Genomic DNA, 123,636 nt, shown 5'->3' with positions numbered 1-123,636 from the left:
AACTTGTACACATTGTAAAATATAAAAACGTTGTAAAATATAAAATAGTATTCAGAACGTGACCTACCCTTGCTTCACATTTTCATACTGGGGAGACCTGACGTTCGCAATCTCCCCCTATCTGCAAGCGGGGCCAATAACAACACGCCTTATTGTCATCGGAATTGAATCAACCAACCAATTTTATTTTTTAATTTCACCTTTATTTAACCAGGTAAGCTAGTTGAGAACAAGTTCTCATTTACAACTGCGACCTGGCCAAGATAAAGCAAAGCAGTGCGACAGAAACAACAACACAGAGTTACACATGGAATAAACAAGTCTACAGTCAATAACACAATAGAAGAAAAGTAAGTCTATATACAGTGTGTGCAAATGGCGTGAGGAGGTAAGGCAATACATAGGCCATAGTAACAAAGTAATTACAATTTAGCAGATTAACACTGGAGTGATAGATGAGCAGATGATGTGCAAGTAGAAATACTGGTGTGCAAAAGAGCAGAAAAGTTAATAAAAACAATATGGGGATGAGGTAGGTAGATTGGGTGGGCTATTTACAGATGGACTATGTACAGCTGCAGCGATCGGTTAGCTGCTTAGATAGCTGATGTTTAAAGTTAGTGAGGGAAATGTAAGTCTCCAGCTTCAGCGATTTTTGCAATTCGTTCCAGTCACTGGCAGCAGAGAACTGGAAGGAAAGGTGGCCAAAGGAAGTGGTTTTGGGGATGACCAGTGAGATATACCTGCTGACGCGAGTGCTACGGGTGGGTGTTGTTATCGTGACCAGTGAGCTGAGGTAAGGCGGAGCTTTACCTAGCATAGACTTAAAGATGACCTGGAGCAAGTGGGTCTGGCGACGAATATGTAGCGAGGGCCAGCCGACTAGAGCATACAGGTCGCAGTGGTGGGTGGTATAAGGGGCTTTGGTATAAGGGGCTTTGGCGGCATGAGTGAAGGAGGCTTTGTTGCAAAATAGGAAGCCGATTCTAGATTTGATTTTGGATTGGAGATGTTTAATATGAGTCTGGAAGGAAAGTTACAGTCTAACCAGACACCTAGGTATTTGTAGTTGTCCACATATTCTAGGTCAGAACCATCCAGAGTAGTGATGCTAGTCGGGCGGGCAGCGAACGGTTGAAAAGCATGCATTTGGTTTTACTAGCGTTTAAGAGCAGTTGGAGGCCACGGAAGGAATGTTGTATGGCATTGAAGCTCATTTGGAGGTTAGTTAACACAGTGTCCAAAGAAGGGCCAGATGTATACAGAATGGTGTCGTCTACGTAGAGGTGGATCAGGGATTCACCCGCAGCAAGAGCGACAACGTTGATATATACAGAGAAAAGAGTCGGCCCGAGAATTGAACCCTGTGGTACCCCCATAGAGACTGCCAGAGGCCCGGACAACAGGCCCTCCGATTTGACACACTGAACTCTATCAGAGAAGTAGTTGGTGAACCAGGCGAGGCAGTCATTTGAGAAACCAAGGCTGTTGAGTCTGCCGATAAGAATACGGTGATTGACAGAGTCGAAAGCCTTAGCCAGGTCGATGAAGACGGCTGTACAGTACTGTCTTTTATCAATGGCGGTTATGATATCTTTTAGTACCTTGAGCGTGGCTGAGGTGCACCCATGACCAGCTCAGAAACCGGATTGCACAGCGGCGAAGGATAAGAATAAGAATGCAATAAGAATGCTTGAACATTAAACACACCTTTCTTTAGAGGCAAGTGGAAACATAACCAACCCTGTTACACAAGCATCCCACGGGAATGCAGCCCTCTTGTGCAGTCAGTACACAAAACTATGCTCATCGTGTCTTAGCAGGATCAGATGGAGACTGGGGTCTCAGCATGCTCAGACAGCCAGGGAAGACCAGTCTACGGAGCTCAGGTACATTTTTCAGTATATGTGAGGAAGACCTGTTAAAAGCTATTGATGATGATGAATGGATACAGATGTGTTTGAATGTCCAGTCGTGTTCGTATCATCTCAGACATAAATGACTGCAGTTTAAGGCCATCCATAGAACGTACTATTTGCCAGTGAAACTGAATTCCATGCACTCACAAATGTCATTCCTCTGCTGGAGGTGTAAAACACAAAAGGGGACATATTTGCATATGTTTTGGTCTTATGAAGGCTGGCTAAATTCTGCCAAATAGTGTGTTCTTTTATCTCAGCATGTCTACAGAATCTCCCTTCTCCCTGTTTTGTTTGCTTGGAAATGTTGATACTGGAGACTGTTATCTGAAGAAACTGTGTAACCAAGCAGTTATAGCGGCTAAGAAATGCATTGCAATTAATTGTTAGGTTGGTTATCCTCCCACAATGTCAAGTTGTCAACAACTACAGACCAGTATCCCTTCTTTCTTTTCTCTCCAAAACTCTTGAACGTGCCGTCCTTGGCCAGCTCTCCTGCTATCTCTCTCAGAATGACCTTCTTGATCCTAATCAGTCAGGTTTCAAGACTGGGCATTCAACTGAGACTGCTCTTCTCTGTGTCACGGAGGCTCTCCGCACTGCTAAAGCTAACTCTCTCTCCTCTGCTCTCATCCTTCTAGACCTATCTGTTGCCTTTGATACTGTGAACCATCAGATCCTCCTCTCCACCCTCTCCGAGTTGGGCATCTCCGGCGCGGCCCACGCTTGGATTGCGTCCTACCTGACAGGTCGCTCCTACCAGGTGGCGTGGCGAGAATCTGTCTCCGCACCATGCGCTCTCACCACTGGTGTCCCCCAGGGCTCTATTCTAGGCCCTCTCCTATTCTCGCTATACACCAAGTCACTTGGCTCTGTCATATCCTCACATGGTCTCTCCTATCATTGCTATGCAGATGACACACAATTAATCTTCTCCTTTCCCCCTTCTGATAACCAGGCGGCGAATCGCATCTCTGCATGTCTGTCAGACATATCAGTGTGGATGACGGATCACCACCTCAAGCTGAACCTCGGCAAGACGGAGCTGCTCTTCCTCCCGGGGAAGGACTGCCCGTTCCATGATCTCGCCATCACGGTTGACAACTCCCTTGTGTCCTCCTCCCAGAGTGCTAAGAACCTTGGCGTGATCCTGGAAAACACCCTGTCGTTCTCCACTAACATCAAGGCGGTGACCCGATCCTGTAGGTTCATGCTCTACAACATTCGCAGAGTACGACCCTGCCTCACACAGGAAGCGGCGCAGGTCCTAATCCAGGCACTTGTCATCTCCCGTCTGGATTATTGCAACTCGCTGTTGGCTGGGCTCCCTGCCTGTGCCATTAAACCCCTACAACTCATCCAGAACGCCGCAGCCCGTCTGGTGTTCAACCTTCCCAAGTTCTCTCACGTCACCCCGCTCCTCCGCTCTCTCCACTGGCTTCCAGTTGAAGCTCGCATCCGCTACAAGACCATGGTGATTGCCTACGGAGCTGTGAAGGGAACGGCACCTCCATACCTTCAGGCTCTGATCAGGCCCTACACCCAAACAAGGGCACTGCGTTCATCCACCTCTGGCCTGCTGGCCCCCCTACCTCTGAGGAAGCACAGTTCCCGCTCAGCCCAGTCAAAACTGTTCGCTGCTCTGGCACCCCAATGGTGGAACAAGCTCCCTCACGACGCCAGGACAGCGGAGTCAATCACCACCTTCCGGAGACACCTGAAACCCCACCTCTTTAAGGAATACCTAGGATAGGATAAAGTAATCCTTCTAACCCCCCCCCTTAAAAGATTTAGATGCACTATTGTAAAGTGGTTGTTCCACTGGATATCATAAGGTGAATGCACCAATTTGTAAGTCGCTCTGGATAAGAGCGTCTGCTAAATGACTTAAATGTAAATGTAATATATAAGTTATGTATCACTAGATTAAGGGTATATTGGGCAACTTTCATAAGGTCTGGATGCCTTATATGGAATACAGTATGACTAAAGATATCTGTATTGAAAACGTGCTCACGTCAGGGGAGATGTCCATTTAGGCAATCCCTAGCTGCTGGGCAGCTCAGTCCTGGCCCTGGTGGTCTTCCGTCCTATGGGTTGTCACTCTGGCATTGGCCTAACACACCCAAAACCAATAATGAATGTTTAACTAAGATCCTAAAGCGGGGGTGGGGTGTGTTGGGTTGGAGAGCTGTGGGTTGGGGAGCTGTAGGGTGTTAGACCCCTAGGGATAGAATGGGGTGACAGTTATATTGTGTGCAACTAAAAAGAGCTCTACTACTATTAGTCGTTTGAGATTAATTATATGGAGGATTTGCAGTTTCTGTGTGTTAATATATATTTGAGGTGTATGTGTTTTTTTTTTTTTTTTTTTCCCCAAACCTTTCCCTTGGGAATTAAAAAAAATCAAGGTCTGAACTGGGAAGGAAATTGTGTTGGAAGAGAGTTGAGTTATTGACTAGACTGGTGGGGGTTGGGTGTACAGGTGGCTCGGACTGGCTGGTTGAAATTTTATATAGAGGATGTCTTAATAAAGACAATGAAGTCTTTGTTTTTTTTCAAGAGTGGTTCATTTGTTAGGCTACTGGTTAACGGTGCAACACTATTTGTTATTGAATTACCTTTTATTTAGTTCAGTCTTATTAATCACTTAAACATTTTTAATAATGATCTCTTACCTAGCTTGATGACAGTGGGTATTTTTGCTTACTTTTTGTTCTAAATGGAGACAACATATTGGATTGTGTAAAAATGCAGGAAATTAGCTTTAGTTGCCCCCAAAAAATCTGGGGGAGGACACCCAGACCCCCACCAGGTTATCTCCCCCCACTTCAAATGTCAAATGAATCAAATTATTGACATTTGAAGTGCGGGGACATAACCTGGCGGGGGTCTGGGTGTCCTCCCCAAGGTTATGTCCCCCCACTTCTAAAACCAAAGTGAATAATAGTGAAATTGAATGACAATAAAAGTGAATAAGTCCTGTACAACGTATTTCCATAACTGGTAAATGACTATAGCACAGCTACTAAATGACTATAGCACGACACTACACTATATCTGAATGTGTCACGACTTCCGCCGAAGTCGGCTCCTCTCCTTGTTCGGGCGGCGTTCGGCGGTCGACGTCACCGGCTTTCTAGCCATCGCCGCTCCATTTTTCATGTATCCATTTGTTTTGGCTTGTTCCCTGCCCACCTGGTTTTCATTCCCCAATCACACTACATGTATTTATTCCTCTGTTCCCCCTCATGTCTTTGTGTAAGATTGTTTGCGTGTTACGTGTTTTTGTACGCATCTCTCCCTTCCCAGGCAGTATGATGGGACGGCCGCACAGTGCCAGGGGTTCCTCTTACAACTGGACCTATACCTGGCCACCGTTCACCCAGCTCACTCAGGAAGGGAGAGAGTGTCCGCCCTCGTCTCATGCCTCTCAGGGAGAGCTCTGGAGTGGGGACAAACGCTGTGTGGGGAGAGGAAGACGCGGCGTTGGACCACTTCGAGGAGGAGACATGCTTGGCCAGTCCATCACCTTTACACTCTGCTTCTTTAGCAAGGCAGTGGTCGTCTTGGAGGTGTGTTTGGGGTCGTTATCATGTTGGAATACTGCCCTGCAGCCCAGTCTCCGAAGGTAGGGGATCATGCTCTGCTTCAGTATGTCACAGTACATGTTGGCATTCATGGTTCCCTCAATGAACTGTAGCTCCCCAGTGCCATCAGCACTCATGCAGCCCCAGACCATGACACTCCCACCACCATGCTTAACTGTAGGCAAGACACACTTGTCTTTGTACTCCTCAACTAGTTGCCGCCACACACGCTTGACACCATCTGAACCAAATAAGTTTATCTTGGTCTCATCAGACCACAGGACATGGTTCCAGTAATCCATGTCCTTAGTCGGCTTGTCTTCAGCAAACTGTTTGCGGGCTTTCTTATGCATCATCTTTAGAAGAGGCTTCCTGCTGGGACGACAGCCATGCAGACCAATTTGATGCAGTGTGCGGCGTATGGTCTGAGAACTGACAGGCTAACCCCCCACCCCTTCAACCTCTGCAGCAATGCTGGCAGCACTCATACGTCTATTTCCCAAAGACAACCTCTGGATATGACGCTGAGCACGTGCACTCAACTTCTTTGGTCGACCATGGCAAGGCCTGTTCTGAGTAGAACCTGTCCTGTTAAACCGCTGTATGGTCTTGGCCACCGTGCTGCAGCTCACTTTCAGGGTCTTGGCAATCTTCTTATAGCCCAGGCCATCTTTATGTAGAGCAACAATTCTTTTTTTCAGATCCTCAGAGAGTTCTTTGCCATGAGGTGCCATGTTGAACTTCCAGTGACCAGTCAGTATGAGGGAGTGTGAGAGCGATGACACCAAATTTAACACACCTGCTCCCCATTCACACCTGAGACCTTGTAACACTAACGAGTCACATGACACCGGGGAGGGAAAATGGCTTATTGGGCCCAATTTGGACATTTTCACTTAGGGGTGTATTCACTTTTGTTGCCAGCGGTTTAGACATTAATGGCTGTGTGTTGTGTTATTTTGAGGGGACAGCAAATTTACACTGTTATACAAGCTATACCTTTTTCTTACCTTACAAAAGGAAATTGAACAGTATTTTAATACTCCACCAACAACAAAAAAGAGGTTAGAATTATAAATGTACAGTGCATAGGAAAAAGTATTCTTGACATTTTCTACATTTGGTTACATTAGACTTATTCTAAAAAGGATTAAATACAAACTGTTCCTCAATCTACACACAATACCTCATAATGGCAAAGCAACAAGCAGGTTTATACATTTTTGCTAAACTATTAAAAATAAACATACCTTATTTACATAAGTATTCAGACCCTTTGCTATGAGACTCAAAATTGAGCTCAAAATTGATCCTGTTTCTATTGATCCTCCTTGATGTTTCGACAACTTGGAGTCCACCTTTGGTAAATTCAATTGATTGGACATGATTTGGAAAGGCAAACACTTGTCTTTTACGGTCCCATAATTGACAGTGCATGTCAGAGCAAAAACTAAGCCATGAGGTCGAAGGAATTGTCCGTAGAGCTCCGAGACAGGATCCATTTTAGAATAAGGCTGTAATGTAACAAAATGTAGAAAGTCAAGGGGTCTGAATACTTTCCAAATGCACTGTAAATCCCTTAACGTCTTTATGTTATGTGTTATTGTACCCCTAGCCCAACTGTAGTTTGAGTATTTTTATGTAGGCTATACTTGTTCTCCATGTACCTTCATATTGATTATTGTATTGTTTCCACGGTGAGAAGAAAACGTAGTCGCCGAGCAAAAACAATTGATTCTCCCAGAGCTCCAAACAAACTATCCTCAACTCGAGTTGCCATTTATAAAAAAATTATTTCATTAAACTGTGAATGTGACATTCTTTTCGAATGTTTACCAGTTATGCCTGTCTGTATTCATGCCCCATCAAGCATCATTGTACATCCTGGCATATGGAAGTGTCTGCTAGATTACTTTAGTTTTCATAAATACATCACCTAATGAAGACCATGCGTGCCGAAACTTTGGCAATTAAATGTTCACTGCAAAGAGAGAATGTAACTGACCCCCCTAAAAAAATCTGAGTTTATCTTTCTTTAGCCTCCAACTCGCCAGAGTATTCTTTATTGATTTCATGTCATAAATACATGTAACAGCATATACATGGCACTATGATCTACAATCCATTACAGATGTTTTTCTCCTGGTAGCAAGTGAGTCCCAATGACTTTAGCAAAGAAACCATGAAATGTAAAGGCAGTGCAAAAGAATGGAAAATAACTTTAAATGCAGGTTTTTATTTGTGCATCAGTTGGAGGTAGGTTCAAAGCCTCCAGCTAGTTACACAACTAAGTCCGTTGGTGTAAACAATTGACTGGCAGCCTCGCTGTCAACAGCTCCATGTTGTCCAGGGGGTGGGTAACGACATCACTTATACGTCTTCATGTGCCACAGTCCGTCATTAAGATAATGAACATTTTCAACTCCTACTCCCTTGTTGACTTTCTCTCTGTTCACAAAAAGTGAAGTGGAATGAGCGTCAGGAAAGTTTATACGGGTACTGTAGTATATACAAGTACACATGACCAAAAGTATGTGGACACCGGTTTTTCTAACATCTCATTCCAAAATCATGGGCATTAATATGAAGTTGGTCCCCCCTTTGCTGCTAAAATAAATGTTCCCTTTAATTTTTTCAGCATTGAGCAAATTTCAGGTCTGCTGAGCCCAAATTGAACGTTGTGAAAATTCAGTGCAACTTCCAGCACGTGTTTATTGTGAACACTGAGGCTGTACCCACTTTATGTTACAGTTTTAACAGTGGCCATGTAGGCTACTGTGGCTATTTTATCATAATGTAGGCCTACCAGAGTGGTGTAAAACAACAGAGAAAATGTATTCCATAACATTTTAACAAGGAAATAGCTGTTCTATCATTCAGCCAATGTGTGTTGTTCAATGTAGGTTTACATTCCATGAGACTTTTGGGGGGAAAAAACATGCATGGCTTGACATTAACCTTTCTATCCACTTGTCCTTCAGATAAGGTGACTGAAAATGTGTTGTTTGATGCAAGAAACCACTTTACAAAATAAAATGCATTATTATTCCCATACCATTATTACAGAGAATCAGAACAATTATGCTACCCTCTGCCTGTTGGTTACTTAAGCTTAAAATAAGGTGTGTCAAATTACAACACTGTCACTGAGACAAAAAAAAAAAAAAAGAGCTTTTACCCGACTCGCTTTTCAAAGATGTCTAGAAATGTATTCGCTTTGTGCTCTTGTAGGAAGCAATCACTCCCCTATTGCTGACTACAAATGATCTATAACTGGGCTAATAACATATGAACAAAATGTCCACACGTGGCCTCATGCAGCTCTCGCTTTAATCTCAAAACTCGCACCGCTCATACTTTAGCCTTATCACAGTCCAGTTCATAGTGAATGGTCCAGATCCATATATGAAAGCTGAAGAACATACGCACATCCAGGCACTTACAGCAGGTGCTAGAGTTGTAGGCAAACTCATGGAAAACAGAAAGGAAAACGCTGCACACTGCTGCTCATGCTCCCAGGTGATTTTATTTATCTGAGCCATCCGATTGGCCAGCGGTAGACCTATAGTACACTTGATTTGCTCTCTGGGCCCGCAGAGTTTGTACCTTCAGACACATTCAATTGTTCAATTGTTCCGGAACTCCAATTTGAGCAGCAGCAGCTGAAAAATGAGCTCCTACAAATATTGAAATTTACATGGTTTTTAGAGTGAAGTACATCGTAAAAAAGCAAAAGAAAACTGCAAGACTGAATAGGAGAAAAAACAAGCAACAAACAAAGAAGATAGGCTTTTGAAAAATAACTTCATAAAATTGTAGTTATCTTAGCTAGCTGAATTGTTTACCAGTTGCTAAGCAGTTGCTAGGGACTCTTTTGGAAGAAGCTAGCTAGCTAACGAAGAACAACAAAGAATATCTAGTTAACAGAAGAAAAGAAAGAGAAAATCAGGACAGAAGAAAAAGGATATCAAAGTGAAACAGTTCTCTAAAGACACAAGAGACAATAATACAAGAAACAACACTTCTGTAGCTTGTCAACTATGTGTCTGTCTATCCCTGGTCTCTCCCCTCTGCACAGGCCATACAAACGCTTCACACCGCGTGGCCGCTGCCACTCTAACCTGGTGGTCCCAGCGCGCACGACCCACGTGGAGTTCCAGGTCTCCGGCAGCCTCTGGAACTGCCGGTCTGCAGCCAACAAGGCTGAGTTCATCTCAGCCTATGCTACCCTCCAGTCCCTAGACTTCCTGGCGCTGACGGAAACAAGGATTACCACAGATAACACTGCTACTCCTACTGCTCTCTCTTCGTCTGCCCACGTGTTCTCGCATACCCCTAGAGCATCGAGCCAGCGGGGTGGTGGCACTGGAATCCTCATCTCTCCCAATTGGACATTCTCTCTTTCTCCCCTGACCCATCTGTCTATCTCCTCATTTGAATTCCATGCTGTCACAGTTACCAGCCCTTTCAAGCTTAACATCCTTATCATTTATCGCCCTCCAGGTTCCCTTGGAGAGTTCATCAATGAGCTTGACGCCTTGATAAGTTCCTTTCCTGAGGATGGCTCACCTCTCACAGTTCTGGGTGACTTTAACCTCCCCACGTCTACCTTTGACTCATTCCTCTCTGCCTCCTTCTTTCCACTCCTCTCCTCTTTTGACCTCACCCTCTCACCTTCCCCCCCTACTCACAAGGCAGGCAATACGCTTGACCTCATCTTTACTAGATGCTGTTCTTCCACTAATCTCATTGCAACTCCCCTCCAAATCTCAGACCACTACCTTGTATCCTTTTCCCTCTTGCTCTCATCCAACACTTCTCACTCTGCCCCTACTCGGATGGTATTGCACCGTCCCAACCTTCGCTCTTTCTCTCCCGCTACTCTCTCCTCTTCCATCCTATCATCTCTTCCCTCTGCTCAAACCTTCTCCAACCTATCTCCTGATTCTGCCTCCTCAACCCTCCTCTCCTCCCTTTCTGCATCCTTTGATTTTCTCTGTCCCCTATCCTCCAGGCCGGCTCGGTCCTCCCCTTCTGCTCCGTGGCTCGACGACTCACTACGAGCTCACAGAACAGGGCTCCGGGCAGCCGAGCGGAAATGGAGGAAAACTCGCCTCCCTGCGGACCTGGCATCCTTTCACTCCCTCCTCTCTACATTCTCCTCTTCTGTCTCTGCTGCTAAAGCCACTTTCTACCACTCTAAATTCCAAGCATCTGCCTCTAACCCTAGGAAGCTCTTTGCTACCTTCTCCTCCCTCCTGAATCCTCCTCCCCCTCCCCCCTCCTCCCTCTCTGCGGATGACTTCGTCAACCATTTTGAAAAGAAGGTTGACGATATCCGATCCTCGTTTGCTAAGTCAAACGACACCGCTGGTCCTGCTCACACTGCCCTACCCTGTGCTTTGACCTCTTTCTCCCCTCTCTCTCCAGATGAAATCTCGCGTCTTGTGACGGCCGGCCGCCCAACAACCTGCCCACTTGACCCTATCCCCTCCTCTCTTCTCCAGACCATTTCCGGAGACCTTCTCCCCTACCTCACCTCGCTCATCAACTCATCCTTGACCGCTGGCTACGTCCCTTCCGTCTTCAAGAGAGCGAGAGTTGCACCCCTTCTGAAAAAACCTACACTCGATCCCTCCGATGTCAACAACTACAGACCAGTATCCCTTCTTTCTTTTCTCTCCAAAACTCTTGAACGTGCCGTCCTTGGCCAGCTCTCCTGCTATCTCTCTCAGAATGACCTTCTTGATCCTAATCAGTCAGGTTTCAAGACTGGGCATTCAACTGAGACTGCTCTTCTCTGTGTCACGGAGGCTCTCCGCACTGCTAAAGCTAACTCTCTCTCCTCTGCTCTCATCCTTCTAGACCTATCTGCTGCCTTTGATACTGTGAACCATCAGATCCTCCTCTCCACCCTCTCCGAGTTGGGCATCTCCGGCGCGGCCCACGCTTGGATTGCGTCCTACCTGACAGGTCGCTCCTACCAGGTGGCGTGGCGAGAATCTGTCTCCGCACCATGCGCTCTCACCACTGGTGTCCCCCAGGGCTCTATTCTAGGCCCTCTCCTATTCTCGCTATACACCAAGTCACTTGGCTCTGTCATATCCTCATATGGTCTCTCCTATCATTGCTATGCAGACGACACACAATTAATCTTCTCCTTTCCCCCCTTCTGATAACCAGGCGGCGAATCGCATCTCTGCATGTCTGTCAGACATATCAGTGTGGATGACGGATCACCACCTCAAGCTGAACCTCGGCAAGACGGAGCTGCTCTTCCTCCCGGGGAAGGACTGCCCGTTCCATGATCTCGCCATCACGGTTGACAACTCCCTTGTGTCCTCCTCCCAGAGTGCTAAGAACCTTGGCGTGATCCTGGACAACACCCTGTCGTTCTCCACTAACATCAAGGCGGTGACCCGATCCTGTAGGTTCATGCTCTACAACATTCGCAGAGTACGACCCTGCCTCACACAGGAAGCGGCGCAGGTCCTAATCCAGGCACTTGTCATCTCCCGTCTAGATTACTACAACTCGCTGTTGGCTGGGCTCCCTGCCTGTGCCATTAAACCCCTACAACTCATCCAGAACGCCGCAGCCCGTCTGAAATTCAACCTTCCCAAGTTCTCTCACGTCACCCCGCTCCTCCGCTCTCTCCACTGGCTTCCAGTTGAAGCTCGCATCCGCTACAAGACCATGGTGATTGCCTACGGAGCTGTGAAGGGAACGGCACCTCCATACCTTCAGGCTCTGATCAGGCCCTACACCCAAACAAGGGCACTGCGTTCATCCACCTCTGGCCTGCTGGCCCCCCTACCTCTGAGGAAGCACAGTTCCCGCTCAGCCCAGTCAAAACTGTTCGCTGCTCTGGCACCCCAATGGTGGAACAAGCTCCCTCACGACGCCAGGACAGCGGAGTCAATCACCACCTTCCGGAGACACCTGAAACCCCACCTCTTTAAGGAATACCTAGGATAGGATAAAGTAATCCTTCTAACCCCCCCCCTTAAAAGATTTAGATGCACTATTGTAAAGTGGTTGTTCCACTGGATATCATAAGGTGAATGCACCAATTTGTAAGTCGCTCTGGATAAGAGCGTCTGCTAAATGACTTAAATGTAAATGTAAATGTTCAAAATGGCAATAGTTCGCCTACTCGGCACGCAGGGCAGCTGAATCGGGTGCATCTACCGCCAACACCCCAAGACTAATAAAATAGAAACACAAGGCTTTATCGTTTGAATTTCAATCTCCTGCTTCTCTCTGTGGGCTGATATTTCTGTGCTGCAGTCCCGGAGGAGCTGCGCGGTAGTCTCTGGGCTGCTGCGCATGCGCAGCTTAGAGAGAACATTGGCTATTACAGCCTCCACTCTTCTGGGAAGGCTTCCACTACATGTTGGAACATTGCTGAGGGGACTTGCTTCCATTCAGGCACAAGAGCATTAGCAAGGTAAGGCACTGATGTTGGGCGATTAGGCCTGGCTCGCAGTCTGCATTCCAATTCATCCCAAACGTGTTCGATGGGGTTGAGGTCAGGGCTCTGTGCAGGCCAGTCAAGTTCTTCCACACCAATCTCGACAAACCATTTCCGTACGGACCTCGCTTTGTACACGGGGGCATTGTCATGCTGAAACAAGAAAAGGGCCTTCCCCAAACTGTTGCCACAAAGTTGGAAGCACAGAATCGTGTCATTGTATGCTGTATCGTTAAGATTTCCCTTCACTGGAACTAAAGGGGCCTTGCCCAAACCATGAAAAACAGCCCCAGACCATTATTCCTCCTCCATCAAACTTTACAGTTGGCACTATGCATTCGGGCAGGTAGTGTTATCCTTGCATCCACCAAACCCAGATTCGTCCGTCGGACTGCCAGATGGTGAAGCATGATTCATAACTCCAGAGAACGTCTTTCCACTGCTTCAGAGTCCAATGGCGGCGAGCTTTACACCACTCCAGCCGACACTTGGCATTGCGCATTGTGATCTTAGGCTTGTGTGCGGCTGCTAGGCCATGGAACCCATTATATGAAGCTCCCAATGAACAGTTCTTGTGCTGACATTGTTTCCAGAGGCAGTTTGGAACTCGATAGTGAGTGTTGCAATCAAGGCCAGACGATTTTTATGCGCTTCAGCACTCGGCGGTCCCATTCTGTGAGCTTGTGTGGCCTATCAATTCATGGCTGAGCTGTTGTTGCTCCTAGATGTTTCCCCTTCACAACAACAGCACTTACAGTTGACCGGGCCACTCTACAAGGGCAAACATTTCACAAACTGACTTGTTGGAAAGGTGGCATCCTATGACGGTGCCATGTTGAAAGTCACTGAGCTCTTCAGTAAGGCCATTTTACTGCCAATGTTTGTCTATGGAGATTGCATGGCTATGTGCTCGATTTGATACTGTCAGCAACGGGTGTCGCTGAAATAGCCAAATCCACTCATTTGAAGGGGTGTCCACATACTTTTGGTGATGTAGTGTATGTGTACAAGTACATTTCTGTGGTGTAAACAGGAAAAGTCATGTGATAATTACATGTTTTCTGCAGACATCTTCATGACTCCGACACAAAGCGCATATTGCTTGCCCTCCGCCATTATGGCCTGAAACCAACTGTCAAGGAAACACCACCTCACATGCACTTGATACTAACAGGAAGTGTCAAAACACCAATGTTGGTGTATGACAATTACAGGCTGACATAATGGTGCGTTCGGAAGGTTTTCAGAAACTCGTTAACTCCCAGTTGGTGAGTCATAACTAAGACATGAATGCATTAGTGCTTTTCAACCAGTAAGATTAATGTAGCTATTAATACATTAGTTTGCTTGCTTACATTGACAATGTGTCAAAACAGTGCATTCGGGAAGTATTCAGACCCCTAGACTTTTTCCACATTTTGTTATGTTACAGCCTTATTCTATAATGGATTAAATCATCCCCCCTCCCCCTTTCAAGCTACACACAATACCTCAGAATGGCAAAACAAAAACAGGTTCCGGCATTTTTTTAAATGTATTCAAAATAAACATTTACATAATTATTCAGACCCTTTACTCAGTACTTTGCTGAAGCACCTTTGGCAGCGATTACAGCCTCAAGTCTTCTTGGGTACAACGCTACAAGCTTGGCACACCTGTATTTGGGGAGTTTCTCCCATTGTTCTCTGCAGATCCTCAAGCTCTGTCAGGTTGGATGGGGAGCGTCGCTGCACAGCTATTTTCAGGTCTCTCCAGAGATGTTCGATCGGGTTCAAGTCCAGGCTCTGGCTGGGCCACTCAAGGACATTCAGAGACTTGTCCCGAAGCCACTCCTGCATTGTCTTGGCTGTGTGCTTAGGGTCATTGTCCTGTTGGAAAGTGAACGTTTGCCCCAGTCGGAGGTTGTGAGGGCTCTGGAGCAGGTTTTCATCAAGGATCTCTGTACTTTGCTCCGTTTATTTTCCCCCTCGATCCTGACTAGTCTCCCAGTCCCTGCCGCTGAAAAACATCCCACAGCATGATGCTGCCACCACGCTTCACCGTAGGGATGGTGCCAGGTTTCCTCCAGACGTGTCGCTTGGCATTCAGGACAAAGTGTTCAATCTTGTTTTCTTCAGACCAGAGAATCTTGTTTCTCATGGTCTGAGAGTCTTTAGGTGCCTTTAGCAAACTCCAAACGGGCTGTCATGTGCCTTTTACTGAGGAGTGTCTTCCGTCTGACCCTTCTACCATAAAGGCCTGATTGGTGGAGTGCTGCATAGATGGTTGTCTTTCTGGAAGGTTCACCCATTTCCACAGAGGAACTCTAGAGCTCTGTCAGCGTAACCATCGGGCCCTTCTACCCCAATTGCTCAGTTTGTCAGGGCGACTAGCTCTAGGAAGAGTCTTGGTGGATCCAAACTTCTTCCATTTAAGAATGATGGAGGCCAGTGTGTTCTTGGGAACCTTCGATACTGCAGAAATGTTTTGGTGCATTACCGCCACCTACTGTACTGGAGTGTGGGCCAGAGACCGGGAGAAACTAAATCCTACCTGCCAGCCCTGTTGCTCTTAAAAAATATAAAATATTTGAGACTATATCTAATGACGTTCTACTCAATATACCTCTTTAAATCTAATTTCCTGTATCCCCTTCTCCCTCATACTAGATCTCAGCTTCTCTTTCCCTCTAAACTGCCCACACTGTAGCGATACATGCTCCACGTCTCGGTTTCCTGGCAATAAATCACACTTTACTGTTGGATGCTTTCCTATCACATTTAAGGACTTATTCAACTGGCTGTGTCCCACCCTTAATAGCCTCCTCTCTTCTGTCCCATCCTGCAGTCTTCCCCTCCCTGACTTTCCTCTGTACTTGAAGTAAATGCCTGCCCTTAGCATCTTTATTCCACTGCTCCTGCCATCTCTGCACCACCACGGTCCATATCAGGCTTTTCGCCTCTGCCTTGCTCATTGTAACTACAACATCAACATTCCCACTTCTAAGTGCTTGTTTAGCCAGTACATCAACTGCCTCGTTCCCCTCCATCCCCACATGGGCTGGGACCCAAGTAAACCTTATCTATATACCCATCTGTCTAATTCTGCCATGGGTTTGTAGCACCTCATAAAGCAGGTCTTGTCTGCTACATGACCTAAAGGACTTGGAAACTTATCAACTCTGCACATGAATCAGAGCAAATAACTACTCCATCTGCTTTGACTTCCTCCACCCACTGCAAGACCAACAGTATGGACATCAGCTCCGCTGTATATACAGCCAGATGATCTGTAATACGTTTCCTGACTTCCACCCCAGATTCCTGCACTACAAATGCCGACCCAATACGTCCTGTCCTTGATCTTTTGAACCATCTGTGTAAATGGCCACAAAATCCTGATACACAGTATCCAGACATCTCTTAAACAAATCAGATGGATCAACACCCTCCCTATCTTTCTGTATTCTCTCCAACACTTCTACATCAACTACTGGAGTCAGGAGTAGCTATGGTGGATTTACAGGAATAGCTACCATTGGACTAAACTCCCTTCCATACAGTCCCATCTCCTTCGCCTAGATATTACCCACCCACCCAAAGCTTGTATTCTGTCTTCGCTCATGTTCCCAGCAGGCCTGTAAAATCCCTTTTGCAGGATGAGACACCCCATGTCCCTGTACGTTAACCCAATAATTAATTGCCAGCTGCTGTCTCCTAATCTGCAATGGCATATCCCCTATCTCCACATGTAGTACAGCCACTGGGGACTTCCGAAACGCCCCACTACATATTCTGAGTCCTTGCCCCTGTATGACAGCTAGCCTTTCCAAAGATGTCCGGGCTGCCGAACTATACACTATACCTCCATAGTCTATTACAGATGAGATCAATGCAACATACATGGTCCTCTGAAATGCACTGTCAACTGTGGGACCTTATATAGACAGGTGTGTGCCATTCCAAATCATGTCCAATCAATTGAATTTACCACAGGTGGACTCCAATCAAGTTGTAAAAAGATCAAGGATTATCAATGGAAACAGGATGCACTTGAGCTCAATTTCTAGTCTCATAGCAAAGGGTCTGAATACTTGTGCAAGTCAGGTATCTGTTTTAAAAATTCTACATCTGTTTTTGCTTAGTCATTATGGGGTGTGTAGATTGAGTAGAAGAAATGTATTTAATAAATTTTAGAATAAGGCTGTAACGTAACAAAATGTGGAAAAGGGGAAGGGATCTGAATACACTGTACTATACTGTATGGGTCAAACTGCATTGTAAATGGCTTTGTTTTACAATCTTTTGGTTAGAGAGTTAAAAGGTAAGTGAAGAAACATCACAACTCGCAAACTCGGGTATCAACATTCTGGTCTGAGTTTCAGATTTATTGAGGGCCAGATTTATTGAGGGCCGATCTAGTAGTAAGCTATTTCCAACTCTGAGTTTCTGAAAGCATCATCATGACCATAATGAATACGATTACATGGACGGCGCCTGATCCTAAAGGCTCGTCCATGTAGAAAACGGGCCAAGTAAGACATTGTACTGAACAAACAGTGCCTTCAGAAAGTATTCACACCCCTTGACTTTTTCCACATTTTGTTGTGTTACAGCCTGTATTTAAAATGTATTAAATTGATATTTTGTGTCACTGGCCTACACAATACCCCCAAAGTGGAATTCTGTTTTTGTTTTCATTTTCAACTGAAATGTCTTGAGTCAATAAGTATTCAACCCCTTTGTTATGGCAAGCCTAAATAAGTTCAGGAGTGAAAATGTGCTTAACAAGTCACATAAGTTGCATGGGCTCAATGTGTGCAATATGACCTTTTGAATGACTACCTCATCTCTGTACCCCACGCATACAACTATCTGTAAGGTCCCTCAGTCGAGCAGTGACTTTCAAACACAGATTCAACCACAAAAGACCAGGGAGGTTTTCCAATGCCTCACAAAGAAGGGCACCTATTGGTAGATGTGTAAAAATAAACATTAAATATGCCTTTGAGCATGGTGAAGTTATTAATTACACTTTGGATGGTGTATCAATACACCCAGTCACTACAAAGATACAGGTGTCCTTCCTAACTCCGTTTCGGGAGTGGAGTTAAACCGCTCAGGGATTTCACCATGAGCTCAATGGTGACTTTAAAACAGTTGTGGAGTTTAATGGCTGTGACAGGGGAAAACGGAGGATGGATCAACAACATAGTACTGTGGAGTAAATACTAACCTAAATGACAGAGTGAAAAGAATGAAGCCTGTAAAGAATAAAAACATTCCAAAACATACATCCTGTTTGCAATAAGTCACTGAAGTAAAACTTGGAAAATACATTTCAAAGAAATGTACTTTTTTGTCCTGAATACAAAGCATTATGTTTGGGGCAAATCCAACAACATCACTGAGTATCACTTCTCATATTTTCAAGCATGGTGGTGGTTACATCATGTTATGACTATGCTTGTCATCGGCAAGGACAAGGGATTTATTTGGGATACAAATAAATGGAATATAGCTAAGCACAGGCAAAATCCTAGAAAAAAAACCTGGTTCAGTCTGCTTTCCAACAGACACTGGGTGACAAAATACACCATTCAGCAGGACAATAACCTAAAACGCAAGGCCAAATATACACTAGAGTTGCTTACCAAGATCACATTGAATGTTCCCGAGTGGCCTAATAACAATTTTGACTTAAATCTACGGCAAGACTTAAATTGGTGTCTAGCAATGATCAACAACCAACTTGACAAAGCTTGAATAAGTTTAAAAAGAATGTGCAAATATTGAACAATCCTGGTGTAATCACTGCCAAAGGTGATTCTGACATTGACTCAGGGGTATGAATACTTATGTAAATGTGATATTTCTCCATTTCATTTTCAATACATTTGAGAGAAAAAAGCATTTAATCAATTTTGAATTCAGGCTGTAACACAAAATGTGGAATAAGTTAAGGTGTATGAATACTTTCTCAAGGCACTGTACATGATCAGCATATCGGTCAAAGGAAGGATACAACTACTGTTTCTGAGGCAGAAGGGTAGAGTTTGGCGCCTGGGGATGTCAATCCAGGGCACATGATATTGGCTCCACTTAAGACAAACTTGATGGCCCCTTTGTCTACTTGTTGGTGTGGAAGAATAAAGGGGTCTGTAAAATACGAACAGAAAGAAAAGAGCAACTTACCAAACAGTACAAGTACAGAAAGCACATAGGGTAAATGCATTTGAATTCATTCACTTTTTGACAGCCTCCCTTTTGATTTAATCAAAAACTTTCCATACATGTTTGGCCATGGAAGAAGTGGTCAGAAAGTTACTTTTAGACCTGAATGCCAAAACATTCAGGAGATAAAGGTGCTTAAAATTGACCCATTTTGCATACCCCACCATACCATGAGACATCCATGTCTTCATCACTGGAAAATAAACAGTTGATAACATTTAAAAGCTTACAAAACAAGCTTGTCTAACTATTTCATAATATCCTTAAAAAATAAATGCAATCATAGAAATTGACATTTTCCTTTAACATGAATGATCTAAAAAAAAAAACGTCAACTACTTAAAAAATATATATTATTTGCATATGTTGTACATATTCATGTGTTGTAGCTTAGACCCTACCCTAACATCATCTGAGGTTGTGTCCGCCCTCAATTGAGACACAACATGCAGTTGAATATAGGGTGGGTGTCATTACAATAATATGAGATAAAATAGGATCCTGCACGCTGCTCTTGCTAGTATTACGCTTTACGTATCAGCCTCAAGGCCTTCGTCAGAGTTTTTAATTGCACCCTTATGTAGACATTGCCCACCCACATCCGTTCAGTGCAGTGAATGGGGTTGGAGTCAAGGAAAATGTGTTACCAAATATAACAATGTGCATTTCTGATAAAATAATTTATATGTTTAAGGTTTTGACTAAATGATTCCACCCTGAAAATGTATAACTGAGTGATTATAATACTAATTCTGTAACTGTGTGTGCATAGGACAAGCTAAGACTTTACTATTTAGCAATATAAGTGAGACATTCAAGGAAAAGGAGAACTGTTAACAGACAGCAGACAACTTGTGACCACTGTGAAATTGATAACAGGAAGAAGGTCTCCCCACCCAGGGAGGGGAGAAACCTTTAGGCTTGCAGTAGATTATGTAACATGGGGCAGGATATGATAAGCAATGTATGTGATGGAGAAGACTTGTAAATAAGCATTGACAGTGTTAAAGAAGAGGAGGGGCATTTGTAAGGGGTATGACATATGGTATGACCAAATGTTAGGTATAAAAGGCTGTGTACATTGTATGATATTCAGAGCTCTCGTGAATAAACTTGGTTGACTATTGTAGGCTGGGCCTCCGTCTGTGTCATTTAACCAGAACCTTACAAACTCTGGGGTGCAGACTGAGTAGTTTAATTGAAGTTCAGTTTATGAACATTGGGAACAAAATTCTCATAACAATTTCATAAACAGAAATATAATTAATTGAACGGACTTATCCCTTCAGACCACTGCAATTTAGCTGGTACACCATTGAAATGTCAATTGATTTGAAATTTTTACTTCTAATTACTACCACAAAGATGGCCGCGGGTCCACCCACCATCAAATATCAACTTAAATGTTCATGTCTGTCTGAATATTTTAAGATAATACACAACGCAGAGGACTAGAGGTCAATAGGGAATAAACGATCAATGGAAATAGTTGTTTTTCAGTTCATCTGTTTAGAATGTGTGTAGGAATGTCAGTCCTGAACTCATAGCTACGTGTGTGAAGTTTTCATTGGTTCGAATGGTCTATACATCGAGTCTGATACAAAATATTTGTAAATCTGGCCATTGGCCCAATTTTACTGCAAGAAATTCTAATTGGTCAACCGCAGGCTAGGTTTGGGGGTTTTAAATTACATCCTGTCCATTTGTTCTGTGGAAGAATCACTGAGGACATGGGAGAATGAACATCTACCTCTCACATAACATCTATGATTTGTCCTCTTTGAATAAACCTATTTTTCTCCCCTTGATTTGCTTTGGGGTCTGTGTTATTTAAGAGTAACATGTTTATTCTATCATCTATATTTCTGTGATCAATAGGTTTCCTATGGAGGATTGACAGTATACTTTAAAACAGATTTTCCCATTCAAGTTAACATTTTGGCATAAAGTCACTTCCTGAGCACTTCTACTATGGGCAAATATGTATGGTAAGTTTCGTTCAAATCAAAAGGGGTGCTGTCAAAAAGTGATTGAGTCAAATGGATTCAATCACAGACACAGTACCTGCACATCAAAAAGAGCGGAGGTCTTACAGTTATGGAGCAGTCGGAGAGTTGGGTAGAACGGTCCTTCTCTTTGTCTGAAGAAGAGCAATTCTCCATTCACTGTCAAGATTTCAATGTGTTCATGGCTATGGGTTGGATGATGGAAGACAAAACATAACATGTCCAACAGTTGCTCTCATTCACCCAAGGGGGGGCTATACGCAGACCTCTTGGGTTCTCAACTTAAGCATGCAATGCGGCAATGTCAATGTGTACAACAGCCCCGACGCTGTCTAAACGTTATTACTTGCAATATGGTTTCGTGAACCGTTGGAACTTTACTTTCATATCACCTGTAAAAAAATATATTTTACAAAAAAACAGTTATATTACTATAGACCTTTTTAAAACTGATCCCAGATGGCCATACTTCCACATATGGAAGAGAAAGGCGACCACCTGTTTCTAGTTAGCTAACCAGCATCTCCAAACACCTGTGTATAATGGAAGGAGGAAACTAGAAAAGTGTTATCGGCTGCAACTGTGTTAAAAAGGTGTACAGCAAGTGTAATGGATTTGACGCTCTCAAACACAGCCACTGAGAAAATGCAGTGCTAAGCAAAATGCAGTGCTATCTGGCCCTAAATCGGCAGTACACCATGGCTAACTATTTGGCCATGGTTACTGATCAAAACCTTAGAAAAACCTTGACAAAGTACAGGCTCAGTGAGCACAGCCTTGCCATTGAGAAGGGTAGACACAGGAAAACCTGGCTCCCTGTAGAGGAAAGGCTGTGCAGCCACTGCACAACAGCAGAACCTGAGACGGAGCTGCATTTCCTGACAAAATGTGAAAAATATAAAACAATTAGAGAGTGTCATTTCCCCAAATTTGAAACCCTTATTCAAGGTTTCAAAGACCTCTCTGATGAGAGTAGGCTACCCGTCCTGTTGGGGGAGGACGCAGAGAGCTGTGGGTTGGCAGCGCACTACATTGCCGCCTGCCATAAGTTGAGGGACAGTGTCTGACAGACCAATCAACCTGCACATGTCCTCTACTGTATGCTTATTGTTATTGTTCAATGTATGGTTATTTTGACCCTTGGTTATTGTTGTTACTGTTGTCCGGTTGACAATTTAGATTTATTATTTTCGTATAGTAAATATCCAAAGTAAGATTTAGCAATATGTACATTTTTACGTCATGCCAATAAAGCAAATTGAATTGAAAAGGAGAGAAAATGTTAGCTTCTTGACTTACCATCTCACTATTTTGACAGGGTCCTTTTTTGGCATGATATGGTTGAGCCATGACTCAATGTCTGGAAACTGGTCCAACAGCTGGTTTTTGATGCCTTTGATTACAGAGGTCTTCAACTGAATACAGTTGGAAACATTTTCCTTCTCATCAAATCTGAAATGAGAAAATGGAAACACATTCACGTTAGCGTGACCCTTCACTCAATTGAAAGCTAATCAAGAGTGTAGTTAAAGTCTACGTGGAAGACTAACAACATTGAATAGTTAGCTAACTAGCCAAGAAGCTAGCTACCTGGTCATGTAGTTGGCAAGCCTAAACTTGGTAATGTTAACGTCATTTGTTTAGCTAACTACATGGCCAGAAAGAACGTCAACCTCAAACTGTCAACATTACATTTGAGTATAGTGCTCAATTTGTGGGTGTTATGTGCACACACGGAACTAGCTTATTTAGCTAGCTAAATATGTGTATGTGACCAATGAAATTTGATTTGATTTAGCTGCTTAACTATCGAGCTAGCCATCTGAGGTTGCGATTGGGGCCAGTCCCCATGGTAACGATGCTAGTTAGCTAGGGAAATCAGGCACAACACCTACTTTTTAAACATCCTCGTTGGTCGCGCTCAGTGTTTCTTCTCTACCTAGACAAGTCTTTAATCTACTATTTTGCTTGATGTTTGATAAACAAAAATCCAATAAGATGTAATTCATCTATCAATTAAATAGTCCTTCCACGCTAGTTTCGCAGTTTATTGGCAGCAAGTGACGTCACTTGCCATACATTCGCCGAACCCCAACCGGGTCACGGCTAGAAGGGATCCAGCCACAGATGGAACAGATATTTCACCTGATGAATGAATACATGTGAAGAATCCCCTTAGCGTTTCCACAGTGAGAGGAAATATGGTAGTGGGAGAAGATGGATTTTGGTCGACATTCTGCAAAATGTCTCATCGATGAAACATTTGGTCTCAGTACAGTTCTGTTCTCAGTACAGTTCAGTTCTGTTCACTAAACTAGAATCGGTTATGAACAGAGTAGACTACGTTTTGTAGACTTAACCTTTGCCAAAGTTGTAAAAAAAAATCGCTTTGTTTCGAAGGAGCGCAAAGGCGAATTGAATTATTGCACAGAGTAGGCGTTCCCTAACGGAAAGATGCAGATGTATGATAGAACGGGTTTATAGGATGTCGCTAGCTCGTGCTTGGCTCAGCCCACTATGACTCATTTTTCCGATTAGAAACGACCTTTTTAGTTATAAAAATATTTAATTCAGCTTTTAAATTCGTTACATTTTTTTTTGTAGCGGGTTAGGAGAATGAACGTAACAGGTTAGGGAAAATAGTTAGGGATAGCTAAAATGCTAAACATGACAACTTCTGTCGTTAATTTGACAAAAGCTGAATCCCTTCTAGCGATGACCCCCAAACCGAAGGTCCAGAATATTTACGTGTGCCCTCCCGTCCCCTTTTCCTTCTATCCTTTCAATACGTTGAAAATATATCCTAAACTTTAGAAAGTAAAACATAGCTGGGTGCATTAAAACACATTATTAGACCATGACATAAATAAATCAGTGTTTTGAGAGATTCCACTACACGGCGATGAATTTACACCGTCTCTGGCGGCTAAAGAACGCTTGCTAACTAGCATAGGCACTTTTGCAGCAGGAACGTGGGACAAAGTACTTCCGGTAGGTCATGGAATCGCTTGTAGCAGGTACGTTTTGATACTGAACTTTTCAGTTGTTATTTTATTTTCATTTATCACATTATATATTTCGCCAAGAAATAACATACTTTATTTGTTGCCGATAAAAGTAAGTACAACTCCACAACGTGGATATTCGCGAGAAGCCAAGACAAGAGGAAGCAATAATCAACCATCTTTATTCTGCTAGCAGCAAACATAACAAGAAAAGAGAGGATCTTAGTGTGGCTGTAGTTTGCATTTTATTGTATGTTTCTTAGCTACTTGTTAAAGACCGGATTCATATTTTGGAATATAGCAAGATAAAGCTTGGATACACGACTCGTTCACCCACGGCACACCTGGAGGTTTATGATTAGTAGACTGGCTATATTTTATTTTTTTCATGTTTCCAACAGGTTTACCTTCCCCTAATCCCCCACCGCCAACCCAAGAGGCTAGACCAGCAGCTTCAGATGTAAATAACGACAGCAGTAGTATTACGAATTCGAAGAAGAGGAAAATAAACCGTTCTGAGAGGGAAGACATTGATTCAATATCGGCATCTCCTAAAACCAACAATTCCTCTTCTTCCTCCACCTCGCAACAAATCCAGAAGAAGTTGAGGTTCGAAGATTCAGTAGATTTCATAGGACTGGGTGTGAAAATGGCTGAGGAGTCTGCATCGTGTTCTTCTAACAAGACGAAAACAGTTTTTTTGGCTGGGGTTGTTGGGCATCATGCAAACGGGCTGACGAAGACTGCAGGCTCCACTACCTTCTCCAACAGCAAACCTGGAGCTGCAAAGAAACTAGTAATCAAGAACTTTAAAGGTAGTATATTCAAAACATTCAAGTGGTGCATGCAGTATTCATATTAGTCCCTTCTAGTGAAAGTTTCTACTAAAATGGTGCTAATTACTTTGCCTAAAATTATATCTGCTTTAGTCTGGCTAATCTAGCTATGCAAGTTTAAAGTGAATATGTGAGTCAGTAAAATCCACAATGATACACTATTTAAATGCCTGACATGAAGCTCATTTGTCTGAGTATTGTTATAGTTACATATGTTGTTTTAAATTAACTGTAGTACAGTTGAAAGGACACAACAGAAAATGACCGTTCTCACACGGTTCCCTGCTAATTTTCTTCACAGAAAAGCCCAAATTGCCAGAGAACTACACACACGAGACCTGGCAAAAACTAAAGGAGGCGGTTGAGGCCATTCAAAACAGCACTTCAATCAAGTACAATCTTGAGGAACTCTACCAGGTACCAGAAAATTCTGCACCTGCCTCATTTCCCTTCAGAACAGCCCTGGGTCATGTTCGTTAGGCACCAAACGGAAGAAAACAGACTGAAACAGGGTGTTGCAACCTTGAATGTCCAAAAATAATTGCCTTTTTTCGTTTTCCGTTGCTAAACGTTTTATGCTTTGTGCCCTGATGAATACGACCCTGTAGTTATTATTATGATTGGCCACAGATGGGAAGTCTTCATCCTCCCCTGTGAGTTTGATGACCTTGGCTTCTTATTCAAGCCCTGTGATTTAGCAGTCGGTAAGCTAAACACAGTCTGAACAAACAATCTCTTTTTTTTTTTTTTTCACCATGTCTTTAGGCCAGTATCTTGTGAAAGAGCTTGACAATAATTCACGTGATATGTCTGCACTATTTAATAGCTGTGTTTGGTTATGGGATGTTCAGATTATATGACGTGAGTGTAGTTTTCTGTAGGGTATGACATGCATAGATAATCAGTGTTTTAACCCTAAAATGCAATAAACTTGATAGTGCTTATCTTTTTGTTGTTTAGGCTGTCGAGAACCTCTGCTCCCATAAGATATCTGCCAGGCTCTACAAACAGCTACGGGTGGTTTGTGAAGATCACATCAAGGCACAAATCGATCAATTCAGAGAATATCCTTTTCTGGGTGTAAACAGATAGTACTAGAAAGATAACATGTTTAATACAGTTCAATATATGTTTAGACATTGTTCAGTCCTTGATCACTCAAAACTATTATGATAAGTCAAATTATTTTATATTTGAAGTACAGGAACTCAAATCATGTCATTATGAAGTTTGATATTGAATGCATGTGTTTTTTGTAGTTTGACATTTTTTTTCTACATTTATTTTGGTTGGTATTTTCTCCCCAATTTTGATCTTGTCTCTTCGCTGCAACTCCCCAACGGGCTCAGGAGTCGAAGGTCAAGTCATGCGCCCTCCGAAACATGACCCTCCAAACTGTGCTTCTTAACACCTGTCTGCTTAACCCGGAAGCCAGCTGCACCAATGTGTTGGAGGAAACGCTGTTCAACTGACGACCGAAGTCAGCCTTTCTTTTACCTTTATTTAACTAGGCAAGTCAGTTAAGAACAAATTCATATTTACAATGACGGCCTACACCGGCCAAACCCGGACGACGCTGGGCCAATTGTGCGCCGCCCTATGGTACTCCTGATCACGGCCGGTTGTGACACAGCCTGGGATTGAACCCGGCTCTGTAGAGACGCCTCAAGCACTGCAATGCAGTGCCTTAGACTACTGCGCCACTCAGGAGGCCCTTGAATGCATGTCTTTTTAATCATATGTACTGAGATGACACTGCTGCTGCTTTGTTGTTATGCATATGTACCTGCTACATCCTTGACTCTGTGCTCACGGATGTACTGGACAGTACCCTCTTCCTGAAGAAAATAGACAACTGTTGGCAAGATCACTGCAGACAAATGGTATGTCTTTATGACTCTTGTCTTCGACAGGATATAATTTGATAGGTGTTATTCAATGAATTTATAATGAATATGATTATACATGATTTCTTTACCGAAAATAATTTTTTGTAAAATATTTTTACAGATCATGATTAGAAGTATATTTTTGTTCTTGGACCGCACCTATGTTTTACAAAACTCAATGCTCCCATCAATCTGGTGAGTTGCTCTTCCTCAAATAAACATTCTGTCCATCTCTAGCCATATTATGCCAATAGTTATGGTTATTTATATCACCCCTGTTCTCTTCAGGGACATGGGCCTAGAGTTGTTTAGGTTTTACATAATCAGCGACATGAAGGTCCAGAGCAAGACCATCTATGGCATCCTGCTGCTCATCGAGAGGGAGCGCAGCGGCGAGACCATCGACCGCAGCCTGCTCCGGAGCCTACTGAGCATGCTCTCTGACCTGCAGGTATGGCTCTGCCCCTTCACACAGGGCGTAGGGAAAGTCTACTCAGTGGATATCTTGTTCTATTGGCCCGGTCCAGAAACACCCCTTAGCCCCTACCCACTAAGCACTTGTGTAGATCTGAAAGGATTGGAATGCTTATCCTGGACCATGCAATTGGTTCTTTGACTCCAATTCATTCAATACGCCCATACAGTAATACAAACACTGCCGTGTCTACGAATGTGTTCTTAATTGACTTGCCTAGTTAAATACAGTGAAATAAATACAAGTCTGACAAAGCAAGGGGTGTTTGTCAGTTGTTATTTGCAATCAGCAGCACCTGCATCTGGATTCGAGTTGATGTGATCTCAGCTCCGCCACTTGAGAAATGGCTTTAATGACACCCAATGTTCTCCCCTCTCCTGACAGATTTATCAGGACTCCTTTGAGCAGCGCTTTCTGGAGGAGACTAATCGGCTGTATGCTGCTGAGGGACAGAGACTGATGCAGGAGAGAGAGGTGAAAATATCCCTCCAGGAAGCGCAACACCGCTAACTGTCTGAGTCTGACTGGAGGCAGCATTTTGATAGTCTGGTCCCATATCTGTTTGTACTGTATAGCCAAAAATGACACTACTGCCAAACTTGACCATGATCATAGGAGTTGGTAAGATCTGTTATTGCTCTCTTGCCAACTTCTATGATCTTCACATTACTATTATATTACTGCACTGTTGGTGCTAGAATCATAGGCATTTCACTCCACCTGCGATAACTTCTGCAAATTGAAACTTTTATTTGATTTTACTCAAATTTGATGTTTGGCTATACAGCACAAACCGATCTGGGACCAGGTCTGTTTGCATTTTGAGTCTTGAGTCAACTTAGTTACTATAGTTACTGCTGGTAAAAAAATATTTGAACTGCTTTGTTATTTTGGGTTGATATGATATGTGGGGTGATTTTACATATACTAGATGTTTGTTTCACCCTGTAAGGATAGGCTGCTGTTTGGCTTCGTATCCCAAATGACTAATGTCTTTTCAGGTCCCAGAGTATCTCCATCACGTCAACAAACGCTTAGAGGAGGAAGCGGACAGAGTCATCACGTATCTAGACCAGAGCACACAGTGAGTTTTTTTGTTGTTGTTTTTTTTTACTTGATTGGATCACTTTTAGAATACAAAGGGGCTAGTCTTCCAAAAGCCTGTGAGTATTGTGGTCCTCTGTTTTAAGTTCTACATTTGACGCAATTAATCTTTGCTTTGCTGCCTTCTTGGCACCGGTCTCAACTGGATCTACCAGTGTGCATATAAAGGATGAAAAGAGAGTGATTGATTGACTCCTCATTTCCTCCCTCTTTTTATTTTCTTCAGAAAACCTCTCATTGCCACTGTGGAGAAGCAACTACTGGGTGAACATCTCACTTCAACTCTGCAGAAAGGTATATATTAGAAACTACCGACTTGACACACTGGGACATTTATTTATTTGCTTACAATCGTGACAGTTTAACAGTGTAAAAATAGCAATGTTATTGTCATCACATGAGGACATTATTTCTCTCTCTCTTTCTCTTTCTTTCTCTCTTTCTCTCTCTTTTATTTATATATATATGGACTGTTTAGTACCATGAACTAAATTGCTATTTTTCCATCTCCAGGCTTGAATCACCTGCTAGATGAGAACAGAATCCAGGACTTGTGTCTTCTCTATCAGCTTTTCAGTCGCGTGAGAGGGGGCGTGCTAGTCCTCCTACAGCATTGGATCGAGTACATCAAGGTATGCTTGAAAAGGTCAATGGTCTTTAGGTCAGCAATTCCACCCCCAAATCAGTAATTTCCTCTTACTAATTAACATTTTGGAGGTGTGGGGACACTTCCTTCCAAGTACAAAACAGTAGAAAAATTGGATCATTAATTTGTACAGTATATTGGGGCTCCTGGGTGGTGCAGCGGTCTAAGGCACTGCAAATCAGTGCTTGAGGCGTCACTACAGACACCCTAGTTCGATTCCAGGCTGTATCACAACCGGCCATGATTGAGAGTCCCATAGGGCAGCTCACAATTGGCCCAGTGTCGTCCGGGTTTGGCCGGTGTAGGCAGTCATTAACTGACTTGCCTAGTTAAAAAAAAAAAAAAAGTGACCCTTGACACCTACGAACCTCTCACAGGCCTTTGGAAGTACGATCGTCATTAACCCTGAGAAGGACAAGACCATGGTACAGGAGCTCCTGGACTTCAAGGACAAGGTGGACCACATCATCGACATCTGCTTCATAAAGAACGAGAAGTTTGTCAATGCCATGAAGGAGGCTTTTGAGACCTTCATCAACAAGAGACCAAACAAACCTGCTGAGCTCATAGGTTGGTATTGCATGATGATCATCTTATGAATGTAATCTTGGTTCCATGAAGGAAGGAAACTAGATCTAGTGCTATCGCTATGGGAGAAATTATGACACTACTACATAAAATGACAGAAAGAGAGCTCCCCTTTTTCAACATGTTTGTGTGTATTATGCTCCTGTCAGTTGAAAGCTACCTTATAAAGCTATTAAGCAAAACTTATTTTCCAGATTTTCATAAGTGAACTACAATTTTTTTTTTAATAAAACAACACATGGTTATATTTTGTAGCAAAACACGTGGATTCAAAGCTTAGGGCGGGTAACAAGGAGGCGACGGACGAGGAGCTGGAGAAGATGTTGGACAAGATCATGATCATCTTCCGATTCATTTATGGTAATGTCGTCCCAACATATTGAGTTATGGTAATGTAGTCCCATATATTCAGCCAACCATCTACTTCCAGGTCCTTTTAACTCTCTCCTCTTTGACAGGTCTCTTAGAAGTCTGTCTTTGTACTTGAACTTTATATTAACCTTTTGGATTCTTGAATAGGCAAAGATGTTTTTGAGGCCTTCTACAAGAAAGATCTGGCCAAGAGGTTGCTGGTGGGAAAGAGTGCCTCCGTGGATGCCGAGAAGTCCATGCTGTCGAAACTGAAACATGGTCAGTGTGTTTCCCCATCAGACTTGGTTTAAAATAGTATACATTTTCTATCAAATGGCTGTGCTTGATTGACTGATGCAATGGAATAGTCCCATAATTGCAACACCAACCCTACCATCTGACACTCGAGGCAGGCTCAATCAAACGCTCAAAATAATATAAATATTTTTAGTAGTATTTTGCCAAGGTCTGCCCCATACACCACTGTCTACATCAGAACACACCACTGCCATTAGCTACTACTATAAACTATACAAATACAACTCTTAACAAACAACTATGAAGCATGTGATACTGAATGAGACCACTAACTCGTAATCTTGGTCCTTTCTTTAGAATGTGGAGCAGCATTCACCAGCAAGCTGGAAGGCATGTTCAAGGACATGGAGCTTTCCAAGGACATCATGGTGCAGTTCAAACAGGTACGTACACATGCTTCTGGAATAGGAAAGACCATCAGTAGTGATATCTCAGTTTTAGGGCAACAATATCAAATGCATTACGCAGTCAGCTATAGATATGTAAGGGGGAAAAAGCTTGTAGTTGTGGCAGTATTTGGACATCGAAATAACTTGAAATATTAGCCTATGTATTTTTTTCTACCTTTTCTCTATTACATGCAGTGTCAAAACATCCCTGGTAACATTGAGCTGACGGTGAACATCCTCACCATGGGATACTGGCCCACCTACATCCCAATGGAGGTCCATCTGCCCGCAGAGGTTACAAATATCGAACCCTTCAGGCTCTTTTGTTTTATGGCCTGATATGTAATACATTTGGTTGGTATCCCAAATGGCACCCTGTTCCCTTTATAGTGCTGTACTTTTGACCAGGACCCATAGGACTCAAAAGTAGTACACTATACTGGGAATTGGTTTATTATAAAAAGCAAAAATGTTGATACAAAAAAAAATTCTAATCATTGAAATTACAAAGTCATTTATGGCATATTAGGTTTCTATATTGTGTAAAATCAATACCTATTGGCATGCGTTACATTAAATTGTGCACTGTTTCTTTAAGAACATCAATTTTGTGAGCAATGACATCCTGAAAAAGCTATCCCTTTTCTCTTTCTTTCTGTGCCCCCAAATGTTTGGATATACTGGTAAAGTTACCAAGTTGTTAACTAGCTAGCTAATGAGGCAACATGACTGAACGAGGTGTAAACAAATGCCCCCGCCCCCCGAGTGGTTTTGGAAAGGCCCGCAACATGGTTTATGAATGTAAAATGAGGCCCGTCAATCCACGATAGGAAGAAAAACATATCTGTGCTCGCTTTTTTTCCCATCTAGGCCACTCAGAAACAACGGTACAGCAAAGCCTAATCACCACAATTATTATCTAGGTCATTAATTTTTTTTATCGACCTGTCCTCAATGTTTATTGTTTAACACTTCTGCCCCTCTTGTCCAGATGGTGCGACTGCAGGAGATTTTCAAGACGTTTTATCTGGGCAAGCACAGCGGCAGGAAGCTACAGTGGCAGTCGACATTAGGCCATTGTGTTTTAAAAGCTGAATTTAAAGAGGTAGCTACCCATCTTTTGAATAATATTTCACTCATTTACACTGAACAAAAATATAAATTCAACATACAACAATTTCAAAGATTTTACTGAGTTACAGTTCATATAAGGAAACGTGACTTGTGAATACAAATATGCATCTGTTAGTCACAGATACCTTAAAAAAAAGGTAGGGGCGTGGATCAGAAAACCGTTCAGTATCTGGTGTGACCACCATTTGCCTCATGAAGCGCGACACATCTCTTCCGCATAGAGTTGATCAGGCTGGTTGTGGCCTATGGAATATTGTCCCACTCCTCTTCAATGGCTGTGCGAAGTTGCTGGATATTGGCGGGAACTGGAACACGCTGTCGTACACGTTGACCCAGAGCATCCCACACATGCTCAATAGGTGACATGTCTGGTGAGTATGCAGGCCATGGAAGAACTGGGACATTTTCAGCCTCCAGGAATTGTGTACAGATCCTTGCGACATGGGGCCATGCATTATCATGCTGAAACATGAAGTGATGTCAGCAGATGAATGGCACAACAATGGGCCTCAGGATCTCGTCATGGTATCTGTGAATTCAAATTGCCATCGATAAAATGTAATTATGTTCGTTGTCCGTAGCTTATGCCTGCCCATACCATAACCCCACGGCCGCCATGGTTCAAAATGTTCAGCAAACCACTCGCCAACCTAACGCCATACACGTTATCCGCCATCTGCCTAGTACTGTTGAAACCGGATTTCGTCTGTGAAGAGCACACTTCTCCAGCGTGCCACTGGCCATTGAAGGTGAGCATTTGCCCACTGAAGTCTGTAACGATGCCGAACTGCAGTCAGGTCAAGACCCTGGTGAGGACAACGAGCTGAGCTTCCCTGAGACTGTTTCTGACAGATTGTGTAGAAATTCTTCGGCTGTGCAAACCCACGGTTTCATCAGCTGTCCAGGTGGCTGGTCTCAGACAATCCCGCAGGTGAAAAAGCTGGATGTGTGGTTACACGTGGTCTGCGTTGAGAACAGTTGGACGTACTGCCAAATTCTCTAAAACGACATTGGAGGCAGCTTTTGGTAGAGAAAAGAACATTAGGTTATCTGCAAACAGCTCTGGTGGACATTCCTGCAGTCAGCATGCCAATTGCCTGCTCCCTCATCTCACATCTGTGGCATTGTATTGTGTGATACAACTGCACATTTTAGTGGCCTTTTATTGCCCTCAGCACAAGGTGCACCTATGTAATGATCATGCTTCTTAAAATTCCACACCTGTCAGATGAATGGATAATCTTGGCAAAGGAGAAATGCTCACTAACAGATGTAAAGAAATTTGCACAAGGTGTTAGCCAAATAAGGTTTTTGTGCATATGGGACATTTTATTTCAGCTCATGAAACATGAGACCAACACTCTACATGTTGTTTTTGTTCAGTGTAGTAGGTTTAGACAGAATTAATTTTTTTACTTTTCGTATCCCTGTCTTGTTTGTTGTTTCCCAAATAGGGCAGAAAAGAGCTTCAGGTGTCCCTGTTTCAGACGCTAGTGCTGCTCATGTTCAACGAAGGAGAGGAATTCACCTTGGAGGATATCAAGCTAGCTACAGGAATAGGTTTGTATGATCACAATGTAGCACATTCTGCTGAATGTCTGTCATCACACAAATCATAATAGATCAAATATAGCAGTCATCTTGAAGTTGATCAATTTATTTTCAGAGATTTTGCTTAAACAGTAGAAATTATCTATCTTTTGTTTTGATGTGAGAACCACAATCTTCTGCCAAGTCCTTTTGGATTGAGTTTGTGTTGACTTAAAGTGGGATGTGCGTGCTTATGTACAGTGCCAATAGAAAGTATTCACACCCCTTGACTTTAAAAAATACATTTTTGTTACCGCCGGAATTTAAAATTGATTAAATTGAGATTTCCACTGGCCTACACACAATAACTCATAATGTCAATTTAATAATATTTTTTGAAATTCTTACAAATAAATTAAAAATGAAAAACTGAAATGTCTAGAGTCAATAGGTATTCAACCCCTTTGTTATGGCATTCCTAAATATGTTCAGGAGTAAAAATGTGCTTAACAAGTCACATAAGTTGCCTGGTCTGACTGTGTGAAATAATAGTGTTAAACATAATTTTTGAATGACAACCTGATCCCTGTACCCCACACATACAATTATCTGTAAGATCCCTGAGTCGAGCAGTCAATTTCAAACACCGATTCAAATACAAGGGAGGTTTTCCAATGCCTCGCAAAGAAGGGCACCTATTGGTAGATGGGTAAAATGTATTTTAAAAAAGCAGACATTTTAATTATCTTTTTGAGTATGGTGAAGTTATGCATTACACTTTGGAGGGTGTATCAATACACCCGGTCACTACAAAGATACAGGTGTCTTTCCTAACTCAGTTGCCAGAGAAGAAGGAAACCGCTCAGAGATTTCACCATGAGGCTAATGGTGACTTTAGAACATTTGGAGTTTAATGGCTGTCATAGTAGAAAAACTGAGGATGGATCAACAACATTTGTAGTTATTCCACAATACTAACCTAAAAGACACAGTGAAAAGAAGGAAGCCTGTACAGAATTCAAATATCACAAAATATGCATCCTGTTTGTAACAAGGCACGAAAGTAGTACTGCTAACACAAAATTGGCAAAGCAAATAACTTTTTGTCCTAAATACAGTCTTACCTTTGGTGCAAATCCAATACAACACATTACTGAATATCACTCTCCATATTTTCAAGCATAGTGGTGGCTGCATCATGTTATGGGTATGTTTGTAATCGTTAAGGGCTGGGGAGTTTTCCTTTTTATATATATATTTTTAAAAAATGGATTGGAGCTAAGCACAGGCAAAATCCTAGAGGAAAACCTGGTTGTCTGCTTTCCACTAGACATTGGGAGATGAATTTACCTTTAAGCAGAACAATAACCTAAAACACAAGGCCAAATCTACACTGGAGTTGCTTACCAAGAAGAAAGTAAGTGTTCCTGAGCGCGCCAGGTTATACTTTTGACTTAAATCTACTTGAAAATCTATGGCAAGACCTGAAGATGGTCAACAACCAATTTGACAGAGCTTGAAGAATTGTGCAAATATTGCACAATCCAGAAAGACTAACAGCTGTAATCGCTACCAAAGGTGCTTCTACAAAGTATTGACTCAGAGTGAATACTTGTGTAAATGAGAGATTTCTGTATTTCATTTTCAGTAAATATGCTAAAATATCTAAACACGTTATCTTAATATCTAAATCCATTTTGAATTTGGGCTGTAACACAACAAAATGTGGAATAAGTCAAAGGGTATGAATACTTTCTGAAGGCACTGTATATGTGCAGAGGACGGCGAGCTGCGACGGACCCTGCAGTCGTTGGCGTGTGGCAAGGCACGGGTCATCCACAAAGTCCCCAAGAGCAAAGACGTGGAGGACGGAGACAAGTTCTCCTGCAACGATGACTTCAAACACAAACTCTTCAGAATCAAGATCAACCAGATCCAGATGAAAGAAACGGTAAATTTTCTCACTCACAGCAGCGTTGTGTTCATTAGGATAATAGTTTTTTAAAGGTTTTTATTGGACTGCAGTTTTATTTTTGTTCTCTTTTTTTGGGGGGACGGGTCCAGGTAGTCCCTGCCTGTTCCAGTTTTGGTGCATTTCAAATAGTAATATGAGTGCCAGTCTAGTCTAGTTGTAGCACTGATGGTACAGAGCTAGCCAATGCCCTCTAGAGTGTTCAAATACCAAGTCTGTCACTCGCCACTATATGTTCCCACTTCATCAGTCTCCTCCAATAGTTAGGTTTCCATTCAATTGGCAACAGGTTTTCATGCAAATATTGTAATATCCACATAAATAAAATTTTCCCACCAGAGATGTGTTACCATCAAATTGAGTCGTTGTGGATAAGTCTGTGCGTGATGACGTAGTGCACATAATAATAACTTTGGCTGTCAGTCAAACTGTGTTTCCTCCACATTGGTGTGGCTGACTTCCGTGTTAAGCGAGCAGTGTGATAAGAAGTAGGGCGGCCACGTGGGTTATGTTTCGGGGGGCCCATGTCGTGATAATTTTTTTTTTTTTTTATTCAACATTTTACTCGCATAAGAAGGTTGGATGGAAACCTGGTTTATTTTTACTGTCTATAAAGCAGAAAAAACTAGGGAAAAGGGAATATTAGCCACTTATTCATTTGGTGAATTGTCCTTGGTAGGTGGAAGAGCAAGCCAGCACCACGGAACGAGTCTACCAGGACCGGCAGTATCAGATCGACGCCGCCATCGTCCGGATCATGAAGATGAGGAAGACTCTGAGCCATAATCTCTTGGTGTCGGAAGTGTACAACCAACTCAAGTTCCCCGTCAAGGTGAGTAAATGGGGAACAAACATGTTTGAAACACATGACCTTGTGTGCAAGAAGATAACTATTCACTCGGTTGAGGTTCCCAAACGCCTTGTGGCTAATGTGGTATTTTATTTCTCTTGATGACCCAAAGTAACTGGCCAACCTACAGTGCATTCGGAAAGTATTCAGACCCCTTGACTTTTTACACATTTTGTTACGTTACAGCCTTATTTTAAAATTGATTGTTTTTATTTAATCAATCTACACACAATACCCCATAATGACAAAGTGGATAACTTTTTTTACTTTTTTTTTTGCAAATGTATAAAAAAAAAACATCTTATTTACATAAGTATTCAGACTCTTTACTATGAGACTTGAAATTGAGATCAGGTGCCTCCTGTTTCCACTGATCATCCTTGAGATGTTTCTACAACTTGATTGGAGTCCACCTGTGATTTAATTCAGTTGATTGGACATGATTTGGAAAGGCACACACCTGTCTCTATAATGTCCCACAGTTGACAGTGCATGTCAGAGCAAAAACCTAGCCACAAGGTCGAAGGAATTGTCCGTAGAGCTCCGAGACAGGATTGTGTCGAGGCACAGATCTAGATAAGGGTTGCAAAAAGATTCTGGAGCGTTGACGGTCCCCAAGAACGCGGTGGCCTCCATCATTCTTAAATGGAAGAAGATTGGAACCACCAAGACTCTTCCTAGAGCTGGCTGCCCAGCCAAACTAAGCAATCGGAGGAGAAGGGCCTTTGTCAGGGTGGTGACCAAAAACCCAATGGTCACTCTGACAGAGCTCCAGAGTCTTCTGTGGAGATGGGAGAGCCTTCCAGAAGGACAACCATTTCTGCAGAACTCCACCCATCAAGCCTTTATGGTAGAATGGCCAGATGGAAGCCACTCCTCACTAAAAGACACGTGGCAGCCTGCTTGGAGTTTGCCAAAAGGCACCTAAAGGACTCTGACCATTAGAAACAAGATTCTCACGGTCCCGTGTGGCTCAGTTGGTAGAGCATGGTGTTTGCAACGCCAGGGTTGTGGGTTCGATTCCCACGGGGGACCAGTACGGGGGGAAAAATGTATGAAATGTATGCATTCACTACTGTAAGTCGCTCTGGATTAAAAACGTCTGCTAAATGACTAAAATGTAAATATAATGAAACAAAGATTGAACACTCTGGCCTGAATACCAAGCGTCACGTCAGGAGGAAACCTGGTACCATCCCTACGGTGCAGCATGGTGGTGGCAGCATTATACTGTGGGGATGTTTTCAGAGGCAGGGACTGGGAGACTAGTCAGGATTGAGGGAAAGATGAACGGAGCAAAGTACAGAGATCCTTGATGAAAACCTGCTCAGGACCTCAGACTAGGGCACAGGTTCACCTTCCAACAGGACAATGACCCGAAGCACACAGTCAAGACAATGCAGGAGTGGCTTCGGGACAAGTCTCTGAATGTCCTTGAATGGCCCAGCCAGAGCTGTGCGGCGACGCTCCCCATCCTACCTGACAGAGCTTGAGAGGATTAGCAGAGAAGAATGGGAGAAACTCCCCAAATACAGGTGTGCCAAGCTTGTAGTGTCTTACCCAAGAAGACTCAAGGCTATAATCACTGCCAAAGGTGCTTCAGCAAAGTACTGAGTAAAGGGTTATGTAATTGTGTTTGGAGGATAAATTGGCACGGGTGTTTCGTCTCGGGACGCAAACCGTGCCAATATATCCTCCAAACACCGGCTTCGAGGGCATTATCACTTTTATAAAATGGGTTACCATTATATTGAAATAATGATTGACATATTTTCATTCATGTTATTTTGATGAATTTATTCATACCATTTCATCCTTCCACGACATATAGTCCCAATGCAAATTTCATCCTTCCACGACATATAGTCCCAATGCAAATCTAGGGTTGCTACTCAAGCCAGCAGTTTGTTCATTGTATCGGTTAGGTTGCCATAGTCGTGAAGCCTTGAGTTCTATATCTGTGGATGCGACCCAGTTGTTCGTTGTAAATGTTCCGTTGCCAGTTCTTATCCCTTGCTTGCTAGCTAATATTGTCAAGTCAAACAGTGCAGCCAGAATAAAAGCATAGTGGCTGCTTTTGTGTTTGACCAGTTTTCTATTGAAATTTCTTTTGTCATAAAAATCATGCTAATCCATGATTTCGACTGGGTGAGAAAAGCTGCCTGCCTGTCTCTCATTCCAACTCCCGACCCGTTCATTACTATGGAACAGCTGGAGATCAAATTTCAATATTGAAACAATGTTGCAAATATCAGAGAGACAGCATGGTTTATTCAAATCTCTGCTGTTGAAAACCAAAACAAATGGGAGATAATGTCTAGATGCTTCTTACAGTGGAGATCAAGTTTCTAAATGACCTAGCTGGGCTGATGAGACAGTGGATTGCTGAATAGGCATTTCAACGTCATAGACTTAGCCAGCGGTAACTTGTGAAATAGACATCAGCTGGAACACTGTTTTAACCAATCAGCATCCAGGATTAGACCCATCCGTTGTATTAAGATGCATCTAAACTGTACAAGCACTTCATAGTGGACTGTTATTTTCAGGTTTCATGTTTGCTAACACTCATCTTCTCAACAGCCTGCTGACCTAAAGAAGAGAATAGAGTCTCTCATTGACAGAGATTACATGGAGCGTGACAAGGAGAACCCCAACCAATACAACTATGTGGCTTGAAGAGGAAGGAGGGAGGGGGGCAGGTGGTCCAGTCAGGCTGAAGTCTTCTCTGATCACTCGGTCCCTTGGATGTCAGCGTTACCCTCTTCAACCCAGCGACCGACAACTGAATGGATACTGCTCTGCGGGACTTTGTCAGGGGCCTGTTTTCCTGTGGACTGCATGCCCATTAAAACAAGAATATCGTCCATTCTTTTCTCAGTCCCGCTCAGTGAGAATTGGACTTAGCTACCTTGGACAAGAAGAAAAGCAGACAAACCAATGTTCAGTTCTTTTTTTTCTTTCTTTTTTTTACAGAGGGGGGGGGAAAAAGTTTCTTTTCAAACGTAGATCTTTGTCCATCGGCGTTCTGCGCCTTGTTTATTTAAGTCACTACTTTTTACTTTTAATTCACTCTACTATCCCATGCGCAAATGTTCAAATGCATATCATTGCTCTTACCATACTACACTTGGAAGAGAGCGAAACAAAACTGAAGCTTGTCTCAATGTTGCATGTGAGACCCATGGATAAACATTCACAGTAGGATTTTATTTTTCTGTGGTGGATTTCAGTGTCAGATGTGGACACCTGCAGCCAAGTCATACGATTCTCCATAGCTATTAGTCTCAAACTACTCCTGTTCATCAACAGCAATCAATGAGACGATTAAGTAGCTAGGCGATATTATGAGGAATTGACAGTACGTGCCAAAAATGGAGCACTTTTCTTATAGGGTTGTAAATGCTGCTAACCAAACACTAACTTTTACTTGTTATATGCATTTAGTTTTCCATTTCACTTTTGCCCTGATTGTTTCAATGTTTGCTTTTTGTATATACAAGACTTTACAAATGCATTGACATTTTAAGTGCAAACAAACTTGGACAGTCACGTCGCCTTTAGGTCTTTTTCTTAACTCCTAGAGATAATCTACTACTAAAAGCACAGCGACATCAGTCCCTGTTACCCTTCACGTTTCCAAGTATAATATCTCAATTTACAAGCGTTATATTCTTTGTAAGTCCTCTCTGCAGGCCTTGCATTTGGGCATTAATGGAGTTGTTTTGAAATCGCAACAGATAAAAATACTTTGTTTATTGAGAAATCATGCTTGACTGGACTTTGCCATGTGTCTGAATAAATAGTTTGTTTTCTTGCTTCAGATTAAAGTAATTGTCAGTGTTTCTATGTTGTTTTTTTTCACCCCCATCTATTAATTTTCCTAGACATTCTTGCAGTTTCTCACAATGCAAGGCGAAGTTGACATCCTAATAAATTATGAGAGGATGAAATGTCTTGAAGAATCAATAATTATGATTTCTCATCGGGACAGATTTTTCTTGTTTAAATTCCATAGAAGATTAATATCAGCATTTTAACAATTTTAATACTCCTATTATCAGAGGTACAACAAATGTTTCCCCCCTTTCTTTCACTATCCTGAAAGGCTTATTTATATATTTCCCCAAGAGTGAGAGAGTTTTGCATGCAATATATATTGGGTTTCCAGCTGGAATTATCTTTTTTACAAAAAGTAATCCATATTGTCACACGATAATGTTAAATGTGTTTTCCTCAAGAAGAATGAGGAAAGAGTAGGGTTTGTTTGTTTGGGTGATGTGTCACAAAATAAGCTGGAACATGATAGGTTACATGTTTTCTATTAATTCCATAATTTGTCACTTATTGAGGGGATTCTATTAATGCCCCGGTGAACCAGGTTAGTGTTGACTGCATTCGATTTGGAACGGTTGTCAATAGTTACCACAGTCACAATTGGCTGTATTGTCTTAATTTATATTTTTGTCTTAATTTAAAGTTAGGGTTAGGAATACATTTAGCTGTGTGGTTAGGTTTAAAATCACATTTTAAGTCAGCGATATGACGTAGATGCAGAAAGTAAACGGGATTCCCTAAAAACACCACTTCGCCCAAAGTGATTTTCGTAGCAAGGTTAAGAAAACATTTTTGCTAACCTTAACCTAATTCTTCTAACCTACGTTAATTCTTTAGTACTGAGTCCAGCACCCAGGGGGGACACCACAAGCTTCTCCCACTTTGCCCGATGGGCGTGGAAGACTCGGCTGACACCGGGGCACACTCATCAGGATGACTGAGGGGTTCGTACTTCAGGCTTGCAGGTAGCCTAGTGGTTAGAGTGTTGGGCCAGTAACTGGAAGGTTTGACGCAGTTCATTGAAAAACTTGGGGCACTGAGGAATGTCCACTCATCCTGGGCAGCACTTAGGGTCTGGATGAATATCCAAAGCTTTCAGAACCCAAGAGAGGAGCTCCTGCATATCAGCTGATGAAAAGGGCCCTTCACTCTCAGCCCTCTCTGAGCCATGGTTCGCTGACCCAGAACCGGCCTCAGAGGTCTCTTTGTCTAGGTCATTACCATTAAAGATGGAGATAAGACAGGATCCTGATGCTAAGTCTTCAACGGAGCCTGTCGGGCTGAGAGAGCAGAGCTGCGAAGACAAAGAGGCTGTCTGGGCCTCCAACTCATCCAGAGCAGGTCTCCTGTCCTTGGACTGCTCGGTGGGCGGGCCCGCCACTGAGGAGGGTTGTTTACACTTGAGTCTGCTCCCAGAGCATTGGTCTCCATCATAGCTAATTGTGCTTCACATAGGCGTGGGCCAAGAGTAGCACAATACATGCAGCTGAAGGGGGAATCCACAGCCTGAATGGCATGCTCTAAGCCTATGCACATCATACAGGTGGAATGGACATCAGCTGAAGCCAAGCCAGCATTGCATATATCGCAGTATGACATGGATAATCTTCTCATTGTCTAGACAGAAGCAGAAATACAGACGTCTTATAGAACAGATAATGTGTAACACCCCTTTAATACTATACCAGGTGTAAGTATAAAGTAGTTCTGTTCTCAGGGCAATATGTAAATTAAGTAATACTATATTATATGGATATAGACTAGTGTCCAGCTGAAGCTAACAAGCAACAGGTAACGCAATTAGCCGGGAGGCTAACCGGCAGACAGACACAGACAAGACGATTAAGCCTTTCACCGTAAACAGGTTGGCCCAGCCCATTCACCCATATTCGTAGCACGGTGTCGACCTGTAAGAAAAAAACTTAACAGACGACAAAACGCTGCAGAGCCCTCCTGGGAGGAGCAAGCTTCGCCCAGATTGGAGTATACTCTACACACTCAACGAAAAACATAGAGTCTTCATCCAAAACTCACTTGCGTAGCCGAGGGAAGAAAAGAGGAAGTGATGCTACGCTCCTAGGTATGTATAAGGGTTGGGGGCACGCGCATCACACCTGTGGCACGAAATTACTCTGATATTAATATCTCGTCTCATCCTGCCGCCAGCCGGAAGGATATCCCATTGAGTGACTAGCATAGTCCCTCAAGCGAAATAGAACTGCGGAACAGCAATGCCCGACAGGCAGGGGCGAAGGACATTGGGTGTGTTCGAGCGGTAACGTAGGGTTTTCATTTACATTTACATTTTAGTCATTTAGCAGACGCTCTTATCCAGAGCGACTTACAGTAGTGAATGCATACATTTCATACAATTTCATACATTTTTTTTTGCTGGCCCCCCGTGGGAATCGAACCCACAACCCTGGCGTTGCAAACACCATGCTCTACCAACTGAGCTACAGGGAAGGCTAGGTTTTCACCACTTCCGAATTTGCCAGACGAAGTTCCACCTGTATTCATTTTCAACGGTAGCATGCGGAGAAATGCGCAAGGGATTGTGGGAAGTTGAGTGGTGCGAACACTGCTAAAGGACCAATAGAAAAAGTTCAGCTCTGCTCTACTTTCTGCAAATTGCACGTGGCCACCGCTGCCGTGCAGATGTTTGGTTGAAAATATTCCATTCATGAAACATAGTTTCGCCTGTCATTAGTTCCGGGCAAGCACAACCAAAGAGATGGAGGAAAGCCAATCATCACTGTCTATATGATTTTGATTTGCAAGAGTACAGATAAACAATCATAAGGTCATTTGCCGAGGAGGATTCCAGAGATTGTTGGAGGAGGATTGCAGAGATTGGGTGAAGAGAGATTTGCACAACGTTTGCTTGTGCTGCTAGCTAGATATGAACAGCAAGCAACTTAAACCTCATAAATGTGATCAAAGCCACCATTTGTGAAAGTGTTGAGTAACTTAAGTTGTGAAATTTGCCCACCAAAGGATATAAATCACCAGTGACATGGATTATAACATTGTAAATGATACACTAAGCATGAATTCCCCATATAATGTGCTACCAATTCGATTATGCTATCTTAACATTATGATTCTCACATACAGTGGGGGAAAAAAGTATTTGATCCCATGCTGATTTTGTACGTTTGCCCACTGACAAAGAAAGGACCAGTCTATAATTTTAATGGTAGGTTTATTTGAACAGTGAGAGACAGAATAACAACAAAAATATCCAGAAAAACGCATGTCAGAAATGTTATAAATTGATTTGCATTTTAATGAGGGAAATAAGTATTTGACCCCCTCTCAATCAGAAAGATTTCTGGCTCCCAGGTGTCTTTTATACAGGTAACGAGCTGAGATTAGGAGCACACTCTTAAAGGGAGTGCTCCTAACCGCAGCTGGTTACCTGTAAAAAAGACACCTGTCCACAGAAGCAATCAATCAATCAGATTCCGAACTCTCCACCATGGCCAAGACCAAAGAGCTCTCCAAGGACGTCAGGGACAAGATTGTAGACCTACACAAGGATGGAATGGGCTACAAGACCATCGCCAAGCAGCTTGGTGAGAAGGTGACAATATTTGGTGCGATTATTCGCAAATGGAAGAAACACAAAAGAACTGTCAATCTCCCTCGGCCTGGGGCTCCATGCAAGATCTCACCTCGTGGAGTTGCAATGATCATGAGAACAGTGAGGAATCAGCCCAGAACTACACGGGAAGATCTTGTCAATGATCTCAAGGCAGCTGGGACCATAGTCACCAAGAAAACAATTGGTAACGCACTACGCCGTGAAGGACTGAAATCCTGCAGCGCCCGCAAGGTCCCCCTGCTCAAGAATACATAAACATGCCCGTCTGAAGTTTGCCAATGAACATCTGAATGACTCAGAGGACAACTGGTGAAAGTGTTGTGGTCAGATGAGACAAAAATGGAGCTCTTTGACATCAACTCAACTCGCCGTGTTTGGAGGAGGAGGAATGCTGCCTATGACCCCAAGAACACCATCTCCACCGTCAAACATGGAGGTGGAAACATTATGCTTTGGGGGTGTTTTTCTGCTAAGGGGACAGGACAGCTTTACTGCATCAAAGGGACGATGGACGGGGCCATGTACCGTCAAATCTTGGGTGAGAACCTCCTTCCCTCAGCCAGGGCATTGAAAATGGGTCGTGGATGGGTATTCCAGCATGACAATGACCCAAAACACACGGCCAAGGCAACAAAGGAGTGGCTCATGAAGAAGCACATTAAGGTCCTGGAGTGGCCTAGCCAGTCTCCAGACCTTAATCCCATAGAAAATCTGTGGAGGGAGCTGAAGGTTTGAGTTGCCAAACGTCAGCCTCGAAACCTTAATGACTTGGAGAAGATCTGCAAAGAGGAGTGGGACAAAATCCCTCCTGAGATGTGTGCAAACCTGGTGGCCAACTACAAGAAACGTCTGACCTCTGTGATTGCCAACAAGGGTTTTGCCACCAAGTACTAAATCATGTTTTGCAGAGGGGTCAAATGCTTATTTCCCTCATTAAAATGCAAATCATTTTATAACATTTTTGACATGCGTTTTTCTGGATTTTTTTGTTGTTATTATCTCTCACTGTTCAAATGAACCTACTATTAAAATTATAGACTGATCATTTCTTTGTAATTGGACAAACGTACAAAATCAGCAGGGGATCAAATACTTTCCCCCCCCCCCCCCCCCACTGTATAGCTTGTGGATCTTTCATTATACTTGTGTCATGACATTGATGATTAGCTCACTTCCTGTAAAATACATTGGCCTGTATGCACATGAATGGATACTTTGGGTAAAGGAAATTGTGGCTCTGACTTGCAAACATTGTTGTGCAAATCTCTTTTTTTCCCACCATCAACGCCAACATCTCTGCAATCCTCCATGCCATTGACCTTCTGATTTTCTTTATTCTAAAATCATTCTCAGCAAACAAACGAGGTGGAATTAGAACGCTTCCCACACCAAATTATTTTCTTTTTGGACATTTTGAATTAGCCTACAGATTCCCAGCTAGTTATTTTCATGTACAGTACTGTACCTAGAATACAAGCATTGGATTTGCACTAAACAACTGATGTAGAAAATCTGGCTTTGGGTTAGCCAGATATCTACTGGTGTCATTTTAAATTGAGAACATATAGCCAGCTCATCCATAGGCAAAAATTTCATTCAGGATATCTACCACCCGAGCCACGGCCTATTCACACCTATATCATATAGAAGGCAAGACCAGTACAAGTGCATCAAAGCTGGCACCGAGAGACTGAAAAACAGCTTCGATCTCAAGGCCATCGGACTGTTAAATAGCCATCACTAGCCGGCCTCCACCCAGTATCCTACCCTGAACTTAGTCACTGTCACAAGCTGGCTAGCACCCGGTAACTCAACCCTGCAACTTAGAGGCTGCTGCCCTATGTACATAGACATGGAATCACTGGTAACTTTAATAATGTTGACATACTGTTTTACTAATTTCATATGTATATACTGTATTCTAGTCAATGCCATCCTATTCAACTATTGCTGTATATACAGTTAATTCGGAAAGTATTCAGACCACTTCCCTTTTAACAAATGTTGTTACGTTACAGCCTTATTCTAAAATTGATTAAATACATTTTGTTCCTCATCAATCCACACATAATACCCCATAATGACAACGTGAAAACTGGTTTTTAGAAATGTTTGCAATGTATTAAAAATAAAAAACAGTTACCTTATTTACATAAGCATTCAGACTCTTTGCTATGAGACTCCAAATTGAGCTCAGGTACATCCTGTTTCCGTTGATCATCCTTGAGATGTTTCTACAACTTGATTGGAGTTGACCTGTGGTAAATTCAATTGATTGGACATGATTTGGAAAGACACACACCTGTCTATATACGGTCCCACAGTTGGCAGTGCATGTCAGAGCAAAAACCAAGCCATGAGGTTGAAGGAATTCCCCGTAGAGCTCGGAGACAGGATATTGTCAAGGCACAGATCTGGGTAAGGGTACCAAAAAATGTCTGCAGCATCGAAGGTCCCCAAGAACGCAGTGGCCTCCATCATTGTTAAATAGAAAAGGTTTGGAACCACCAAGACTCTTCCTAGAGCTGGCCGCCCAGCCTAACTGAGCAATCGGGGGAGAATGGCCTTGGTCAGGGAGGTGACCAAGAACCCGATGGTCACTCTGACAGAGCTCCAGAGTTTCTCTGTGGAGATGGGAGAAGCTTCCAGAAGGACAACCATCTCTGCAGCACTCCACTAATCAGGCTTTTATGATAGAGTGGCCAGACGGAAAACACTCATCAGTAAAAGGCACATGACAGACCACTTTGAGTTTGCCAAAAGGAACCTAAAGACTCTCAGACCATGAGAAACAAGATTCTCTGGTCTGATGAAACCAACCCTTTGGGCTGAATGCCAAGCATCACATCTGGAGGAAACCTGGCACCATACCTACGGTGAAGCATGGTGGTGTCAGCATCATACTGTGGGGATTATTTTCAGAGGCAGGGACTGGAAGACTAGTCAGGATTTAGGGAAAGATGAACGGAGCAATGTACCGAGAGATCCTTGATGAAAACCTGCTCCAGAGCGCTCAGGACCTCAGACTGGGTGAAGGTTCACCTTCCAACAGGACAATGACCCTAAGCAGCCAAGACAATGCAGGAGTGGCTTCGGGACAAGTCTTTGAATGTCCTTGAATGGCCCAGCCAGAGCCCGGACTTGAACCCGATCTAACATCTCTGGAGAGACCTGAAAATAGTAGCTGTGCAGCAAGGCTCCCCATCCAACCTGACAGACCTTGAGAGGATATGCAGAGAAATATGGGAGAACTTCCCAAATACAGGCTTGCCAAGCTTGTAGCGTCAAACCCAAGAAGACTCAAGCTTGTAATCGCTGCCAAAGGTGCTTCAACAAAGTACTGAGTAAAGTGTCTAAATACTTATGTAAATGTGATATTTCAGTTTTTTATTTTTAATACATTTGCAAAAATGTCTAAAACCTGTTTTGCTTTGTCTTTATGAGGTATTGTGTGTAGATTGATGGGGAACAAAATGATTTAATCCATTTTAGAACAAGGCTGTAACGTAACAAAATGTGGAAAAAGTCAAGGCGCCTGAATACTTTCCAAATGCACTGTACACTAGTCTATCCTGAGTATTCTACAGATATACAAAATATTATATCCACATACTGTCCATAATGTCTATATATCCTATCACATAAACTCAGCAAAAAAAGAAATGTCCTCTCACTGTCAACTGCCTTTATTTTCAGCAAACTTAACATGTGTAAATATTTGTATGAACATAACAACATTCAACAACTGAGATATTAACTGAACAAGTTCCACAGACATGTGACTAACAGAAATGGAATAATGTGTCCCTGAACAAAGGGGGGGTCAAAATCAAAAGTAACAGTCAGTATCTGGTGTGGCCACCAGCTGCATTAAGTACTGCAGGGCATCTCCTCCTCATGGACTGCACCAGATTTGCCAGTTCTTGCTGTGAGATGTTACCCAACTCTTCCACCAAGGCACCTGCAAGTTCCTGCACATTTCTGGGGGGAATGGCCCTAGCCCTCACCCTCCGATCCAACAGGTCTCAGACGTGCTCAATGGGATTGAGATCCAGGCTCTTCGCTGGCCATGGCAGAACACTGACATTCCTGTCTTGCAGGAAATCACGCTTAGAACGAGCAGTATGGCTGGTGGCATTGTCGTGCTGGAGGGTCATGTCAGGATGAGCCTGCAGGAAGGGTACCACATGAGGGAGGAGGATGTCTTCCCTGTAACGCACAGCGTTGAGATTGCCTGCAATGACAACAAGCTCAGTCCGATGGTGTTGTGACACACCGCCCCAAGACCATGACGGACCCTCCACCTCCAAATCGATCCCGCTCCAGAGTACATGCCTTGGTGTATTGCTTCTTTAATCAGAACAACAGTTTTCAGCTGTGCTAACATAATTGCAAAAGTGTTTTCTAATGATCAATTAGCCTTATAAAATGATAAACTTGGATTAGCTAACACAACGTGCCATTGGAACACAGGAGTGATGGTTGCTGATAATGGGCCTCTGTATGCCTATGTAGATATTCCATAAAAAAATCTTCCGTTTCCAGCTACAATAGTCATTTACAACATTAACAATGTCTATACAGTATTTCTGATCAATTTGATGTTATTTTAATGGACAAAAAAATGTGCTTTTCTTTAAAAAAACAAGGACATTTCTAAGTGACCCCAAACTTTTAAATGTTAATGTACATAATGTGCATTAAGACGATTCCAATAGAGTCCCACAGTGGAAGAGTCATAATACCCATAAAACCTAGCGGTCAAACAGGGAAATGGTTCCAATTGTTTTTCCACCATACATTTGTCAGAGGGACGTTTCAGAAACACTTAAAATAAGGGCTGTGTTTCGTGTAGGCTTACCCTGGCGTGACGATTCGATAACCATGTAAATCTCTCTCGGACAAGGTAACTTTTATCAATATATTCGCCTGTATTTACCACCCACAAATTAAATGCTAATTACCTGCTAATGTGGCTTTCATAAAGAACTACAAAGTAGTAATGAATACATTTTCTGCATTCCTTTAACTAGACAGTAATGTGAACTGTCTTGTGCAAGTTTTAAATTGAAACAAGACCTGTTAGCAAAAGTGACAGCTAGAGACACTTTTGTGCAGGAGCTTGCAGGGATTAGTAGTCTTGCATGATGTCTACTTTGCTGTGGGATAGCGGAAGCTGCATGTTCTGTGATTTGAGCTATTGGATTGGCCAGAGCAGTAGGCATACTTGATTTAGCTCTCTGGATCCACCAGGTAGGTGGAGTTTGTCCCTTCAGATGAAATGGTTGAAAATGGGAAGACTTTGCCTACTTGGTGTCTTTGGCAGCTGGATCAAGTGCACCTACCGCCAATGGAGCAAGACAAATTAGAAAGTCAGTATTCGACTTCCATCCATGTCTGAGGACATCAGGAGATGATGTGAAAATTGGCCACTAGGGGGCAACAGTGAGCGCTGTTACCTTTAAGTAGGTTTGGTTTTGCTAGGGCGCAGTGGACGGGGATGGCGGGCATCTGCCTCTAATTCCAAAGGTTGCAAGTTTGAATCCAGCGATAGAACGTTTTTTTTTTGCTTTCCCAAACCTTAACACTTACCTTAACCATTTCTGAGTTAATGCCTAACCTTAAGATTTCGGCATTAATGCCTAAACTTTACCCAAAACACTTCAAAATTTGATGTTTGAGAAACATGGATGAACGTCTAATTCTGACATAAGACTATGAGAGCTAGTTGTGATACTAGCCTACTTGAGATTTCATAGCTTTTACAACCATAACCAGAGAGAGACTGTGAAAGGATACAGCAAAGATCTGCTGTTTTTTGGGGGGGGTTTATCCCTTTTTATCCCCAATTTCATGGTATCCAATTGATAGTAACAGTCTTGTCCCATCGCTGTAACTCCCGTACGGACTCGGGAGAGGCGAAGGTCGAGAGCCGTGCGTCCTCTGAAACACGACCCAGCCAAGCCTCCACAGGAGTCGCTAGAGCGCGATGGGACAAGGACACCCCGGCCAGCCAAACCCTCCCCTAACCCGGATGCCGCTGGGCCAATTGTGCGCCGCCCCATGGGTCTCGCGGTCACGGCCGGCTGCAACAGAGCCTGGACTCAAGCCAGGATCTCTAGTGGCACAGCTAGCACTGCGATGCAGTGCCTTAAACCACTGCGCCACTCTGGAGGCCCAAGATCTGCTGTTTTTATGAGTGAGTTCATGTTTAAGTTTGTATTCAGCTCTGCGAGGGGGCAAAAGGGGGCTTAGCCCCCTCAGTTGAAACTTGTGCCACCTCAGTTTTAGTTTTATGTCCCTATATAAAAATAGCTAAAAATGATTGAGTGACTGGTTGGCACAAACGCTGCTCATCTGTGGTAGGCTACGTGAATAACGTAATACATCTCTGCCTGTAATATTTGATCTTGATTTATAAGGACGGGTTCAAGTTTATAGTTGAAGCTGCTTCACTCAACTCTGCCTCACGCCCCATCACTACAGAGTTTAGTTAGCTTCTTAGCTAGCTGTATAGCTGTAACCAGATAATCTGCCACTGCCATGATGGATATCAGAAATCAAACCACCGAGGCCACCGCCAAACCCAGCAGCGATGATGCTGCCGAGCCCCAGCAAGCTCTGCATGAAGAGCTTACCCCCTTCCCCAAGTGCCACTAGGATAATGGCTCCACAGCCCCTTCCACCTTTGCCCGTTCCTGACGATCTTGGAACATAGGAGCGAGCCCAGGTTAGCCTAGGATCCTACCTTAGTTGTATGTTTTCTGTCCAATAACTTTCATTTAATAGCAACTGGTTCATCGGAAGAAAGTGGCTGGAATACTGGGTTACTGCAGATTTGGCATTTTGGTTACCATGTTGAAAGTTCTGTATTGGGTCCAATGCTAACACAGACAATGCCTTCATCCAAGACAGGTATTCTAAGTGGAAGCATGCTATTGATTGAACCAAAGGATTCGCTCAGAACACGCATCAAGCAAGGAGCGTTTGAAATGCACTGCACTGTGGAAAGAAAAACAAGTTATGAGAACTGAGGTGTCAACACTTGTTAGTTTTTTTTATTTTTATGGTTTATTTAACCTTTATTTAACAAGGCAAGTCAGTTAAGAACAAATTCTTATTTACAATGACAGCCTACCAAAAGGCCACCTGCGGGGACGGACACATTTATTTTTGAAATATGGGACAAAACACACATCACGACAAGAGAGACCTAAGACAACAACATAGCATGGCATCAACACAACATGACAACAACATGGTAGCAACACAACATGGCAGCAGCATACCATGGTAGCAGCACAAAACATGGTACAAACATTATTGGGCACAGACAACAGCACGAAGGGCATGAAGGTAGAGACAACAATATATCACACAACTGTCAGTAAGAGTGTCCATGATTGAGTCTTTGAATGAAGATATTGAGATAAAACTATCCAGTTTGAGTATTTGTTGCAGCTCGTTCCAGTCGGTAGCTGCAGCGAACTGAAAAGACAAAAAGACTATGGTCTAAATACCCAGCCTGAAGCACTTTCTACTCCACCCATTCCAATGGTCCCCATGCAATACAGTGTAGACTTATAAATTACATATTGGTTTATAGATCAAAAACTATTCTATGTGCCGATGTAAAAGTGGTGTTGGGAGTACTCAGTGGGGTCTGTAGAATCTACAGTCATGGCCAAAAGTTTTGAGAATCACACAAATATTAATTTTCACAAAGTCTGCTGCCTCAGTTTGTATGATGGAAATTTGCATATACTCCAGAATGTTATGAAGAGTGATCAGATGAATTGCAATTAATTGCAAAGTCCCTCTTTGCCATGCAAATGAACTGAATCCCCCAAAAACATTTCCACTGCATTTCAGTCCTGACACAAAAGGACCAGCTGACATCATGTCAGTGATTCTCTCGTTAACATAGGTGTGAGTGTTGACAAGGACAAGGCTGGATATCACTCTGTCATGCAGACTGGAAGCTTCAAAAGGAGGGTGGTGCTTGGAATCATTGTTCTTCCTCTTTCGTCCATGGTTACCTGCAAGGAAACACGTGCCGTCATCATTGCTTTGCACAAAAAGGGCTTCACAGGCAAGGATATTGCTCCCAATAAGATTGCACCTAAATCAACCATTTATCGGATCATCAAGAACTTTAAGGAGAGCGGTTAAATTGTTGTGAAGAAGGCTTCAGGGTCCCCAAGAAAGTCAAGCAAGCGCCAGGACCGTCTCCTAAAGTTGATTCAGCTGTGGGATAGGGGTACCACCAGTACAGAGCTTGCTCGGGAATGGCAGCAGGCAGGTGTGAGTGCATCTGCACGCACAGTGAGGCAAAGACTTTTGGAGGATGGCCTGGTGTCAAGAAGGGCAGCAAAGAAGCCACTTCTCTCCAGGAAAAACATCAGGGACAGACTGATATTCTGCAAAAGGTACAGGGATTGGACTGCTGAGGACTGGGGTAAAGTCATTTTCTCTGATGAATCCCCTTTCCGATTGTTTGGGGCATCCGGAAAAAAGCTTGTCCGGAGAAGACAAGGTGAGTGCTACCATCAGTCCTGTGTCATGCCAACAGTAAAGCATCCTGAGACCATTCATGTGTGGGGTTGCTTCTCAGCCAAGGCAGTGGGCTCACTCACAATTTTGCTTAAGAACACAGCCATGAATAAAGAATGGTACCAACACATCCTCCGAGAGCAACTTCTCCCAACCATCCAGGAACAGTTTGGTGACAAACAATGCCTTTTCCAGCATGATGGAGCACCTTGCCATAAGGCAGAAGTGAAAACTAAGTGGCTCGGGGAACAAAACATCAATATTTTGGGTCCATGGCCAGGAAACTCCCCAGACCTTAATCCCATTGAGAACTTGTGGTCAATCCTCAAGAGGCAGGTGGACAAACCAAAACTCAAATTCTGACAAACTCCAAGCATTGATTATGCAAGAATGGGCTGCCATCAGTCAGGATGTGGCCCAGAAGTTAATTGACAACATGCCAGGGCGGATTGCAGAGGTCTTGAAAAAGAAGGGTCAACACTGCAAATATTGACTCTTTGCATCAACTTCATGTAATTGTCAATAAAAGCCTTTGACACTTATGAAATGCTTATAATTATACTTCAATATTCCATAGTAACATCTGACAAAAATATCTAAAGACACTGAATCAGCAAACTTTGTAAAAATTAATATTTGTGTCATTCTCAAAACTTTTGGCCACGACTGTATATATGGTGTGTAACGGTTGTCATCAGGAATAGAGGACCAAAACACAGCAGGAATGTGGATGCTCATCTTGTTATTTATTTTAAATCAAGAGAACACCAAAATAACAAAAATGAAGAACGCACGAACAACAAAACAGTCTTGTCACACTCACACAGGCAAAACAAGAAACAATCTCCCACAACACAAACCAAACAATTACCCATACTCTCAATCAGAGGCAACGAGAAAGCACCTGCCTCCAATTGAGAGTCCAACCCCCCCCCATTAACCTACACATAGAAATACCACAAACCAGAAAGAACATAGAAATACAAAACATAGAACATAGACCTAAACCCGGAAATAATAAATCAAACACCCTACTACATAAATCACCACCCCGAACCACATGAACAAAATACCCTCTGCCACGTCCTGACCAAACTACAATAACAAATAACCCTTATACTGGTCAGGACGTGACATGGTGTTATTTCATGGGGGACTGAGGTCTAAATACCCAGCACCACTTTCTACTCTACCCACTACATTCACTGCAATGCAATACATTCTAGGCCTATAAATTACATATTGGTTTATAGATCAAAAACTATTCTATGAGCCAATGTAAAAGTGGTGTTGGGAGTACTCAGTAGGGTCTGTAGAATCTATATATTGTGTTATTTCATGGGGGACTGAGGTTTAAATACCCGGCAACACTTTCTACTCCATTGGTCCCAATGCAATACATTGTATGCCTATACATTTCATATTGGCTTGTATAGAAAAATATATATTCTATGTGCAGAAATAAAAGTGTGGGTGGGAGTACTCAGTACGGTCTGTAGAAACCACCTTCAAATGGTCCGGTGATATCCATGGTCCTGAAGGCAATGCCTATATTCACACTAAACTATCAACACTCAAAAACAAACACATGGCAAAACTTTAAGTCAAAGCAAAAATGTAATTTATTTACAATTTAAATGTAATGAATATCAACCAGGCTATAGGTACAGTCATTTCAGTCACCAATTTTACAAAATGAGTCAGTTAAAATTCATGGTTCAAACACACTCTAGGATACATTCATTCATGTCAGTCCCCCATTTTATGAAATGTTTAGGCAAAAAATGTATGGTCTAACACACTCTATGATATCTACATTCAGTAATTTCAATCCCTCATTGAATAAATTAATGATATTAGTGATGGGCACCGATATGGAAAATCTATATATCGATATCAGTTGCCTTTTATCAGACCTCAGGATAAGACCCAGATGCAGACAGTTCGAAATATTAAATATTTAGTTACAAAAACGGAGCAGGCAAACGACAGGTCAAGGGCAGGCAGAGGTCAGTAATCCAGGGCAGGGCAGGCAGAATGGTCAAAACCGGGAGAACTATATAACAGGAACTAACGAGAAACAGGAGTACGGTAGGCTTGACGAGACAAGAAAAACTGGCAACAGACAAACAGAAAACACAGGTATAAATGCACAGGGGATAATGGGGGAAATGGGCGACACCTGAAGGGGGGTGGAGACAAGCGAAACAGATCAGGGTGTGACACCTTTTTCAGTTTGATATTGATATCATAGCGGTTTGTAGAAAATACATTGCAACTGTGTGAATGTTCACTTTTCTGTGAAGTCCAGACAACTGCTTGTGGATTGCCCATTGGGCCAGGTGTATTCTGGTGGCATAAACCTACCTAACCATTTTCATTAGAATGGGAAGCCCATCCACACCACACCCCATCCATAGTTGATGGTAAGCAGCCTGTTTTTGTTTTAGTGTTAGATTTTGTATGTTTTTTAAAGTATGCTGAGCAGCCTGTGAGAAGGGCTGTGAAAGGGCCTTCTGCATGCAGGAACAGTTATGTAGGCTTTATTACAGAATAGTGTAGGTTAACAGGAAGAATAAACCAATATCACAACATGCCTTGATCATATTGATATTAAATGGTATCAATATCATATCAAATTAGCAATATTGGTGCCCACCACGACGTTAAATAAATAACACATTTATATTTAAGTATCATTTCATTATTAGGCATATAGCATCATTCCAGAAGTCTGCTGTATCATTCAAGCTTAAAACCTTAACTTCTTTCAACTAAGTAATTTCCTCTCTGATAAGTCATGTAAAACAACATCTTGCATGCCATTGTGGAAAAGCGTATTCACATTGCCCTCTCATAACACTGCTTTAGAGAACAAGCACACAAGCACCACAACTGCTATTGTTTTTAAAAAGGCAGAGGCTACGGATACGACTTTTCTGGACCCTGTTTCTTGGTGGTGCAAATAGGCCTACCCGTGAGAACTTTTTAAAATATGTACCACTTCTTTCTGAATGGACACTTTCCCATTCATCACGAGTCAACATAAAGATACCATTATTTGGAGTGGTAAGCATGAGCCCGCCAAAATTTGCCTCACTTGACAAAACACTTCAGTGTATCGTCGCTTATTTTGATGTCAAACTCTCCAGTTACATGCTGCTCTCTGATTCAGTTTTCATAGAGCTTATGATTTCCTCATCTGATAAACCTCTACCACAACTTCCTGTCTGTAGTTGGTAGTATTCATTCCCAATATCTTTGGTATCTGAGATTCGATTGGGCTGCACCACTGACACTCTATCTACTGTATGAACTCTTGGCTACATCAGGATGAGAATCAGCAGCAGGTTCTTTATCCTCAAAAGTGAGTGTGCGTTTTACACATTAAGTTGGCAGTCTGAGGGTCTTCTCTGAGCAGTTGGCATACCCTCATTTAAACTCTCTACAGGCAATAGGTTTTGTACCTGATCCTCATTTGCATTCTCTGTTTGTATCAGGTATGAAGGTTATGACCCAGATGCAGACAATGCCACATGAACAGTGGTTTAATATTCCAACAGGGGCAGGCAATAGACAGGTCAAGGCAGGCAGGGGTCAGTAAACCAGAGGTGGGGTAACAGTACTGGACGGCAGGCCGGCTCAGGGTAGACAGAGGTCAAAAATCCAGAGGTGGGGCAAAGGTACAGGTCAGCAGGCAGGCTCAGGGGCAGGCGGAGTGGTCAGGCAGGCGGGCTCAGAGTCAGGTCAGGGTCAAAACCAGGAAGGCGAGGAAAAAGACAGACTGGGAAAAGCAGGAGCTGAGAACAAAAACGCTGGTTGACTTGACAAACAAGACGAACTGGCAACAGACAAACAGAGAACACAGGTATAAATACACAGGGGATAATGGGCTTGCTGGCCCCCCTACCTCTGCGGAAGCACAGTTCCCGCTCAGCCCAGTCAAAACTGTTCGCTGCTCTGGCACCCCAATGGTGGAACATGTTCCCTCACGACTCCAGGACAGCGGAGTCAATCACCACCTTTCGGAGACACCTGAAACCCCACCTCTTTAAGGAATACCTGGGATAGGATAAAGTAATCCTTCTAAACCCCCCCCCCCCAAAAAAGAGATAGATGTACTATTGTAAAGTGGTTGTTCCACTGGATATCATAAGGTGAATGCACCAATTTGTAAGTCGCTCTGGATAAGAGCGTCTGCTAAATGACGTAAATGTAAATGTAGGTTGGGCGACACCTGGAGGGGGGTGGAGCCAATCACAAAGACAGGTGAAACAGATCAGGGTGTGATAGATTGTAGTGTTTTCTTAAATTTCACCTTGTTGTCTCTAGCAATAGAATGTATAAATGTGTCACAGTCCGCTTTAAGGCTAAATCCATTTTTCAATGGATGTACTTGAACTTGACATGATTTTGAGTTGCATTGAAAATTGGCCCACATCGGAAGGTAGGCCAATAGAATCAAAGTGATACCAATTTGCACAGATATCACATGCTAAAATTGCTTGTTTACTGTTATTTGGTGTTTTATAGAAACACCATATTTACATTTCGCTGCATTTCTCCTCCCCACTCAGTGTTTGATTGGTGTTTTTGTATCAATTAGTTTGTCTTGACTGTGTTGCACTGACTTACATTTGTGCTGTCATCCTCATCTCCTATCTCATTACATTACCGTGATTGGGAGTCCCATAGGGCAGCACACAATTGGCCCAGCATCGTTAGGGTTTGGCCAGGGTAGGCCTCATTGTAAATAAAAATGTGTTCTTAACTGACTTGCATAGTTAAATAAAGGTTAAATAAAAAAAGAAACATATAGGTGACGGGCTATAAGGGTAGGTCAACTCAAGCTGTTCTTCAATCTGATTAACAAGACATTGAATGTTACCTCTATTCTTGTCCCACATATTCCTAAGATTTTTTGACACTAGTGACAATTGGTTTTCCAATTGGACATTGAAAAGTTTTTTTTGACAAATCAAAAATGATTTTTGGAAGAAGCCTTTCGCCTCCTGAAGTGCCACGGTGCACAGCCATTGGTTATGTCACACCCTGATCTGTTTCACCTGTTTTTGTGTGTGTCTCACTCCCCCTACAGGTGTCACTCATCTTCCCATTATCCCCTGTGTATTTATACCTGTGTTCTCTGTTTGTCTGTTGCCAGTTCGTCTTGTCTTTGTCAGGTCTTACCAGTGGTCTTTCCCGTCTTCCTCTTGCTCTAGTTCTGTTTCCTAGTTTTTCCCGGTTCTGACCATTCTGCCTGCCCTGACCCCGAGCCTGCCTGCTGTCCTGATTCTCACAAGCCTCTGCCTGCCCTTGTCCTGCCATTTGCTTGCCCCGTGTTTCTAATAAATAATCTGAGAACTATACTATCCTCCTCCCATGTCTGTATCTGGGTCATATCCTGAGTCGTGATTGTACGAACAGGCCATGATTGACCCAGCAGACTCTTACCAGCTCCGCTACACCGTCTCCTCCCAGGGAGCCACCATTGGAAGACACAAGGAGTTACCACTCATCGCCTTGGCTTTCGAGCCTCTCCAGGGGGCTACTATCTTCTCCAAGATGGACCTCCGGAAAGGGGGTGAGTGGAAGACTGCCTTTAACATGGCTAGCGGGCACTACGAATACCTGGTGATGTATTTCGGACTGACCAACGCTCCTGCTGTGTTCCAGGCCCTGGTCAATGACGTTCTCCAGGACATGTTGAACCGGTTCGTATTCATCTACCTTGATGACATCCTCGTGTTTTCCCACTCGGCTCAAGAACATGTCCTCCATGTCAGACAAGTCCTCCAGCGTCTTCTGGAGAACCAGCTGTACGTCAAAGCGGAAAAATGTGAATTCCATCGCTCCACCATCTGGGGTACATCATAGCTGCAGGCAACATCCAGATGGATCTTGAAAAGGTGAGAGTGGTGGTGGATTGGCCGCAACCCACCTCGAGTGCAGCTGCAACACTTCCTGGGGTTCGCCAATTTCTACCACCGGTTCTTCCGGGGCTACAACACTCGGGCTTCCCCCATGTCATCACTCACCTCTCCCAAGGTCCCATTTACATGGTCTCCAGCTGCATACCAGGCGTTCTTGGACCTCAAACACTAATTCACTACCGCCCCCATCCTAATCCGTCCCGGCAGTTTGTGGTGGAGGTCGACGCTTCGGACGTCGGAGTGGGAGCTGCCCTGTCCCAGCGTTCAGCCCAAGACCAAAAGCTGCATTCTTGCGCTTTCTTCTCTCATCGTCTCAACCCCACATAAAGGCACTAGTTAGAGGGGACGGAACACCCATTCATAGTATGGACAGATCACAAAAACCTGGAATATATCTGCACCTCGGGGGGGCGGCTAACGAGATGTTTGTCCCAGACTCTATCCATTCTCGGTTCTGGAATGGGCTCATTCCTCTCGACTGGCCTGCCAGCCTCGCTCCCATCGGAGCCTGGCCTTTTGTACGACAACGTTTTTGGTGGCCCACCTTGGTTACTGACATCTCCGCGTTTGTCGCCACCTGCACCGTGTGTGACCAGAATAAGACTCCTTTGCCAGCTCCAGCTGGCCTCCTTCAACCCCTTCCCGTCCCTGGTCACATATCCCTGGACTTTGTCACTGGTCTCCCCCATCTGATGGCAACACGGTTATCCTTACCGTGGTGGACCGGTTTTCCAAAGCCGCCCACTTCCCTCTCCCCAAGCTACCCTCAGCCAAGGAGGCGGCCCAGCTCATGGTGCAGCACATCTTCCGGATCCATGGACTTCCAGAGGACATGCTCTCCGACCCGGGTCCTTAGTTCTCGTCAGTTCTGGAGGGCGTTCTGCACGCTCATTGGGTCGTCGGCCAGCCTGTTCTCCGGGTTCCACCCTCAGTCTAACGGCCAGTCAGAGCGGGCCAATCAAGAACCGGAGATGACTCTTCGCTGCCTGGTCTTTGCCAATCCCACCACCTGGAGCCAGCTTTTGTGGGTAGAGTACGCCCACAACACCCTCCCTTGCTCAGCCACTGGTCTCTCGCCCCGCTCTTCCCGTTGCAAGAGGAAGGTAAGCATACCCTCAGCCCAGATGTTTGTCCACCGCTGTCGCTGTACCTGGAAGAGAGCCCGGTCGGCTCTTCTCAAGACCACCTCCAGGTATTGACGACAAGTGGACCGCCACCAGACCCTGGCCCCCCGTTATCATCTCGGGCAGAGGGTATGGCTGTCCAGTTGGGATCTGCCCCTCCAGGTAGAGTCCCGCAAACTGTCCCCCCCCCCCCCTCCCCCGTTTTATCAGCCCTTTCCCCATCTCCAAGATCCTTAGCCCCTCTGCTGTTTGTCTTCTGTTGGCCCTACCCTCTGTATACATCCCACTTTTCATGTGTCTAGGATTAAACCTATGTCTCACAGCCCTTTGTCTCCTGTTTCTCCCGGTTCTGACCATTCTGCCTGCCCTGACCCCGAGCCTGCCTGCCGTCCTGTACCTGCCTGACTCTGACCTGATCACGAACATCTGCCTGCCCTCGACATGCCCTTTGCCTGCCCCGTGTTTGTAATAAATCTGGGACCTGTACTATCCGCCTCCCGTGTCTGCATCTGGGTCATATCCTGAGTCGTGATAGGTTAGGCACCACAAAAAGGTTTACATCATCAAGAGCAGGGCATGCCAGGGCTAATGTTTGGATAGTTTTATTTACACCATCCCAGCAGCGCAAAATAAGGAAGTATATTTTATTCTAAATATAACTTTGTCCTGTGCTTCTCCGAGCATGCATTTCATATAGCCTAGGCCTATAGGCTATGGATCATTTGTTTGAGACAACACTAAATAGAGGCACACTTGATATTGCATGCCCAGCATAGAATCAGGGAAGAGGGGCAGCACATACACTACCGTTCAAAAGTTTGGGGGTCACTTAGAAATGTCCTTTTTTAATATATATATTTTTTTTTAAGTAAAGCAAAAGGAAATTGTCCATTAAAATCACAGTGAAGAGGTGCCTTCCAGGCAGGGTTGGAAAAAAAAGCCATATCTCAGACTGGCCAATAAAAAGATGGGCAAAAGAACAGACACTGGACAGAGGAACCCTGCCTAGAAGGCCAGCGTCCCGGAGTCGCCTCTTCACTGTTGACGTTGAGACTGGTGTTTTGCGGGTACTATTTAATGAAGCTGCCAGTTGAGGACTTTTGAGGCGTCTGTTTCTCAAACTAGACACTCTAATGTACTTGTCCTCTTGCTCAGTTGTGCACCGGGGCCTACCACTCTTTCTAGTCTGGTTAGAGCCAGTTTGCACTGTTCTGTGAAGGGAGTAGTACACAGCGTTGTATGAAATCTTCAGTTTCTTGGCAATTTCTTGCATGGAATAGCCTCCATTTCTCAAAACAAGAATAGACTGATGAGTTTCAGAAGAAAGTTCTTTGTTTGTGGCCATTTTGAGCCTTGTAATCAAACCCGCTGATGCTCCAGATACTCAACTAGTCTAAAGAAGGACAGTTTTATTGCTTCTTTAATCAGTACAACAGTTTTCAGCTCTGCTAACATAATTGCAAAAGGGTTTTCTAATGATCAATTAGCCTTTTAAAATGCTAAATGTGTATTAGCTAACACAACGTGCCATTGGAACACAGGCGTGATGGTTGCTGATAATGGCCCTCTGTACGCCTATGTAGATATTCCATTAAATATCAACTGTTTCAGCTACAATAGTCATTTACAACATGAACAATGTCTACACTGTATTTCTGATTAATTTGTTATTTTAATGGACAAAAAATTTGCTTCTTTCAAAAACAAGGACATTTCTAAGTGACCCCAGACTTTTGAATGGTAGTGTACATCGGCATAATACATTTTACATCGGTTCATAGAATACCTTTTTTCTCTCAATATGTAATTTAAAGACCTACAATGTATTGCATTGGGGGCTATGGAGTGGGTTGAGTAGAAGGTGTTGCTGGGTATTTAGATTGGAGTCCCCCATGAAATAACACCATATATAGATTTTATAGACTCTGGTGAGTAATCCCAACCCATCTTTTACTTCGGCACCAAGAATAGTTTTCTATCTGTAAACCAATATGTATTTCATATACAGTGTATTGCATTGGGAGCATTTATTTGACCTTGGAACATGTTTTTAAACCCACATTTAATGCACATTTCACTTAAATATGAACAAATATTTATCATTGTTGATGATTAGAAAATTATTTTTCATATATCATAGATAAATACAGATTAAGGACACTTTTTTACTATTACGCGGGGGACTTTTATTTTATTGTTCCGAAATCCCGTGACGCGGAAGTACTTTTTTTTTTTTTGTATTGGTGACGAGACGATGCGCTCGAGTTGCACTTGGAAGGTAGCTGAAGTCGTAAGCTGTTGTCGCTTCCTGAACAAGTCTTTTGGCTACCAAGTTATCATGTTTCGCTGTGCGTTTTTGATTTTGTTCCTGGCTCTTGGAAATGGTATGTTTACAGAATTGAGCGAAATACTGCTTTGTGTCATTTTTTTGGTAATGTTGTAAGTCATAAGAGGAAACTTTCGGTGCTCCGTCACTTCGGGTTAGGCCTGTCTTCAGCCATATTGCTTGAGCTAACGTTAGCTAGCTACGTTATTTCTTTGCTGCGCCAGTAGCTAGCTCGGCTAGTTAGCTAGTTTTCTATCAAACATTAACTGTAGTTAAGTTTAACTCAACAAATAAATGAAAAGGTAACACTTACTCATGTGAATTTCACTACCGGCAATCAAAGACTCAATCTAAGACATTAAGTTTATGGCACTGTTGACCTGTCATGCTAACGTTAGTTGTGGGTTTAATATCGGTTTTGTCTTAGTTGACAGGTCATGTTACAGAAAGGACTTCTGGGTGGACAGGGAAAATAACACCTGCCTCTTAAACACCAAGTAATGTTTGGCATTGTCTTTCATTTGGCTTAGTTAGCAGTATCGTCCTTATGTGTCGTTAGCAAACATGTCAACGACAACATCGACCAGCTTCATTCGCCCTGTTCATTTGGAACATGTTTAACTTTCGATGACTGAAATAGGTTCACAACTCGTAGTTTGCTAGGTAGCTACTAGTCACACATTTGCTTAGGTATCAATATGTAATATACCAGCTAGATAACGTTAGCGTTACTATACTGTTGTAAATCCAGTTCAATCCAAAATCTTAGCTAAATTTACATTAAGCATTCTCACTTCAGTAACGTTAGCTGTATCTTATTTATGATATATGCCCTTGCGCGTTGATCAGGAAGTTGTCTCGTGACCAAGTATCTGCTGATTGACCTTTTGTTATGTAATTGTAAAACAGCTGCAGTAACATTTTAAACCTGCACAGTTACCTAAGTGATTGCTATAGCAGTTGCTGTCTATAAACCAATCCCCTTGTTATGATTGATAGAAGGAATTTGCACATTGAGCCAATGCATATCTTTTTTTTTTTTATAGCCTGTATAGGTTTTGGCCTCCTGCCATGGTGTTGCCAGGACTCACTTGATATTCAAGTCAGAATCCTAATAGGTTTTTTTCCCCTTGCAATTTTTTCCATTTTAATTTGAATGTTTTCAGTTGAGAAATGGCCCCAGTCCTCTGTTGCATGCTAAGGCCTCTGATATCAAGTCACTCAGGGTGACAGGCCACAGGGTCACTCGTGATAACCTACCAGGGCCGGTTTCACAAAAGTATCTTAAGGCATAGTTCATTGTTAGAACCTTTTGTAGGAGCATCGTTAAATCTCAGCTGTTTCCCAAAATAATCCGTACTAAAGTTACATTTGGAAACGCTTGTTATTAACTGACTGCTTCAGACCACTAGAACAGCTTAGTGCATAGTTAGAGCTTTTTTGTCCTTCCATGTCACATTATTCATAGATTATCTCTGCTAAACATAGAAGCAAAATATTTATCGCTCTGACTGACTGCTGATAACTTCAGAACGAAATTGACTGCAAATACAAAGTTGCCAAAGTCTTTACAATTGTTACAATCAAGTAAAGGATGGAAATATACTTCAAATAAAAACTGAGATGACTGCATTAAACTGACTTGCCTAGTTAAAGGTTTAATAAATGTAAAAAAAAAAAAAAAAAAGTCCACATGGGCCTTATATATATTTTTTCAATCAATTGAGTTCTATTTTGCCAATAGGCTACTGTCTAACTATTTTGCCTCAATGCATTTCATGATGGTGTAACATGTGTGCAGTGATCTGCCCAATCTATAATTTAGTGCATTATTGTTGGGAAGCCTAAGCATAATAAGCCCCTTCAATATTTGCAGCCATAGGGGCTAATATTGTTCTAGGAGCTGATCTGTCATCAGTTTTGTGGGGTAACTCTAATGTTAAACTAAGATTAACACTTCAAACATTCTCTCTGTGTGGTAGGAACGATGCCTCTTTAAAACAACTGTAAACCTAAGTTCCGTCGCTATCGGGAAACCGGGCCCATTTAGTTCCATGTGAGATTGATCAGATGATGAACACTTTAACAACAATGAAGGTTTGGAAATTGTTAGCCTATGGTGTGTTCCCCACTCGGAGTTTTACAAGAATTTGAATCCATTGGGTATTTATAAAACGCAAGTAGAAAATAACTAAAACTCATGTTAGGCTACCTATGCTGGTAAGATGTGTGTTTACTGTGAATTTATTGAAATGGTGTTTGTTTTCAGGAGTCCCCCAACATTCTGCCTCATAACAAATCAAGAAAATGGATGTTGATTTCTATTTCAGAACTCCATCTATCACATGGGACTGAAGTGTCAGTCAACAACACGGAGAACAAATTATGCCTCTATGCTAATTTGATGGTCAACTTTTCAGTCACATATGAAGTTGGTGTAAATAAGGTGTGTATTTACTCTTTAAATGTTTTTCTGCATGTTAATATACCTAGGCCTATAAATAACTCTTGAAATGATTTGTCACTCTGCTTAATAAGTTTTGAGTTGAGCGTCTACTTTGACAAATATAGTTCTTAATATAATCACGGAGGGAACAAGAGGGAGTAACTGCGAGGAAAAGTCTTCTGTCTGTTCAGTGGTTTATCCTGTAATTGTCATGGCTTGTCTTGTTCCACCAGGGTTTGTCAAAGTTATTGTCCCAAGCAATAAAAAAGACTAATTAGGTGAAAATGCCCTCGGAGCCAGTGTTTGGAGGATATATTGGTATGTGTTGTTAGGCTCTTAGCAATGTATTAAAATAATGATTGGCATATTTTCATTAAATGTTATTTTGATGAATTTATTAATACTATTTCATCCACCCACAAGATATAGTCCCTGCACAAATCTAGGATTGCTACCCAAGCCGGCTGGTCGTTCGGTTGCTAGAGACGTGACCGAGACGTGACCCAGTCGTTCAGTCTTTTTGTTCTGTGTCTATGGGCCCGACCCAGTCGTTCATTCTAAATGTTCCATTGTCATACTGGCTGGCAACATTCTTATCGCTTGCTTGCTAGCTAGCCAACTATAGCGAACCTAGTCATTTCAAAAAGCAGCCAGAATAACAGCAAAGTAGCTGTATTTGCATTTGTTTAAGCTGTTTTCTATTGACATTTATTTGGATACATCCATAACACTGAGCTAATGAGGAGTGGTTTTGCCTGGCATGGAAAATTTGCTCACTCGTCAAGACACAGTTGTTCATAGGAGCTAGCCAACACAGCTATTACAATCACTTTCAACTGAAGCTGGCAAGACTGCAAACTAGCTGCATTTCATTTTATCCATTTTCGGTTGACATTTCTTGTTATATATCCATAAAAATGATGCCAGCTGATTCATAATTTCAACCGGCTGTGAAACGCTGCCTGTCTGTCTCGTCCCGACTCCCACGTTCATTACTATGAGACAGGTGGAGATTGTTTCAATATTCAAATTCAATGTTGCAAATGTCAGAGACGGACAGTAAGGTTTATACAAATCTCTGTTGAAAACTGTTACCGTAATTTCCGGACTATAAGCCACAACTTTTTCCCCACGCTTTGAACTTCGAGGTTTAAACAATGACGCGGATAATATATGGATTTTTCCCGCTTTCAAATTTTTTTCCCAAAAAAACACATTCTGTGACGTGCTCAGTTTTTTGGCGGCATGAAGCTTTCATTAGACCAATGAAATTGCCGAACGGGTTAAGGTCAAACAACTTTTTTGTTTACTGTTTAGATTAAATCGAGCGCTCTCAAACTTTCCATCATTCTGATTACGGTAGTCCTTTTGTCACCCTGATTCCTGGGGGTACAACAAAGTATTTGCAGCCACTCGACATCAGTATAAATCGTGCATTTAAGGTGGCACTCTGTGTTCAGCGGGAGGCTTGGATTGACAAGTGGGAAGAAATCCTTCACTAAAACGGGCCGCATGCGAAGAGCAACTTATGGTCAAGTCTGCCAGTGGGTCCTGACGGCGTGGAGCATTGTCAAAAAATCCACTATCATCAACGGGTTTCAAAAGGCTGGACTGCTGCATGTTGAAGATGGCTCAGCGGGGGATTTGCCTCCGGATGAAAGTGACGAGAGCGACAATGAAAACGATCGGATATCGGCTGAAGCAATTCTGAGGCTATTCAACTCTGACACCGAAGGAGATGGTTTCAGTGCACAGGAGGAGGAAGATGGTGACCAATGACTTTCTTGGTAGCCTACTGTTTACTGCTCATTTTTGTTTTTTTGTTACACGCCGTGTTTCGTTAAAGTCTATTTATTTTTGTTACAACCGTGTTTCGTTAAAGCCTGTGTAAAGTTCATTTGTTTCAATGTACCGGTAGGCACCTGCGGCTTATAGACATGTGCGGCTTATTTATGTTCAAAATAATACTTTTTTTTTAAATTCAGTGGGTGCGGCTTATATTCAGGTGCGCTTAATAGTCCGGAAATTACGGTAGTTTAGAAGAAATGTTAGATTATGTCTATGCTTTTTATAGTAGAGACCAAGTTTATAAATTGCTTGGCTGGCTGATGAGACATTGGATTGCGCAGTCAGATGGAACAGAGTAAATAGACATTTTACCTTCATAGATTTAGCCAGTGGTAACTTGTGGAATAGACACCGGCAGGAAGGCGGTTTTAACCAATCAGGATTAGACCCACCCGTTGTCCCAGAACATTAAATATTTCGTTTTCCCCCCCCTGCTAATCCATCATTAAAATGGACACACTTATGTTATGTCAACTGTACTATTTTGTCATGATGCAACCATGCGAAATGGCACTGTTCCTGAGGAAGTACTTGGCGGGAAATGATAAAAGGGAATCCATATTTTAATGACTGTCCAATATATTCGTCTCCTTTCAGAATGAAACTGTTATTTTTGTACTGCCTGAAAATGTGACAACCGAAGGGAGCACCTGCGATAACACAACATCGACATTGAAACTTAGTTTTGGACACGGGCACAGTTGGACAGTGGAATTCACTAAAAAGAACAAAACCTACCAAGTAGATACCATTGTCTTCTCCTACAATCTCAATGACTCAAGCGTCTTCCCCAACTCTACATCAAAAGGTAACAAACGAGTGACTACACAGCCATGTCATGATACTGTTAATTCACGATATACCAATTTGGTACTGTAGTTGATATGACACATGCTGATATTTGACAATCCTTCTTGGTTTTAGAAACCAAGTTTGTGACGGTGAAGTCAATTATCACCAACGTGAGTGTGGACACCTACTACTCCTGCAAGAGTGAAAATGTCCTGACAGTAGAGTCTGTCATTCAGACACTGTATGATGTTGCTCTACAGGCGTTTGTGATTAACGGCAGCAAAAGTGACACCGGTAGGTAGTACGAGCATCAGGCCATTGTAAGATCAACTGTGCCACAATAATACAGTGCATTCGGAAAATATTCAGTCCCCTCAACTTTTTCCACATTTAGTTAATTCTAAAGTAGATAAAATAACAGGTTTTTGGAAATGTATTAAATATAAAAACATATACCTTATTTACCTAAGTATTCAGACCCTTTGCTATGAGACTCGAAATTGAGCTCAGGTGCATCCTGTTTCCATTGATCATCCTTGATGTTTCTACAACTTGATTGGAGTCGACCTGTGGTAAATTCAATTGATTGGACATGATTTGGAAAGACACACACCTGTCTATATACGGTCCCACAGTTGGCAGTGCATGTCAGAGCAAAAACTAAGCCATGAGGTCGAAGGAATTGGCCGTAGAGCTCAGAGACAGGATTTTGTCGATGCACAGATCTGGGGAAGGGTACAAAAAATTGTCTGCCGCATTGAAGGTCCCCAAGAACGCAGTGGCCTCCATCATTCTTAAATGAAAGAAGATTGGCTCCACCAAGGCTTCCTAGTCTAGGCAGCCAGCTCTAACAGCAATCGGGGGAGAAGGGCATTGGTCAGGGAGATGATCAAGAACCTGATGGTCACTGACAGAGCTCCTGAGTTCTTCTGTGGAGATGGTTGTCCTTCTTGAAGGTTCTCCCATCTCTGCAGCACTCCACCAATCAGGCCTTTATGGTAGAGTGGCCAGACGGAAGCCACTCCTCAATATAAGGCACATGACAGCCTGCTTTGAGTTTGCCAAGATGCACCTAAAGGACTCTCAGAACATGAGAAACAAGATTATCTGGTCTGATAAAACGAAGATTGAACTCTTTGGCCTGAATGCCAAGCGTCACGTCTGGAGGAAATCTGGTTTGATGGCTTCGGGACAAGTTTCTGAAAGTCCTTGATTGGCCCAGCCTGAAAATAGCTGTGCAGCGGCACTCCCCATCCAACCGGACAGAGCTTGAGAGGATCTATCAGAGAACAGTGGGATAAACTCCCCAAATACATGTGTGCCAAGCTTGTAGTGTCATACCCAAGAAGACTCGAGGCTGTAATTGCTGCCAAAGGTGCTTCAACAAAGTACTGAGTAAGGGTCTGAATACTTCTGTAAATGTGTTATTTGCAAAATTGTCTAAAAAAAAAACAACAGTTTTTGATTTTTCATTTTTGAATAAGGCTGTAACGTAACAAAATGTGGGAAAAGTCAAGGGGTCTGAGTACTTTCCGATTGCACTGTATGTCAAACTATTTTACTGTGTTTTCTCCAGGGTTGAGGTCAATTCCAATTAAAAAGGGTCAATTCAGGAAGTGGTCAATTCAGGAAGTGAACTGAAATTCAGTTTACTTCCTGTAATGGAAATGATCCCAACCCTGTTGGTTCTCTGAACTTAATAGGTTCTCTGTTTTCCCTATACAAGACACCGTATGCTCCGCTGACATGACCTCCACCACTGTGGCGCCCACCACGACCGTTACCAGCACAGCTGCCCCCACTTCTACCCCTACACTGCCCACGCCCACTACTGGAAAGTACAGCATCGCACCCGACGTCAACAGCACAGCCTGCCTGATGGCCACCTTCGGCCTACAGATTGGTTACAAGCAAGGAGACGTATGTATACAAGTAGGATAGCGATTGTAAAGTAGGCCCTTTTGATGTTTTCTTATTTTAGCATGCAATAGTCTGTTCAATGGAGAAGTTTCAGATATGTTTGTCAGAGAACATGATTTTGTTGTCTATGAAGATAGGTCTTTGTTGCTAGTATGTTAGTGTTGTTTACCGATCTGTGTTTTCCCCTTTATTAGAAAGAGGAGACCATCAACCTGGTGCCCAATATAACTGAAGTGGGCGGAGCCTGTGGGGCCAACAGCAGCGATCTCATATTGACATCGGATACAATCACCATCATGTTCACGTTCAGCAACGTAAGGCGACGAAGCCAGACACGTAAAAAAATCTGAAACCAAGGCCGGTATTATCCTGGTCGTCTGCATTGTGGCTCAGTTGGTAGAGCATGGTGTTTGTAACGCCAGGGTTGTGGGTTCTATTCCCACGGGGGGCCAGTACAAAAAAAAAAATGCATGAAATGAATGCATTCACTAATATAAGTCGCTCTGGATAAGAGCGTCTGCTAAATGACTTAAATTTAAATGTAGCATGTAGACAGTTGGACAAATACAGAATAAGGTCTGTTTCAGTCAAGCTGATAAGTGTTTCCTTGCACATTACAGGATGGCAAGAAGTTCCACCTGCACGCTCTGAAGGTCACAGTGAAACCAGCCACTGGTAAGCAGCAATGCACTACAAACCCCTTCAGAAACAAAGTCCCTAATTGGATGTTAGGATAGGATCAACTTTATTCTCCCAATGGTGCCATTTTTCTTGGAAACAGTGCGGCTTTAAAATAAATAAACAGTATACATTACACACTCGACCTGCACAGTACATGCAATGCATATTAGAGCTTTGCTCACTCTGTGTTTATGTCCAGGGGATCCCGTCATTGCAGTCAATAACAACATGTCCATTTGGGCGGCGGCGGTAGGCAGCTCCTACATGTGCAACAAGGAGCAGACCTTAAACGTCACCGACACGCTCACTCTCTACACGTTCGAGCTTCGTGTCCAGCCCTTCGAAGTCAACAAAGGCGAATTCGCTACAGGTAGGTGACTTTCTGAGATGGTGAATTTGCATCATTACCCTTATGTTAGTGGTATGCTACAGCTTACTAGGGTTACTAGAGCCAAATGCAGCTAACATGCTTGAAACTGAGACATAGACTGTAATAACCATTATGGGCTTCAGTAGAATATGTCCAGTTTGGTGAAACGGTAAGTATTTGAGGTCATGCTTCTGACCTTTTTAAAACTGATTAACAACCAAATGATCATGAGAAGATATGTTCCAAGTTGTGCTCATTGATTCTCTCTCTCGTCTGCAGCCCATGAATGTTCACTGGATGACACCAGCATCTTAATCCCAATCATTGTTGGTGCCGCCCTGGCCGGCTTGATTCTCATTGTAGTGATTGCTTACGTGATTGGTCGTAGGAAGACCTATGTGGGATATCAGACCCTCTAAAAAGCAATCTGTGATAATTAATCAAGAACACAGGTTGATCCTTGTGTGGGGTGGCGGTCCCAAAGCCTGGTCCTGGCTCTCAGTGCAGTCTTTCAATTGACGACTGACTTGTACAACTGGAATAGTCAGACTATCATCTCCTTACTTCAGCCACTCTTAAGAGCTGCTCTTAGACTTGAGCTTAGTCTAGCTTTGCTTAGGTGTAGACTTGAGCTTAGTCTCGCTTTGCTTAGTTGTAGACTTGAGCTTAGAATAGCTTTGCTTAGGCTCAGTCATGAGTAGCTTTATTCAGGTAAATCTGAAGACTCAAAATGCTCTCCAGGACCAGGTTCGACTGTTATTTGTTTGTGATTTCTGTTTTGTTTGATTTGCTTAATCTTTTTTTTTCTTCTCCGTTGTAAAGGAGCAAGTGCAGGATTATTTGCCCTCTGTTTTAGCCAGTGCAATTTGTTGAATCCTTTGGAACCAGTAAAGGCCATATTTATTGAAAATTCTCAGTGATTGCATCTGACATTCCTTGTATTACTTGCTGGAGGATTCTCATTCAGGATAGGGACGCTTTTTATGAAGTAGCACATTTCATAGAAACACCAGTTTAAAGTGCTTGTGCTACAGTTTGCACATTTTCACGAGGACCTGTGACAATTGGGGGCTGTGCCCTTTTCACTATGAATCATGCACTTGCTCCCTCCCTCCGGCATTCCTTTTTTTGTTTTCTTTATGTTCTTATTGAATTTTTGTGTACATTTTAGTTCAACCTTTCTTTTGTGGTTTTATTCATCCTCACAATTCATCGTAGCAGCGTAACACTTTGACAGACTTGAACATTGCACATTTGCCTCGCGGCTCAATGAGACATCATTGAGTAGCTTTGTTGATTTGGCTCAGGAACTCTTACTAACTAACCAGGATAAAGGTCTGCTGCTTTGCGCTCCTCGTTCTTACAGCTCATTACTGATCATCCCCTAGTCAGTCAGTAGTTTGAACTTGGAAATGTGACTTTTTGACAAATGTGTGGCCGCAACTCGGGTAAAAAGAAAAGGTGCTATTACTGGCATATAGTTCCGTCTCTAAGTTGATTTGACAAAACAAGGCATCTGTCGTTTATATTCACGCACAGCAGTACTTGACATATGGTTGCCACCAATGTCAGTCTGTCTTTGACTTTGACTGACTGGCTCACATTGTGTAGTGTGAAATCTACCAAGTGTTTAATTAACTTTGAAAAGTCCATGCCAAGTTTGAGGATGTAAAAAACAAACCTGAAAAGAAAGGTAAAACACAACCCCTCCTGTCATTAAATGTTGGCATTAGGTTTAAAAAAGGGATAGCTCTGGTTATTTGCTGTCATTCAAACCTATTCTTCGCAGATGGTTATTTTTTTTTTTTTATTTATTTTTTTTACATTTAAATGCACTAAATTGTTCTTTAAGTTTGACATAAATTCAAAATGTGTGCTGCAATGTTACCTGTTTATATTATAGCCGTTGCTGCGGTGTTGCTCTTGCTGCCAGTTAGTAAGGGGGCACTTGTGAACAGGGCTGGGGTCTATTCCATTTCAATTAAGCCAATTAAGAAATTCTAATTCCAATTTGCCTCGCAGCTTTTTCATGAGGAAAATTGGAATTATAATTTCAGTTTACTTCCTGAATTGACTTATTATGAAATGGATTTGACTCTAACCCTGCCCAGTTGACCGCTTGTAAGTTTCACCAATCGATAGAGTAGGAGAAAGGATTATTGTCCACAGGATATGCAGTACATGTGTATATTGTTGTACTGTTAGAAGGACAGGTGAAAATGGTTAGTTGCTGTGTATTATCGCTTTGTCGTAGTGAGGTGGTCTGCATGAGACATGGAGAAATTTGATTGCTGCCTTTAATTTCTGTTGATCAATCAGTCAACCCCAAAACATTTAAGGTGCTGTATATGTGAATGATTAGCTTTTTTTTCCTTTTCAAATATATTCTTATTGATTATTGCTTTACATTCCAGTGTGTTGTCTTGGAAAATTGACTGCTTTTGTACAAATTCTGTTTGTTACTTTGGTTTTAAAATTGTATTTTTTTTCTTGGCCGTGTATACAATCAATTCTAAAATACAATTTTGAAAACATTTACTATACCCAATTTTCATTCACTTGATATGATCAACTGTTATGATTGACCATTTTGTGCTTTGCTCAACGAAGCAGCTCCATTTTGAGATTAAATCAGGTTTGATTACATTTACATTAATGAATAGGATTATTTGGCTCTTTTTTTTTTTCCTAGTTTATGAATTCATAAAGCAGCATGTTAACTTCTATGGGCTAGGTGGGACGCTAGTGCAGGACACAGCCAGTGAAATATCAGGGCGGAAAATTCAAAAACAACGTCATAATTCAATTTCTCAAACATACAACTATTTTACACCATTTTAAAGATACACTTCTCCTTGATGTAACCACATTGTCCGATTTCAAAAAGGCTTTACAGCGAAAGCAAAACATTAGCTGATGTTAGGAGAGTACATAGACAAAAATAATCACACAGACATTTTTCAAGCAAGGACATGTGTCAATAAAACCCAAAACACAGCTAAATGAAGCACTAACCTTTGACGATCTTCATCAGATGACACTCCTAGGACATTGTTACACAATACATGTATGTTTTGTTTGATAAAGTTCATATTTATATCCAAAAACAGCATTTTACATTGGCGCGTGATGTTCAGAAAATGTATTCCCACCAAAACGTCCGGTGAATGTGCACATAAATTTACAAAAATACTCAAACGTTGACAAAATATATAACAATTATTTAAAGAATTATAGATAGACTACCCCTGGATGCAACCGCTGTGTCAGATTTTAAAATAGCTTTTACGGAGAAAGCACATTTTTCAATATTCTGAGTACATAGCTCAGCCATCACGTGGAGCTATTCAGACACCCGCCAAAGTTCGGGGCAACCTAAACTCAGAATTAGTATTATAAATATTCTCTTTGCTGATCTTCGTCAGAATGTACTCCCAGGATTGCTACTTCCACAAGAAATGTTTTTGTTCCAAATAATCCATATTTATGTCCAAATACCTCCGTTTTGTTCGTGCGTACAGATCACTTATCCAAAGGAATAACTCGCGAGCGCGGAACCAAAGTCAAAATGTTCCATTACTGTACTTAGAAGCATGTCAAACGCTGTTTAAAATTAATCTTTATGGTATTTTTAATGTAAAATTGCGATAATATTCCAACCGGACAATAGCGTATTCATTCAAGGAGAAAAAGAAGGAACAACGTGACCGCGCATATCCAATCCCTTTGTTGCCAGGCAGTCCACTCAGAAACTGAGCTCCTATTAGCTGCCCAGTGACAGGAGAATGCTCAAACCACTTTCTGAAGGCTTTAGACAGCCAATGGAAGCCTTAGGAAGTGCAACGTAACCCCACGGATACTGTAGTTTTGAAAGGGACTAGAAAGAACTACAATTCTCAGATCCTCCACTTCCTGGTTGACTTTTTCTTAGGTTTTTGCCTGCCATATGAGTTCTGTTATACTCACAGACACCATTCAAACAGTTTTAGAAACTTCAGTATTTTCTATCCAAATCTACTAATAATATGCATATTCTAGTTTCTGGGCCAGAGTAGTAACCTGTTTAAATTGGGTATGTTTTTCATCCGGCCGTGAAAATACTGCCCCCTAGCCCAGACAGGTTAATAAACGGGAAATCACAGGACAGACCATTCTTCAAATTAAGATGCATTGAACACCTTCCTAATATTTTTACCTTAACAGCCTCAATTCGTCGGGGCATGGACTGACTCAACAAGGTGTCGAAAGCGTTCCACAGGGATGCTGGCCCATGTTGACTCCAATGCTTCCCACAGTTGGTCAAGTTGGCTGGATGTCCTTTGGGTGGTGGACCGTTCTTGATACACACGGGAAACTGTTGTGTCTTAACCCAGCGGTGTTGCAGTTCTTGACACAATCCGGTGCGCCTGGCACCTACTACCATACCCTGTTCAAAGGCACTTAAATATTTTGTCATTCCCATTCACCCTCTGAATGGCACACATACACAATCGATGTCTCAAGGCTTAAATACTTATTTAACCTGTCTCCTTTCATCTACACTGATTGGTTGAAGTGGATTTAACAAGTGACATCAATAAGGATCATACTTTTAATCTGGATTCACCTGGTCAGTCTGTCATGGAAAAGCAAGATGTTCATAATGTTTTTTAAACTGTACATTATCTTTTCTTCTGTGTGGTGCTGAACAATGTTAATTTTTGAATTCCTTTTCAATAGGCTTTTAGCTGTAATAAATGGGAATGGAAATTGTGCATAAACTGGCGTGGACCATTTTAATATTTTACAATGAAATTGGTCCCCCGGACATTTTAGTAAATCCCTCCTTTGTTTCCCAACTATTCTTGACTGAGAAGCATCTCTGTATGATTGACCATGCATTCACCATTTTGATGTTTTACCTTTCTTCCACCCTGCAACCCCCCCCTTCATGCCCACCTTCTTTACTGTCACCCAGCGGAGGATTGCCAAGATGATACGACAGAGAGCTGGCTTGTTCCTATAGCGGTCGGGGTTGCCTTGACTTTACTGGTCCTCATTGTGTTGGTCGCCTATTTCATTGGAAGAAAGCGAAACCAGGGCACTGGCTATGAGCACTTCTAAATGATCCTCACTATGCTGAGGCTTTAACTTCGGTCATCGGGATAATTATTGATTTAATTTGACTAATATACTGTGCAGAGTTAACTTAATGGTGGAATTCTCCGGATGGAAAGCTCTTTCTCATGAAACAATGACTTGGAGAAGAGGCTGTGTTAGCTTTTCTCCGTTAACATTTGGCATGTAACAGCTGTGTGTAATTAGAATTGATTGATTTTGATTGACACATCTTATATTCCTCATATCACATGGTTGACTATAGACGGCTGATGACCAAATGTTTTCCTAATTGCAATCACTGCCCATGCTCTGATGGACCCCGATGAATATGTCTTGGTTCTGAACTTGCTGCTTTTTAAAAATTCTAATTTCTTCCAAATCCTGTTCTCTCCTCTTGTCTTTTCTGCTGACTAATCACTAGCATGCTATCATTGCTAACCCTTCTTCTCTGTCTCTTCTCTGTGGCAGCCGTGGAGTGCTTCATGGACTCTGATTTGAGCTTTCTGGTGCCCATTGCTGTGGGCGTGGCCCTCAGCTTCCTAATCATCCTTGTGCTTATCTCTTACCTGATTGGCCGGAGGAAGAGTCGCACTGGCTACCAGTCTGTGTAATCCAACCAATCACAGCTGCTTTTGCCTCTACCCATTCCCTCACATCCTCCAAGCCCCCACAACATTTTCCCTGTTGCCTCCCCATCCCCAAAGCTTCTATGGCATCCAAATGTTTCTTTCCATTTCCCATGGGTCTTTCCTTGATGTTACCCCCAGCAAATTTCCTTTTCAGACTCCTACCCTAATTCTCACCCTACCCAACAGTACTTTTGAAAGTTGACTGTCCTTTTTCATATGACTGAAATCATCAAGCAACAAAACCTGTCAAAAAGATCAGTGGTATTACACCAAGTGTGTTTGGATGTAAATTGCATGGAGTATCATGGCTCCTCCTTAATAACAGGGCATCAGTTGTTTATTCCCAGAAGTTCATATGAATGTGGCTGTTTTCTCTCACTGTTCTGTTTATCCTGTATTATATTTGTGTACATTTTAATTGCTCTCTTGTATAGAATGAATGTTCATTTTTGATGAATAGAGATGTCAAATTATACTGAACATTGAAAGCGCATTAAAATTTAGAGCCAATGTTGTTATATCTAAGTATCCATTGGTAAATCTTTGCAGAATTAGAAATGCCATTATTTTTGTGAATTCCCTCATTAAATGAGCAGATTCTTAATTGTGATTGTACCCCCTGCACTTATCTTCTCCTAGTCGTAGTACAATAAAAGGGTTTTGACTAGAATGGATACAGCTTTTGTCAGATTTGACTTTTCATGGCAGGTTAGGAGAACTTACACAGCAGGTTAGGAGAATTAGGTTAAGGTTAGGAAATTTAGATACATTTGACAGGGCGTGTTCTTTTCTAGCCATGACTCAATGAAAGGGACACTAACTTTACAAAGACACATAGCTACTAACCAGCATTTGGAGCAGTTGCGTAAATGTGATTTTGATGTTTGTATTTTCACTAATGTTAAGTCCCCTCAGGGAAAGGAGGATGGCGGCATAGTCTTGGGTCTGGTATCAGAAATAGCCCAGTTAAGAAATCTACTACAAGAACTGGGTCATGTTCAGTAGGGAGAATGTTTTGAAACTTCATGAACCGTGAGGTACTGCCTCAACAATAAAAAAATAAAAAATTCTGTTGCTAACCTTTTTGCTACCGCGTATCCTTCTGAACACGACCCAGACCTCATAATATGAAGTATAAGAATTAATGTTTTTGACAAATTATTTTATGACCAAAGCTTGGACAGGAAGGAGACTCCTTTCTGAACCTCCCCATCTCAGAGCGGGTAAATTAACAGCCACATTTTTTTGTAAAACAGTCAAATTAATTCAGTGTGTTTGACCAAGGATGATATTTCCTTACTGTTCTTGTATCATGCTCATTATTCGGTGTGAACTTATGTTTTGTACCAATACTTATGATTATAAAGATCCTGGTTAATTTTGCCTCTAAGATGTGGTTTTGTGCCTTTTTGTTGCACTACTATTCCCCTCATAACCAAGTCTGTCTATCTGATGAAGAATGTGAAATGATGTAAGCTCGTTGAACTAAAGTTGAGGGAAACATTTAAATAAAGTTGCTTTCCTGTTTTGTAGCAATTTGCTGACTCTTTCATTAACCACCGTTGGTGTTCTCATTTCCTTTTATTGCGCTTGTTAAACTACAAGGACATCACTCGTGACTGGCATTCTCTCTGTGTGTGTGTGTGTGTTTGTACAGTTGTAAAACTAGCCCTGGCAGTGTTAGGCAAAAAAAACCTGCAATGTTCAGGCCCAAAGATGAGACTTTGGTTAGGATCATGACTGTATAATCTCGAATAGCCATACATGGCTGCATGAATGTTACCTCTTCAATGACTCCCTGTGCATTCAGAAAGTATTCAGACCCCTTGACTTTTTCTGTATTTTGTTACATTACAGCCTTATTCTAAAATGGATTAAATAAAAATGTCAATCTACACACAATACCCCATAATGACAAAAGAAAAACAGGTTATTAGAATGTTTTGCAAATGTATTACAAATAAACTGAAATACCTTATTTAACTATTCAGCCCCTTTGCTATGAGACTTGAAATTGAGCTCTGATGCATGCTGTTCATCCATTGATCATTCTTGAGATTGGAGTCCACCTGTGGTAAATTCAATTGATTGGACATGATGTGGAAAGGCACACACCCGTCTATATAAGGTCCCACAGTTGACAGTGCATGTCAGCAAACATCAAGCCATCAGGTCGAAGGAATTGTCTGCAGAGCTCCGAGACAGAATTGTATCAAGGCACAGATCTGGGGAACGATACCAAAAAATGGGAGAACCTTCAAGAAGGACTACCATCTCTGCAGCACTCCACCAATCAGGCCTTTATGGTAGAGTGGACAGATGGAAGCCGCCACTCGGTAAAAGGCACTTCCTGCTTGGAGTTTGCCAAAGGCACCTAAAGGACTCCGACCATGAGAAACAACATTCTCTGGTCTGATGAAACCAAGATTGAACTCTTTGTCCTGAATGCCAAGCGTCACGTCTGGAGGAAACCTGGCACCATCCCTACGGTGAAGCATGGTGGTGGCAGCATCATGTTGTGGGGATGTTTTTCAGTGGCAGGGACTGGGAGACTAAGCAGGATCGAGGGGAAGATGAACGGAGCAAAGTACAGAGATCCTTGATGAAAACCTCCAGAGCTCTCAGGACCTCAGACTAGAGTGAAGGTTCACCTTCCAACAGGACAACGACCATAAGCACACAGCCAAGACAACGCAGGAGTGGTTTTGGGACAAGTTTCTGAATGTCCTTGAGTGGCCCAGCCAGAGCCCGGACTTGAACCCGATCGAACATCTCTGGAGAGACCTGAAAATAGCTGTGCAGCGACATTCCCCATCCAACCTGACCGAGCTTGAGAGGATCTGCAGAGAACAATGGCAGAAACTCCCAAAATACAGGTGTGCCAACCTTGTAGCGTCATACCCAAGAAGATTCAAGGCTGTAATCACTGTCAAAGGTGCATCAACAAAGTACTGAGTAAAGGGTCCGAAAACTTATGTAAATGTGATATTTCAATTTTTGTAATTCTGTTTTTGCTTTGTTGTAATGGGGTATTGTAGGTAGATTGAGGGGGAAAGAATAATTTAATTTTAGAAAATGGCTGCAATGTAACAAAAATTCAGGGGTCTGAATACTTCCCGAATGCACTGTGTGGGCGATTTTACAAAGTTTAAAAATATATATTTTCTTTTATATTTTTTACATAATGTTTTTGTGGATTTCACTATTTTCCATTGAGAAGCCAATGGTCCCACACCCTGACTTTTGATATTCTATGTATTTCAACAAGAAAAGTGTTTGACATATTTATGTGCACACAAAAAAATATATAATTTCAGCCAGTAGTTTTGAAAGTGGTGCTCACGAGACAAAAGTGGGCCCCATTTTTTTGTGTACTACGTCATCAAATTGTGTCCTATGTCATCCTTTTCCTGTGATATGTTTCCTCACATTTTTTGGGTGGGTGGGTTAGGGATATGTTACGAAGCCTTCCCTGTAGCTCAGTTGGTAGAGCATGGTGTTTGCAACACCAGGGTTGTGGGTTCGATTCCCACGGGGGGCCAGCACAGAAAAAAAAAGAAAAAAAAAAAAATGTATGAAATTGTATGAAATGTATGTATTCACTACTGTAAGTCGCTCTGGATAAGAGCGTCTGCTAAATGACTAAAATGTAAAAAAAAAAAAAAAAAAAAAGTAATTCGTACGCATTTGTTGTCTGTTAGAACCTGGAGTGTATTTTTTATGCAGCTGGTTAGAAAAGGAGTCCTCAATATATTGTAAAAAAATATATATATCTATATTACACTTGAAGTCACACACAAACTGGGAAGTGACAGTGGAGAACAAGGATATGACATGGAGAGAGCGTATGATATAACTTTGAATATGTCAAGATAAGAGTATTTGTATTCTCTTGTTCCAGAATTGGCAAAATGTGGAAGCTAAACTGTCCTCTAGGGGCAACGTGAACACCTATTTCCATCTAGTAGGCTTGTGTTTAATCTGTTGTGTTTAAACTGCAGACTCGTGCTTTGATCACACCGACAGTCATTACGCAAAATGGTACGCAGCATCATCTGGATTGGTGTGCAACAAAATGTGTGCAACATTCACCTTCTGCTACCATTTCTGTCAAGCCTTCTATGCAAAGTTTGACGCATACGTTCGATAAATCCAACGTATGCCACAGACAGAATGCACTGCAACTGCCTCTGCAACGCAATGCTGTAAGGCAAACACAGCGTTCCATTGGAAATGAATGTACTTCTGGTGTACCAAAATGCAATGATGCTGTCGGTGTGATCGAGGCGTCAGGCTCTGAGGGTTGAGTGTTCAATCCCAGTGCTAGACACTCGTTTTTGTTTTTGTTTTTTTAAGTCTTTCCAAACCTTAACCCTTAATTTAACCACTCAGAATTAATGCATGAACTTAAGTTTAACCGTATCCTTATCCCAAACCTTAACCATTCGAATGCATCCCTAAACCTTAGTGTTTGTTGTTTTGCGTATCAGTAAGCCTCTCAAATAAACAATGTCATTTGATTTGACTTGATATGCTGTGGTTTGATACTTGACAAGTGTCAAATCAGGTCATTTTTTTCAGGATTTCTTAACAGTACACAATGACAGATACACCTTGTTAAATTAGTCAATTCAGTTTCAAGTTTATTGTTTACATTTGCTACAGTGTTATTGTTTTATTAAACAATATGAATTGGCATAACGCTCACTATTTGAATAATTCTCAGCTCGAATCTCCAATTCTTTAGGCAGTTTTGATAATTGATTGCACCATGTCAACATTATGGAATAAAATGAATAAATAATTCTGCAATGCCTTTGAACATATCTGGGCAAAGTAGACCTATCTTGTTTGTGCGTGTGTAATAGGTTATGTTTAATGTAGTCTGCTTGACAACCAACATTAGAGAAGAGTTTCATGTAAAAATATATCACCACTTAAAATAATATATTTTGGCCTGCTACACAATTAGGTAATACATTCCTATGGAAAAACATTGTTCTTATCAACATTGTATTTATTACAGTATACATCAGAATAAATACAACATGGATACCAGGTTTAGTAGAATCATAGCAAAAATACAGTAACAAGGATTAAGTATAGGCCTATATCAAAATAGCCTGTTATTTCGTTAAGAGCGTGCAAGACTGGTATACAAGTTTATCAACGGTGTGAACTCTGTCTGTTTACAGAGTAGATCTTAGTTTCCATCAGCTAATATAGTGATCAATGTCAGCCTGCGGTATTACATTCTCAGTAGCAGTCTTGTTGTGTTCATACAAAAGGAAACAAAACTGCAGCATAGGGCTTATATATGATCAATACATGTGGAATAAGGAGCTATCAAACAACACAACCTGAAATGTAACCTAGTCATTTACTGTTTCTTTTTTTACTGTGTAAGTAAAAGTGTCCTGCCATTGTTCATATGGTAGCCTTTGGAGTCTACAAAACACAATAGATATGATGTTGAAAGATACAAATTCAAAAGAAATTAGTACAGAATTTGATTTCAAATCGAAATGTGCTTAACATGTTCCGCTTATATTCTTATTGTGCAGTATGTATTTCTGTCTATTAATAATGGTCTATTAATGTCTTAAATTATAAATGGAATTGCATAGCTACAGAGACTAACTATAGGGCAGCTTGTACTGTATAATAATATACCTGTGAGATGAACCTTGTATTTCATAAACCTAGCTAGTGGTATTAATCTTGCTAAGTATTCAATGGTAATATTCAGTTTGTCTACTTAACTTGTGCTCAGGACTATGGGTGAGGTGTCTGTGCTTATGATCCATTAACATTCAAAAATATTTAGCTATTTTCAGCAAAAGGCACAAGGGTACAGCAGGGAATGGGAGAAGAGAGAAGCTGGTCAACTATTTTATGAAAAACAAGGATTCAACATAATGAGATTTTTCCCCCCTATATTCTCCTGTCTCCTGGTTGTCATGAGGACATCACACCAACAGTAGGATGGGGAATACTACTATGCGCCCACATCAAAGGAGAAGGACACACTGCCTAGGAAGCGATCGGTAGGTGAATCATTGATGATGCCCTTGCCATTGAGTTTGCATTTTACAACAATGTGGGTGTCGTACTGCAGCCCATTGAAGCGCACGGCCACCACCGGCGCTGTGTAGTTCACCTGGGAGAAGGGATATGGGACAAAAGCAACTTGAGTGGCTATCGTCACTATGGTCATGCATATAATCTAGATCACGAGAGCAGCAGTGTTATTCATGCTGCTGAAAATCCTCACTTACGTGTCTCAGCTTCCCATAGTACGGGTAGTACATCAGGTTGAAAATGCTTTTGGGGAAGAACTGAAGTTCTCCCAAGCTTTCTGGCACTCCTTTCTGAAAGAGTGAGAGTTCACAGTGAGTCATATTTTTGTGACTAACACCATGTTCCATAAGCAGTTATGATATTCAGTTATGAAGAGAGCTTTTACAGCCAGGTTATGGTTGAGATGTTTGAAGGGAAGAATGCTGTCTGCTACTGTACCTTGACTCCACAGGTCACATTTACTGGAGTGCCTTGACCAGGTAAATAGCCAAGAATCTACAGGTTGAGAGCAATAAAAGGACCCTTGTATTGTTATATCATCATTTTGTTGAGAAACAATGTTGCAAATCTATGCATATTTATTATTCCCAGTGGCTGTCTTCAGTTTTCTTCTGAGGCTTTTCACCAATCATGACATAAGGTGTCATCCACCTAATTTTGGGTTGAATGTTTCCATTCTAACCTCCAGCTGAGACCAGCTGTATATTGTGTCTTGTTCAACTTTACCAAGCCAGGATTTATTAACATTTAATTTAAAAAAATGTGTCTAATCATCTACCTAGCAATAAGATTCATTTTGGATATCCCCACCAGGTTTCACTCTAGAATTTTCCAAATGGGGACAACTTTAGGCTACAGTATATAATGGTAACAATAACATTGACTAGAGTCACAGAATTGCTGTAATCACATTACAATAACGTTTTTATCTGCTCCTCACAATGGCCACAAGATGTCACTGAAATGTCTGTATCTATCTCAGATTACCTCAATGGCATCTTCCTCCATTTCATCGATAAACTCCACTTTACGACTATAACAAATAACACTACCTCTTAGCAATCGCTGATTATATATGCAGCTTTAGGATGAAGTTCATGTTACTTGACTGATGCTATAGAGTGATAGCCTGAGCTCAGATCTGTTTGGACTGTCTTTCCCAACTCCTATGATAGTGCCAATCATGTTTGGCATGACAACGACCACAGGAGGTGTTCTCTCAGCACAAACAGATCTAGAACCAGGCTAACAGAGGGGCCCTCCATGGGGGAGATCTCATAAAATCTGATCTGAGCTGTGTCTTACCCGGTTCATTCGGAGGAGAATGCAGGGTTTCCCCTGGGAGAAGCCAAAGTGGGGGTCCTGGAGCCCTGAGCACTCGCCCAGCCAGGACCTCTTGAACTGGCACGACTTCCTCTCTGCGCTCTCCTCCTGGTCGTCCTGCATGAAGTATGCATCCTGCGGACACTGGATGTTCCTCTGCTCTTGTAGGGCATCATTGTACGCTGAAAGAGAGAAATGAAACAATTATTTTTTGTTTTTGGAAATGGAGAATGTTAAAAAACAAGGGCCATGAGGGGGGAGGGGGGGTCCCATAAATAAACCGATTGCTCCGCCAGGCCTCTGATTCAGGCAGTCTGACAAAGCGGACTGCTGAAGAACGGAAAAAAAGCAGCAGAACTCAATGGATACGCTCTGCCCACAAAGAGGCTTTCCCTTCCCAGCATGCAGTTCTCCCAGTGGCAGTTGGGACAGGGGACAAAGGTAGGGAAGGTAAGGGGGAGAGGATTAACTAACTGTGTGCCTGCTCTGCTTCAATGTCATACCCCCAACATGTCCCCAACATTTGAATCCCATCGAATCCAGCAAAAATATACATTATCTTCAGCTAACTTTCAGACCACACTCCTGCAAGTTACTATTCAAGTTTATCAAAATGCCAACTATTCCACCATGTTTGGTATCTGACTCACATCTTAGCTGTTCCTCCATTAGCTTTGCATACTTCTTCCAAGACTTGCGGTCGGAGGCGTTGAAGGCGATTTCATAGTGCCCATCCAGTTGTGGGGACATCGTCATACCTGCCAAAGGAAACCCATAGACAGTCAACTGTGCTTACGTTCAGATAGAATGGACAGATAGAGGATGGATAAAGGGATAGAATGAGAGAGAAATAGGGAGTGGGGGGTTAGAATTCATATTTACCTGGTGGCATCACCCTGTCGTTGTGGGTTGGATGGTAGGGGCTGATGGACAGCATGAGGCACCACATACAGGCACCAAACATGGCCGCCAGGAAGGCATACAGTGCAGTGTAAAAGAGGATGATCAGAACTAGAAGGAGGTAACATGGAGGTCAGATATAGAGAACGAATTACATTCACAGTCACTATAACTCAGTTTAATGGAGATCATAAGAAGAACAGTAAGGGTAATAGTTGTGGTTATGGCTATCAGAGTGCATCACAATGGAAATTCTTTGATTTGAGTTGGGGAAAATAATGAAGTATAAAGAATCTCCAGTTATTATGTTGGAATTTGGAACTGTCTGGGCTGTCTAGACACTTCTACTGTCTTTGCTCAGGATGCTCACCAATGTGTTTAACCAATAATTAAGTGTTGCCTCTCCACGTCTGTAAATGGAAATCACTCCGATCAGTTTGTACTTTGTTACGAAACTAATTTGTTAACAAACTCATTCAAATTACCTGAACTGTGTGAAAAAGGAAACCTTGAGAACTACCATTGTTCTCCCCAAATTACAATTAACAGTCCATTAGCAACTAATCAAACCCAAATGTTCCCTAAATTTAAATGGATTTTGCTGCGCAGGCAATTTCACAGGAGACTGGTTGCAGCCAGCTTTGCGTCCCCTGAGCCCACAAAGGCCTTTCTGTTTGAGCTCAGTGAGAATTCTCCCAGCTGTCCTTTCACTCAGGAACACAGTGAACCTCCGGTTGCCATCATAGTGACGGTCTTTTGCAGCCTTAGAGCCGCGGCCAGCTCCAAGGAGCTCCGATCACCCCACTCTGGTATTGTGTCCCCCTCTCACACTCCTCTCACACAGGACACACATCACCGACTTCAAACTCAGTCCCCCCTCCTTTCTTGCCAGGAGGCACATGGGGCCCCATTCCTTCACAAGTGTGCACACATTGCTTTCTTAAGCAATCGCTTCCTGTCTTGAGCCTGGCCTCTTGTCTTCTTCAGTACTGGGCACGATGAGGGAAAAAACACTCATTTTCAGACAAGGAAGGAGGAACATGCTCTTGCTTGTGTCATTTTCTCAAAGCTTGGCCTGTTGAACCGGTCTCGTATGTTAGTGCTCTCGAATGGTGGTGCATCGGTTAGGCTTGAGGGAGTTCAAACCCAAACGAGTCACATAGTAACGAGGCTGTCAGATCGCATAGCAACCAGGCTGTCGGATCAAGAACCCTGCTCCATCATCACCGACTCAACAAACTCTAGGTAACAGCCTCTGCCAATAAAGTTTGTCTGGCGGACTGCGCCAAACCGGCAATGAAATTTGACAACTTTTTCTGTCTACGGAAAAAAAACTTGCTTGTCTACTCTTTACGTGTTCGCCTGCGACCGTGGGGCCACGAGCACGCTAGGGTCAAATGCGGAGGTCACGGGGGCTTTGTGAAAAAGGCAGTGGAAAGCTGGGTGAGGGGTATGAGGAATGTGATTCCAGGCCAGCGTGTGACTCAGAACAGCGCACTCCCACCGGGAAACCGTCCCCAGGCAGCCTTGTTTTTGTCCGCATCGGGACAGAGTTGTCTGTGCACCTATGTAAACATTCAGCTTGGACACACACACTCGCAGTACAGTGAGCAGGGCCGATGGACTGGGGAGACACGTTTCTTTCTACCCCCCAGCCCACCCACTGCCCCAGCCCACCCCAACCATCATCCAAAATCAATAAGCCACGAAACCAGCACTTTTGCCTTCAACCATTGGCAATTAAAATTGTAATGATTACACTTGAAAGAGAACTTAATGGATTTATATAAAAATTAAGAACCAATGTGTCATCAGGCCTGTTGCAGCTTTGAACACAGAATTCATTTTCTTGTGGGTGATATATTTTGTATGATATGATTTGCATGGGCAACACGCAGTTACTACCGCTACTACTGAGCACTTGTGCAAACTGAGCACTTCTACTTACACCAGCTATGCCCAGTGCGGCCCATGAACTCTCTGGTCTCAGCGTTCCATAGATATGTCTTCACATCGAACGCTTTCTCGTGGAGCGTCCTCTTGGGTTTTGGCTTCGGCTTCCACTTCTCGAAGTTCAGGTCTTCCTGCTCCAGAGGTTGATGTTCTATCAACTCCTCCTGCACCTCTTCCAAGGCCTCTGCCACCGCGTGCTTGCCAGGCGTCACCTCGGCAGACTGGCACAAGGAAAAATGAGACGGGAAAAGGAAGGTAAGAATCTTCCCAGTCTGACTTTGCCTTGCCACGATGTTAACAATCACTATCTATTTGTTCCAACTCATCACAGAAATACATATTTTGATTATTATAATCACCCATGTTTTTTAGGTTAACCGCCATGTTTATTTTTTAGATAAATGGTATTATTCCCTTTGTATCAAGTATTTACTTTTTTTTAACTGTATGACATCCGCTATAGCAACACTACTCCGCAATGGTCCTGTCCCATCATGTTCCATCATGTCCCACCATGTTCTGCTAAATTGACATTCGCCGTGACCCCAGTGGCTCTCTTTGGGAGATCTCTCCTCCTCAAGGCTGACCTTCCTGCTTGGAGCAACAGCTGCAGCCAAGCTGAAGGGTCACGGTGACAGCCAGATGTTATACACTGATTCTCAGCATCGAGAGGCCCCAGAAAGATCCCCAGCGGTCAGTGGAACCCCCTGGGGTTTTTAGAATGTCACTTCCTTAATGAAGGTGAGTTTTGTTTTTAAGAACTCTCTATTCTATTGTATCCTATTATATTCTATTCAGATAGAAATGGGAGTTGAATTAATTATAAATTAAATTCATGAGGAATGGTACCCCAAACCTCTTGTGACATGCACTAGTAGAAAGTAGAATAAGTCCCAGATATCAATTCGTTTTCATGTCATTGTCTGTATTCTAAAGCGGACTTACTGGATTTGGTGAGTAGTTTCCATGGTGCTCTTCCTCAGCCCCTCCCGCAGTACAATTGGGCTCCATAATTCTTCACGGAGAAAGGTACTTGTTAAACCAATCACATCTACTACCGTCCCCAAGGAATTAAAGGGACACATCCTAACATCCTTAGAAAGTTATGGAAATCCATTGCAGTTTTTTTAAGTTTGAGGACCAAACTACATTGAAAAACTATTTAAAACATTTTTGGGACTCAACTCCTGGGTCTGATTTCCCAAAAATATTAAAAACGTATCTTTACATACCTGGAGTTTTCTTTTGCAGGGAAAGTAATTGAGTGTATTGAATCCCTCTTGACCCTAAGTAGAACGAATTCTAAATTGGTCAAAAAGTAATTTTTGATTTCATTAGAAAGTTTAACGCAAACAACGGGAGCAGGGCACAGAGAATATCCTCTCAACTAGGCGAGCATCATAGAATGAATGAGTGAACACTGAAAAGAGGAAAACTGGTGTGTGTGTGTGGGGGGGGGGCAAGGGCTTTTTTTTTTATCGGAGAAGAACTTTTGGCAACAGTGCATGGCCCGATGTACGGTATTCTGCACACGCACACCAGATCACCATTGTCTGTTGAACTGAGCTGAGACTCAGGCAAAGCCGCAGCACACCAAAAACAATATTTCTGTCATTCCCAACATGCTACCGTCAGACACCGTCGTGCACAAATCTGGATTAACTGGGGTTTTATCACTAATTTTGAATCTATGTTTGTGCTTTTTTAAATGGCCATTGTTTGCTGAAGGCTAGGCAAAATGGCATGCAACTGGTACATTTCAGTAGTGTATTGATGATCGTGCATTAAGTCTCCGCATCTCACTCTGAAAGTACAGACCCAATGTGTGCAACCGCCCATCATCGAATGATCACCATAAACGTCGTTCTGCGAAGTTCAAATATATCTCATCATCAAGGGCTATCTATCTGCACGCCAGTCACGTCCCGATCTGCTAGCCCATGGACTTGCTGGTTTTTTTGTTTCGTTTTTGATATTGTTTTACATGAAAGGAGACATGTCGTCATGGAAAAACATATTTAATTTACCATTGTGCTCCTTTTTTTTTTCTTATTTGTGAAAGGAAATGTTCTCGCACGCACCAAAATAGTTATTTTAACACTTTGCTTATAAATAAAATGTAGATAGTTATTTTAACACTGCTTCTTAATCAAATGGTTTGCTTGTTAGGCCCACTGAAGGGTGATATATTTGTTGTAGGCCTAGATAGTTATTTTAACACTTTTCTTATTAATCAAACGTAGATAGCTATTTTAATACTGCTAATTAATCAAATTGTTTACTTGTTAGGCCTACTGAAGGGTGATATATGTGTTATAGGCCTAGATCTTGTTACACATTATAACATTAGGCTATATCATTTTTGCTTTACTTATCTTTTATCATGTATCTATTATGTACCCTGGTATTTGTCAATTAGCCTAGTTACATTATCACGACTTGGCCTTTTTATATGAGATGGTCAGGTGAAAGGCCAGGTAGATGCACTAAACAGACTATAGGCTAATTGAATTAAAATCATTGTAAAATATAATACTACTTTTTTTTTTTAATAAATCAATTGCGTCCACCTTGAATATCCAATCAGATACAGCATAATGTCTGCCTCAGTGCTACACGCCACGCAACATCGTATGATTAGGTTAGTAATTAATCATGGGTAGTAGGCCTATTAGCGCAGATCACAATGAAAGGGAACACTATGTAAGACCCTGCAGTTTATAGGAGTTGATGGAAACTATTTTCAGTTTTGATATGGGGTGGCGCTCGAACATCTCAAATTCTCTATTTTAGTCCACTCTTGCGTAAAATGAGCCTCTTGTCAGCTAATATGTCGTCCTGTATGATCAAAATAACTGTTACAACTAGGCTACTGTATTATAACAATAATAAAAACGAATTAAAAAAGCAGGAACGAAATATATCTAGTTATTTTGGATTTAAAAAACTAGGCTAAAACGAGTGTTTGCCTTTTTCAGATTTAGTCTATATGAAAATGTTCCTATGATGATTTTAGGACTGATTTAAATGGACTTCTGTCTTGAGTTGGACTGTCTGATGTGAATGTGGTCGCATTCCCTGCTCAGACGTTGCACGCATCAACCAATGGTTACGTGCGACGTTATCGATGACGTCATCGACTGACAGATTGGTATAACATATGATGTGGTTAGCTGATGGTTAAAAACCTTATCCAGGCGCTGTAAGATCTGGCATGTGTCGGCAACGCCTGGGCAGAGGACGAGCCCTGTAACTGGAGCGTGACTATTGCTCAAAACTGCACTTATTGATGCTCCGCTGTTCACGACAGATGAAGAGAGTGGACATGTCAATGTATGTTGACGTAAAAGCGACAACAACCGTAACGGCGCGGGGACGTCTGCTTTAGAGAATGCCACTGCAATCAAATATCACGCCTGCATTAGTTCATAGCAGTGGACAAGTTGGACTATTTGTTCTGCTTGTTAGGTATCTAGTGTTTAACCTTGAATCATAATTCTGGGCCTATATCCAGCTCCTTCGTTTGATTAGAAAATGCCTCGCGTACAGAATCAACAACCCGGATTTCTGACTGAAACTCCAATGGGTATGTGTGTGCAAGATCAACTGCGTGGTTGCAGCAAAAACAATATAGGTTACTTGGTAACATCGAAGCACATGTTGTGCGGTTATCAGGGTGGGCGACAATAACATATTTTGTCTGTAGCCTATTGACTGCTGTAAGCTACATTGAACTGTCAGACTGTTTATCTTTGTGTGGTGTTGTCAACAATCTAAAGGAAGGTACAATTTGACGACGTGGTCATATTGACAGGATAAATGATTTAGATAGGATGTAATACTGACTATGTGGATATAAAATGTGTTTGACAGGAGTGGAGCGGTACATTATTCAAATATTGGAAAAGCGCTAGTTTACATCAGCTAAGTAATTGATGTGCTTCTTGCTCGCAACCAGCAACGTTATAAACCCAGGGTCGTTACAATATAATGTAGCCAATAAGTGTTCGTTCGTGATTCTGTTTTTACTACTTTTCTTACAACATTCACACACGTTACGGTTACATTGTATTCAAATTCCTTACAAAGTAGTTCCATGAGATGTTATAATCATTAATGAATTACATTGTAGGCCTAATAACACCTGATTCTACATTACATTACATTACATTTAAGTCATTTAGCAGACGCTCTTATCCAGAGCGACTTACAAAATGGTGCATTCACCTTATGATATCCAGTGGAACAACCACTTTACAATAGTGCATCTAAATATTTTAAGGGGGGGGGTTAGAAGGATTACTTTATCCTATCCTAGGTATTCCTTAAAGAGGTGGGGTTTCAGGTGTCTCCGGAAGGTGGTGATTGACTCCGCTGTCCTGGCGTCGTGAGGGAGCTTGTTCCACCATTGGGGTGCCAGAGCAGCGAACAGTTTTGACTGGGCTGAGCGGGAACTGTGCTTCCTCAGAGGTAGGGGGGCCAGCAGGCCAGTGGTGGATGAACGCAGTGCCCTTGTTTGGGTGTAGGGCCTGATCAGAGCCTGAAGGTATGGAGGTGCCGTTCCCTTCACAGCTCCGTAGGCAATCACCATGGTCTTGTAGCGGATGCGAGCTTCAACTGGAAGCCAGTGGAGAGAGCGGAGGAGCGGGGTGACGTGAGAGAACTTGGGAAGGTTGAACACCAGACGGGCTGCGGCGTTCTGGATGAGTTGTAGGGGTTTAATGGCACAGGCAGGGAGCCCAGCCAACAGCGAGTTGCAGTAATCCAGACGGGAGATGACAAGTGCCTGGATTAGGACCTGCGCCGCTTCCTGTGTGAGGCAGGGTCGTACTCTGCGAATGTTGTAGAGCATGAACCTACAGGATCGGGTCACCGCCTTGATGTTAGTGGAGAACGACAGGGTGTTGTCCAGGATCACGCCAAGGTTCTTAGCACTCTGGGAGGAGGACACAAGGGAGTTGTCAACCGTGATGGCGAGATCATGGAACGGGCAGTCCTTCCCCGGGAGGAAGAGCAGCTCCGTCTTGCCGAGGTTCAGCTTGAGCTGGTGATCCGTCATCCACACTGATATGTCTGACAGACATGCAGAGATGCGATTCGCCGCCTGGTTATCAGAAGGGGGAAAGGAGAAGATTAATTGTGTGTCGTCTGCATAGCAATGATAGGAGAGACCATGTGAGGATATGACAGAGCCAAGTGACTTGGTGTATAGCGAGAATAGGAGAGGGCCTAGAACAGAGCCCTGGGGGACACCAGTGGTGAGAGCGCATGGTGCGGAGACAGATTCTCGCCACGCCACCTGGTAGGAGCGACCTGTCAGGTAGGACGCAATCCAAGCGTGGGCCGCGCCGGAGATGCCCAACTCGGAGAGGGTGGAGAGGAGGATCTGATGGTTCACAGTATCAAAGGCAGCAGATAGGTCTAGAAGGATGAGAGCAGAGGAGAGAGAGTTAGCTTTAGCAGTGCGGAGAGCCTCCGTGACACAGAGAAGAGCAGTCTCAGTTGAATGCCCAGTCTTGAAACCTGACTGATTAGGATCAAGAAGGTCATTCTGAGAGAGATAGCAGGAGAGCTGGCCAAGGACGGCACGTTCAAGAGTTTTGGAGAGAAAAGAAAGAAGAATTCTACATCAGACAATTGTTGAAATCATGAAAAACACCAATAGACCTATAGATTCAAATGAAAAATCTAACAAAGACGTGTATTTTCAAAAGGTAGACTACCATGCATCATCTCATGCGCTGCTGTAACCGATGTGAAATGGCTAGCTCGTCAGCGGTGGTGCGCGCAAATAGCGTTGCAATCGGTGACGTCACTCGTTCTGAGATCTTGTGGAGCGATGGGTAACGATGTTTCGTGGGTGACAGCGTCGATGTGTGCAGAGAGTTCCTGGTTCGAGCCCAGGTAGGGGTGAGGAGAGGGTCGGAATTTATACTGTTACACTGAGTGTACAAAACGTTAGAAACAACTGCTCTTTCCATGATTTAAATGTTTTATTTATTTTACCTTTATTTAACCAGGTAGGCTAGTTGAGAACAAGTTCTCATTTACAACTGCGACCTGGCCAAGATAAAGCAAAGCGGTGCGATACAAGCAACAACACAGAGTTACACATGGAATAAACAAAACATACAGTCAATAATACAATAGAAAATACAGTGTGTGCAAATGAGGTAAGATAAGGGAGGTAAGGCAATAAATAGGCCATAGTGGCAAAATAATTGCAATTAAACACGGGAGTGATAGATGAATGTGCAAGTAGAGATACTGGGGTGCAAAGGAGCAACAAAAAAAATAACAGTATGGGGATGAGGTATTTGGATGGGCTATTTACAGATGTGCTATGTACAGGTGCAGTGATATGTGAGCTGCTCTGACAGCTGGTGCTTAAAGTTAGAGAGGGAGATTTGAGTCTCCAGGTTTAGTGATTTTTGCAATTCGTTCCGGTCATTGGCAGCAGAGAACTGGAAGGAAAGGTGGCCAAATGGGGAATTGGCTTTGGGGATGACCAGTGAAATATACCTGCTGGAGCGCGTGCTACGGGTGGGTGCTGCTATGGTGACCAGTGATCTGAGATAAGGCGGGGCTTTACCAAGAAAAGACTTATAGATGACCTGGAGCCAGTGGGTTTGACGATGAATGTGAAGCGAGAGCCAGCCAACGAGAGCATACAGGTCACAGTGGTGGGTAGTATATGGGGCTTTGGTGACAAAACGGATGGCACTGTGATAGACTGCATCCAATTTGCTGACTGGAGTGTTGGAGGCTATTTTGTAAATGACATCGCCGAAGTCGAGGATCGGTAGGATAGTCAGTTTTACGAGGGTATGTTTGGCAGCATGAGTGAAGGATGCTTTGTTGCAAAATAGGAAGCCGATTCTAGATTTAATTTTGGATTGGAGATGCTTAATGTGAGTCTGGAAGGAGAGTTTACAGTCTAACCAGACACCTAGGTATTTGTAGTTGTCCACATATTCTAAGTCAGAACTGTCCAGAGTAGTGATGCTAGACGGGCAGGCAGGTGCGGGCAGCGATCGATTTGAAGAGCATGTATTTAGTTTTACTTGCATTTAAGAGCAGTTGGAGGCCACAGAAGGAGTGTTGTATGGCATTGAAGCTCGTCTGGAGGTTAGTTAACACAGTGTCCAAAGAAGGGCCAGAAATATACAGAATGGTGTCGTCTGCGTAGAGTTGGATCAGAGAATCACCAGCAGCAAGAGCGACATCATTGATGTATACAGAGAAGAGAGTCGGCCCGAGATTTGAACCCTGTGGCACCCCCATAGAGAACGCCAGAGGTCCGGACAACAGGCCGTCCGATTTGACACACTGAACTCTGTCTGAGAAGTAGTTGGGGAAACAGGAGAGGCAGTCATTCGGTTATGATATCGTTTAGGACCTTGAGCATGGCTGAGGTGCACCCATGACCAGCTCAGAAACTAAAACAGGAAACGCCCGTGCTCAGGTCTGTTCAACGCTGGTCCGACCAATCTGATTCCACGCTTCAAGATTGCTTCGATCACGGGTACTGAGATATTTTCCCGGATAGCATCGGACAATAGCATTGATGTAAACACTGATTCGGTGAGCGAGTTTATTAGCAAGTGCATCGGTGATGTGGTACCCACGGTGGATATTAAAACCTTCCCCAACCAGAAACCGTGGATTGATGGCAGCATTCACGCAAAACTGAAAGCGCGAACCACTGCTTTTAATCATGGCAAGGCTATCGGAAACATAACCGAATACAAACAGTGTAGCTATTCCCTCCGCAAGGCGATCCTCAAGCTAAGCATCAATATAGAGACAAAGTAGTGTCGCAATTCAACGGCTCAGACATGAGAGGTATGTGGCAGGGTCTACAGCCAATCACGGACTACAAAAAGAAAACCAGCCCCGTCGCGGACATCGATGTCTTGCTCCCAGACCAACTAAACAACTTCTTTGCTCGCTTTGAGGACAATACAGTGCCACTGACACGGCCCGCTATCGTTCATCCATATATTTATATGTGCATATTCTTATTCATTCCTTTACACTTGTGTGTATAAGGTAGTTGTTGTGAAATTGTTAGATGACTTGTTAGATATTACTGCACGGTCGGAACTAGAAGCACAAGCATTTCGCTACACTCGCATTAACATCTGCTAACCATGTGTATGTGACCAATAAAATGTGATTTGATTTGATTTGAAACCAAGGCTGTTGAGTCTGCCGATAAGAATGTGGTGATTGACAGAGTCGAAAGCTTTGGCCCGGTCGATGAATACAGCTGCACAGTATTGTCTCTTATCGATGGTGGTTATGATATCGTTTAGGACCTTAAGCATGGCTGAGGTGCACCCATGACCAACTCGGAAACCAGATTGCATAGTGGAGAAGATACGGTGGGATTTGAAATAGTCGGTGATCTGTTTGTTAACTTGGCTTTCGAAGAGGTTGAACAGGCTAGTAATAGGGGTTGCAACAACTGCGGCGGATAGTTTTTGAAAAAGAGGGTCCAGATTGTCTAGCCCGGCTGATTTGTAGGGGTCCAGATTTTGCAGCTCTTTCAGAATATCAGCTATCTGGATTTGGGTGGAGGGGTGGTTGTTTGACCGCAGACCCATTACGGACGCAGGCAATGAGGCAGTGATTGCTGAGATCCTGGTTGAAGACAGCAGAGGTGTATTTGGAGAGCAGGTTGGGTAGGCGGATATCTATGAGTGTTTACAGATTTGGGGTTGTACCTGGTAGGTTCATTGATCATTTGTGTGAGATTGAGGGTATCTAGCTTAGATTGTAGGACGGCCGGGGTGTTAAGCATGTCCCAGTTTAGGTCACCTAACAGTACGAGCTCTGAAGATAGATGGGGGGCAATCAATTCACATATGGTGTCCAGGGCACAGCTGGGGGCTGAAGGTGGTCTATAGCAAGTAGCAACGGTGAGTGACTTGTTTCTGCAAAGGTGGATTTTTAAAAGTAGAAGCTCAAATTGTTTGGGCACATACCTGGATAGTAAGACAGAACTCTGCAGTAGATTGCAACTCCGCCCCCTTTGGCAGTTCTATCTTGTCAGAAAATGTTATAGTTAGGGATGGAAATTTCAGGGTTTTTGGTGGCCTTCCTAAGCCAGGATTCAGACACGGCTAGGACATCCGGGTTGGCAGAGTGTGCTGAAGCAGTGAATAAAACAAACTTAGGGAGGAGGCTTCTAATGTTAACATGCATGAAACCAAGGCTTTTACACTTGCAGATGTCAACAAATGAGAACGCCTGGGGTATGGGAGTGGAACTAGGGACTGCAGGGCCTGGATTAACCTCTACATCACCAGAGGAACAGAGGAGGAGTAGGATAAGGGTACGGCTAAAGCCTATAAGAACTGGTTGTCTAGTACGTTCGGAACAGAGAGTAAAAGGAGCAGGTTTCTGGGCGCGGTAGAATAGATTCAAGGCATTTTTTTACATTTTAGTCATTTTAGCAGACGCTCTTATCCAGAGCGACTTACAGTAGTGAATGCATACATTTCATACAATTTCATACATTTATTTCTGTGCTGGCCCCCCGTGGGAATCGAACCCACAACCCTGGTGTTGCAAACACCATGCTCTACCAACTGAGCTACAGGGAACTATAATGTACAGACAAAGGTATGGTAGGATGTGAATACAGTGGAGGTAAACCTAGGCATTGAGTGACAATGAGAGATGTATTGTCTCTAGAGACACCATTTAAACCAGGTGAGGTCACTGCATGTGTGGGAGATGGAACAAAAGGGTTAGCTAAGGCATATTGAGCAGGGCTGGAGGCTCCTCAGTGAAATAAAACAATAATCACTAACCAAAACAGCAATGGACAAGGCATATTGACATTAGGGAGAGGCATGCGTAGCCGAGTGATCATGGGGTCTAGTGAGTAGCTAGGCGGGCTGGAGACACGGCAATTTAGACAGCTAGCGGGCCGGGGCTAGCAGGCTAGCAGAAGGGCCTAAGTGGGAAGTCGCGACGGAAGAGTCTGTTGTAGCCCCCTCGTGCGGTTACGTCGGCAGACCAGTCATGATGTATCGGCAGGGCTCCGTGTAGGTAAAGGGTCCAGGCCAATTGGCAAAATAGGTATTGTAGCCCAAGAAATTGGCTGATGGACCTCTTCAGCTAACAGTCCGATATGCTCTAGACAGCCAGCAGGCCGCGGCTAGCAGACGGGTAGAGGAGCCTGTCACGTCACGACGGAGGAGCCTGTTGAAAACCCCCTCGGGCGGATTACGTCGGTAGTCCAGTCGTGATGGATCGGCGGGGCTCCGTATCGGCAGTAAAAGGGGTCCAGGCCAATTGGCAAAATAAGTATTGTAGTATTGTGGCTGATGGACCTCTTCAGCTAGCCGGGAGATGGGCCTAGCATTGGCTAGCTCCAGGCTAATTGGTGCTTGCTTCAGGACAGAGACGTTAGCCAGGAGCAGCCACTCGGATAGCAGCTAGCTAGCTGCGATGATCCAGGTGAAAAGGTTCAGGGCTTGCGGTAGGAATCCGGAGATGTGGAGAAAAGATGTCCGATATGCTCTGGGTTGAATCGTGCTGTGCAGACTGGCAGGAGTTGTCCGGGCTGAAGGTTAGCTGATGACCGCTAGCAGTGGCTAGCTGACTACTAGCTAGTAGCTAGTTAGCTGGCTAGCTTCTTTTGGGGGTTCCGGTTCTAAAGTAAAGAAAAGAGCAGATCCATACCACATTGGGTGAGGCGAGTTGCAGGAGAGTATGTTGGAGTTGAGGTTAAAAAAAAATATATATATATATACGAAATATATGCAAAGAAATAAAGATGTATACACGACAAGACGAAGACAAAGACGCCTGACTGCTACGCGATCTTGGATTTTGTGTAATGATAGACTGACCAAGGTGAATCCAGGTGAAAGCTATGCTCCCTTATTGATGTCACCTGTTAAATCCACTTCAATCAGTATAGATGAAGGGGAGGAGACAGGTTAAAGAAAGATTTTTAAGCCTTAAGAAATTGATTGTGTATGTGTGCCATTCAGAGGGTGAATGGGCAAGACAAAATATTGAAGTGCCTTTGAACAGGGTATGGTAGTAGGTGCCTGGCGCACCGGTTTGATTGTGTCAAGAACTGCAACGCGCTGGGGTTTTCATGCTCAACAGTTTCCTGTGTGTATCAACAATGGTCCACCACCGAAAGGACATCCAGCCAACTTTGTATTGGAGTCAACATGGGCCAGCATCCCTATGGAACGCTTTCGACAACTTGTAGTCCATGCCCCGATGAATTGAGGCTGTTCAGAGGGCAAAAGGGGGTGCAAATCAATATTAGGAAGGTGTATAGCATGTTAGTAATGAGAAACAAATGATCAATGTCAAGATGACAAATCATTAAAATCCAGACGGAAAATATTTACACAAGAAACAACCATTGTGAATGGGATGAGGGGAACAACATGGTTAGTTTAATCATAGCTTTAGATTCCTTGGTTTATACACAGCTGGGTCCTTCCATGAAATGAGTGCCTTTGTTATTTTAAGTAGAACTTGTGCACAAATATTGAATTGTAAAAGCCTGTTATATTAAATGAAATGCCCATTAATATAGACAACATTGAATGAATTTTCAATCAGATTTTTAATATTAACCTTTTTTTAATTTTTTTTATCCACTTCAACCCAACATTTATTCAAATTTTCACCATCATTGTAAAGCCCTAGTTATTTTGATGCTTTGACATAGTCATTTCTGAAGATTATTATTTATTTCATGTAATTAGTGATTCATTTTAAGGTAACAAAAAAGACACCTGTACCATGTCAGTTGAAATGTATTTAATTTTGAGTTTGCATCCCAATATTACACTTTATATACATCACAGAAGACTGAAATATAACAAAATCGTTTGACATTGAAACACAGGATTTTCGTCGTTTAAAAAAATAAATAATGTTAATTAGGAAATTCTGAAAACTATTAATAACATTCCATCCATGAGGCCACTAGAGGGTGATTTGGTAATTTAACTACAGGAAAGGGCTACATTTAGAGTTCACATGTTAACATTTTACATGTGAGGAGAATAACATGTTTTCAGTTCACGTGAATTGCAGTGAAAATCAGATATGCAGTTTCACATGTGAAAACATTCACATGTGAAAATTGCACTTAAACATGTGAAATTCAATCACGTGAAAATCTCATTTGCAGTTTCATATGTTAAAAACTTCCACGTGATTGTTTTTCACATGTGAACTTGCAATTCCACATGTGAAAGTGAGATTTTCACATGACATTTTTTCACATGACATTTTTTCACATATGAAACTGCAAATTAGATTTACATCCGATTGTTTTTCACATGTGAACTTGACATTCCACATGTGAAAGTTAAAATCAAATTTGCAGTTTCACATGAAAGAACTCCTCATGTGAAAATCTCACTTTCACATGTGGAATTGCAAGTTCACATGTGGGGTTAAATAATATTATTCTCCTCACATGTGAAAAGATGGTGTTATCATGTTGCAGTTGCAGAGTTTCCACCGGTGGAATTGGGGTGACCACATCTACAGTAGTTCTGCTGTATGAAGGTCACTACCTGTTAACCTCTCTGGGGTATGTGGGACACACTGCCAACAGCCAGTGAAATAGCAGGGCGCCAAATTCAAAACAACAAAAATCTCATAATTCAAATTTCTCAAACATACAACTATTATATCCCATTTTAAAGATACATTTCTCGTTAATCCAACCACGTTGTCCAATTTTAAAAAGGCTTTACGGCGAAAGCATAACATTAGATTATGTTAGGAAAGCACCTAACAAGAAAAACCATACAGCCATTTTCCAAGCAAGGAGAGGCGTCACAAAAACCAGAAATACAGCTAAAATTAATCACTAACCTTTGATGATCTTCATCAGATGGCACTCATAGGACTTCATGTTACACAATACATGTATGTTTTGTTTGATAAAGTCCATAATTTATGTCCAAATATCTCCTTTTGTTCGCGCGTTCAGTCCACTACTCCAAATGCAGGAAGCGCACGTAAATGTCACGACGAAAAGTAAAAAAAAGTTATATTTACGTTCGTAGAAATATGTCAAACGATGTATAGCATCAATCTTTAGGATGTTTTTAACATAAATCTTCAGTAATATTCCAACCGGACAATTCCAATGTCTTCAGAATAGAAAAGGAACACAGCTCACTCTCACGTGAGTGCGCGCCTCTGAGCTCATGTCATTTCCTCACTCATCTGACTCCAGGCCCTCTTGTTCGCTTCAAATTCACAGTAGAAGTATGAAACAATGTTCTAAAGACTGTTGACATCTAGTGGAAGCCTTAGGAAGTGCAAAATGAACCCTAAGTCACTGTATACTGTATAGGCAATGACTTGAAAAAACTACAAACCTCAGATTTCCCACTTCCTGGTTGGATTTTTCTCAGGTTTTTCCCTGCCATATGAGTTCTGTTATACTCACAGACATCATTCAAACAGTTTTAGAAACTTCAGAGTGTTTTCTATCCAAATCTACTAATACTATGCATATCCTACCTTCTGAGCCTGAGTAGCAGGCAGTTTAATTTGGGCACGCCTTTCATCCGGACATCAAAATACTGCCCCCTACCCTAGAGAAGTTAAAGGGGCGGTCCTTAGTTGTTACATCCATTTTTGTACTTGATTCTTGAAAAATGTCATGCATTTTGCCTCATGAGCATAGTTCAACTGTTGTACCCCATCAGTACTCAAAATATAAGCTTGTTTTACTCCAATCTTGGTAAACAAAGTAAATGTAAATAACCTAGTTTAAATCTATAATTTTGATACCATAGATCAGGTATTCCCAAACTGGGGTACGCGCAATGCCGTCAGGGGTATGCCAAATATAAATGTGATTCACATATATATATATATATATATATATATATATATATATATATATATATATATATATATATATATATAAAAAAAATATATATATATATATATATATATATACAGATATACAGTTGCAAGAAAAAATATGTGAACCCTTTGGAATTACCTGCATTTCTGCATAAATTGGTCATAAAATTTGATTTGATCTTCATCTAAGCCACAACAATAGACAAACACAGTCTGCTTAAACTAATAACACACAAAAAATTATGTTTTCATGTCTTTATTTAACACACCATGTAAACATTCACAGTGTAGGGTGGAAAAAAATATGTGAACCCTTGGATTTAATAACTGGTTGACCCTCCTTTGGCAGCAATAAACTCAACCAAATGTTTTCTGTAGTTGCGGATCAGACCTTCACAACGGTCAGGAGGAATTTTGGACCATACATCTTTACAAACTGTTTCAGTTCAACAATATTCTTAGGATGTCTGGTGTGAACCGCTCTCGAGGTCATGCCACAGCATTTCAATCGGGTTGAGGTCAGGACACTGACTGGGCCACTCCAGAAGGTGTATTTTCTTCTGTTGAAGCCATTCTGTTGTTGATTTAATCTGTGCTTTGGGTCGTTGTCATGTTGCATCACCCAACTTCTGTTGAGCTTCAATTGACAGACAGACAGCCTTACATTCTCATGCAAAATGTCTCGATAAACTTGGGAATTCATTTTTCCGGCAATGATAGCAAGCTGTTCAGGCCCCGAGGCAGCAAAGCAGCCCCAAACCATGATGCTCCCTCCACCATACTTTACAGTTTGGATGAGGTTTTAATGTTGGTGTGCTGTGCCTTTTTTTGCTCCACACATAGTGTTGTTTGTTCCTTTCAAACAACTCAAATTTAGTTTCATCTGTCTATAGAATATTTTGCCAGAAGCACTGTGGAACATCCAGGTGCTCTTTTGTGAACTTCAGACGTGCAGCAATGTTTTTTTTTTGGACAGCAGTGGCTTCTTCCGTGGTGTCCTCCCATGAACACCATTCTTGTTTAGAGTTTTACGTATCGTAGACTCGTCAACAGAGATGTTAGCATGTTCCAGAGATTTCTGTAAGTCTTTAGCTGACACTCTAGGATTCTTCTTAACCTCATTGAGCATTCTGCACTGTGCTCTTGTGGTCATCTTTGTCGGACGCCCACTCCTAGGGAGAGTAGCAACAGTGCTGAACTTTCTCCATTTATAGACATTTTTTCTTACTGTGGACTGATGAACATCAAGGCCTTTAGAGATACTTCTTTAACCCTTTCCAGCTTTATGCAAGTCAACAATTCTTAATCTTAGTTCTTCTGAGATCTCTTTTTGTTTGAGGCATGATTCACATCAGGCAATGCTTCTTGGGAATAGCAAACAAAAATTGTGTGAGTTTTTTTTCATAGGGCAAAGCCGCTCGAACCAAAATCTCATTGATTGGACTCCAGGTTAGCTGACTCCTTACTCCAATTAGCTTTTGGAAAAGTCATTAGCCTAGGGGTTTACATACTTTTTCCAACCTACACTGTGAATGTTTAAGTGATGTATTCAATATAGACAAGAAAAATACAATAATTTGTGTGTTATTAGTTTAAGCACACTGTGTTTGTCTATTGTTGTGACATAGATGAAGATCAGATCAAATGTTCTGACTAATTTATGCAGAAATCCAGGTAATTCCAAAGGGTTCACATGCTTTTTCTTGCCACTATATATAAACTACTATTCAAAAGTTTGGGGTCACCCTTTTCAAAACCCTTTTGCAATTATGTGAGCACAGCTGAAAACTGTTGTTCTGATTAAAGAAGCAATAAACTGGCCTTTTTTAGACTAGTTGAGTATCTGGAGCATCAGCATTTGTGGGTTCGATTACAGGCTCAAAATGGCCAGAAACAAAGACTCTTTCTTCTGAACCTCGTCAGTCTATTCTTGTTCAGAGAAATGAAGGCTATTCCATGCGAGAAATTGCCAAGAAACTGAAGATCTCGTACAACGCTGTGCACTACTCCCTTCACAGAACAGCGCAAACTGGCTCTAACCAGAATAGAAAGAGTGGGAAGCCCCGGTGCACAACTGTGCAAGAGGACAAGTACATTAGAGTGTCTAGATTGAGACGCCTTACAAGTTCTCAAATGGCAGCTTCATTAAATAGTATGCGTAAAACACCGGTCTCAACGTCAACAGTGAAGAGGCAACTCCGGGATGCTGGCCTTCAGGCAGGGTTCCTCTGTCCAGTGTCTGAAGAGTTGCAACTGCTTCGCATACAAGCCAGTGAATTCTATGCGTTACAGCTGGATGAGTCAACAGACGTGGCGGACCTGTCCGTTACGTTTATGGGGGGTCAATTAAGGAAGACATCCTCTTCTGTAAACAGGACAGCAGGAGAGGATATTTTTAAACTACTGGACAGCTTTGTGACATCAAATTGACTTTGGTGGTCAAGATGGGTTGGTATCTCTACTGATGGCGCAAAAGCCATGACAGGGAGACATAGTGGAGTGGTAACGCACGTGCAAGCAGTTGCTCCCGACGCTACTTGGGTACACTGCAGCATCCACCGAGAGGCTCTTGCTGCCAAAGGAATGCCTGGCAGCTTGAAATACGTTTTGGACACTACAGTGAAAATGGTTAACTTTGTTAAAGCAAGGCCCCTGAACTCTCGTGTATTTTCTGCACTATGCAATGATATGGGCAGGGACCATGTAACGCTTTTACAACATACTGAAGTGCGCTGGTTACCAAGGAGAAAAGTATTGACACGTTTTTTTAAATTGAGAGACGAGCTTAAAGTTTTCTTTACTGACCATAATTTTCACTTATTTTCAGCAAACTTAACATGTGTAAATATTTATATGAACATAACAACATTCAACAACTGAGACATAAACTGAACAAGTTCCACAGACATGTGACTAACAGAACTGGAATAATGTGTCCCTTAACAAAGGGGGGGTCAAAATCAAAAGTAACAGTATCTGGTGTGGCCACTAGCTGCATTAAGTACTGCAGTCCATCTCCTCCTCATGGACTGCACCAGATTTACCAGTTGTTGCAGTGCGATGTTACCCCACTCTTCCACCAAGGCACCTGCAAGTTCCCTGACATTTCTGGGGGGAATGGCCCTAGCCCTCACCCTCCGATCCAACAGGTTCCAGACGTGCTCAATGGGATTGAGATCCGGGCTCTTCGCTGGCCATGGCAGAACACTGACATTCCTGTCTTGCAGGAAATCATGCACAGAACGAGCAGTATGGCTGGTGGCATTGTCATGCTGGAGGGTTGTGCCAGGATGAGCCTGCAGGAAGGGTACCACATGAGGGAGGAGGGTGTCTTTCCTGTAACGCACAGTGCTGAGATTGCCTGCAATAACAACAAACTCAGTCCGATGATGCTGTGACACACCGCCCCAGACCATGACGGACCTTCCACCTCCAAATCGATCCCGTTCCAGAGTACAGGCCTCGGTGTAACGCTCATTCTTTCGACGATAAACACGAATCCGACCATCACCCCTGGTGAGACAAAACTGCGACTCATCAGTGAAGAGCACTTTTGGGCAGTCCTGTCTGGTCCAGCGACGGTGGGTTTGTGCCCATAGGTGAAGTTGTTGCCGGTGATGTCTGGTGCGGACCTGTCTTACAACAGGCCTACAAGCCCTCAGTCCAGCCTCTCTCAGCCTATTGCGGACAGTCTGAGCACTGATGGAGGGATTGTGCGTTCCTGGTGTAACTCGGGCAGTTGTTGTTGCCATCCTGTACCTGTCCCGCAGGTGGGATGATCGGATGTACAGTCGTGGCCAAAAGCTTTGAGAATGACACAAATATAAATTTTCACGAAGTTTGCTGCTTCAGTGTCTTTTGATATTTTTGTCAGATGTTACTATGGAATACTGAAGTATAATTACAAGCATTTCATAAGTGTCAATGGCTTTTATTCACAATTACATGAAGTTGATGCAAAGAGTCAATATTTGCAGTGTTGACCCTTCTTTTTCAAGACCTCTGCAATCCGCCCTGGCATGCTGTCAATTAACTTCTGGGCCACATCCTGACTGATGGCAGCCCATTCTTGCATAATTAATGCTTGGAGTTTGTCAGAATTTGTGAGTTTTGGTTTGTCCACCTGCCTCTTGAGGATTGACCACACGTTCTCAATGGGATTAAGGTCTGGGGAGTTTCCTGGCCATGGACCCAAAATATCGATGTTTTGTTCCCCCGAGCCACTTAATTATCACTTTTGCCTTATGGCAAGGTTCTCCATCATGCTGGAAAAGGCCTTGTTCGTCACCAAACTGTTCCTGGATGGTTGGGAGAAGTTGCTCTCGGAGGATGTGTTAGTACCATTCTTTATTCATGGTTGTGTTCTTAGGCAAAATTGTGAGTGAGCCCACTGCCTTGGCTGAGAAGCAACCCCACACATGAATGGTCTCAGGATGCTTTACTGTTGGCATGACACAGGACTGATGGTAGCACTCACCTTGTCTTCTCCGGACAAGCTTTTTTCCGGATGCCCCAAACAATCGGAAAGGGGATTCATCAGAGAAAATGACTTTACCCCAGTCCTCAGCAGTCCAATCCCTGTACCCTTTGCAGAATATCAGTCTGTCCCTGATGTTTTTCCTGGAGAGAAGTGACTCCTTTGCTGCCCTTCTTGACACCAGGCCATCCTCCAAAAGTCTTTGCCTCACTGTGCGTGCAGATGCACTCACACCTGCCTGCTGCCATTCCTGAGCAAGCTCTGTACTGGTGGTTCCCCGATCCCGCAGCTGAATCAACTTTAGGAGACGGTCCTTGCGCTTGCTGGACTTTCTTGGGCGCCCTGAAGCCTTCTTCACAACAATTGAACCGCTCTCCTAGAAGTTCTTGATGATCTGATAAATGGTTGATTTAGGAGCAATCTAACTGGCAGCAATATCCTTGCCTGTGAAGCCATTTTTTCGTGCAAAGCAATGATGACGGCACGTGTTTCCTTGCAGGTAACCATGTTTGACAGAGGAAGAACAATGATTTCAAGCACCACCCTCCTTTTGAAGCTTCCAGTCTGTTATTCAAACTCAATCCGCATGACACATTGATCTCCAGCCTTGTCCTCGTCAACACTCACACCTGTGTTAATGAAAGAATCACTGACATAATGTCAGCTGGTCCTTTTGTGGCAGGGCTGAAATGCAGTGGAAATGTTTTTTTGCGATTCAGTTAATTTGCATGGCAAAGAGGGACTTTGCAATTAATTGCAATTCATCTGATCACTCTTCGTAACATTCTGGAGTATATGCAAATTGCCATCATTCAAACTGAGGCAGCAGACTTTGTGAAAATTAATATTTGTGTCATTCTCAAAACGTTTGGCCACGACTGTACCGATCCTGTGCAGGTGTTGTTACTCGTGGTTTGCCACTGCGAGGACAATCAGCTGTCCGTCCTGTCTCCCTTAGCGCTGTCTTAGGCGTCTCTTAGGCGTCTCACAGACTGAGTCTCTCCAATACAACCCAACATTGCAGAGTTATGTGCATCCTTTCAAGCACACCCTTCTCATTGACCTGTGGTGAGTTATTCACAGTTTTTGATATACAAATAAGGTTTTATTTTTAAGATGGCTAAATAAAGAGCAGGATTAGTGATTATTATTATATTATTATTTGTGCCCAGGTCCTATAAGAGCTCTGTCACTTTCCACGAGCCGGGTTGTAACACAAACTCATACTCATTCTTATGTTTAATAAATGTATCGTATAGTGTGTGTGTGTGTGTGTGTGTGTGTGTGTGTGTGTGTGTGTGTGTGTGTGTGTGTGTGTGTGTGTGTGTGTGTGTGTCAGGCTTACAATGATGGCAAAAAACAAAACATTTGAGAGTGCGCTGACACTGGTGCTAGAAGGTTGTACGCAGCTGGAGGTTGAATGTTTGAAGGGGTACGGGACTATAAAAAGTTTGGGAACCACTGCCACAGATGATCAGTCCTTGCATTCACAGCGTAGTCTATGGATTTGAGTGGTTGCATTTCTCCAGCCCCATCCCTCAGCTTGTTACTTAAACTGTGGCAGGTTTAACACTTTTAATAGTGTTATTATATTGTACAATCCTCTAGTGAGAGAGTTAATGTTGTGTCATTAATAACAAGCAAAACTTCTGAAGTCGACTACAAAATTCCTATTATTAAATTTTTTTAAGTAACACTACTCAAAAAATGTGTAAGTCGCTCTGGATAAGAGCGTCTGCTAAATGACGTAAATGTAAATGTCGAAAGGCACTTAATTGGCGGAATGACCCAGCTAACCAAAACACACTCCTGTTGATATTACCCTATCCATTGAAGAGGTGTGCGTAATGACTAACACAGGGATACTACAGTCCAAATATATTTTAGTACTTTGTTCATTAGTCTACTGTTCATACAATCCAACCAAAATGTTCCATGGCAGGAGTTAAGTTTTCAGGAACACTTTCAGTAGCAAAAACTGTTATGATGATCTGTTAAATGATCTGTATATTGAATGGATATACAAGTATATTGTCTAACGCTGTGTATGTCTTCCAGGATCATTCAAGAAGAGGAAACAGAAGTCCATCATGGTCACTGTGATGTTGCTCATTCTGTCTGTGCTCATCCTTGTCTTTGGACTGGCAGCCACCACCAGGACACAGAACATCACCGTCAGTGGCTACTACCCAGGAATCCTTGTAAGTAGCAGTCTAACATCTTACTGTCTTAGAGACATGTCATATCTCAATGAAAAGAGGGTAACACTACGAATGCATTATGATGCAGTTATAATGCATCGCAAGACTTGTCATGAGTATATGACCCTCTTTTAATGTCTTATAATCATCTCGATCCTGACTAAATACCAGCCATTTCGAGTCAGTTGGAGAGACATACCTTATTATAAGTGTGATTATTATAATACATTATAAAGATTCATACATGCGTATACATTCACACATGCTTATATAATATAATAACAAGTTATAAACAAGACATTTCCTCACATGAAAAATTAAGTTATTATTTACTATTCTATTCTATTCTACTCTAAAGCGTGTTATACCTGCAGACTTTAGGTAAAGTGTTACCGAAAGGGTATTCCATACTGTCACGGATGTCGTATGAAAGAGACCAAGGCGCAGCGTGCGTATCGTTCCACATCTTTATTTCTATGTGAAACTATGCAAGACAGACAATAAACAAAAACAACAAACCGTGACGAAGAGGTGCTACATGCATAAACTCAAAATAATCTCCCACAAACACTAGTGGGAAAAACAACAACTTAAATATGATCCCCAATTTTGAAAAAAGAGCCTAGAACACAACATAGAAAATGTAAACTAGACAAAAACCCAACATAGAAAAAAGAAACTAGAACCAAACATAGAAATAAATAAACTAGACAAAACCCCCCCAGTCACGCCCTGACCTACTCTACCATAGAAAATACGAGCTCTCTATGGTCAGGACGTGACACATACAATCAAGGGTAATATCTTCTGGATGATGTAAGCTGTATTTTACCTCATTTTGAGTGCTAACTAATGATGGTCTCCCAGAAGGAGGATTTTTCCCCACATTCATTATTTAGCATTGTTGTCATTAGAGGCTAAAATATATGTGATCACCTATAAAGTGGCTTCAGAGACCCCATCTATATAACCCTCAGCATTCTGCCCCAGGAGAAAGCAACTGTGTTGATCCTATAGACATGATATTCTATAAAAAATAAGCTCCCTAACAGGAAAAATAAAGTGCCTCTATTATATTCAGTGTGCGTGATGACTAGGTTGTCTCTAAGAATAAATAATATATGGTTATTCATCTGAAGAAAGACCAGTGAATCACATTTCAGATACAAGAATAGGGCAGGTATTGAAGAAAAACTTAACTAGTATAGATCAAGAAAAATGTTATCGTGAGACTTGTATGAATAGAGCTGAGACTGGTTGTACTTTCATTACATAATTTTTACTGGGAGATCAATGCCACGATCATAGATATGAGCCCTGTTTAAATACTTCAGAAATGCATCCAAATCCAAATCAAATTTTATTGGTCACATACAAATGGTTAGCAGATGTTAATGCGAGTGTAGTGAAATGCTTGTGCTTCTAGTTCCGACCATGCAGTAATATCTAACAAGTAATCTAACAATTTAACAACAACTACCTTATACACATAGGTGTAAAGGAATGAATAAGAATATGTACATATAAATATATGGATGAGCGATGGCCGAACGGCATAGGCAAGATGCAGTAGATGGTATAGAGTACAGTATATACATATGAGATGAATAATGTAGGGTATGTAAACATTATATAAAGTGGCATTGTTTAAGTGACTAGTGATACATTTATTACATCCAATTATTAATTATTAAAGTGGCTAGAGATTTGAGTCAGTATGTTGACAGCAGCCACTCAATGTTAGTGATGGCTGTTTAACAGTCTGATGGCCTTGAGATAGAAGCAGTTTTTCAGTCTCTCGGTCCCAGCTTTGATGCATCTGTACTGACCTCGCCTTCTGGATGATAGCGGGGTGAACAGGCAGTGGATCGTGTGGTTGTTGTCCTTGATGATCTTTTTGGCCTTCCTGTGACATCGGCTGGTGTAGGTGTCATGGAGGGCATGTAGTTTGCCCCCGGTGATGAGTTGTGCAGACCTCACTACCCTCTGGAGAGCCTTACGGTTGTGGGCAGAGCAGTTGCCGTACCAGGCGGTGATACAGCCCGACAGGATGCTCTCGATTGTGCATCTGTAAGCCAAATTTCTTCAGCCTCCTGAGGTTGAAGAGGTGCTGTTGCGCCTTCTTCCCCATGCTGTCTGTGTGGGTGGACCATTTCAGTTTGTCCGTGATGTGTACGCCGAGGAACTTAAAACTTTCCACTTTCTCCACTACTGTCCCATCGATGTGGATAGGGGGGTGCTCCCTCTGCTGTTTCCTGAAGTCCTTCCTTTCCTTGAAGTAATCACAGATCTGAATTGGTTGGATTTAGGGTTACACATTTTGGGGAATATTCAGAGGTGGAAACTTTCTGTGGCAATATATGGGAATTAACAGAAATATATTCAAATTAATACATTGCTCAAAAAAATAAAGGGAACACCAAAATAACACATCCTAGATCTGAATGAATGAAATAATCTTATTAAATACTTTTTTCTTTACATAGTTGAATGTGCTGACAACAAAATCACACAAAAATAATCAATGGAAATCCAATTTATCAACCCATCGAGGTCTGGATTTGAAGTCACACTCAAAATTAAAGTGGAAAACCACACTACAGGCTGATCCAACTTTGATGTAATGTCCTTAAAACAAGTCAAAATGAGGCTCAGTAGTGTGTGGTCTCCACGTGCCTGTATGACTTCCCTACAATGCCTGGGCATGCTCCTGATGAGGTGGCGGATGGTCTCCTGAGGGATCTCCTCCCAGACCTGGACTAAAGCATCCGCCAACTCCTGGACAGTCTGTGGTGCAACGTGGCATTGGTGGATGGAGCGAGACATGATGTCCCAGATGTGCTCAATTGGATTCAGGTCTGGGGAACGGGCGGGCCAGTCCATAGCATCAATGCCTTCCTCTTGCAGGAACTGCTGACACACTCCAGCCACATGAGGTCTAGCATTGTCTTGCATTAGGAGGAACCCAGGGCCAACCGCACCAGCATATGGTCTCACAAGGGGTCTGAGGATCTCATCTCGGTACCTAATGGCAGTCAGGCTACCTCTGGCGAGCATATGGAGGGCTGTGCGGCCCCCCAAAGAAATGCCACCCCACACCATGACTGACCCACCGCCAAACCGGTCATGCTGGAGGATGTTGCAGGCAGCAGAACGTTCTCCACGGCGTCTCCAGACTCTGTCACGTCTGTCACATGTGCTCAGTGTGAACCTGCTTTCATCTGTGAAGAGCACAGGGCGCCAGTGGCGAATTTGCCAATCTTGGTGTTCTCTGGCAAATGCCAAACGTCCTGCACGGTGTTGGGCTGTAAGCACAACCCCCACCTGTGGATGTCGGGCCCTCATACCACCCTCATGGAGTCTGTTTCTGACCGTTAGAGCAGACACATGCACATTTGTGGCCTGCTGGAGGTCATTTTGCAGGGCTGTGGCAGTGCTCCTCCTGCTCCTCCTTGCACAAAGGCGGAGGTAGCGGTCCTTCTGCTGGGTTGTTGCCCTCTTACGGCCTCCTCCACGTCTCCTGATGTACTGGCCTGTCTCCTGGTAGCGCCTCCATGCTCTGGACACTACGCTGACAGACACAGCAAACCTTCTTGCCACAGCTCGCATTGATGTGCCATCCTGGATGAGCTGCACTACCTGAGCCACTTGTGTGGGTTGTAGACTCCGTCTCATGCTACCACTAGAGTGAAAGCACCGCCAGCATTCAAAAGTGACCAAAACATCAGCCAGGAAGCATAGGAACTGAGAAGTGGTCTGTGGTCACCACCTGCAGAACCACTCCTTTATTGGGGGTGTCTTGCTAATTGCCTATAATTTCCACCTGTTGTCTATTCCATTTGCACAACAGCATGTGAAATTTATTGTCAATCAGTGTTGCTTCCTAAGTGGACAGTTTGATTTCACAGAAGTGTGATTGACTTGGAGTTACATTGTGTTGTTTAAGTGTTCCCTTTATTTTTTTGAGCAGTGTATGAATACAATTTAAAATGTAGATATTTTTTGCATTGGATATATTTACCATATCAAATGGAGACAGAAACATAAACCCTTTACCTCATCATAAGTAGACATAATTACAAATTCTTAAGTCCTTCCAATATATATATATAAAATAATAAATGTAACGAATTGAACTTTAATTAAATGCGCTGAGTCTTCAAAAGAAAGGGAATTTTGAATGATCCCCAATGATCCATTGCATCTCCCAAAAATGTTTTCAACATACATCTGTAAAATTATAGTCTAGAAACTAAAGCTTTCATGGTCTTCCTCTCAGGCTTCCATGTCTTCTCCCTGGACCTCCTCAATGTCCACCTCTTGAACATCAAACTCTGAGGCTTCATCTTCACTATAATTTTCCAACCTCGTTGAGGATGTCTCGTTGTCAGGCTCAAAAAGCCCAGATGGCCACCAAAAAGCCCGGATGGCCACCAATTTTTCAACCCTTGTATTGGTCAGCCTGTTGCATGCTTTGGTGTGTGTGTTCCCAAACAAGGACCAGTTGCGTTCTCAAACAAGGACCCTTCCACCAGGTGGCTGATCAGATATGTTGGCTTCTCCATCCCAAAACCCTTACTTGGAAGTGTACTTCGCCAGACTGCCAAGAACCTTGCCCTCATCCAGGCCAAGGTGGCGAGACACGGTAGTAATGACACCATAGGCCTTGTTGTTCTCTGCACCAGACAGGATGCTCTTGCCAGCATACTTGAGGTCCAACATGTGCGCTGCAGAGTGTATGGGCTTCAGGCAGAAGTCTTCATGCTTTTTGATGTATTTCAGAACTGCAGTTAACTCTGCTTGGAGCAACAGTGAAGTGGGCAGGGCAGTACGGATTTATTCTCTTACATCTGAAAGCAGAGTCTGAACATCAGACAGGATGGCATTGTCTCTTTCAATCCATCAATGGCTACCTCTATAGGTTTCAGGCTGCTTACCTCTCTCTCCCAAAATACATAATCCAGGAGGATCCTCTTGATGGGGCTGTCCATATCGGCAGACTGTGATATGGCCATTTCTTGGAGAGACTCCTTCCCCTCCAGGAGACTATCAAACATGATGATAACACCATTCCAATGGGTGTTGCTGGGCAGCTTCAATGTGGTGCTCTTATTCTTCTCACTTTGCTTGGTGAGGTAGATTGCAGTTATAACTTGATGACCCTTTACATACCTAACCATTTCCTTGGCTCTCTTGTAGAGTGTATCCATTGTTTTCAGTGCCATGATGTCCTTGAGGAGCAGATTGAATGCATTAGCAGCACAGCCAATGGGTGTGATGTGAGGTAGGACTCCTCCATTTTATACCAAGCAGCCTTCATGTTCACAGCATTGTCTGTCACAAGTGCAAATACCTTCTGTGGTCCAAGGTCATTGATGACTGCCTTCAGCTCATATGCAATGTAGAGACCGGTGTGTCTGTTGTCCCTTGTGTCTGTGCTCTTGTAGAATACTGGTTGAGGGGTGGAGATGTAGTTAATTATTCCTTGCCCACAAACATTTTACCACCCATCAGAGATGAATGCAATACAGTCTGCTTTCTCTATGATTTGCTTGATCTTCACTTGAACTCTGTTGAACTCTGCATCCAGCAAATTAGTAGATAAAGCATGTCTGGTTGGAGGGATGTATGCTGGGAGAAGAAAAATTCAGAAATCTCTTCCAATACACATGCCTGTGAGCATCATTTACATTTACATTTAAGTCATTTAGCAGACGCTCTTATCCAGAGCGACTTACAAATTTCACTCTTTCTCACCTCACCGTGGGCGCCAGTCATGCTTGGCATGTCATGACCCTTTGCTTCCCTGAGGTAATACTTTGGAGTTTGAGTCTTTGGTGGCAGGAGTCCTCTGTTCCTCTGAGACCCTACTAGAGCTAGCCTCCTGCTTGTCCTTCCCCTCCTTCCAGCCTTGCTTGTTCAGGCTCAGGTGGCTCATCATGGTCATGGACAGCCGTGTGTCAGAGAAGCGTGACCATTCCACAAAGAGAGGCTCTACCACGTACGCCATGAAGCCAATCTGTATATTGGCAACCGAGTTGGATTGCCTGTCACAGAGTGGGGTTACTTCAAGATTATGTTTCCGCTCAATGTCACCTTGGTGGAAGAACTCCTCCGTCACTTTCTCGCTCCACTGTTTGCTGAGTTTCCACGGGCGGCAGGGGTTGCAGATGTCCGCACACTTCAGAGCCATCTGAAGGATAAAGTGTCGATGTCCTCCGTTAGTGAGGCAGAGCTCTCCCTTGTCCAAGTGTGTCCTGAACTCTGAAAGATAGTCATTCTGCCTGCTGATGTCCGTAGCCAGAATCAGGGATCCAAGCCTCTCCTCCATGTTCAATCTGTCTTCAGTGGGGAGGTGGGACAGCAGGTCTGATTCACGGAGCAGGCCCACCGCAGACTTCCAGTGGTGATTCTCCAAAACTGAGCTATTCTTGTACAGTGCTGCAAGGTAATGGTCCGTTTTGATGAGGAAAGGCTGGTTGACACCTGGATGGTCCAGATCATGGGTGGCAGCAGCAAGCAGACCCAGCAGGATATCACAGGAGGTCAGCGTCTCAGCAAGCTTGGGCTCCTGCAAGTAGCAATACATGGCCTGAGTCACATCTGCAGCGTGGACTGCATTGTGGTAGGGGTTCTGGCAGTGGTAGTCCTCTTGAATCATGACTAAAAATCTCCTAAGTTTAACCATGTCCAACTGGAAGAGCTCAATTAACCCATACGTGTTGAATAAGTGAAAGGTCAGGTTGACGAGGCTGTTCCCGTTCGTAAGTCTGTCAAACAGGAAAATATCAAAGTTCCAGTTTCCAACCTTCTGCAGCATTAACTTGGCTTGACCTGTGAAGTCATCGTCAAGGATGTAGCCTAGAGGGTTGGAGGCTGGGATGCCGTGAAAGAACCGTGACGAGGTGCATCAGAGGTGAACCAGTTGCATACACAACTCGAGCAAGACCATCAGCATTTCTCTGACTACGTTCCTCCATTGAGTCCAAAATAAATCTGATTCCAGGAGGACTGTGAGCTGTTGCTATCAATAAGGTACCTGATTCATCATTTTCACCTCAAATATAGGTAGAGGGACTTTTGTCAGAGGTTGTTTGTTGTGAGCACTGAGGGAACTTTATGCACGTGGCCAGATGATTCTGCATCTACACGATAAAGGCAAAAAAGTCGGATGCTACTAGAACTTTGTCGGTACTTAATCAGACCTAGACCCTGTCACACTGAACAAGCCAAGACGTACAACGATTGTTTACGACCTAAGAATTTGCCCACAACGTGGTCTGAGAAGTCAAAATCATGGCATAAATTAGGCTAAAATCGTACAGTCTGCAAAGGCCTTTAGCGAGTACTACTTCCTCCCAATTCAGCCCATACCTGGCATGAACTCGAGACCTCTGCCTTGCCCTCCTGAAGCGTCTTACCAGTCAGTGCCGCACGAATATCTAGCTATTTATTGGCGCAAGTGGGGACACTTCAGGCTGAGGAGTAAGTTTCACATCCACATTTCACATGTGCTACACTTAGGTCAAGGAAACATTTCTACAGAATTTGAACTTGGTCATTTTCTATCACAATAATTGGGATTGATTATTTCCAGGGAAAGTAATTTGGGTGAACTAAGTAGAAGGACCATTTCCTGATCCTGAATGAGTCAACAGAAGTGAAGTGTTGTGTTCTATTTGCTGTTGGTCTTTATTACCGTTCAAATGAATTTCCCATTTAGTCCGGTTTGACTGGTGACCTAACAACATTGTGCTCTTTTTTCAGCTGGGCTTAGGCTCCTTTCTCGGAATCATCGGAGCCCATTTGATAGAAGATAAGAGGCAGATGGTAAGAGTATTTATATTACGCCTGCGCTTCCATATTAGTTTCTATGCCACACCTCTATAGTTCTCTGCAGACGAACACCGCCAATAACCCAATTAAATTCGTCAAGCTACAATCACTTGACATTGATAGACTACGCCCAAATTGTGGTCTTCATGTGGCATGGGCACAGAAACACTGCTACCTTCACTAGCAGAATGTCACAGTTGGCTCACATGGATTTTACCATGACTGTCAGAACATGTATCTTAGGGCTTCTTGCGAGATTCAGCCAGAAATAAACATGTGTAAGAGGGGGACAGATGTCCACGCAGGAATGTATGGATGGACCTGCAGATGAGAGCCATGGGGTGTTGCCAGGGGCATAGCTACTCCCCCTAGCTCCCGAAATGAAGAATGAGTGTGTAGCGTGTCAGCCTTTATACACAAAAACTGGACGAGGAGCAAATAGCTAACAGTAAACAACAAACATCCAACGCACCCTAGTGCATTCCTCCTACTTCACACAGTGGAGCTGTTGCAAAAAACCAACAACATACAAATGTTTCATTTTGCACCATCCACATCCACACATGTATGCATGATTTTAGATGTCAACATTTAGAAATATTTTTGTTGATGTTGCCACATATACATCAACATATTTAGTAAGCATAGATGGAATATATTGCCATGGAAGGAATCTTGGCTCAGACACAAGTCCCTGCATTTGCTGGTAGCTGTTGAATGTGTTGTGTCACTGGCTACTGCTTCCCTCCTATCCTCTTTTTCCAGGGAGGGCTGTAGGGTGTTGTGGGTGGCAGGTAGCCTAGCGGTTAAGAGCGTTGGGCCAGTAACCCGAAAGGTTGCTGGTTCAAATCCCTGAGCCAACTCGGGTCAAAATCTGTCGGTGTGCCCTTGAGCTATGCAGTTAACCCTAACTGCTCCTGTATGTCGCTCTGGATAAGACCATCTGCTAAATGGATAAAATATAGAAATTGGTGTGTAATTGAATACGTGCTGTCTTTCTCTGAGGAGTGGAAGGGACTGAAAAGAGCTGGGTACCTTGCCAGATGTGGTGCAGGCACCAAGGTGACAGCCAGAGCACTCTATCATTGTTGCCCTCCCCTCGCCAGGAACATTCATACTCACGCAGGCTACATACTCAGTGACTTGACTTACATCATGTGTACTCATATACACACTCACCTCATGTAGTCATGCACACACTATCATAGGGCACCTGCAACAGCTACAATGCCACATTAAATGAATTATATTACAACTTCAATACATAATGTAGTAGGTAATACATCATATAAAATAAATAAATGTACAGCATTAGATGCAGAACAACAAACACAATGATTTATTCATGGAATGAGAATATTCCCCCTGATTTGACTTTGCTATGGAAGATAAGACAAAGGTCTGAGTGGAAAGCACTTTGTTTCTCTTGTCACTCTTTGTGTGTCTTCCAGCTGGTGGCGTCCATTATGTTCATCAGTTTCGGAGTGGTGGCTGCCTTCTGCTGTGCCATTGTGGATGGGGTGTTTGCAGCAAGACACATTGTGAGTACCAGTAACAAACACAGCGAGTAAGCCAAGTTCTAAGCAGCAAACATACAGAAGACAGATGCACAGGATACCATGCAGTCATATGGAATGTCAATGTTTCAGTGTTATTACATAGTAACCACACCAATAACGGATTTAATATATAAACTGACCATTGCCACTTGATTATACCATTGTTTTGTACCTTTTCAATTTTCCATGAGAAATTATTATTTACATACAGGTTACTTACGTATAGATTATGATACAAGTTCATTTGCATCTTGTGTTGTTGGAGTGTATTCTGCTGGTGTGGTTTATTTGTCACGTGCGCCGAATACAACCGGTGTTGACCTTACAGTGAAATGCTTACTTACAGGCTCTAACCAATAGTGGAAAAAAGGGATTAGGTGAACAATAGGTAAGTAAAGAAATAAAACAACAGTAAAAAGACAGGCTATATACAGTAGCGAGGCTATAAAAGTAGCGAGGCTACATACAGACACCGGTTAGTCAGGCTGATCGAGGTAGTATGTACATGTAGATATGGTTACCTTCTATGGGCTAGTTGGAATGCTAGCGTCCCACCTGCAGGACACAGCCAGTGAAATATCAGGGCGGAAAATTAAAAAACAACAAAATGTCATGATTCAACTTTCTCAAACATACGACTATTTTACACCATTTTAAAGATACACTTCTCGTTAATCTAACCACATTGTCCGATTTCAAAAAGGCTTTACAGCGAAAGCAAAACATTAGATTATGTTAGGAGAGTACATAGACAAAAATAATCACACAGCCATTTTCCAAGCAAGGACATGTGTCAATAAAACCCAAAACTCAGCTAAATGAAGCACTAACCTTTGACGATCTTCATCAGATGACACTCCTAGGACATTATGTTACACAATACATGTATGTTTTGTTCGATAAAGTTCATATTTATATCCAAAAACAGCATTTTACATTGGCGCGTGATATTCAGAAAATGTATTCCAAACCAAAACGGCCAGTGAATGTGCACATCAATTTACAAAAATACTCATCATAAACGGTGACAAAATACATAATTATTTTAAGAATTATAGATAGACTACTCCTTTATGCAACCACTGTGTCAGATTTTAAAATAGCTTTATGGAGAAAGCATATTTTGCAATATTCTGAGTACATAGCTCAGCCATCAAGGCGAGCTATTCAGACACCCGCCAAATTCGGGGCAACCTAAACTCAGAATTAGTATTAGAAATATTGTATTACCTTTGCTGATCTTCGTCAGAATGCACTCCCAGGACTGCTACTTCCACAAGAAATGTTGTTTTTGTTCGAAATAATCCATATTTATGTCCAAATACCTCCGTTTTGTTCGTGCGTTCAGAGCACTATCCAAAGGGTAACGCGTGAGCGCGGAACAAGAGCCGAAAAGTCAAAATGTTCCATTACCGTACTTAGAAGCATGTCAAATGCTGTTTAAAATCAATCTTTATGGTATTTTTAACGTAAAATTGCGATAACATTCCAACCGGACAATAGCATATTCATTCAAGAAGAAAAAGAAGAGGGGCTCGCTCGCGGGACCGAGAATATCCAATCCCTTTGTTGCCAGGCAGACCACTCAGTGAATGAGCTCCTATACTCTGCCCAGTGACAGGAAAATGCTCAAACCACTTTCTGAAGGCTTTAGACAGCCAATGGAAGCCTTAGGAAGTGCAACGTCACCCCACAGACACTGGAGCTTCGATAGAGAATCAAAAGAACTACAATTCTCAGACTTTTCACTTCCTGCTTGGATTTTTCTCGGGGTTTTGCCTGCCATATGAGTTCTGTTATACTCACAGACACCATTCAAACAGTTTTAGAAACTTCAGAGTGTTTTCTATCCAAATCTATTAATAATATGCATATTCTAGTTTCTGGGCCAGAGTAGTAACTTGTTTAAATTTGGTACATTTTTTATCCGGCCGTGAAAATACTGCCCCCTAGCCCAGACAGGTTAAAGTGACTATGCATATATGATGAAAAGAGAGTAGCAGTAGCAGTAGCGTAAAAGAGGGGTTGGCGGGTGGTGGGTGGTGAGACACAATGCAGATAGCCCGGTTAGCCAATGTGCGGGAGCACTGGTTGGTCGGCCCAATTGAGGTAGTATGTACATGAATGTATAGTTAAAGTGACTATGCATATATGACAAACAGAGAGTAGCAGCAGCGTAAAAAGAGGGGTTGGGGGGGCACACAATGCAAATAGTCCGGGTAGCCATTTGATTACCTGTTCAGGAGTCTTATTGCTTGGGGGTGAAAACTGTTGAGAAGTCTTTTTGTCCTAGACTTGGCACTCTGGTACTGCTTGCCATGCGGTAGTAGAGAGAACAGTCAATGACTGGGGTGGCTGGGGTCTTTGACAATTTTTAGGGCCTTCCTTTGACACTGCCTGGTGTAGAGGTCCTGGATGGCAGGCAGCTTAGCCCCAGTGATGTACTGGGCCATACGCACTACCCTCTGTAGTGCCTTGCGGTCAGAGGCCGAGCAATTGCCGTACCAGGCAGTGCTGAAACCAGTCAGGATGCTCTCGATGTTGCAGCTGTAGAACCTTTTGAGGATCTCAGGACCCATGCCAAATCTTTTTAGTTTCCTGAGGGGGAATAGGCTTTGTCGTGCCCTCTTCACGACTGTCTTGGTGTGTTTGGACCATTCTAGTTTGTTGGTGATGTGGACACCAAGGAACTTGAATCTCTCAACCTGCTCCACTACAGCCCCGTCGATGAGAATGGGGGCGTGCTCAGTCCTCCTTTTCCTGTAGTCCACAATCATCTCCTTAGTCTTGGTTACGTTGAGGGATAGGTTGTTATTCTGGCACCACATGGCCAGGTCTCTGACCTCCTCCCTATAGGCTGTCTCGTCATTGTCGGTGATCAGGCCTACCACTGTTGTGTCGTCTGCAAACTTAATGATGGTGTTGGAGTCGTGCCTGGCCATGCAGTCGTGGGTGAACAGGGAGTACAGGAGGGGACTGAGCACGCACCCCTGTGGAGCTCCAGTGTTGAGGATCAGCGTGGCAGATGTGTTGCTACCTACCCTCACCACCTGGGGGCAGCCTGTCAGGAAGTCCAGGATCCAGTTGCAGAGGGAGGTGTTTAGTCCCAGGATCCTTAGCTTAGTGATGAGCTTTGAGGGTACTAGGGTGTTGAACGCTGAGCTGTAGTCAATTAATAGCATTCTCACATAAGTGTTCCTTTTGTCCAGGTGGGAAAGGGCAGTGTGGAGTGCAATAGCAATTGCATCATATGTGGATCTGTTTGGGCGGTATACAAATTGGAGTGGGTCTAGGGTCTACTGCTGTTGTTTCTTTACTGATGTGTAAAACCTAAACAGTAGGATAAAATGTGGATATGATGACTTTGTGTTGCGCCCCAGGACCTTAGACCCTACTACGCCGGTCGCTGTGATTTCCACGCCAATTCAAAACCCTCTGTTGATTATGAAGATGTGAGTGCACACTTAATTCCTGTTGACCTCATATCACCACTTTGTTGAAAGGTTGCCTTAAAATTGTTTAAATGTTGCCTTAGAGTTGAAAATCCATTACTTTCACATAATATAGAGCATGGCCCATATGCATTATCATGTCATAAAAGTGACTATCTGTGTTAAATCTAGGTTCACTGCCAGACAGCAGCCCGGGCTACCTGTAACTTACGTGTGAAATCCAATACCTGTTACTGCTGTGACCTCTACAACTGTGGCAAGTGAGTTTGCTAAGCCTCCTTCACAAATTCCTGTCATTAGAGGATTATTTTGATTATTTTTCTGCCTGAGGGGCAGCTAAACTCAGCTCAATTTTGTTTGATTATTTACTTGTTTGCCTCAAATGTATACATTTGTTGTTTTAGTGTCTTTTTAGTTTCTTTAAGGTCAGCACTGCTTATGTTTCAGAGAACACCCTCTTTTGGGACATGCGAATAAAGATGTTTTGAAAAAGTTTAGGAAAACGTCCATGATTTGGAAGTAGGTCCCTTTCTTTTAGCCCCTTGTGAAACATTGTTGTGGTTGATTTTAAGAGTAGCTGTGTATAAGTCTTCCTGCTTGGAATACACCATGGGAATGATTGGATGCCCTGCCCTCACTCTTACATGAAGACCAATCCTCATACCTGTTTCCCAACTCTCTCTCTCTCTAGTAGCTGTAGCTACAGTAGTTCCCCCTTTCCAACTTGATTTGAAACGGTCATCCGTTTTACAACCAAAAGGTGCACTTGTGTTCATTTCTATGTTGTTGATTTGGGATTTATGCCTGCCTGTCATTTTCCTGTCAAAAATACACAATGAATGTCGTAGGTATTACACATTTCTCTTTAGCCTTGCATCTCAATAAGGTGGTTCTTACTTCTGTATGTCTTTACTCGTTCTCCTTCTTGATCTCGTCCACCCACCTCTCCCGCACACTGGCCCAGCCGTGTGGAGCTTATGGGGGGCTACCATGAGTATACGGAAGTGGGGAGCTGCGAGGACGTGGTGCACCTCTACCACCTGCTGTGGTCCGTCATCATTCTCAACATTGCCGCTCTCTTCCTGGGCATCATTACCGCCGCCGTGCTGGGAGGTTTCAAGGACTTGGTGAGACGAGCAGCAGGGTTGTATTTATTAGGGCACATCCTAGCATAACGTTTTAAAGCGTTTTTCAACAGAAAAAAAGGAAAGCAAGCGGTTATTATTAGACAAGTCCAGGTATTCCCCCCCGGATGCAAATTCTCAGTATATGTGGCCCTTAGTGTTGCCCTTTGTGACGTGCACACACCATGAACCACAGGTATCAGTATTGCTCATTATATCTTTGTGTTTTGGACAGACGCCCATGCTGACCCCTGACTTGTCTGAATCAGAGCCCCTTCCTGCAGCCCCTTTCACCTTAGTGTTTCCAGCTCCCAGCAGCCCCTCGTTCAACCCCAATTACAACATTGCCCCCTACCTGCCACCCTACACTGCCTACGACCTGCAGGTAATATACTACTAATACCCATCATACATTATCCCCCACATAGCCACAACTAACAGGAATAATGCATTAGGACTGAATACTAACTTGAACTATGTGTGGGTGAGTCAAACTTTTGAGGAGATCACGCATTTATGTCAATGGTAAATATGCACAAATTCAAGTTACACTGGTGGACTTCAAGTTAAGATTCTGTCCTTACTGCTTGATCATACTATGAGTACTCTGCAAACTCGAGTTATCTGTCTTGTTTTAACTCCGGCTCATCTTCTCCCTCCCTTCTCCTCAGGGCTCCAGCATGATGTTCCCTGACTCTTCTGGCCTGTCTGATGACTCCCAGTCAGGGGCTAGCCACATAGAGGCCAGCCGCATGTGGCCCACCCTGGTCCCCCCACGCTACTCTCCCCCTTACTTCCCCCCCGATGAGAAGCCCCCACCATACAGCCCCTAGGAGAGTGGCTGGTCCTGGGAAAGAACAGGGGAGGGCATCCAGCATCATCTCCTCTTTTTCCAGCTGCATTAACAACAATGGGCATTGATGGATGTTGGTGGGCCTTGAATATTAACCTGTTTGAAAGAGAGCTGCTGCTACATCTGGTGCTCCATACCTTTCTAAAGCAGCCAAGCCTGCCTGGGCTTTGTGTATGCAGAGACAAGGAGTTACTGGAAGAAAAAAATAGCATGCGTCACTGATGTGACTAGAAGCCAGTGCCATTTGTCATAGGAGGGCTGCAAGGTTCATTCATCCCCCAATAAGTATAGCCTGTTAGGATTCAGTTCAGCCCAACCTGGATGGAGCGGGGGATATAACAAGATGCTGCTTGCCCTACACACTTTTCTCAGCAGACTCTCTGTCGGTGCCAGTTCGCTCCCTACATCTTTCCCTTGGCCCAAACTATTCTATGTTTGCAGGGGTCTGGATAGGTATAAACAGTGTAGTGGGGGATGTAAACATCCTATCGTTTACACCTTAAAGTTCTGCAAACATCGAAGAGTTAGAGCCAAGGTGCGAATTGGGATCGGTTGTACTTGTATCAAAAACAAGCTTACCTCGCTCAAGATACCAGGACTGTCTACAGATGTGCCTTATCCATATCTGTCGACTCTCAGAGAAGCACCAGTTATCCTGACCAGATTAGAAGCTCGCCACCTTGGACAATGTGGTCTCCTCCCTCTGACTCGCACCTCAGTCAGTGTCTCTCTCTCTGCCTTAGTATAGTATGAATGCTTTCTGTCAAAAGTGGCACTGTGATTGCTCCTTATTTTTTGCATCTCCTTTAAGTGACATGACACTGGTGTCATGGTTTGGGAATGGTTTGTCTGATTCGGGACTGATTTATACGCCTTGGTAAATGTCACATTGAACCAGTATTAATACTGTTAGATTGCTTTCAAGCTCAACTTTTTGTGTATTTCCATTAGGACTAAAAGTGTATAGCTTGTCATTTACTGTACATCATTAGAAATATAATCTGTAACGTTGCTTGGACATATGTAAAGGTACACAATTGTATCTCGTAGTGTAATGTAAAATGAAGGTATTGAAGCATAGATCACAGTTCACCCTATTACTCCTTATCTCACATTGTGGTTTGCAGATTGTGAGCAGGGATATAGCAGAGCCAATAAGCCTTTGTTGTGGGGTGGATTGGGGGGCAATCTATGGAGCCAGATACCTGCCAAAAGGTTGAACATGCGTATCATTAGGATCGTAAGAAAATCCATATGTAAATTGTTTTGGATCGTAAGAAAAACCATGCGTGAAACATGAAACTTAAACGTTAAAATAGATCTGTCAATGTACAAACCCTATGTTACGATTATGAATTAACATTTACATATTCAATTCTTACTTTACATATCCCTTTACAGATCTTTTTTATGCGTACAAACTTTTGTCAGTAATGTGGCATCGGCAAAGGACATGAACCGAATGTAGCTAGTCGAAGTTAGCTAGTCAATCAAGCAACTCTAGCCCGCTATCTAAATATGCCATGCTGTTGTGTGTTATATAATGGAATCATTTCATTTTATAGCCGCGTGGGGCTTTTGTGGTGATCATGTAATCTAATGAATCACACTTTTTCCAGTATTTGGAGCACCTTAGGCCTTACAGTGGGGGAAAAAGTATTTGATCCCCTGCTGATTTTGTACGTTTTCCCACTGACAAAGAAATGATCAGTCTATAATTTTAATGGTTGGTTTATTTGAACAGTGAGAGACAGAATAACAAGAAAAATATAGAGAAAAACACGTCAAAAATGTTATAAATTGATTTGCATTTTAATGAGGGAAATAAGTATTTGACCCCCTCTCAAACAGAAAGATTTCTGACTCCCTGGTGTATTTTATACAGGTAACGAGCTGAGATAAGGAGCACACTCTTAAAGGGAGTGCTCCTAACCACAGCTTGTTACCTGTATAAAAGACACCTGTCCACAGAAGCAATCAATCAATCAGATTCCAAACTCTCCACCATGGCCAAGACCAAAGAGCTCTCCAAGGATTGTAGACCTACACAAGGCTGGAATGGGCTACAAGACCATCACCAAGCAGCTTGGTGAGAAGGTGACAACATTTGGTGCGATTATTCGCAAATGGAAGAAACACAAAAGAACTGTCAATATCCCTCGGCCTGGGGCTCCATGCAAGATCTCACCTCGTGGAGTTGCAATGAGCATGAGAACGGTGAGGAATCAGCCCAGAACTACACGGGAGGATCTTGTCAATGATCTCAAGGCAGCTGGGACCATTGTCACCAAGAAAACAATTGGTAACACACCACGCCGTGAAGGACTGAAATCCTGCAGCGCCCGCAAGGTCCCCCTGCTCAAGAATACATATACATGCCCGTCTGAAGTTTGCCAATGAACATCTGAATGACTCCGAGGACAACTGGTGAAAGTGTTGTGGTCAGATGAGACCAAAATGGAGCTCTTTGGCATCAACTCAACTCGCCGTGTTTGGAGGAGGAGTAATGCTGCCTATGACCCCAAGAACACCATCTCCA

General features: G+C 42.8%; 6 protein-coding genes across 14 annotated transcripts; 3 read left to right on the top strand and 3 right to left on the bottom strand.

Moving 5' to 3' along the window:
- Nucleotides 1–7,006: 7,006 nt before the first annotated feature.
- mcts1 (MCTS1 re-initiation and release factor) lies at nt 7,007–23,571 on the bottom strand. 3 transcript variants are annotated; one of them, XM_014211808.2, is made up of 6 exons: nt 23,347–23,571; nt 22,501–22,653; nt 21,289–21,386; nt 18,987–19,120; nt 14,038–14,105; nt 7,007–7,957 (listed from the first exon to the last, which is right to left on the bottom strand). In XM_014211808.2, exons 1-6 carry the CDS (start codon nt 23,451–23,453, stop codon nt 7,876–7,878), a joined length of 642 nt encoding a protein of 213 aa, XP_014067283.1. In that variant the 5' UTR covers nt 23,454–23,571; the 3' UTR covers nt 7,007–7,875. The 3 variants fall into 3 exon arrangements, with proteins under 3 accessions (XP_014067283.1, XP_014067285.1, XP_014067284.1); XM_014211810.2 differs by lacking the exon at nt 23,347–23,571 and adding an exon at nt 22,792–23,049; XM_014211809.2 differs by having other exon boundaries at nt 7,008–7,957; nt 23,097–23,415.
- Nucleotides 23,572–23,922: 351 nt separating this feature from the next.
- Nucleotides 23,923–40,133, top strand: cul4b (cullin 4B). Of its 5 annotated transcripts, none has more exons than XM_014211753.2 (21): nt 23,923–24,192; nt 24,608–25,021; nt 25,344–25,459; nt 26,003–26,106; nt 26,856–26,925; nt 27,053–27,126; nt 27,220–27,382; nt 27,791–27,880; nt 28,408–28,490; nt 28,737–28,804; nt 29,024–29,142; nt 29,534–29,726; nt 30,000–30,104; nt 30,264–30,374; nt 30,711–30,796; nt 30,998–31,096; nt 31,794–31,907; nt 33,391–33,496; nt 35,245–35,417; nt 36,118–36,270; nt 38,872–40,133. In XM_014211753.2, the coding sequence occupies exons 2-21, from the start codon at nt 24,856–24,858 to the stop codon at nt 38,965–38,967; spliced, it is 2,289 nt and encodes a 762-aa protein (XP_014067228.1). In that variant the 5' UTR covers nt 23,923–24,192; nt 24,608–24,855; the 3' UTR covers nt 38,968–40,133.
- Nucleotides 40,134–61,552: 21,419 nt separating this feature from the next.
- On the top strand, nt 61,553–76,986 carry lamp2 (lysosomal-associated membrane protein 2). Of its 3 annotated transcripts, none has more exons than XM_014211751.2 (9): nt 61,553–61,726; nt 63,999–64,114; nt 66,560–66,770; nt 66,887–67,048; nt 68,481–68,674; nt 68,869–68,988; nt 69,295–69,349; nt 69,555–69,725; nt 75,294–76,986. In XM_014211751.2, exons 1-9 carry the CDS (start codon nt 61,597–61,599, stop codon nt 75,434–75,436), a joined length of 1,302 nt encoding a protein of 433 aa, XP_014067226.1. In that variant the 5' UTR covers nt 61,553–61,596; the 3' UTR covers nt 75,437–76,986.
- A 3,085-nt stretch (nt 76,987–80,071) lies between these two features.
- On the bottom strand, nt 80,072–87,056 carry atp1b4 (ATPase Na+/K+ transporting subunit beta 4). The gene is given in 9 exon segments (NM_001173956.1): nt 80,072–81,614; nt 81,733–81,825; nt 81,974–82,030; nt 82,841–83,040; nt 83,509–83,616; nt 83,741–83,869; nt 85,707–85,932; nt 86,657–86,726; nt 86,944–87,056. Coding segments are annotated over 8 exon segments (1,041 nt in total). The 5' UTR covers nt 86,723–86,726; nt 86,944–87,056; the 3' UTR covers nt 80,072–81,452.
- Nucleotides 87,057–88,870: 1,814 nt separating this feature from the next.
- LOC106611519 (transmembrane protein 255A) lies at nt 88,871–122,824 on the top strand. The gene is made up of 9 exons (XM_045724970.1): nt 88,871–89,297; nt 106,131–106,273; nt 114,041–114,103; nt 115,561–115,650; nt 119,049–119,120; nt 119,292–119,380; nt 120,052–120,247; nt 120,480–120,629; nt 120,916–122,824. Exons 1-9 carry the CDS (start codon nt 89,246–89,248, stop codon nt 121,075–121,077), a joined length of 1,017 nt encoding a protein of 338 aa, XP_045580926.1. The 5' UTR covers nt 88,871–89,245; the 3' UTR covers nt 121,078–122,824.
- LOC106611493 (high affinity cAMP-specific 3',5'-cyclic phosphodiesterase 7A-like) lies at nt 111,812–113,172 on the bottom strand. Its single transcript, XM_045723830.1, has one exon. It carries the CDS (start codon nt 113,091–113,093, stop codon nt 112,062–112,064), a length of 1,032 nt encoding a protein of 343 aa, XP_045579786.1. The 5' UTR covers nt 113,094–113,172; the 3' UTR covers nt 111,812–112,061.
- Nucleotides 122,825–123,636: the final 812 nt, after the last annotated feature.

The sequence above is a fragment of the Salmo salar genome, chromosome ssa09 (genome assembly GCF_905237065.1).
Source record: "Salmo salar chromosome ssa09, Ssal_v3.1, whole genome shotgun sequence".
Classification (NCBI taxonomy): Eukaryota; Metazoa; Chordata; class Actinopteri; order Salmoniformes; family Salmonidae; genus Salmo; species Salmo salar.
The sequence above is the reverse complement of the archived record's forward strand: the minus strand, read 5'-3'. Positions and strand labels throughout refer to the sequence as shown.

Coding starts and splice junctions, on each gene's coding strand:
- lamp2 (XM_014211750.2), top strand. CDS start 61,597: ATGCGCTCGAGTTGCACTTGGAAGGTAGCTGAAGTCGTAAGCTGTTGT. Junction 64,115..66,559: donor ATGAAGTTGGTGTAAATAAG/GTGTGTATTTAC, acceptor GTCTCCTTTCAG/AATGAAACTGTTATTTTTGT. Junction 69,350..69,554: donor CACAGTGAAACCAGCCACTG/GTAAGCAGCAAT, acceptor GTTTATGTCCAG/GGGATCCCGTCATTGCAGTC.
- LOC106611493 (XM_045723830.1), bottom strand. CDS start 113,093: ATGCTGCAGAAGGTTGGAAACTGGAACTTTGATATTTTCCTGTTTGAC.
- LOC106611519 (XM_045724970.1), top strand. CDS start 89,246: ATGCCTCGCGTACAGAATCAACAACCCGGATTTCTGACTGAAACTCCA. Junction 89,298..106,130: donor TCTGACTGAAACTCCAATGG/GTATGTGTGTGC, acceptor TATGTCTTCCAG/GATCATTCAAGAAGAGGAAA. Junction 115,651..119,048: donor TGTTTGCAGCAAGACACATT/GTGAGTACCAGT, acceptor GTTGCGCCCCAG/GACCTTAGACCCTACTACGC.
- cul4b (XM_014211752.2), top strand. Junction 31,097..31,793: donor AGGTCCATCTGCCCGCAGAG/GTTACAAATATC, acceptor CCTCTTGTCCAG/ATGGTGCGACTGCAGGAGAT. Junction 31,908..33,390: donor TAAAAGCTGAATTTAAAGAG/GTAGCTACCCAT, acceptor TTTCCCAAATAG/GGCAGAAAAGAGCTTCAGGT.
- mcts1 (XM_014211808.2), bottom strand. CDS start 23,453: ATGAGACATTTTGCAGAATGTCGACCAAAATCCATCTTCTCCCACTAC. Junction 21,387..22,500: donor CCTGTCAAAATAGTGAGATG/GTAAGTCAAGAA, acceptor TCCAACCCATAG/CCATGAACACATTGAAATCT. Junction 19,121..21,288: donor TCTCCGACTGCTCCATAACT/GTAAGACCTCCG, acceptor CGTATTTTACAG/ACCCCTTTATTCTTCCACAC.